A 144,179-nucleotide genomic window follows, 5' to 3' on the forward strand; every position below is an offset into this window, starting at 1 on the left:
AACATTATATCCAGCTTTAAGTTCTGTGAATGTCAGTATTGACCAACATTTGGAGAACATGCTTTCCAAAACACGATTCAATACAACTTTAGACTGCAATAAAACAGTTGGGTCATATTGGCTGATTCAGAAGAATGCAAATCTCCAGTAACTCATCAGCTAATAAATGCTGAATACAAATATTAAACATATACCAAGACACATGGTTTGACTCTATCCCAGTCTTTCATCAAGAGATGGGGCATAATAATGTCTGAGACAAACATTCCTTGTTCTAAGATGGTCTGACATGCACTGCAGTTTTGATCTAAATCCCAAGTGGCAGAAAGTCTTGAAAATGTCAAGGTGTTTAAAAGCACCCTGAGTTCCTATGCCCCAAAGGAAATGTGCCATATGTAACTCACCAAGAATTTTCTTCAAAAGTGTATTTTTTTCTATTTTTATTAAATAAGAGTCCATGAATAAATGCATTCAAATGTATAAAGTTAAACTTTTTACTCTTGGTTATGACAGGAGACTTAAGAGAAAGAAAAAAGGAAGGAAGGATAGAAGAAAAGACAAAAGGAAAGAAGGAAGGCAGAAGAACGAAGGGAGGATGGGTGGAAAACAAGGAAATAGGAAGAAAGAAAGTTGGGTTTTACAAAATTAAAAATGAAACATTTCCTACTCTGTGGCCTCAATAAGGTTAAACACCTTAGCAAAATACTACTTCTATTATGCCCATTTTAACAAAGACAGTGGAGTGTTTTACAAGTTCTCATTTCTCAAGTACAGTATTTCTACCCCAGTCCTTTTTTTTAAGGCAGTTTTTCCTCAAATAAATGGAGTTCGGTTTGTATTTCTCAACCATAGATCAAATTATATTCTTCAGGGCCAAAGCAGGCTGCCTTAACAGTTGTATGTGGGTCCCTGCATACATCTGTGAGTTGCGTGTGTATTTAGAATGTGTCTTTAATTTACCATCCTATTGTGTTGGGTGAGTTGGTCTTAGCCACTGATTGAAAAGGATCGAGTTGCTTATCAAAAACAAATTGTTACCATCTGTAAAATAAATGATGACTGGTATTAGCACCATAATGAAACTCAGAAATCAATATTGATAAGGAGATGGATATTTTTAATACACAAATTTTGCTTTTTTCCAACCTCCAGGTACTGAAAGAAGATTCAGGCAGCAAATTGCACAGATGGGCTCTTACCTCCTGTTACAGAGCCAATAGTGAAGGTCTTGACAGGGGCATTTACATTGCAATGCAGGATCCAGGGATACCAGATGTAGAGTGGGCTCCTTTTATGTGTCTTCCGGCCTGGCTTCCCCAACTCCCACTTATTACTTAAGTGGATAGCACAGGACCTGGCACATAGTCGGCATGGTCGTGTTCCAATCTGCCAAATAAATGAATGAAGACAAAAAGTCATAGATTCTGAATTTCATGTTATATTGGCACCAATGTTTCTCTGTAGCTGGAAAAATTAAGGTAGATGAATAAAAGGCTTATCTGTACAGCATAAACTGAACACCATGGCCAGGTGATCTTTTTATCCAGTTGTATTGTGATCATCTGATTTAATGAAGATGTCATGGAGTGGAAGGGCCCCACTTTGAACTGAACTGCTTGGTTACAGTGCTATTTATTAGAAGCATGTAAAGCCTACATTGTCATGACCTACATTACCTGCCCAGAGTAATTCAGGATACTAATTGCACAGGGCCAAGAATCAAATGCAAGCATCCTGCATTAGGATTGTACCTGTTCCCCATTATATCACAATCTCGGTTCCTTTGTGGCTAGTTATTGCTGTATTCCATTGTCATAAACTGAACCCCCACAGTGGATTGCTACATTAAAATGGTATTGGCTGTATATCAAAACATTGCCTATTTGTGAACTTTCTTTCCTAGGAAAAAAGAATAGCAATAACTGCAGTGTATCTTCAGGGTCACAAAATCTAAAGATCAAGAAACTTTCAACTAAAATGTAACACATGATTTGTCTTCATGGATTTAATGAATGGTTTGTTACTAATGGTGGTAAATTAACAATGACTCTTTCCCATAGACCATGTGCCCTACCCACTGATCTTGGGCATTTTTCTCCTCTTTTCCTAACAAGGATTTTTAGGAGCTCAATCAAACCAGACTCTAGTTACTGGAATATAAATCACAATATTCAATAATATGTTACCATTCCCAAAGGATTTTATATTTTAATAAGAGAGGAAATCTAAGTCAGCCAGTTTTTAAATTTAAGAAAGGGAGTAAATTATTAATCTATGAGTCCATCATACCAAATAAAAATAGAAATATAATATAGTGGAACTTATAACTTCCAAGGATTCTTTACAAAGTCTCATCAGAAAAGTCAAAGATGATCAAGGCAACAGAGAATCTGGAGGACCTTTTTCCTCATACTCTGAAAGGAATGTCTTGGAGGACTCAAATTGAGTTAAAAAGTGGTACAGTAATGGTGAAAAACTTGTCTTAAGTGTTGACCAGCTCAGAGTGGGAAAAGGTCAGTGAAGGGCCTCTCATACACATTTTGCAGGAATATAAAACCGGATGACCTTTCTGTAGGAAAACTGGCAATACCAAAAGGTACACGAATGTACCAGTGGACTCAAGACTTCATTCTAGGGAAATAATCAAAGATGTACCCAAAGATTTGTATACAAGATATTATGCAACACTTTTTAAAACAAAATAAAATAACTTCAACCAACCACAATGTCCAGCAATAGGTGATTTATTAAATAAAAGCAGACATCTGGCAGGTGCGGTGGCTCATGCCTGTAATCCCAGCACTTTGGGAGGCTAAGGCTGGCGGATCATGAGGTCAGGAGTTCGAGACCAGCCTTGCCAACATGATGAAACCCTGTCTCTACTAAAAAGTACAAAAAAAAATTAGCTGGGCATGGTGGCATGCACTTGTAATCCCAACTACTTGGGAGACTGAGGCAGGAGAATCACTTGAACCCAGGAGGTGGAGATTGCAGTGAGCCAAGATCACACCACTGCACTCCAGCCTGGGCAACAGAGCAAGACTCCATCTCAAAAAAAAAAAAAAAACAACAAAAAACAAAACAGACATCCACAGCAGGAATCACTGTGGAGCCATTACTGTGAACTAGCTGGGGCTGTGTATACTAACTAGAAAATACCTCCTCACTCCCAGTAATGCAGCATGAAAGATCACAGAGTATAGAGTAGTGTGAATGGAATGGCCTGATTTAAGTAAAAAACTGTCACACATAGCCATATATATTTAAGTACATCTTTTACATGTATATACTTATACCTATTACAGGCCTTAAGAATATACCCCAAACTATAAATGGACTTCCCTACAGGGAATGTGAATGAGAAAGAGAGAGTGGGTTGGCAGAATGCAGGGAGAGAGACAGTTTAATTTTCTGCTTTATAAAATAAAACTACATATATAATTATAATTATATATAAGTATATATAATTCAAAAACAAAAATGTAAAACCTTTAAAAACCATCTTTTGGCATAAAGACATGGGAAGCAACTCACAATGCTTCCCCAAGTGAAAAAAACAGTACAAAATAATAGAAACAGCTGGGTGCAGTGGCTCACGCCTATAATTCAAGCACTTTGGGAGGCTAAGGCAGGCAGATCACTTGAGGTCAGGAGTTCCAAACCAGCCTGGCCAATATGGCAAAACCCCATCTCTACTAAAAACACAAAAATTAGCCAGGCATGGTGGCACACTCCTGTAAAGCTACTCAGGAGGCTCAGACAGGAGAATCAGTTGAAGCCAGGAAGCAGAGGTTGCAGTGAGCCAAAATCACGCCATTGTACTCCAGCCTGGGCATTACAGCGAGACTCTGTCTAAAAAAAAAAAAAAAAAAGTACCAAAAACAATATGATTCCAACTTCATAAAAATAAATCATAGATAGCATAGAATATAAGAGATATAGAGAACCAAAAGGAATGAAAATATATCAAAATACTAATAGTTCCGAGTGGTGAGATTAAGATCAGTTTTGTTTGAATTTTATAAACTTTCTCAGTGAACATGGATTACCAGTATAACAGATAAAAACATTAATATTATTAAGACACAAATTTTTAAAAATTGTAGGTTCACTGGGAGGCGGAGGTTGCAGTGAGCTGAGATCACGCCTCTGCACTCCAGCCTGGGTGACAGAGTGAGATTCCATCTCAAAAAAAAAAATAATGTAGGTGCAATAAGTTAATGGTGCTTGCTTTCCTAATACTGTTAGGACTTCAACTTTCTGACATTGACATGTGCTTTTAAATACTAAGCAGGGTTACTCTGAAGCTTAAGATGTCAAATTTTTACAGATGAGTTTGCATTTAGCTCACCATGTTGGGCATGTTCTAATAAAGACTTAAACTGTTCAATGAAGGTAGGGACCTTATGTAGCAGACCGACACAGCTGACAAAATTGAGGTCCAAAGAATTAAAGTGATTTTCCAAAAGCACAAATCTTTTCATTTAATGGAAGAGCTGAGACAAGAATGGATTCTTACTCCCAGACCAGTGTTTTTCCATGACATGATGCAGCTATGTTTTAGATGAGAATCACTGAGACCACAACAAAAACAGCACTTTAAGAAATGTACAGCATAATGGCAAGTGGATAAAATTTGTATGTATCTTCACAGAGAACTGTTAAGTCCAGCAAAATACCAGGTTCCACTGTCAAAATACCATTGGCTTTTCTGAGAATTATATCTAGAGAAATGATTAGATTTGACCTAAAAGGATACTTAAGGGAACTTAATTTTTATGCTAATAGTAACACAATTCAATGCTGAAATGAACACATCTGGTTTAATGTTCTTTACTGATTACAATAGCTAGAGATTCTGAGACATCATGCATGATTCTGTCCTTTATTTGATATGCAAATAAAGTTCCTAGCTTGAGTGTAAATCTTCTACTTTTGGTGGTGCCCCTAGTAACTAATTATTTTTTATATCCCTTCCTGGGTCCAAAAAAAAAAAAAGCTTGAGATATAGTTATTCATTAAGAAAGGCACCCTTCCCACAAAATGCCTACAGGCACAATTCCCCAAAAAAGGAGAAAAAAAGTAGGCCTCAATTAATTAGAATCCAGATCACTGGGATAATTGCCAATTCTGCCTTTTTTCCACCCTTTCCCAAAGGTTGTGACCCAAATCCAAGAATAAAGACCAAACGGAGGGAAAGAAGGGACCACATGGCAGAGGGGTCAATTTCTATTGCAACTATGAAGCAGACCCATTTATTACAACCCATGTAATGTGCTAAGTGAGTCAACGATTACTAGAATCAGGTTGTTCTAAATGGGGATCAGACCCCCAAAACTATTCTCACACTGCCTGATTCACATTAAACATCCCCTACACACACATACCCCCGCAAACAAACAAAAACATCCATAATCTTAATCCCTCTCATTAAGTCAAGCAAGTTTGATATAACAGGATATTGGACACTTTCACTTTTGAAAAGGAAAACCTTGCTTTGTACCACAAATCCAAACATGTTATTATTATTGTTATTATTTTTGAGATGGAGTCACTCTGTCACCCAGGCTGGAGTGCAGTGGCATGATCTTAGTTCACTACAACCTTTGCCTCCCAGGTTGAAGTGATTCTCCCACCTCAACCTTCCGAGTAGAGTAGCTGGGATTACAGGAATGAGTCACCACATCTGGCTAATTTTTGTACGTTTAGTAGAGATGGGGTTTCACCATGTTGGCCAAACTGGTCTCAAACTCCAGACCTCAGGTGATCCACCTGCCTCAGCCCCCCAAATTGCTGGGATTACAGATACAAGCCACTGCACCCAGCCAAACATGTTATTCTTGATTTCAACTACAATTGCTTGGGACATGACAAAAGCAATCCTCATACTTAAAGGAGTTTAATGGGTATATTTTCTTCACAGGGCATCCCGTCCTAGTTGCGTACTGTGCACATAGACTGACAGATTCAGGGAACCAGAGTGTGGCTATGCATTCATTCACATCAGGCAACATGCCATTTTAAGAAACGGGGACCTGAAAACCCCTCTCCCTCAGTTTTATTTCATCAGACCTAGATTTAAATGATAGTTCCATCTGAACCAGAGAGAGATACCAAGAAGAAAACTTAGGTAATGGGGTACAAATACACCCCTTTCTACAGTTGAGTATCATACTCTCACTTCACAATATTCCTAAATTTGAGGTGGAGGAAATAGAATCCAGAATATATAGTATCTTAATTTTTTCAAGTAAGCAGAGATTAAATCAACAGGGAAGAAGTGACTCACAAATCACAATTAACTGCTGTTTAACTTTTAAAGTAAATAAACAAACAAGCCAGTTCATATAGCCAGATTTTTTCACCCAGGCTGGGGTTCAATGGTACAATCATAGCTCATTGCAGCCCCCAAATCTTGGGCTTAAGTGATCCTCCCATCTCAGCCTCCTGAGTAGCTGAGACTACAGGTATGCACCACCATGCCCAGCTATTTTTTTTTTTTGAAGAGATAGGATCTAACTATGTTGCCCACCAGGCTGGTCTTGAACTCCTGACCTCAAGCCATCCCCCTACCTTGGGATTGGTGCCAGGATTACAGGCATAAGCCACTGCACCTGGCCAGAATTTTAAAAATATGTTCTTCGACCTACTTTATGAGATAAGGGCAAATGAACAGCATTCAAAATAGCAGCAGAATTATAATCAAATAGGCAACTGCCAGATTATGCCACTAAATTCGTATTAAACCCAATCCCTATAGTTCTACATGTCTGATGCTTCAGAGTAACGATTGTCATTTATAACCCATTGAAGTTCACAGTAGTAACTGCAGTATCCTAAAATGCCTACTAAAAAAATCAACTAGATTTAATTATACTTAGTATAGTTATACCAATCAATATATATCATATTTTTTCTCATATGTTAACTAATTATAAACTGGCAGGTTACATATAACACAGTCTAATTAATCAAAAATAGTTCAATACTGACCATTTAAAACCACACCTGTCTTAGTACAAATATGACAAGTAAAGCAGAGATACAGAGCCACACTGACAACCAGGAAGCTCAGTGCTGTACTGTCTCATCATCTGATATTACATACTGAAATATTTAAGTATGTCCAACTTTTTACACCAGTCCAGATAGCACATCCCTAAATAAATATAAACTATGTCCTAAGTGCAGAAATCAAGCTGGTTTTTCTTATCCTGACTTCCAGAATGTTCTGACCACTGCCCTACCACCACTACCTCTCCCACACACAGACATTTTCACCTTCGAGACACTGTAGTGTAAGGAAGAGAATGGAGAAAGAAAGGGAAGTCTCATGACTTCTAAAGTTGAAAGAGGAATTATGTTTCTCCTGAAAAGGAGAAAGAAGACAGCTTTTCTTAATTCAAGTATTGAGTAAATATTGTTGCTTAATTATTTTTTAAAAGAGACTTTAGTGGCTATTTTTTTCAGCACAACTGTTTTTAAATTTAATTTATAAGGATGGCACCATGATGTAATTGAAACTTGGGTCACACACACAAATCGTTTTGCCCCTCACACACTACAACATTCTGCTCCCCCACACCCAAATCACACCTTTCATGATACGGCCTTAACCTGTATCCTTAAATACTAAGAAACCTAAATGCCGAAATGAAGAGCCTAACATAGCTGAACTGGGAAAAACGTGAAGTGGAAACGTATTTCCCGCGGAAAAGTAAGTAAAATGTATGTTAAGGAAATGGGTAATTCAGGGAACCCGAATATTCAAGTAAATTCCCAGATGTTTGTGCTGCTGTCTGAACGTTTTAAAGAGGAAACAGCTTTTCATTACTTCACGAATCCTCCCCTCATGGTGAAGACGATTTCAAAGCCGCCAGCATTTAAAAGGGAAAGTCCCTTCTCAGAGTCCTTGGATTCCCGCTGTGTCTCAGGCACCACAATGTTCCAGAAACTCACGGAAAAAGCCCAGGCGTGTAAACATGTCTGATTTGGATCTCCCACTCCTAAGTCTGTGTTTATATATCCATAATTAAGATGGATTTATGAAGCTCAAATAATATCACATTTCATATATCTCTAATCAGTATCTCAAAACAATTAAAACAATAGTCATTTTAACATTAACAGCATGGGGAGAATAGCCACGAATCCCCACACCTTCCCCTAGCCATCACAGGCTTGCACCAGGAAGTTTTAACTACCTTAGGCAGTGCCAATGAATGAACACGGTTAAAAATCTAGCAGAAAACGGCTGAATGTGCACGCTCAGCTCCATGATTTCCACGGTCTAAAACTGAGAAAAAAATCTCAAACAATTTTCAGCCAATTTGGCTTGCCTTTCTTGCCTGTAAATTGCAATACTGCCAAATTACAAGTAAAAGATTCTGCCAATTTCTCAGTTTTGTGAGCAAAGAAAGAAAAGAAAGTCAGCATACTTTCCCTAAAAGAGTCAAGTGTCTCTCTCTCTCTCTCTCTCTCTCTCTGTGTGTGTGTGTGTGTGTGTGTGTGTGTGTATTTGATTAATTCAACATCATATGGGACCTATGTCCAAAATTTTCAAAATACACATACACCTACTTTGTGTCAGATCATGAAAAGTAAATCTTAAATCCAGATTGAACTCAGAGGGACTAGGAGAAATATTGTTTGTACCTCAATTTCTACTATTGTGCAAGTTAGGTAGGAACTGTCTACCACTCTTCTAGATCTTTATTCTAATGTGACTCATATCACAAATGTGATCACGTAACTAGTTTCAACCTCCACAAAAATAAATTTAACTTCTAGAGAAGGTCCCCAGAGCAAATTGACAGCCAAAGACACACTGAATTCAGAAGTGCTGGTAGATGCAAGGATGAGGCTCTGAACTTGGGAAAGAAGCACTGGAAATGCTCTGCAGGCATTAGGAACAGCAGCCACTGAATCCACTAATATCCTCTCTCAGACTTCACTGCTTTTTAAAGACAACAAAGTATTGAGATAGATTTTTAATTGTAAATTCTGAAAAGCAGCCACACCCAAGCCTTTAAAACCTCTCTTTCTTCTCAAAGTTAGGAAAGTGGTATGCTCAGTGTCAAGTAACCAATGCTTATCAAAAACAGTCAGAATGCCATTGCAGATGAAAAGTGAATCTCTGGTGTATGGAACAAGAACCCAAATGTATTGTCCACAATGTCTACTTCAGTACAGGCATTCCAGAAGAAATATTTGGTCATATGCATCAAAAGCCTTAAAAAGTGGCATCCCGGCCAGGCATAGTGGCTCACGCCTAAAATCCCAGCACTTTGGGAGGCTGAGGCAGGCAGATCACTTGAGCCCAGGAGTTTGAGACCAGCCTGGGCAACATGGCGAGACCCCATCTCTACAAAAAATGCAAAAACAGCAGTGTGTGGTGGTCCCAGCTACTTGGGAGACTGAGGTGACAGGATCACCTGACTCCAGGAGGTTGAGGCTGCAGTGAGCTGTGATCACACTCCACTGCACTCCAGCCTGGGCGATAGAGTAAGACCCTGGCTAAAAAAAAAAAAAAAAAAAAAAAAGTAGCATGTCAGTGTACCCCATAAATAGATACACCTACTGTGTATATGCCCACTAAACATAAAAAATAAGTAGCATGCTATAAATACTCAACAGACACACACCCAGACTACAGGATACTCAATATAGCATTATTTAAAATAGAAAGAAAAGGGGAAATAATCCAAACTTTCAAAAATAAGAAATTTGTTAAAATGTGGTACATTCTTCCATTGGTGATGATACAGAAATTTAAAAATCATGTTCTAGAACAATATTTAACAATATAAAAATATTCATATATATTATTTAGTCATAAAAGCAAGTTAAAACATATTGGGATGTTATATATGTTATGGTGCTTTATAAAGATATGAATGGAGGGATAGACATCAATGACAGCATTATCTCTGGGTGATGGCAGGGAAAGTAAATTTTTTTTCCTTCTTTGGGCTTTCATGTATTTTCCACTCTTTCTACAATGATAAGACATTATTTATATAATCAGATGAATAATTTTATTTTTAAAATTAGCCATGCATGATTCTTACAAGAAAATTATTTTCTTTTTCTCTCTTGGTCCTATCCCACCACTCACCCTCTAAAATGCAGCCTGAATTTCACCAAGTTTCCTGAACTCATGTGGGTTCTTTTCCTGATTATGTTGAATGGAAACAGTCCTAAAGGAAATTGGACTATAAGAGTCAAATGCTTCACAAGTTCATGTTCAAAGAAGGCAAGTAAGGACGCTGAGCAGCCAGAAGAATCTGGTGATGAAAATGAGCTAGTAAGTGGATTATTTAACTTGGTTTTTACTAATGAAAATGTCAGCAGCTTTGTGTTTCTCCATTATATTTTGAAGCAAAACAATAGAATTTCATTCATTTATTCATTTGGTCATCATATACTTACTGTGTATCTCATATGTGGCTGCCTATTGCCAAGCCTGGAATACACAGAAGGCAAGACTTGATGTCAAGCCCTTCAGTCTACTGAATGCATGGGTGTTCTGGTGGTTGTCAGGGCATCCCTCTTCCTCATCCATCTTCAGCCACTGCTGAAGATTTTTGTTAAAGTTTCGTTTGAATAAAACATTCCTTTGCTTAGAAAAAAAAGTTTAGAACTTTTTACTCTACTTTTCTTTTTCTTTTTTAAACAGAGTTGTTGCCCAGGCTGAAGTGCAATGGCACAATCTCAGCTCACTGCAACCTCTGCCTCTTAGGTTCAAGGGATTCTCCTATCTCAGCCTCCCCAGTAGCTGGGATTACAGGCACATGCCACCACACCTGGCTAATTTTTGTATTTTTAGTAGAGACGGGGTTTCATCCTATTGGTCAGGCTGGTCTCAAACTCCTGACCTCAGGTGATCCGCCTGCCTCGGCCTCCCAAAGTACTGTGATTACAGGTGTGAGTCACCGAGCCCGGCTACTCTTTATTTATTTATTTACTTACTTACTTATTTACTTATTTATTTATGAAGATACAGTCTCACTCTGTTGTCCAGACTGGAGGACAGTGGAGCTATCTCAGCTCACTGCAGTCTTGACCTCTCAGGCTCAAGTGATCCTCCCATCTCAGCCCCTGGAATAGCTTAAACTACAGCCATGTGCTACCACACCCAGCTAATTGTTGTATTTTTTGTAAGTACTGGGTTTTACCATGTTGCCCAGGCTGGTCTTGAACTCCTGTCTTTGCTGTACTCTTACTGGATCAACTAGATGCCCCAGAAGTGAGTGGTATCCACTAACAGTTTTAAATGAACTCAGGAGTAAAGCTATTAGCCAAAATGCTCCCCCCATATAATGTGTTATAATTGTTTTTTTTGAGAAGGAATTTTGCTCTTGTTTCCCTGGCTGGAGTGCAATGGCACGATCTCTGCTCACTGCAACCTCTACCTCCTGGATTCAAGTGATTCTCCTGTCTTAGCCTCCTGAGTAGCTGGGATTATAGGCACGTGCCACCAATCCTGGCTAATTTTTGTATTTTTAGTTGAGACGGGGTTTCAACATACTGGTCAGGCTGGTCTTGAACTGACCTCAGGTGCTTAGCCTCCCAAAGTGCCAGGATTACAGGTGTGAGACACTGCACCCAGCATAATGTGTTATAATTTATGTCACCTATGTCTGCTTTGAAGACTTCCTGTCAACCTTTCCCATCCATGGCACACTGAATTATCTAAATCTGTTTGGATCCTTAAACTCTGCTTGTAGAATATCATCACATCCTTGTCAACATTGTCAGAGGCTGTAAAACTGTTTTTCTGTAGGCCACCTGACTCTAATCAAGTGGTCTAGCTCACTTTCCCAAATGCCTGTGTAAGTAGGCTTTACAAGAACTATTGGAGAACTTTAAAATAAAGAGCTAGGGCCCAGCTCAGTAGCTCACACCTGTAATCCCAGAACTTTGGGAGACTGCTTGGGCCTAGGAGTTCGAGACTAGCCAGGGCAACAAAGGGAGACACCGTCTCTACAGACAATCAAAATACTAGCCTGGCATGGTGGCACATACTTGTGGTCCCAGCTACTTGAGAGGCTGAGATGGGACAATTGCTTGAGCCCAGGAGGCTGAGGCTGCAGTAAGCCATGATCGCACCACTGCACTCCAGTCTGTGCAACAGAGACCTTGGGCACCTGTTACAGCACATTGTTATAATTTGGCCTTGTTCTATATCTCTGAATCTACAGGCTCAGAAACCTCTGTATCTATAGGCTTGGCATAATTCTACTATTTCCAATAAATGCTTGGTGTTAAATTAAAAAAAGAAAAAGAAACAATAAAATTCATCAAAATCTGATTCTATTGAACTAGGATTTGTTTTCTACCAATAGATTATTATGACACACCTATTATTAGGGTTCATATGCTTCTTCTCCTATAAGATTAAATAAAGCTAAACAATTAAAAAGTGCTATAAAAACTTTTTTACAGTGCTTTTGGGTTTTAAGAGTTTCCTATGAGGTGAATAGTATAAGAATACTCACCTAGCTGTTTTAATTGAGGAAACAGGCCAAGCAGGGATAAAATGACTAACAAGTACTCACAATTTTTAGTAGTTTCATAGTCAAGGGAGTAGTGTAGCATAATGAAAAAGAACTTGTCTTTCTTGCTGGGTTTGAATTGGAGCTCTGCCATTTACAAGCTGTATAATCTTGAACGAGCTATTTAATTTTTCTGAGGCTCACATTTTTTCTGCACATTTTCTGTATATACAGGGACAGACAGCAGGCTCATCTGAAGGATTAAATGAGTCTAGGAGAGTGTTTGGCACACGGCAGAAGCCAAGCAAACCTAGTTTTCCTTCCTTCCTGATAGGCTGTCTCCAGTAGCCAGGACTTACTTTGTCTTGATCAACGTTATATCCTCAGCACACAGCACAGTCCTTGGTAGGCAGAAGACGCTCAACAGATATTTGCTGAATTGATTGACTGATGTAATCCTAGAGTTTTCTTTTTAAGTAAAAAGCTTTTCCTTGTACCTGTAAAGTTTTATCAACTTATAAAATTATAACGTGACAGTACTCCCTCCTCCCAAACCTCACATGTCTATTTGCTAATGACAGCCACTTTCAGTCACAGCCCAGAGAAAGTGACCTAAGGGAATTTTCACTTAAGTGTAAGACTAGATACACATGTGTTTCTCTGTGTAATATAGAAAAACTAATGGATAAGCATCTCTTTATTTTGAAAAATTTCTAGCAAGCAATGGTAAAGAGAAATTAATTGCATTCTATTAATTCAATTTGTATAAACATTCTTGGTGTTTATTTTGAGCTCCTTAATTTTTTATATTGGTAACCCTAAAACATAATTTATAGAGCTATTATAAGCTCATTCAACCCTATTTTTATAGAGATTTAAAGTTTTCAGATGTGAATTCTCTTAATATGATTTTTTTTTTAGACTCAACACCCTCTGGGCTGGGAAGGCACTCCGTGAGAAAAGGGAGAACATAGACTTGAAGTCAGATATGTCTGCCAATTAATCCCCAAGTAGCCTTGCATAACCTCACTGAGTCTCATTTTTCTAATCTAAAAAATGGAAATAAAAATACCTACTTGATGGAGTTGTCGTGAAAATTAAAAGAGACAATATATGTCAAGTGCCTATGAAACAGCAGGCACTCAAGGAATGCTGTTCCCTGCTGCCCCTACCAATAATGCCACAAAAGGACTCAATTAAAGGCATCATGCCTGAATATTATCATAATTAATCACTGTAACATCAAACTAGCACTTTTTTTAGTCTAGTTAGTTGCAAGACCTTTCTTTTGTTTCTCTGGCAGAGTTAACAGCCTTTGACAATCCTGACCCCTAGAAACGTTGTGAGGGCCTTAACATTTTCAGAGAGGATTTAAAGTCTAACCATTTGCAAGTTTTTTTTTTTTCTTTTTTTTTTTCTTTTTTTTTTTTTTTTGTCTAACACAGTTATTAGTTCAGGGCAGTCCTGAGCCCCGGAAATACTGTGTTTGCAGAGAGGATTTTGAATGCTATATAAGAATAAGGTCTCAGTCAATACACAAAAGCAGTTATTCTGTGAATGATCTCCCAGATTTCTTCATAGGACCTCCCCAAGCTACCTTGAACTAAATGTCCCACCCCTACAACCCAACTTTCTGAGAGCATAAAACCTGCTCTCTATTCTCTAGGGAAGTTGAATGTCTTGTATATATTTCTCTGTATCTTCAACTGGATGGTAAACTGTGATGACAGGACAGTGTCTTGCTATCTATGATTTGATCTCCAATACCAATTCTCTATTCTTACAAAACTTTCTGCTAGAGGAATTCTCCTGAAAGTACTTTTTAGTTGCATGTTATTAAAGTCTGAAGTATTAATCATGTGGGCTAGCACAGAGATATACGTAGGGCCTGGCAATGAAACATCAGCTCCCTTGATAAAAGCGAATCCTTCAAATCTTCACACCAGAAGGAAACTAGAGGGCATCTGATCTAACGCAGCCCTTGGCTTTATCTGCTACCATGAAAGCCCCATGATGAACTACTCACCCCTGGTTTCCCCTCTCAGGGCCCAGGCTCCTCTCCTCAAGTTGTCTCTTGGCTCCCCCAGCAAGGCCTCTGCCCTCTAAGTTCCACGGGATACTGAATTTCTTGTAAGTAGCCCCAAAAAGCCATGCTCCCTTCACCCTAATCTATCCAGGTATCCCTTTTTACAGCATTCTTTAATTGTTTTTTTTTTTTTTTTTTTTTTTTTTTTTTTTGAGACGGAGTTTCACTCATGTTACCCAGGCTGGAGTGCAATGGCGCGATCTCGGCTCACCGCAACCTCCGCCTCCTGGGTTCAGGCAATTCTCCTGCCTCAGCCTCCTCAGTAGCTGGGATTACAGGCACGCACCACCATGCCCAGCTAATTTTTTGTATTTTTAGTAGAGACGGGGTTTCACCATGTTGACCAGGATGGTCTCGATCTCTTGACCTTGTGATCCACCCGCCTCAGCCTCCCAAAGTGCTGGGATTACAGGCTTGAGCCACCGCGCCTGGCCTAATTGCTTTTTTTTTCTCTTAAGATAAAAATTGGGTTGTAAGCTGTAAGGACAAGAATTGTCTTCTTAACTATCCTATTACTGTGCCTGACATGCAGTAGTCTCTCAATAAATATCTGTTAACTGAATGACTTCCTTTTGGCAAGATTTTCAGAAACACTTGACTAAAGAGTAAACGGGAAGCAAATGAGAAAGAAGCTTAAAATACAAGAAATTCAACCAGGAAAATACAGATTTCCGATCCTAGTTTGGTCGCAAGGAACTCTGGCCTGTTCTACCTTGAGACTGAGCATCCTGTTTTCCTAGAGCAGGCAGCAGAATTCTCAGGCCTCTTTTACACTAAGAGTTTTCCCAACACCTCCAGATCCCCATTCTTCACACACATTGGCCCAGGTCCTGTCTCCTGGTCATGGTCATGTCTTTCTGCAAGCCATGTGGTACTCTCCCTCCCAAGTAGGCCAGATAGGCCTTTCCCTCCACACTCTTCCTGCCGAAAAAGGCCACCTCCCTAGCACAGCACAGGACCTATCCTGGCCGGCCCAGGAGTATGGAGAACGGACAACGTCCCAAGAAAGAGGCACATTTGTGAACAGGAGATTACTCCTCCCCAGGCCTGTAACCCACGTTTTGTCTGTGACCAGCTGTATGAGGAAGAGAAGAAGAAAGTCCAAATTCACTTCTACAGGCAAAGATATTTAGAGGATTCTAAGAAGGTAATCGGCCTTAAGTTCACTGATTGTAGAGTTGGAAAACTTGGGTAATTCTTTTTGCTCGCAGAAACCTGAGTCTGAGTTAACCCCCTGCTCAGAGGCCACTGGGACCTAGAAATGCCCTTGTGAATGCTCCGTCTACGTCATAGCCTGAGGCTTCCCTGCCATTGAGCCATGGGCAGAAGCTCTCTCTGAGGGGTAGGCCGGCCTGGACTAGAACGACCTTGGGCCAGATTGTGTCCGGCACTCAGAAGGCGAAGGCCGCTGCACCGCAGTAGCTGGGAGCGCCGGGTCAGGCAAGGTTTTTCAGGGCTCAGAGCAGCGTCCCGGACCCTCACCCCAAATGCTTTTGCTGACTGACAGAGACCCGAAAGATCCACAACTAGAATACAGAGTTCCCTCTGCCCCGATCCCTTCTCCGCCAGGCTTGCCTGCACTACGAGCTCCAGAAGCGGTTTCCCCTGCGCGCCCCTCGCTCCGGGCAGAGCCAGCAAACGCCTCCAGCTTTGCTGCCGCGCCAAAGCCCGCGTGAGCTTCCCTCGGCCGCTGTCCCTTCGTGCCCCTGGCGGGGTTGCGAAGCCATTCCCTCTGCCCCGCTGCGGAGCGCCTCTTCGTGTCAAGATACTAGAAGATCCAGGGAGCCGAGACTGCCCCAACCTTAGACCCTTGGAATTATTCCCTGGCCCCAGGGCTTGGGTGGAGGCTAAGGGTCCACTTCAAGTCTCAGGTCGCAAAAATAATATAATATCCCGGTCACAGTGATGCCAGGACCCCACAGAAGGCAAACCATTGATTCCGCGGGCCCTTCAGGCGTGGCGTCCAATTCGCGCAAAGCACAGTAATCGAAGACTTTTGAGCACCGAGGACTTTGAGGGGTCGCTGGACTACGACCCTTCTTTTCTGAGCAGCTCCGGGCCAGGCTTAGAATTTTTTCTCCCAGTTCTAACCCGGATGTACGGCTCTGAACTTACAGTGACCTCTGCGCAATGTTCTCGGCTCTGCGCGAGCGGGAACTCGCTCAGAGCTCAAGAGGATTCACACTAGCACCCGGGTCTTGCAGACCACTGCAGTGGAGGGCGAGGAAATAGGTATGTATATGTTCACGTAAGGTGTATTTTTCTACAAATAGCTAAACAGATCAAAAAAAAAAAAAAAAAAAAAAAGTCCTGGTCCGGAAGCCAAGACTGCGCCCCTCGAATTGTCCAGATTTCCTAAGGGCGCCTGAGTGAAGAGAAGATATTGATGCCCCAAGCTTTCATAAGAAGGGCGCTTTGAAGTTGGGTGTTGCGTGCAAGATGCTCGCACTGTGCCCACGCACTCATCTCCGCGGGATCCACGTTCTAATTAGGTGAGACTATCCTCCCACTCTCTCCGCTGGGCAGCTAGGCTCCAAAAGCGTGAACGCTGCGGTACACACCGAGGTCACCCGCTGTGACTGGCCTTGCCATTGGGAGAAGGGGCAAAAAGACTGCCAGGAGCACTTAAAACAACAGTAATTTAAGGCGGGAAAGCCTATAAGGGGAGGCAAACTGCGGGAATTCTCTTCTATTTAAAGAGCAGTGCAAAGTTGCCAGGAAACTCGCTACGTATCTATTTAGTCCCCGAGAACGGGCCCCGAAGAAAATAAACCAGGACCAGGTGACCCACTGGGATCCGCGAAGCGGCCCCAGGAGACACTCCTCTATAGCGACTCCGCATAGGGACAAGAAGATCAGGCAGGTGGGTTAGCACCAGAGGGTGCTACAAACTCTTTCTCCATTTTCTTATTTGATTTTTAAAGGAAAAAAAGCGCACCAGTCTCTCTTAAAAATGGATAGCTGAACAGGCTCAATATAAAATTGGCGCTTTGAAAGAGACAAGGTTTAGATAGATCAGTCTCTTGACGAAGGCTGCTCTAGCAGAAATGCTAGAAGCAAACAAGTGCTCTCAAATTTCGTTTTTACTGTAGAAATTGGTAAACGAAATCAGGTGGTAATAGTTACCTATTGGAACCATTAAAAAATTGAGTTAATTTAATGTGTTTTAGATTTAGAATATGTAATCACCATTCTTTTCATTTTGCCTAGATGTTTCCATTAAGGTTTAATAAGCTATTAAAGTTCCCTGGATAAACTGTGTGTGTGTGTGTGTGTGTGTGTGTGTGTGTGTGTGTGTTAAAATGAGTAGGGATTACATGAACCAAAAAAGAAATTTGAGCATAACTTTTTAGCCACTGGGAAGTCTGTATTTCCTGCCAAAATTTTCAAGGATGGGGAGAAGAAAATGGAGGGAGGGAGATTAAATACTCATTAAGCACCTATATATATGTAGGTACCCTGAAAGGGCTAGCTTTACAAATTTTATTTCATATTAAGAATTGTCCACCAATAAAAGCTCTTTTTTAAAAGACCGAAACCTCTGTCTTCTGCACCCAGACCTCAGATGAACAATTTCCATAATTTTATTTAATTCGAAAGAATTTCGTTCTTAATACTTCCTTCTTTGAAGTGACATAATTGCCAAGGTTAATCGGGAGATCCATGCTCAGTGGTATTAAAGTCTGTTTTAACTGATTACATCGTTAATGTTAATCCTTGTCTGGAGAAAAAAAAAAAAGTGAAGGTGAGTCTTAGCACATGCTGGATCTCTCCTAACTCTTTAGGTCCCTGTAAAAATAGATCCCTATAACTGTTTGGAAGGGAAGGGAACTTGTTACTTGTGAGGAGAGCACTATCACTAAACTCGATGTGCAAAAAAGAGAATATGCAAAGCAAAACTTTTCCGTCGCTGAGAATCAAAGGAACCGAAAATATGACCCATTTTGTGAGAGCTATGCAAACACTGTGGCTTGTATTGACCATTGATAAAGGCTGGGCTAGACTAGCGGGATACACAGGCACACAAATCGTTACCACGGAGCTTCAAAAGGGATGAGGGGGAGGGGAGGGAGTTGACAATCAGACGAAGTGGGGGAAAAGAGGGTAGAAGAATATAGTCAGAAACTGCAGCAGGCAGGTAAATCATAAAAAATTCAGTTCCTGCAACTAATGAAAAAAACAATCGCACTACAGTCTGGGGGAAATGGTTCTCTGACGGAAGCCTAATGGTGAGTCTATTTGTCGTGTTTCTTTTCCGGACTATCAAAAAAGTTATTTCGAGATTCAGCCAAATGTTTTGCCTAGGAGACCGAAAACCGGACCAAGCGTTTCCTAATGTAACGCACCAGCTGCGGCGGGGCCCAGTGCGGAGAGCGCCTGGAGCCGCGCGCTGCCCTCCCTGGGCTGCTCAGAAAAGATGCTCCCCACAGCCCTGGGAGAGGCGAGCCCAAGATCAGCCGGAGAGGACTGCTTGTGTTCTGCGTGGGGCCCGACTTCAGCCTTCCTTTGGAGGAATACGCCTTCAGTTCTGTTCTGGAAGGGGAAATGGGCGCAGCTCTCCACGCAGCGACCAAAATTCCCAGTCGCTTGACAAACTTGGAAACTCTGGGACGTCCTAAACTGAGTTTCCCTCATTCCGCAGTTTCTTGCTATCTACTTTACCAGTGCTAAAGGGCTGGCCGAGGGGTATGATATTTGAGAAGATTTTTTTTTCCACGTCGACAGGAGAAGCGTCGCCGCCAGTTCTGAAGGCGACTGGCCGACTTCAGCGCTCAGGGCTCGGCGAGGCGCACCGCCCGCCCCTCCGTGCCCGCCCAGCCCCGCTCACTGAGCGAACCGGCGAGGGAGTATCTCCTCCAGCGGCCAGAGCTCGGTGCCAGGGTGCTCTCCTGACATAACCCTGTCCAGGGGGGCGAGACGTGCAATAGCCACCGCTGGGCTCCCCTGCTGCCAGCCCTGTCCCATTCCCGCCAGCGTCTTCCCAGGAACAGCCCCGGTAGCAGAAATTCTGGCCTCACACCTCCCGGTGCTCCCGGCTTTTCCGGCCCTTTCCGGGATCCCACCCCACCACCCAGTTTCTCCCCCGGTCGGGGCCGAACGCTGTCAAAAGCCCCCACGCCCATCCAGCCGCGCCATTTTAACCCCTTAAAGGTTTTATTTAATTCGAAAAGAATTAGAGAAAGTCCATCTTCCCCACCACTCTCCCCGCCCCGCCACCCCGGCCCCCGCCTGGGTCCTCGCCCGAGGCAGCCTAGAGGGGATTATGAAATAGCCCGGTGGTGGGCGGGGGTGGGAGGCACGCTACCTCCGGACTCTGGAAACTTTGGCAAAGTCTCGGGAACACTTGTGCTCCCCCAGGATAGTTCTTTGCGCCTTGCGGCAAGCGCGGGGTGTTCGAGTTTCTTGGCACCAACTGCTAAGAGCCTCTCCCTCTCCCCAGATCCTTTAAGGACATCTGATCTGCAGCCTCAAACTTTCTCCTCTGGTCGACAAATTTCGTCAGCCACTACCAGCGACCCCAGGCGAGGCCGGGAAGGGAGGACGCTGGTGTGGGGTCAACCCCAAGTCTGGTGCCCAGAGGTCGACTGAGGTTCTGCAGGTCGACATCCCGCGCGTTGTTTGCAGGATAAGCCCCTGGGGACCCGCGCGGGGCGTGTAGCCCCAGCCGAAACAGGCGTTCCCTTTTCCAGATCATATTCCCCATAAAATCTAAAGCCAGACGCATCGTTTAGGCAACTTCCCATTTCACCGAGAAAGGCACAGATTTGTTTCCAAACTGGACTCTACATCGAGGTTTCTGAAGCGGGTTCCAGTGGGGTGAGGAAAGCTGGGGCTTTCGATAGCTCTCGGGGACTGCCCAGGAGCAAAACATTGGAGACACTGAAGTCTGAACCTAGTCCAGGCAAAGCCTCATTTGTGAATACGGGGGAAGAAAAAGGCAGGGTGCAGAATAAAGGCAACCACGGGCTTTCGCATCCGTGTGAGTCCTTTTTGTTTAAACAGAGAAGAGAAGAAAAACATCAACTTCATAATTTTAGACGCACGGTTTAGCAAGATAACCCAATCGAACCTGTTTCACAAAAATATATTACAAAGGAAAAAAAAAAAGAACTTGCAAGAAAGTGAGAAAAGTGGTTACGTGTGAAACCAAAGGGCGAGCATGGTGAAAGAAGGCATTTTTTGCAGTATGCTGAGTCAAAAACAGCTTTTGCTGAGTATTTTCAAAGAAGAAATAGAAGGCTTTTTCTAAAAGAAGTGCCCAAGAGTCTATTTCACCTGTAGCTCGCCTCTCATTATGGTATAGAGAAATTTGGGCGAAGTGGGCCGCCCGTTTTACACTTGGGACATTCTGATATTTGACGTTGTGGTAAAGAGGGGAGGAACAAACACCAACAAAGCTGGTCTGGGATTGACTACTGCCTGTTACCGGCAAAACATTAGCAGGAAACCAAGACTGCCTTCTCGAGGTTCGTCTAAGCGGACGCCATCGTGTGCATCTTTGAAAACTACAGCTGTTTTTGAGTCCTGTTAGTAAAATGAATAATCTGCGATGCACAGCCTAACCAATGCAAACAGGTACCAATCACAAGTCTCCCAGGTTTAAAGAGTGAGGGGGCGCAGTGCGAAGATGCTTCGAAGCAGCCAGAGGTGTAACAGCCCTTGGCTGCGCCCCGCGTCAGGTGTCAGTGAGAGGAAGCACAGAGCCGTTTACTCGCAGAGAATACTGCATTTCCACATTCGACTCATTTAGGATCAACAGATTTTAACACCTTCCAAAATCCACAAATATTGCCACAACAAAATGTGTTATTAAATAGAATAAAGCGTTTGTTGGGCTTAAAGATGGGGCTTTTCGACCGTTTGGCTACAAAAATGTGCTAGAGCAACAGAGCGAGTGGCTCGCAGGCCAATCTGCCGGTGTTGGTTCGCTGGGAAAGGGGGCGAAACCGAGGACACTTTTAAGCTGACCAGATTGGGGTTGGCTGCCCTGCCTGCGGGGTGGCTGTGGGGAGTTACCCTCCCTCTGAAGATGCCTCTCCTTAACTGAAAATGTCTTTGGCTGGTAAAGCTGCTCACGCGGGCCGCGCCTCTTCCAAGTCTGCGCAGGCCGCCTTTGTCCCTGCAGTGACTGCTGTGAGGGCAAGGAGCGAGGACGGAGGATGTCACCAGAGTTTCCTGAAGTGTTTATACGCCTAGAACTCTGCTTTTGCGGGGAGGTTGGGTGTTATCCAACTCTACTGGAGCAACAAATCTGTGGGCCTCGAATCCCAGGAGGCCTGTGCGCACCCTCGTTGGCAAGCAGGAATCTGGGCCTCTCCCGGGGATTCACAGCCGGGGGTCAACGCTCGCCCCCGCGCCACACTCCTCTGCCCCGCCGTGCTTTCAGCCCGGTCCCATTCAGTCTGGAATTTCAGCTCAAAACTCGGGGCAAATGGTTCCCTGCGGGGTTGGTATCTTAACATCCGCGTTCGCTTTTCCCCAGGGGGACGAGGGGCTCTGGGGAACTTCTAGCAGCTCCCGGGCGCCCTCCAGGGACCGCCCCCATCCAGTTTCTGCACAGCTCGGGCCCCCACCTTCTCCTCGCGACCCCAGATCTTGGCTTCCCACTGCCGCTCTCAGGGAAGCTACTGCGACTGATGCGCCCTGGGTGCTTTCGTTTTGCTTTCGCTCCCTCCCCTCCGCAGCTGGGAAGACTGTGCAAGAACAAAGTAGGGGCGAAAAGCGCGTGTCCTAACAAAGTAGAGGGGATACTGCAGCTTGACCCGAAGCTAGGGCGGGTAAATGAAGGTTGAGGCCCGAGGCCTCGGTATCTCTGCCTCTTACAGGAGTGGGAAGGGCCCTGCTTTGTTTTCTTCATGCAAGGAAAAGTGGTTTGTAGATATTCATAACACTATTGGCGCGGAAACGAATTCGCCGTCTTAGGAGGACAGTGGCAGGGCACAGTAGAAGCAGGAAGACGGGCGGCCAGGGCTTTTCCCTAAATTGGAAGGAAACCGGGAGAGAGAGCGCCAACTCTCGCACCAGGCTCTGAGCGCCGTCAGGTGTGAGGGGGCCAAAGCGCCGTCCGGTTAACTGGGGGGTCGACTAAGCTCCGTGTTGCGGAAACCCAGCAACCGCTGCACAGGTTCGCTTTATTTCCTCTCGCCTTCTTTAGAGCGAGTGCACACACTGGTAGCTGAGGAGCCCACCACCTAAAGTCTCCCTCTTAAAAGAGGGCAGGCGAGCATGGAAAAGTTTCCCAAATAGAGGCAAACTTACTGCTCTCTTGCCTGGCCCAACGGAAAGCGCTCCCAGGTTTGGACGAGCCCAACGTCCAGCCAGGAAGTTTGGCTCGGGGTGCGTGAGGAGTGAGTCCTTGAAGAGTCTCCCCTCTTACACACTGCCCTGCAAATGGCCCGACTGAGGGTGTGTGCGCAGGAACGGTTCCCCCAAACCCCGTAAGTAATAACATAACCTTTCCAGACTGTTCATCACACTGTTCAGCTGCGGTTCTTGCCCTTGTCCCAGCTCAGCTCTAGTTTCTTCCACCAGTGATCTGAGAAGCTAAATTATTTTATTCCCACCCTGCAAAGTTAAACTGCAATATACATAAATCACTCAGGGAAGCTGGGAAGGTAAATAACGCTCAAACAACGTACTTGCACTTGGTTTTTGTTGTAAGGCCTTCCTCTAGTGTTTACCGCCCTCCTCCTTGTTTACATCAAGCTCAGGAACAGAGGCTTTAGGCCGGTAGGGAGCTCAGTTTCATTTCGAGGGTATGGCAGGGCCTATCATTTCGTCATCAGGCTTTGAAGGAAAGTTCGTCTGTTTTTGTCTCACATCTAACTTCCAGTAACTTCTCAAAAACTGTATTTTTCCAACTGTAGCTCCGGTCTGCAAACTCCCTGCTCCCTAGCTGTCCGGGAAGGGAAACTCGTGCTCGCGCAACGCCTCGCTGCACCTGCGGAGGAGGGAAAGCGTCTGGGTGCGCCACGGAACGCCCGCACCGCGCTTCCCGCGCTCCCCCCGCCAGCCCGCGAGCGGCTGCGAGCCACCACCGCATCCCTCTGCCCTCCCAACGGAGAGGGACTAGCACTGCAATGCCTGGAAGAGCGGCCGCGCGAGGGGCCTGGAGACAGGTCAGTCTCCCGGCTCCGAGGCGAGGCCGGAATGCGCGCACATTCTACGAGCGGGGCGGCGATTGGGGAGCCGGAGGGGAGAGGGGGCGGAAGCGCAGGACGCCCCGCGGCACTCCCACGAATCGCGGAGCTTGAGATCCTCGCCGAGTGGCGAGGGCGTGGGTGCCCACGCTGTGCGTGACGCCTGAGCCATGGCCCGAGCCCACGAGCTGGGCGAGGCCGCTGCCGCCGCCACGAAGCCTGGCGGGCGGCGCGGAGCCCCGGGGAGCTGGTTTTCCCGGGCGGGCACGTGACGGGGTTGGCACTGTTCGGGCCGAGGCTGGGAGGGGGAAGAAGAGGGGAGCGGGAGGCCGCGGGCGGGCGGCAGGCGCGCTGTGTACTTAGGTCGTGTGCTGGGGCTTTTCTCTCCCAGGAGCCGGTGGGGGGGGGGGGGGGGGAGGGGAGGAGGAGGGGCCACCGCTCCGCCTTCTCCTTTTCGCAATGTTGACGCAATCTATAAATAGTGGAACAAAAGGACCAACTTCCTCGGAGCTTTGCTGAAACTGCACAAAAAATCGAGCCGGGGGGTTCCCTGGTCCCCGGCGATGGGGCGGGGAGCACGGCGCCGGGGGAGGGGGCGGGCGCGGCGGCGCGGGCCCCGCAGAGGGGGGGACACCTGGCCGAGGCACAGCTGCGCCGCGCCTCTCCGCGCGAGCCCAGAGCTCCGATCCCTGCGCGGGCTCGAGAGCTCGCCCGGAACGGGGGTCTTCCTCCTCCGCCGCTGACAGGTCAGTCCGTACCGCCCCTTTCAACACTGTGGGCTTTCTTTTCCCTCCCCCGAGCCTCCACTTTTAGAAAGGAACTGAGAGGAAAAATAGAACGAGGCACTGCAGCAACAGCCACCAAATCTGCAACCCCAGCAGTCCACGGCGAGGGTGGCCGAGGAGGCTGAAGGAGACGGTCCCCGTCTGGCCCCTCGTCGTCTGGCCGGTGCCTGCGCCGCAGCCAGAGACGGAGGAGGCAGGACTGGCGTGCGCCACCCGGGCGGTAGGGAGAGCGGAGGCGCGGGCCGCCGGGCTGGGGTCGAGGGCGGGCTCCCGGCTGCTTCTCCCGCCCGTGGGCCGACCCCCGGCGGCGACGCGTCAGGGCCCGGAGGCCGCTGGGCGCGCCCCGTTCCCTCCGAGCTCGGACTCGGCGCCTCCTCCTCGTCCTCTAACTGCTGTGGGAGGATGGAGCAGAGAAGCGCTTTCGCCGGACGCCGCCGTGCCCCTGGCTCTGATGCCCACGCAGACAGCGCGCCCGGAGTTGGGTGGCAGGGTGGAACCGGCGCACGCTCGCCTGTCGGAGCCCGGGACTTGAGAGCGAGCGCCTGCCGCGCCGCCGTGGCGGTTCCACCGGGCACGGGGAGGGGGCGGAGCTGGCGCTGTTGACAGCGGTGCCGGAGCGGGGAGGGCGAAAGTTGGGGAGAGGGGGCGGGGGAGAGGTGGGAGTCAGGGCTGGGGGAGGGAGCGTACGCGCGGGCTTCGGCGGGGGGGGGGGGTGTCACGTGATGGACAGACACCCCCGCTACAGGCTGGCTGCAGGGGTGACGTCACCACCCCTGACTGCAGGGGGTGGCACTTCCGCTCCCTCCCCAGCTGCTCCCCCAGCCCCTGGCACTGCCGGGTGGAGCCCTTTCGCAGTTTAAGCGGGCAGAGGGAGAAAGGGGTTTTCCTTCTGGCCCCAGCCCCTGACTGCTTCTCCTGCCGCCCGGAGTCCCGGCCCTGGGACCTGAACGCGGGCCGTGGCCGCCCCCTCCCGACGCGCCCCATTGTGTGAGCAGGCGGCGCCGGGCGGAGGCTGGTGCCGGCCCCCAGCAGCTCTGCGCTCCCGAGGGGGCGGGGGCGGACCCGGAGCAGTGTAGGCCAAGTCCTGCAGCCCGCCCGCTCCGCCTTTCCCAGAGCGCTGTCTGTGCGCGGGAAGCCCGACGCTCTGGACTCGGCCCGGACATCGCGGCCTGTCCCGCGTCCCCGGGACGCTGGGTGGTGAGAGACCCGCTGAGCCGTGCGGGCTGGTGGTCCAGCCCGGCGGGTGTGTGGTTGGAGTCTCACAACCCCGAGGGACGCGATCCCTGCAGTTGTTACGAGCTATTTGGGGAAACTTGGGGTTTTGGTGACTCAGCGCGGTGAGCGCTATTTATAGGTAGATGCGTTAGGAGCAAGGAAATAAGCTTCGCTGGAATCCGTCCGTTTGTCTGCCCGAGGACTGCAAAGAGCTCCATTTGGAGGCAGCAATTGAAAGACTTCTGAAAAAGATGTGGCTGTTAGAGCCTCTGCTGTAAGACATAGCGGGTCTCGCCAGGAGACTAGTTACAACAGTTTGTCTTTAAAAGTTAGAACATTTTCTGGAGTACATGGAGGCTTTTAGGGACATGTCATGACCCGTAGACTGTCTTTTTGGGTGTTAGTGTGTGAACCACGAGCAATAATTGAAGTGAAAACCGAGTAGTCCTCCTAGTAGATCGCAGGCTATCGAGAACTTAATTTGTTAAATACATAGGATCATGTGGTGGATAGGTATAAAAAGAAGTGAATGATGTTGAAAGTTGCTATGCAATATTCTGTAACAGGAAGGTGTGTATGGCATTTACCTAGAATAAAAAAATTGGGGGATTATAAATTAAATGTTTACAACCCAATTTCTCCCTTCCGAAAAGCACTACGAAAAAAGGCCTTTGGTTCTTTCAACGGTGTCTACATAGTTTTGGCTTCATTTCATGATTTTGATTCTTTTTTCCCACCTCCACCCCAGTTTGTAAATCCAGGAAGTATCTACGTAAGAGAGTGCAATTGCCAGGCTAGCTGCAGGGAGGCAAGAGTTCACACTCAGTTTGCTTAGCCTGCACAGCTTTCAGTAAGTAGGATGACCTGAGGTGCTTCGTGAAAGAAGGTGTTTTCTTGGATGGCAGAAGTTAGGCTAGTTAAGAAAGGAAAGGGTTCTCAAGCTGAGCATGCAAAGCAGCATGTACACACACGGCCTGATAGTGAAGAACTACAGGTAGGTCAATACTGTATGGGTGGAAGGTGAAGCCAGTGAAAGGAGTGAAAAAGGGGCTCCACAGATGGCCAGGTCGTGCAGGGCTTTGTATACCCTGCATGCTGAAGAATTTGGACTTTAGCCTGAGACCTACAAGTTTTGGAGGGAACACATACCTTTTGAAGGTGGGGGGGAAGCAATGGGCTCTTTCTCCAGAAAAAAACAAATGCACTTACATCCCTATACTAAAATTTTGCCTACAATTTTACGAGGGTTACTCTGCTTTGTGAATAAATTCCTACTCTGCCTCAGAGAACCATGAAAGGATTTTTAATGGAAATGTCATATTGAGGTGTACAATGAAGTCCTGAAGACTTGAAGATAGAATGTAAAACAGCCTGTGACCTAAGTAAGAATCAATTAGGACCACAGCTGTGTAGCTAGGGATAGTGGGGATAGAATGAAGAGGAATTCGAGGAAGTAATTAAATTGGTGGAATTCCACTGGTGGAATGGGAAAACTGGTTGGCTGTATGGGGCAGGAGCAAGGGATACCCAGGTTTGTGGTTTAGGGTGTGGACTAAAAGGAGAAGTAGGCCCCAAGTCCAGGGGGAGGAACTGTTTTGTCCCTGTAGAATCTGAAGTATCACAGAACTACTGAGGGGAGTCGGGGTGTTGAAGTAGTTTAGAGTCATTAAAATGTAGGTGGCAGCTAAAGCCATGGGAGTGGCCTAGATGGACCACAAAAGGTGCCTAGTAAAAAGTGGTCTGAGGGAGGAACCCTGGAACACCCACATTCAGGGGACGAAGGGGAGCAGGAGGAATTTTTGAGGAACCACGATGAGTGGCTAAAGACAGAGTGGTGCCCTTAGCATATAACTGATGAAAAAGTCCTGCTTCCTTGATAATGGAAACATGTTGCTGCTTTGTTCCCTTTATATGACTAAAAAAGCTGTGTTCTCTTTCAGTGAAAAAGAAAGCATAGTTGTCTTTCTGGAGATTTGAATTTAGAAGGGCAGTGAAGTTAGGAGAGGATAAAATACTGTTTCTCCCCTTTTTTGAAACTAGACATACCTAAGGAAAAAGAAAAGGAAAAATGGAAGAAATTAAACTTTTTCTTTCACCTGCTCAGTATCTGAGCCCTCAAGGAAAGGAGTTGGGATTGACTTCATCTCCATGATGGCGTTTTTTGCACTTCAAAACCACACTTAATCTCCAACAGTTAGTAGCAGAAAGTGCTAAGATCACAATTTGGCTAAGAAAATAAGGAAGTTGTGGGAGGAAAGGGTTTTCCTTTGCTCCTTCCATTTCTTTCCTACCTGTTATGGTTAACCTGACTAGGGATTTATTGGAAGCAGTGACTCAAGTATACAAAAAAACCACCCCAAAATTTAGTGGATTAAAACAACATTACCTTGCTCTGCAGAGAGAACTTGTTTCTAATCCACTGGATGACAGCTGGAGCAGCTCAAAGGCTGGGGGCTGGTATCATCTCAAGGCTTATCCACTTGCTTGTCTAGTAGTTAATACTGACTGATGGCTGGAACCTTACTTGGGGCTATCAGCCAGAACACCTACATATGGCCTCTCCATGTGGTCTGGCTGCCTCACAACAGGGTGGCTAGTTCCACAGGTCCTAACACTGAGAACTGGATGGAAACTGTATCACTTTTTATAACCTAGTCTTAGAAGCCATGAAGCATCATATCCATCACTTCCTTTTGTTAGAAGGTAATTACTAAGGCCATATATGTTCTGGGAAGGGGAATTAGACTCCATCTTTTAATGGTAGGAGTGTCAAAGAATTTGAAACATGTTTAAGATCACCAAACATCAGATAAATAGATTTATAAACATTACATTTGTACATTAGAAAAATTTAAATACAAGAAACCTAATGAAATCCTCTTTTTGGTATTAGAATAAAATATAAAAACCCAAACACTTAAATGTTCCAGCAAAGCTAATCCTTAGCCAACTTGAGTAGGCAGTCTGTCTCATAATCTTCCTGTACCTTCCTCTCCCTGTGACCAATCATTCCCTCCAGGTCAGGCCTCCTATACACACATAGCCCTCTCTCTCAACCTAGGTAGGACATTCCCAGTAGCTATACCTCCAGGGTGATGAAAACTTTTTCTTTGTCCTCCATGAGTCCTTTCAACTTTGGACCTCACAGGATCACTGGCAATCAATGGCATAATGCCCTTCTCAAAATTAAAAAGCAAAATGCTATGGAGAATATTCTGATAAGTAATTTTATAATAATAATTAAAACAAAATTCACCTACCAGTAAAAGATAAGGAAGTTTAATAAAAAAGAAAAAAAATGGCAGTTTCCAAAATGGACTATATGCTTTTAGATGTTACAATATTGACTCTATTGGGGTTGTTTATTCATCAAAATCAGTAATTCTAAAGGAGCAGTTGAGGCTTTAAGTATTTTATAAGGATGTGCATGTTTCCTTTTAAGGCAACATGACACTTGATTATTACAATAAAAAATGGATACTTCTTCCTTTATAATGCAAACTGATTTATTTTTATTCAAAACCAGCCCATGTAATTATTTGTTTGGTAGAGGGGCTCAAGAGTTATCCCTCTAAAAAACCAAAAATAGTACTCTTCATTGAGTAATCATGGTTAAATATTTTTTTCTTATAACCTAGTATCTTGTAAATTTCTCCCTAAGCTGGTATTAACTTAGACATCTTTGGTGGGTTTTTGGTTTTTTTTTCTCTTTTTTTTTTTAGAAATACTAAATGTGCTTCCTTTATGACTTAGAAATAATGCTTAGGTCATTTTAATAATTTGTACTTTCCTAAAGGCTAATACCTCTAATTTTGGTAATTTTGCATATTTGTATTTATGTTGAATCAAAATCACATTGTAAGTTCATACTACAGAATACAGATTTTTAAATAAGTATGTTCAGATAAGGAGCAAATATATATTTATGAACCCTTTATTTTTTGATGTATTACTTAATGATGTTTGAAGTAGCTTTTTTAAAAAAATGAAGAAGCTATACCTTCGTTTTGAAAGTTTCTCATACAGTAATGATGGGGGAAAAAAAAAAGGATGCAGTATTCAGGTTAAATTGATAGACTTTACTATTGGATCCAAGCTGTACTTACTTCTCTGTGAGCTCATAGCTACCATGGAGGCAGCCAAAGGAGCTTAAGTAAACACTAAAATTACATAATGCAGTTCTGAAGGAGCAACAACCCCAACCAAACTGTGCCATAATATAGTTTCACAGATGCTGTTTTTCTGTATGCCAGAATGCTCTCCTATCTATAGAATGACTTCACAGTAATGATAACATGAAAGAAAACTGGAAGTGGGCCAGTCTGTCTCCAGACATTTTGAATGAAGGCAGGGTTGAGGAAATTATTTTAAAGTAGTTATCCAGTGAAATTTTTAAAACCTTGTAAACTAAGCATTTAGTAGCATTTTGAAAGTACTGTAGTGAAACTGGCACATTGAGAAATAAATTCAGTACAGAAAATATATCAGGACCATATAAAAGAAAAGAAAATATGATCTTGCTAGCTAATAGTGATAATGCTCTGTCTACAAATACATTAAGAACTAAATGCAGTCTTCTTAAGTAAAAAAAGAATTACAAGTCCTTAAAGTACTAAAGTTATTCTCATGAATATGTGAGCAAAAATTGAAAGAAACCCCTGTCCCATCAGATTGACAAAGATCGAAAATAAGTGCTAGTAACCAGTGCCGCCACTAAGAGTGCAATAAAACTTTCAGTCTTGGCCGGGCGCAGTGGCTCATGCCTATAATCCTAGCACTTTGGGAGGCTGAGGTGGGCTGATCACAGTGTCAGGAGTTCGAGACCAGCCTGGCCAGGATGGTAAAACACTATCTCTAAAAAAATACAAAAATTAGCTGGGCATGGTGGCATGCGCCTGTAAGCCCAGCTACTCAGAAGGCTGAGGAAGGAGAATCGCTTAAACCCAGGAAGGGAAGGTTGCAGTGAGCCGAGGTCATGCCACTGCACTCCAGCCTAGGCAACAGAGCAAGACTCCGTCTCAAAAAAAACTTTCAGTCTTATCTATTACTATATTACCTTTCTGTGGTATTAAAAATGTCCAATTCTTTGACACAGAAGTTCCACTAACAGGAACCAGTCTGAAAGAGATAATCAGATGTGAAATCAAAGATTTATGCATATTCACTAAGAGTATCAATACAGAGGAAAGGAAACAATCTGAATATTCAACAGTGGGAAAGTGGTTAAATAAACCATGGTGTATCATTCTAACAAAATATGCATCCATTAAAAATATTTAATGACAAATATCAATATTTAATATACACTTAAGATTTTTAGGTTATAAAACTTTTTCTCCTCATTTATTAAAAATGCATGTATTTATATGCATAGCGTAAGGGTGGAAAAAGTACACCCAAAATGTATTCTGTGATTATGGTCATTTTTACCTTTGTATATTTTCTAAAAAGAGCATATATTATTTTAACAGTCAGAAAAAAAGTCATTAAAAATAAAAGATTTTCTTCTAAATATTTAAATCAAATGACATATATTTACAGCTTTACATCACAAGGAGAGTTAATAAAGTAATGTAACCTATTAGTTACTTTTCATAAGTAACCTTTCATTTTGCATAGTTATAACAGTATGTGCCAGTGAATAATCTCTGCTAACTAAAATAATGTACAGGCAAATATAGAGTATTATGCAAGGGTATAATTTGAGGTTTCACATTTTGGTGGAAAAGTTGTTTGGGCAAATGTTGGTAGAATCTGTAAATCCATCTGTATAGCTGTTGTACACTAGCTATTTTATAAATTTTACAACAGTATTTTAAAATTTTATTATTTTTAATTGTTGCAAAAATTATAAATGGTAAATATAAAATTTACTATCTTCATTTTTAAGGGTACAGTTCAGTAGTATTAAGTATATTCACATTGTTGTGTATAATATTTTATGGATAATGGCTAGTTTATAAAAATACATGCTTATTTATAAATAAACAATATAGAAAGTTACAGGAAAGTTTCTAAATCTCCTCAGATCCTAGATTTTACCATCAATATAAATGAATATCATTTTAGGATATATTTCTATGCATTTATACAAATAAGGTCATTTTAATCTAAGATGAGAATATTACAGTACTTTTAAATTGAAAAGTATTAAGTTTAAAATTATTCTAATTTAGAGGAAGAGAAATGGAAGGAACTGCAGAACTTTTGAAAATGTTTCTTTGCCACAAGAGAGCTTAGTTCCTAAAATACCCAAAATTTAAAAAATTAAGACTTTAGAGACTTTTTAATCTGTGTGTTTCAAATTCAGAAATGCCAGCAGACTCTGCTATGAAAAAATATATTTTTATTGATTATGTTATTATTTTTACAAGGTCAAGTTTTAAAGTCAAGTTTTAATGTTTGTTTTGTAACTTTCATTAATTTAGTTATTTCATCTTGATCTATACTTAAAAATCCAGATATTACAACATGAAGTAAGACTAGAGAAATGGATAAGCCAGATCACCAAAGGAGCTGTGGGCCCTAGGGAAGAATTTGATTTTTGTTCTAAGTGTGATGAGGAGCTGGCAGATGGTTTATGCTGTAGAAGAACCACTCTGGCTGCTGCTAAGTATTTCAAGAACAATCACTGAGTATAAGAGATTGGTTAAACGGGTGTTACAGGACTGAAAAAAGCAAAAAGAGAGCACTGAGATAACAGACAAACTTGGGGAAGCAGCTACTGCCCCTGATACTGGGTAAAAGCAGAAAGTTCCCAGAACCCAGGAGCTAGTAGGAGGGACTTGGCAGAGCTGGAACTCTGACCTCAGAGGAGGAAGTGCTGCCTATCTGCTGCTGGTACCCCTGGGAGGGTTTATTGGGGTGGGTCTAGGAGAGCCGAACACGGTTGCAATTTTGAGCTAACTACCATTGTCAGGGTGAAGGCCCATAGCTGGGGCAACACTGACAGGTACAGAAGACCTACGAGGGAGGAGAGCAAGGTATTTTCCCCTCTTCTTGACTTCTAGTATTCCCCTGCTATTTATTGATAAAACATGGCAGAAATTCAGCTGGCAAAGTAGAAATATAGTTTGCAGAGCCCCAGTCCCAGTGTCACAATGCAGTGTGCATGGAAAGGTTTATTGCTGAGATAACGTTTTAATAACTGGGACAAAGAGGAATTAAGGACGATTTCTACGTTTTTGCCCATAGCAACTAGAAATTACACCATTTATTGACATGGGGGAAGACTTAGAAGTAAAATGTGGAGGAGAAGAAAATCAAGAGATTTATTTTAAATGTGCTAGCTTTGAGGTTCTTTTTAGACATCTTAGTGGAGTTGCTGGACAGGCAGTTGTATTGTGAGTCTAGAGCTCCACAGAGGTATCAGGATTAGAATATAAATTTTAGGAGTCCTACAATGGTAGACAGTATTTAATACCAAGAGATTGAAGACATAACCTTGGAGGGAAATGAATGTTGATGGTGGGTATGAGGAATATGCTTGGGACTCCCAAACATTTGAGAAGAGGAAAATGATCTGGCAAGAAGGTAGTTGCTGATCTCAACAAGAGCACTTTAAGCGGTGCCATGGAGACAGTAATCCAAATTGGAATGGATTCAAGAGATAACGTAAGGTAAGGAAGTGGAGATTACAGTTATAGACACTCTTTGAAGAACTTTGATATAAAGGGGCTTCTATTCTCTTTGTAAGCAGATGTGGATATGGACTGCAGGGTGATGAGGGAGAAACTGGGGATATAGGATATAAAGGGGATAATCACAGGAACAAAATGTTGGAATATGTAAGAGAAGATGGGACTTAAGACACAGTGGAGGGGCTTGCCTTAGATAAGAGCCCAGATAGTTGATCCTTCATAACAGGAAGAAAGTATATCTGAGTACAGATAAAAGCACATTAGTAGATTTGATGTGGGAAGATGAGTTTCTCTTGTGACAACTTCTATTTATCAATGAAAGAACAGTTTAAAGTGAGGAGCACAGATATGTGGGAGATTTAGGAAAGAAGAGATGGGACATAATCATTTTGGAGAAGAAAAGAATGAATTCCTTAGGGGAATGTTCTGAGACTGCCAATCTTTTCTGTTGGTGACAATTTGACTTCCAGCTATGTCTATTTCATTTCTTGCTGTTCCAAATTTATTTTGAAATAATTGCATTATTTTGGCCTCTGCTGCCTTACATTGTGGACACTTTCTTTTTCTAGCTGATTCTAGGAATGCTTTTAAAGGAGTTCTTTACTGTTGTTTTTCCCGTTTTGTAAAGTATATGTACAGAGAGATTGTATGGTCTGCTTTCACTCCCCATTTTATCTGGAAGTCTAGAAATGTGTTTTTATTTATTTATTTATCTATTTATGATACAAGCTCTCACTCTTTTGCCCAGGCCAGAGTGCAGTGAGGCAATCAAAGTTCCCTGCAGCCTCGACCTCCTGGGCTCAGGAGTTCCCACCTCAGTTTCCACCTCAGCCTCTCAAAGTACTGAGATTATAGGCATGAGCCACTGCATCCAGCCCTAGAATCATGTTTTTAAATGGACTACAATTCATATTTTTTTCAGATCATCCTATGTATAGAAATATAACAATAGGAGTCATAGTATTATATAATAGCCACCATTTACTGAGTGCCTGTGAGGCAGGCACTATGCTAGGCACTTTATATACATGATCTCTAAAACTTATGATGACCCTACAAGGTAAATCTTATTTCCAGTTACTTCCACAAGAAACTTTTTTACTGATCTTAAAATCTTGCCTGAACCTCACACAGCTGATCAAAATGAACAAGGTAAGAACAAATTTTTCTTTTTTGTGTGTCAAACCTTAGCATTTAAGGCTGGGTGCAGTGGCTCATGCTGTAATCCCAACATTTTGAGAGACCAAGGCAAAAGGGTCACTTGAGGCCAAGAGTTTGAGATCAGCTTGGGCAACAGAGCGAAACCCCTTCTCTACTAAAAATACACAAAATTAGCCGGGTGTGGTGGCGTGTGCCTGTAATCCCAGCTACTTGGAAGGCTGAGGTAGAAGAATCACTTGAACCCCAGAGACAGAGGTTGCAGTGAGCCAAGATCGTGCCACTGTGCTCCAGCATGGGTGACAGAGAAAGACCCTGTCTCAAAAATTTTTTTAATTTTTTAATTAATTTTTTTTAAATTAGCATTTAAGAGACTATTCTTTTTGAAGTACAAAATAATAGTTTGCACCAACGCAAACCAGCCTTTTAATGTCATATTATTAAATATAATGTCATATTATATTATTAAATTTTTGGTGGGAGAGTTGCTGACAGACTCAAGGACCTTGGTAAATCAATTGAAGTATCCTTTCTTTAATTATCTGCATCATCAGCTAACATACTGAAAGCCTGCTGTGTCAAAATACTTAGTACATTGTATTTAACCATTATAATTTTACAAGTTGTAGGATACCTATGTGTTTTGGAAATTTCATTTTTACTTGGATTTAAATAACAGCAACTTTTCTCTTGGTCAACAATGTTTGTATACACACACACACACACTCTCTCATGATTCTGAAAACATATCATTAGGACATAAACACATATCTGATTACAGAAGTAGTAGTACATGGTAAGTGAAGAAAGTATGAAAATGGGTTAAAATAAAGGAAAAAATATTTTAAAGGACACCAGGAAAAAATAACTAATAGTTCCTTTATTTAGAGCCAACTGTTGAGAGCTGACATATTTCCAGGCAGTTGCTTAAGCTGATGAGGTTTAAACTGCTTGTGTACACTGCCTATTTATGATACATTGTCAGTGTACTGTTTGTATACACTGTCAGTGTATCATAAATGTTTCCTCAGATGTATCATAAAGTAAAAACTTTTGAAAGAGTTTTCAGTGGCTGCATAATGTTCCTTGTATGAATTACTAGTTCCCTAAATGGTTATTTATTTTCTTATAAAGTTGTGATGAGCTTTTTTATGCATAAATCTGTTTTCCTAAATTAGAATAAATTCCTAGAAATGAGGTAAAAGGTCAACCTTTTTTTTTTTTTTTTTTTTTTTGGGAGATGGAGTCTCACCCTCTTGGCAGGCTGGAATGCAGTGGCTGATCTTGGCTCATTGCAACCTCCACCTCCTGGGTTCAAGCTATTCTCCTGCCTCAGCCTCCTGAGTAGCCGGGATTACAGGCATCCGCCACCACACCCAGCTAATTTTTGTATTTTTAGTAGAGACAGGGTTTCACCATGTTGGCCAGGATGGTCTTGATCTCTTGACCTCATGATCTGCCCACCTCACCTCGCAAAGTGCTGGGATTACAGGTGTGGACCACCATGCCCAGCCTAAAAGGTCAACATTTTTAAGCTTCGTTACCTGGTAAAAATTTTGCTGTAAAAAATTAAATTTCTCTTTTAATTCTCTACATTTTTAAATATTTTGATATTGAAAAATCTAAGAAAAATTTATGTGGACTACCTTTTAAAGTTGAGAGTCGTATTTAAATTTGTTTTGATTTTATTCTTAATATTTTAACTTTTAAGGAAAAATCTGCTCTTCACAACCAACAGTGTTGCCTCCCAGCTCAGCATCAGTTTAATCTCGTATGTATGGACCAAAATGACAAAAGCAAGTGAAAAAATAAAATAGTTATCAACTGTAATCTTGTCAGCTCCATTACTCAGTATTACTTAAACGATACAAAGAAATGAGTTTGGTTCTCCCCTAAGTATGTTTTAAGTTGTACTGAGTATGATATAGAATTTTTAGGAAACATAGATCATTCCATTGTGCCCAGTACCACTTCTCCAAAAAAAAAAAAGACAAATTTAAAGTAAGTTCAAACTCTTTGGTCTAATTTTCAGTATTTTCTATAATCTGGTCTGCTCCGGCCTCAAATGTAACATATTGTAGTAGAAAGTAGAGTGTGCTGAATTTGGGAAGTAAGCAAATGTAGAGAACACAAGAAGCAATGCTGGGATTGAAACTTTAAGTAAGATATTTTGCTTTCCAGTGTGTTAGCTTCCTTTGCAAAATAATGGATTTTGATTAAATGATCTCTAAAATCCCTTCAAACTTTAAGATTGACTCATATGCATCTTTCTTTCCTACACCCAGCATAAGAATTTGAACCTACATCTACCTGATTCCCCAAGTCTGTGCTCATAAACTTTGAATGTGCTGCTGACCACGTTTCCCCCTTTTAAACTTTATTTTAGCTGCAGAACCCTTTCTTTATTTGATATGTGAAACATGTAACAAAATCATTTATTTTGAAATTTTGTAATTTGCTACAATTTCTCTCTTATTTCATTGAGAGAAATAATTAGGAAAAAAGTAAAAAATGAACTAATTTTAAAATCTGAATTTAGGTCTCTTAGTCTCCCAGAAAAGCATCACAAAATTAAAAACCTAGAAAAATGCAGTAAAACTGCAGAATTTAGAGTTATGATTTGGGAGAGAGCATAATCCAATATATTTGCAAATTTGAAGCCAATAGTATGAATAACTTCTGTTTCTTAGCTTTGCCCAGAAAATCAATTATTCCTTCAAATAGTTTGGATCTCTAGTATATTCAGTTTTTTTTTTTGAGATGGTATCTCACTCTGTCACCCAGGCTAGAGTGCAGTGGCAGGATCTCGGCTCACTGCAACCTCCACGTTGCAGGCCCAAGTGATCCTCCTTCCTCAGCCTCCTGAATAGCTTGGCCTACAGGCACATGCCACCATGCCTCACTAATTTTTTTTATTTTTTGTTGAGCCAGGGTTTTGCTGTGTGGCCCAGGTTGGTCAAGAACTCCTGGACTCAAGCACTCTGCCTGTGTTGGTTTCCCAAAGTGCTGGGATTACACGTGTGAGCCACTGTGCCTGGCCAACTATATTTTCATTTATTTATTTATTTAATATTTTTTAAATTGCATTTTAGGTTTTGGGGTACATATGAAGAACATGCAAGATTGTTGCATAGGTACACACATGGCAGCGTGATTTGCTGTCTTCCTCCCCTTCACCTATATCTGGCATTTCTCCCAGATATATAAATGAAAATATAAATGAAATATATTTTCATTTATTATTCTTTGAAAAATAGTATTACTAACTGCTAACTGACCACCAGTGCTCTAGCTTGGAAAACTAATACATTCATTTAGTATGTACAAAATTACAGGTTGTGTTAAAATGTACAAAATTACAGGTTGTGTTAAAATTCAAGATGTGAAAATTGAGGAAAGCTTCTATGCTTTTTCATACTGTACATGTCATTTCAGAAATTCTGAAAGTACATGCTTCTCTCTAGCCCTTTCACTTGCCATAAAGATCTCAACATAAAATGAGGGTCAAGGAAAGTATTCTGTTACAGTGTCCCTCTGAAAACAGTCAAACTCATTATTTTTGGTCTGGTTTTGATATATAGAAATAAAATACATATGTATACAGATTTTATGCAACCATATTTACATATATGACATTTTTTCTTTGAAAGTAATGTTTTAAAATTGTAAACAGAATGTGTTAACTAGATAAATGTTGGAAACCACAAAAGTATTGTCATCTGTAATTCCACCAGCCAGAGAAAAACCAATGTTAACACTCTTGTTTCTTTCCTGTATTTAAAATATATAGTTGTTAATTACTACCATATAGTTTTATGTCTTATTTTTGTCACTGAGTAGTTTATAATGACCATTTTTTCATGTTACTGAATAGTTTTGAAAACCTGTTTTTAACATCTGCATAGTATTCCAACATATAGCTATACCAAATTTTATGAATCCCCTTATTTTTAAACATTTAGATTGTTCCCCAATTTCTACCATTATGTAAAGATATTTTTAGAATCCATACTTGTCAACTAATAGTCAAAACACTATTGTTGGTTCTCTCTTCTTCTCGTTCCTTTGTGGGGGCAGGGGGAGCTGTTATTCCTTCTTCTCATGTACTCCAGCCTATACATGGCTTTCTCTCAACATGAAAACTCCACTCTGGACAATGTTACACAGCCTGTCCTTTCTCCTTTCTAAAACAGTATCATCCCTGAGTGAGGTCCATATTTCTGCAGCTCTCCTGCAGCAAAATAATGTGAATTAAAGCCAATTCATGCCTGTATAAGGTCTGGATAGTGTATATTTTAGCTTTAGCCAAAGCTGAAGTCCAGGAGATTAAAACCCCACCAGCAATCATTTCTGTTAGCTATATTGAAAATATGACTTAGCAGTACATACATAGAGAGAATGTTAACTATGACTTAGCTGATTTTGCCATGATTCTGAATGTGCTATTGTATAAATTGTTATTACATCGAAACATCAGTATAAATATACAACTAGGAAAAGTAAAATTTAAGGTTTTAACTAGTAAATTCACTGAAAAACCATAAAATCTGCTGTCTAGTTTTTGACTTTTTATAGTGTTATTTTGATAACTGTCACATTATGTATTAGCTTTGATACTTCTCCACTCATGCAGTAAAGTACAGAAATCAGGGAAGTGACACAGTGCTTTAAAATTATTCTAACTAGCCTGGCACTGTGGCACACACTTCTAGTCCTCACTACTCAGGAAGCTGAGGCAGGATAGCTTGAACCCAGAGAGTCAAGGCTGCAGTGAGCTATGATCACATCTCTGTACTCCAGCCTGGGCGACAGAACAAGACTTCATCTCAAAAAAAATGAATAAATAATAATAAATAAAATTACTCTAAAAAATCTCGAGTGAGTTAAAAAATCTTTTCAATTTAATAGCTTGTTTGAGAGAAGAGTATAACCTCTGTTATGCCTTGGTAAAAAGTAAACATAATTTTAAAAACTAATTTCAAGTGTCTATGAAGCACTTGAGCCTCTACAATATCAACTTGAAATCTGAAGAAATACTCATGTTAAGAATTATTTCTATTAGTAGCTCTGGACACTATAGTCATAGATGGGAGAAGTTTAGTGAAGAAAGGAAACTTCTGAGTTGATATCCACCTCGCATTTTACAGATGAGGAACGTGAAGCGCAGGTATATTAAATATCTTTACTGCTCAGAGCAGTGTACTTATTATTTTTTAAGAAATGGAGGGGCTTTAATACTATTATGGCCTACTGCCTGCCGGTAGATAAAAGGTTTTAGGAAGAATATTTAGCCATTACTATTGGAAAAACCCAAGAAAGAGATCATATTTTGATCCTAAGTATATATTTTCCTCTTAAGATTCTTGTTTGAGGATCCATTCCACCTTTGTCTGTTAACACAGACATAAAAGGGAAGTTCCTTTACACAAATCAGTACTCATCCACAATAAAACCCGTGAAAGTTGTAGTTGGCAAAGCTACAGCACTGTAGCACTCCTGGGAGGAACATTTACCTATATCCATATGTATGCATACCTTTAGCCTCTCAATCGTGCTTCAGAAAAATCCTATTTGCATATATTACATTGTAAATGGTGACCACTGGAGTTGTGTATCATAGGAACGTTGCATGTATGTTTTATATATCAAATGAGGGTAGGCTAATTGCCATAACAGATCATCCCAAAAATGTCTAGTGACTCAAAGTTGTTTCTTCCTAAACAAGTTTACTACTTGTTCACTAGTTTCCAAGGTCTTTCTGTACCTAAGCATTTAGGGCCTAACTTCCAAGGTTTCCTAAAAGGGGTCAGTCTGTTGGGAGTTTTTTAGGGATAGAAGCTTAAAGTAGTGGATGTCACTTCCATTCTCATCCCACTAGCTAGTGCTTAGTAACATACCCACATCTAACTGCAAGGGAGGCTAGGAAATGAAATTTATCTGTATGGCCATGAAGTGAGAACATGGATTTTGATGTCTAGCTGGCTATCATTGCTTACTTGTGTGCCCCCCTCCCTCACAAATTCCTAAGTGGTTACCAAAAAATAAATTAGCTGACACAATTATGCTTCAAATAGAAAAAGTTAATAGTGAAAAAAAAGAACTTTTATTTAAGAACTAGCCTCTATCCTTTCCCTCCTTTAGGCAGAATTGTTAATTAATGCATACCAATAGTCAACTAGCAACTGAAATCTCAAAATGAGGAAAAAGCAAATTTTTATAAGCATTACTTTTACATATATATTTAGATGGAGCAGAATTGTTAATTAGTGCATACCAGTAGTCAACTAGCAACTGAAATCTCAAAATAAGGAAAAGGCAATTTTTCACAAGCATTACCTTTACATATATATTTAGATGGAGTTTGGGTTGGTTTTCTTATTCCATCAACTAGTCAGATTCAGAACTCAGACTTATATCTCCTTGCTTGTTTTAGGGGCTACCCTATTATTAAATGATGTTTGAAAAATATTCCACTTTTTACAACAAAGATAGCAGTTCCACAAATGAAAATAGCAGTAAGCTGGGTCTATTTGTTTCCTTTGGATAAGCTGTTATAATCAAACTGTACTCAACTATTCAGTTTTTAATAGAAGCACTGCATGGTTGCACTTCTGAAATCAAAACAGGAAGTATGCTATATAAATGTCAGTAAAACTAAAACTCAGTTCTATGGTTTGATGTTTCTCTTCCCCCTATATTTTCATGTTAATGTCTGATTTTTTTGTGTACTTAGAATGACTTCATAAAGGCAAACAGTAATCTTACCTGATTAGTTTTCTTTGACAGTCTCACAGTTTTAGGTTGGGCATGAGGGGCACAGGGGAAATCTGTGAAATAACCTAATATTATAACTTTCATGGAGGGAAAGAGGCAACAAACTGCTGTTAATTTGGCATCATTAGAAATTGCTTTTATGTGCAGGCTGCACAACTTTATTATTGCCAGAATACAATATGAATAGAGAAAGAGGCCAGAGTCTTTTAATTTAACTATTTGAAAATCTACTAGAGAAAAAACTGTTGGACTTTGTACAGTCTTATTTTGACACCTCAGAAATTCCTTGAATGTGTTCCACTCCCTTAATTATTTCATGAGACAACTAAACAGTGGCTTAAATACTGTGAAAATCCAAGATATCCCTGCTTGTTTTCTGTGAAGAATAAACTAGGAGTTTTCTTATAGTTAACTATTAATATTTCCAATATAACACCATTCCATAGAAATTTCTATAGAAACTCCAAGAAAAGATTCAAACTGACCAGTCCAGAAGTTTTGCATTACTTCAAATATTTCTGGAGAAATGTTACCAACATACAGGTGTCTCTGTGGCTTTAAAATGTTTTTCTTTAGGAAACAGTTTCTCGTCTTAGTTTGTACCTAAATTGAACACTGAAGAAACAATTTACAAAGTCACATACTATAGGAGTGAATAACAAAAAATAGGGCCTGAGTATCTAAACTCCCTTGAAAGACCATATTTACGCAGAAGATATGGCTTAAAAGACAAAAGGTACCCTGCTTATTTACTGAGTGTCTTTTCTTTTTTTCTTTTTTTGCAGCACACAAGGCACTGTTGAGTGGCACGCATACAATATATATAACATTTAAGGCATTATCTTTTGATTGAAAATAAACAGAAGAGATTTGGGTATATGTGAAAAGCAATATAAATAAGGTTATGTTAATAAAGTACAAACTACATAATTGCTTAGGAATGTGGAAAATGGCATGATTTAAATCTAGATTGATATTGGATAGAAGTTTGCTGGAATACGCAAATCTTTTTAAGACAGAGTTTTGCTCTTTTGCTTAGGCTGGAGTGAAGTGGCATGTGAAGTGAGGCAATCTCAGCTCACTGCAACCTCCACCCCTGGGGCTCAAGCGATTCTCCTGCTTTAGCCTCCCACGTAGCTGGAATTACAGGCGACGGCCACCACACCCAGCTAGTTTTTGTACTTTTAGTAGAGACGGGTTTTCGCCATGTTGGCTAGGCTAGTCGTCTCAAACGCCTGACCTCAGGTGATCCACCCGCCTCTGCCTCCCGCCTGGCTGGCAAATCTTATATAGAATTTTTTTTAAGGAGTGGTGGATTTGGATTGCCAGAGAGAAAAGATAACCACTCGTTCATTCATCAAAGGTTTATTGAGTGCTTACTGTGTGCCAGGCATTGTTCTAGAGACACAGCAGCAAACAAAACTCTTATAGAACAGGAACAGGCAGGTCATCTCCCAGGCATGACACCGATAGGAAAACAGAATACAAATAGGAGAGCAGAAAGAGATGAAATACAAAGGGAAAGAGCTGGTATTTGGGCTTATATTAATATTAAAAGGCGTTACATGCTAGATGTTTCTAAATGGGAGAAACATGCTGGAAAGATACTTGGCATGAATGAACTTATGTCCCTATGTTCGGAACAGACTGCTTTCCTGTCTCTGTTGGTTGGCTCTTCTAGCCTCTTAGGAACCTTTATAATCACCAGTATGATCCAATATAAATACTGCACATATGAAGGTTCACAGTTGAGGAATTTGAAAGCAAAAAGGGAAAGAATGGCTGGCAAAGGCTTCAATCTTCTGTCTCTTTTTATATTCCCAATGGCTAGTAGAAAATACTATCATCAATCTCTTCCTTGCAACAACCTCTGATTTGATATTTGTCTGCATTGTGACTCAATTCCTGAAGGTTTGTTCTTCATTCCTTTCTGGTAGAATCACTGAAAAGAAAGGAAATTACATTTACATTTTCTTTTTCTAGTCAATCAGGTTTTTCTTATTCGCCCAGCAACACTTCTCTACGGAGAGTTTGATGAAAAGTATTTTATGTTTTATGTAGGCTAGTGGGGAATAGGTATGGTAGGATGGGAGGCTAGGGGAAATATCAAGAGGCTATGTAGTACAAGCTTGACATTTAATAGCTTGGATTAAATAGGCAGTTTTTAAAACTAAAAGAAACATATATGCAGTATTTTACAAATAAGTAACTGTAAGAAGTAACAAGCTTAGCAATCATTTACCTATAGGGAAGAAATAAAATAAGGAAATGAACCTAAGATTGTAAACTTTAAGGTCCAAAAACTTGTGTTGTCACCAATAACAGCCAAGAAATTTGGAAGAAATACCTTGAAGAAAAAAAGTAAACTTAATGTCAGATCTAAGTGGGATATTACTAGAAGACAGAGGACAAGATTTCTTGATAAACTATCTGGCCTGAATGTACATGTGAAAGTTGTTATAAAGAAATTGAGTCCAGGTTCACGGCTCATGCCTATAATCCCAGCACTTTGGGAGGTCTTGAGCCTAAGAGTTCGAGACCAGCCTGGGCACATGGCAAGACCCCATCTCTACAAAAAATTTTAAACAGCCAGGCATGGTGGCATGCCCCTGTAGTCCCAGTTACTCCAGAGGCTTAGGCAGGAGGATCACCTGAGCCCAGGAGTTGGAGGCTGAAGTAAGCCTGCACTCCAGCCTGGGCGACGCAGCAAGACCCTGTTTCATTAAAATAAATGAACAAAAGAAAAATTGATTGACACTCTAAAGACTAAGGAGGAAATGGAATGAAGGACAAATGGTTATATATGAACTTTGGTTGCAAGATAAGTTATCAATTTCTGACCAAAAAAAATCTGAGTAACATACTGTATGATTCCACATACATACAACTCCGGAAAATGCAAACTGGTCTACAGTGACAAAAAGCAGGCCAGTGGTTTCCTGGGGAGATTATAAGAGGAGGGAAGGATTATAAAGAGGCACTCTTAGGAATGATGGCTATCATCAGTTGTATTTCTTCCTTTCTAATTTGAATGTGGTTTATTTCTTTTTCTTACCTGATTGCCCTGGTTAGAACCTCTGATATTGAATGAAAGTGGTCAGAGCAGACATCTTTGTATTATTCTTTATCTTAGGGGGAAAGGGAAAGCATGGTGTCTTTCATCATTATGCATAAGCCTAGCTGTAGGATTTTTATAGATATCCTTTATCTGGTTGAGGAAGTATCCTCCTATTCCTAGTTTGCTAAGTTTTTTTTTTTTTTTTTTTTTTTTAATCAGGAACAAATATAGGATTTTGTCAGAATTTTTTGTGTATCTATTGAGATGATCAGATTTTCTTTTTTAGCTTAATATGGTGACTTACAATGATTACTTTTTTAATTTAAAGCAATGACATATTTTTGGGATAAACCATATCCAGTAATATTAACTTTCTCATATTTTGTTGGATTTGATTTGATAAAGTTTAGTTTAGAATTATTACATCCATAATCAGGAGGGAAACTGGCCTATAGTTTTCTTTTCTTGTAATGGCTTGTATAGTTTAGGTATGAGGGTAATGCTGGCCCCAAAAAATAAATTGGGAAGTATTCCTTCCTTTTCAGTTTTCTGGAAGATTTGTGTATAATTGGTATAAACAGTGTTATCCCTAAATGTTTGGAAGAACTCACCAGTGTTTTCTCTGTGAGAATATTTTTAACTACTAATTTTTAAAAAATAGATATATAGCTATGGAGGTTATCTATTTCTTTTTTTCTTTTTCCTTTTTCTTTGAGACAAGGTCTCACTCTGCTCATCAGGGCTCAATTTTGCGAGCTCAAGTGGTCCTCCTACCTTAGCCCCCTAGGTAACTGGGACTAGTCATGAGCTACCACATCCAGCTTTTTTTTTTTTTTTTTTTTTTTTTTTGTATTTTTAGTAGAGATGGGTGTTTTGTCACATCACCCAGGCTGGTCTCCAACTCCTGGACTTAAGTGATCCGCCCACCTCAGACTTCCAAAGTGCTGGAATTACAGGCATGAGCCACTGCACCTGGCCTCTATTTCTTTTTGTGTGAGCTTTGGCAGTCCCCCCGCCTCCCAAGATGGAGTCCCGCTCTGTCACCCAGGCTGGAGTGCAGTGGCGAGATCCTGGCTCACTGCAACCTCTGCCTTCCAGGTTCAAGTGCTTCTCCTGCAGGCCTCAGCCTCTCAAGAAGCTGGGACCACAGGCATGTGCCACCACCCCCAGCTAATTTTTTGTGTTTTCAGTGGAGATGGGGTTTCACTGTGTTAGCCAGGCTAGTCTCGATCTTCTCACCTCATGATCTGCCCACCTCAGCCTCCCAAAGTGCTGGGATTACAGGTGTGAGCCACCGCAACCAGCCGCTTTAGTAGTTTGTCTTTCAAGGAATTTGACCATTTCATCTAAGTTGTGAATTTTATTTGCTTAAGGCTATTCATAATATTCCCTTGTTATCCTTTAAGTATCTGTAGAATTTGTCATATTTCACCTCTCATTCCTGATATTGGTAATATGTGTCTTCTTTTTTTTTTTTTTCCCTGATCAGCCTGGCAAAAGGTTTATCAATTTTAATTATTTCAAAGAACCACGGTTTTTTTCATTAATATTCTCAATTGATTTTGTTTTCCATTTCATTGATTTGTACTTTGATCTTTATTATTTATTTTCTCTTGTGTTTAATTTGTTATTTTCCAGTTTCTTAAGGTGGAAGCTCATTGACTTGAGACCTTTTATATTTTCTAATATAAGCATTTTGCTTATGTCTTCCTACATACTGCTTTAGTGACACGCCACAAAATTTGATATGCTTTGTTTTTATTTTCATTCAGCTCAAAATGCTTTCTAATTTTACTGCATTCCTATTTTAATCAATGGGTTGTTAGAAGGTTATTTAGTAGCATGTTATTTTGTTTCCAAACATCTGGAGATTTTCCAGACAGCTTTCTGTTATTGATTTCTAATTTTAATTCTACTGTAGTTAGAAGACATAATCTGCATGATCTGCGTCCTTTAAAATTTGCCGAGACATGTTTTATGGCCTAGAACAGGGGCCAGCAAACTTCCATAAAGGGTCAGACAGTAAATGTTTTAAACTCTGTGGGCCACATATGGTCTCTGTCACATATTTTCTTTCTTTCTTTTTAAATAAATCTTTCAAAATGTGAAAACCATTCTTAGTTCATGGGCTATACGAAAACAGACTACAATTTGGCCTCAGGGCCATAGCTTGCTAACCTCTGTCCTAGATATGATCTATCTGGGTAAATGTTTCATGTATACCTTAAAGAAAATATATACTCTATTACAGGTTGAGTATACCTTATCTAAAATGCTTAGGACCAGAAACTTTTCACATTTCAAAGTTTTTTGGATTTTTCTGAATATTTGTATTTACATAATGAGATATCCTGGGAGTAGGATCCAAGATATTGGGTCATGTTGGTGCTAAAAAAATTTTGGATTTTGGAGCATTTTGTATTTCAGATTAGGGATGCTCAACCTGTACTGTTTGGTTACAGTGTTGCTTGAGTTTATCTTTGTAAGTTTCTACTTGTTTTCCGGTTATTTAAAGAGGGGTACTGAAATCTCTGACTATAACTATGGATTTGTCTGTTTCTTCTTGTACTTCTGTCAGTTTTTGATTCACATATTTTGAAGCTTTATTATTTGACACAAAACCATGTGGGATTATTATATCCTTCTGATTAACTAGCCCTTTTATTGTTATAAAATGGCCTTCTTTATTCCTGGTAATATTATTTGCTCTGAAATTGACTTTATTTCATGTTAATATAGCGACACCAATTTTCTTTTGACTAATGCCACCATCAGTACTATGTATCTTTTTCTATTCTTTTACTTTTTTTTTCTTTTTGAGCCAGAATCTCACTCTGCTGTCCAGGCTGCAGTGCAGTGGCGTGATCACCACTCACTACAGCCTTGACCTCCCAGGCTCAAGCTATCCTCCCACCTGAGCCTCCCAAGTGGCTGAGACTACAGGCATGTACCACCATACTTGGCTAATTTTTTGTGGAGACAAGATCTCACCATATTGCCCAGGCTGGTCTCAGACTTATGGGGTCAAGCAATCCTCCTGCCTTGACCTCCCAAAGTGCTGAGATTACAGGCATGAGCCACTGCACCTGGTCATCCTTTTACTCTTAATGTTCTTGTGTCTTTTTATGTAAAATGTGTGTGTGTGTGTGTGTGTGTGTGTGTGTGTGTTTTGTTTTTCGAGATGGAATCTCATTTTGTCTCCAGGCTGGAGTGCAGTGGTATGATTTCTGCTTACTGCAACCTCCGCCTCCTGCATTCACGTGATTCTCCTGCCTCAACCTCCTGAGTAGCTGGGATTACAGGAACCCACCACCACACCTGGCTAATTTCTGTATTGTTAGTAGAGACGAAGTTTCACCATTTTGGTCAGGCTGGTCTTGAACTCCTGACCTCAGGTGATCTACCTGCCTTGACCTCCCAAAGTGCTGGGATTAAAGGCATAAGCCACCATCCCTGGCCTAAAATATGTTTCTTATTGATAGTATGTAGTTGGATTTTGTTTATTTTCTTTTCCCCCAGCATCCAACATTTTTTGTTTTGTTTTGAGACAGGTCTCACTCTGTCTCCCACTATGGAGTGCAATGGCATGATAATGGCTCACTGCAGCCTTGACTTTCTGGGCTCAAACAATCCTCCTGCCTCGGCCTTCCAAGAAGCTGAGACTACAGGCATGTGCCACCACACCTAGCTAATTCTTTTTTGAATTGTTTTTTAGAGATGGAGTTTCACTTGTTGCCCAGGCTGGTCTTGAACTCCTAGGCTCAAATGATCTGCCCACTGGATTACAGGCATGAGCCACTGAGCCCAGGCCAAAATATTTTTAATAAGAGTAGAGGATCCAGGTTAGTTTTTATAGCCTCGGCTGGCCCATTAGCCTTTGATATGCTTGAACTTTGGCTCTTAGAGTGGACACAGGGCATAGTGTGGCTGTGCTGGGTTCCCAGAGCCTTGCCAAAATGCCAGTACAACAACTCTTGGCCCTTGTGAGGACCAGAGATCAGGATAGTGCCACAGTCTTTGGGGGTGTCCTGGGCCAGCTGTTCCAAGGTGAGAATCTTGTCCCCAGCCTTGGGGATTTTGCTGCAGGAGCAATTGTTCATGTGCAGTGCACATACCTTCAGTTTGGGCACCTCCTGAACCCATTATGGTCCCCACAACCACAGCTGTTTTGCTTTCCTAGCCAGGAAGTTTCATCTTCCAGATTATCCAGGAAAGAGACAGAGATGGCCACTTGGTGCAACTCATAAATAATCTCTTCAGCACAACTTGGTTGAAGGTGGAGTTTCTCTTGGCCAGAAACACATACAGCTTAACCAACAGCCTTTGGTAGATGTCCTGGCTTTTGGGCCCCTGGTGTTGAATGTTTCATTCCTTGTTGTGGCAGTAGACTTCCATGATGGTGCCTCCTGCTCATCCAGGTCCAAAAGAAGTCTTGCTTTTTATCTGACAATCTTTGCCTTTTAAGTAGGACATTTAGATAATATACATTTAATGTGATTGCTGGTATGATTAGAGTCTATCATCTTGCTGTTTTTCTATTAGTTTCACCTCTTATTTGTTCCTTTTCCCTTTTTTTTCAATCTTCTTTTGGGTTGAGTAATTTTTGTGTGTGATTCTATCTTACCTCCTTTGTTGACTTATTAGCTATAACTGTATTATTATTTTACTGGTTGTCTTAGGGCAGTATACATCTTCAAACTGCCACAATCTACCTTCAGTCTACTTGATATTAAAGAGTTATGTGTTTTCTTATGTCTGAAAACATCTTTATTTTGCCTTTGTTTTTTGAATTGATGTTTTGCTGGGTATCAAATCCTAGGTTTACATTTTTTTTTCTTTCAGAACTTTATGTTCTACTGTCTCTTCACTTGCAATGTTTCTGATGAGAAATCTGCTGTCAAACTTCATTACTCTATAACATGTATTTTCTCTGGCTGCTTTCAATATATTTTATTGGTTTTGAACAATTTGATTATGACATTCCTTGGTGTAGTTTTCTTCTTGTTGAGCTTCTAGAATCTGTGAGTTAATAGTTTTTGCCCAATCTGAAAATTCTGACCATTATTTTTTCAAATATCCCGTTTGTATCTGCCTCTCCTCTCCTTTGATGTCTCTGATTATGTATACATAAGGCTTCTGGAGGTTTGTCCCATAGCTCACTGATGCTTTTGTCATTCTTTTCTTTCTCTTTCATTTTTGAATAGTTTATTTTTCTGTATCCTTCAAATTCACTAACCTTTTCTTCTGCCATGTCTAATCTGCTACAAATACCATTAGTAGATCTCAGATATTGTAGTTTTCATCCCTAGAACTGCATCTTGGGTTTTTAAAAATGTCTTTCATGTTTCTACTTTCTGAAAATATAGAATATAGCTATAATAATGTTAAATGTCTTTACTAATTCTATTATCTTTCTATGTTTAAGGTCACTTTCAGATGACTGATTATTCTCATCATTGTGGATCATTTTTCTGGCTTCTTTGCATGCCTGGCAAGGCATTATGAATTTTATCTGTTGGTTGCTGAATATTCTTCTGTTCCTCTAAATGTTCCTGAGTTTTGTCCTGGAATGCAGTTAAGTTACTTGGAAAAGTCTGATTCTTTGGGTCTTATTCTTGTGATTTGTGAAGGCGTGCTCAGTTTGTGGCTCATTACTTAGGGATTAATAATGCAATAGCTAAATAATATACTTCAAGGCAATCTTTAAGTTTAGGATTTAGCCCTACAAAAGACTTACTACATGATCTTAGCAACATAGTTAATCCTCTGATAAAAAACATGAAAATAATAATTTCAGAAAAATTCACTTTCATTAAAAACTGCAAAGTGCTTGAAAGACAAAGTGAGAGGGAGAGAAACTGAGAACAGTGGGTACTTCACAGATTAATTTTGTGAGTAAAAATGACTTAAGAATTGATCTCTAAAATATGAATGTATTTCATTCTGAGAATAGTGGTTAAAAACAGAGACATTAGGGGCAGACAGACTTGGATGCACATCAGACTCCTCCACGCATTATAACTCAACATATATGAACCTCAATTATCTCATCTATAAAATGCCATGTTCTTTTACAAAGTAATCTTGAAGAACAAAAGCTGTTAATTTCACCAATTAAAATATACAGAAAAAAGGAACTTAACCATTCCCTGACAAGCAAACTATACATCTAAATTATATATCCAAATATTCTCCCCTTTTCTGTCTACCTTACAATTTTCAAATGGTTTTGAATCAACAAACATTCACAATTTAAAGAACACATCCCTAGTGAGACTATGATTCAAACCCTATATGATTCAAACCCTGTACACAGATTATCCTTGCTTATTTCCTTGTAATACAGCTATTCTGTCTATATCAGCTTAATAACACTTAATTCTAGAGCCCCATAATTTTTCAGTTGAATATAAAAGATAATGCTATCTCAAATAGATTCCATTGCTAAAATTAAATTCCATGTAACTCTATGTACAGACAGCATACTGTTGAATTGAAGCAGTCCAAAGTGAATTAATGCTTAAGCCCATAGCTGACAACATAAGTCCATTATTCTTCAACAAATCTCACTTGAAAAAAGTCAGGTAAAATCATTTCAATTCCTAAAGCATGTATGAGCTTTTATGGCCAAATATGTCTTCTTCAAGAAGACAGTACAAAAGTTATATGAATCCCTTTTGTTTTATTCTACCAATCGCTTGTTTGAACACTGTCACCTATTAGCAATTTTTTTTTTTTTTTTTTTTTTTTGCCTAGTAACTGGAACTGAAAACTTACCACACAGGATAAACCAGGTCACTCTGTAACTCTGGAATTGTTTTTAGGTTTTTTAAAAAGTAATAAAACTCATAATTTGGTAAGCATTTTAGAATAACATTAGATAGGAATCTTCAAGAATTGGAAATCAAGAATCTCTGCTAACTCATTTTTGTGACTTAATTCTTTTTCTGCCATGAAGGCTTTATTTCAGAAGTATTGATTTGCTTATTTTTACTCCAGTTTTTTCATATTCCAGCAGCCTCTTTCATGTCTATCAATTCCTTTCTAAAATTCTACTGTTCTGAGCTCTGAGCTTTATGTGCCAAGCTTGAGAAACAAACTCTAATAAGTAGTCACCCCTTTGTATCTTGGAGAGTACTAAAATATTCTTAACCTTTTGATTCTGAGAACTGCAGTGCTTGGGAGTTACCCCCAAAAAAGGTAGGAAGAAGAAAGGAAAGCTGAAGGGAAGGAGAGAAAGAGGGAGAAAAAAAAAAAAGAGACCGTTCTTAGGATGGCTTAAAGTGGTTTTGTGGGGGCAGGTAGGAGTAAGTCTTATCTCTTATATGTAACTGTTTTCCTTTTGGTGTAATTGGAAAGACCTTCAACTAGGAGTTAAGAAACCCAGACTTTAGTTCCAATTTTGCAACTATCCTTCAATGTGGTCAACAATCTCCTGAAATGGGACCAAGCATGAAGAGCAAAATTATTACACCTGAGAGGGTTTCCAAGTCTCAAGAGTCATAATGCATGGATAGTTGAGAAGCTGATACTCTTTGGAAAGGTGGGACTATGGCCCTAGCCAGCACATGAAATCATTCACTTTATTTGTACAATAAGATTGTCTCATGGCATTAATAATGATGAAGTATATATGATTATTAGGGCAAATATAATATAAAAGGATACTTCTGAATTTTTACTTTGTGAATTTCAGTTTCTGTAACACTCTCACATTTGACGAGGGTGAGCATCAATCAGTCTACTTCTTGACATACACTACTATATACAGCCCTGGCTAAACCATAAAAGAAAAATGGAGGCTGGGTATGATGGCTCACACCTGTAATCCCAGCACTTTGGGAGGCCAAGGAAGGCGAATCACCTGAGGTCAGGAATTCAAGATCAGCCTGGCCAACATGGCAAAACCCGTCTCTACTAAAATACAAAAATTAGCCAAGGCGTGGTGGCGCACACCTATAATAATCCCAGCTATTCGAGAGACTGAGGTATGAGAATCACTTGAACCTGGGAGGCAGAGGTTGCAGTGAGCCAAGATCATACCACTTGACTCCAGCCTGGGAGACAGTGAGACTTCCATCTCAAAAAAAGTAATAAAAAAAGGCCAGCTGCGGTGGCTCATGCCTGTAATCCCAGTACTTTGTTAGGCCAAGGTGTGTGGCTCTCTTGAGGTCAGGAATTCAAGACCATCCTGGCCAACATGGCCTTGAATGTTGGCCTCATCTCTACTATAAATACAAAATAGGTGTGATGGTGTGCACCTGTAATCCCAGCTACTTGGGAGGCCGAGGCAAGAGAATTGCTTGAACCCATGAGGTGGAGGTTGCAGTGAGCCAAGATTAGGCCACCGCACTGCAGCCTGGGTGACAGAGCAAGACTCTAGCTCAGAAAAAAAAAAAAAAAAAGAAAGATGAAAAGAAGCATATTATTCAACTATTAGCTGAGAACCTTGCCTCTGAAAGTCCTGCTTGGGACAAGGCGGACTTTTGGTGTATCAGCAGGGGTTAAAAGCCACTGAATAAACATGGTGCATCTCCTTAGATATCAACCTCCCTCAGAGATTTTGAAAAAATGTATAATCAAGCCAGGCACAGTGGCTCATGCCTGAAATCCCAGCACTTTGGAAGGCTGAGGTGGGCGGATCACGAGATCAGGAGATCCAGACCATCCTGGCCAACATGGTGAAACCCCATCTCTACTAAAAATATAAAAATTAGCTGGGTGTGGTGGTGCGTGCCTGTAGTCCCAGCTGCTCGGGAGGCTGAGGCAGGAAAATCACTTGAACCTGGGAGGTGGAGGTTGCAGTGAGCTGAGATCACACCACTTCACTCCAGCTTGGTGACAGACCGAGATTCCATCTCAAAAAAAAAAAAAGAAAAAAAAGTGTAATCATTATATTTTACTAAATATAGGCACATTTGGTATATAGCACTATAGTTACATTAAATTTAAGATAAAACATGAAGCTAAAGAAAATTCTGGCTTGGAACCAAGTTGTTAAGACAATTGTTCAGTCTTCTCTGCTATTAACCATACTTTTGTGAAAAAGTTTGAGGTGCAGTGATTTTGATGACTATTCAACATTGGTACATTAATACCTCTACTAGTTATGAAGGTGGATGGTGGTGATGGTTACAACATTATGAATGTATTTAATACCACTGAACTGTATACTTGATAATGGTTAACTTGATACACTTTATGAGTATTTTGCTACAGTTTTTAAATTTATGGAAAAAAAACCTCTACTAAAGTTGAATATTATCAACAAATGTTTTAAGAGGTTTTTCTTTAACTTAAATATGCATTTCTGAAATGACTACTATATCCTGTATTCAGCTCATGAATCATCTCTTACTGTGCTCATGAAAACTATACTTGATTCCAAGTTTTAAAAATACCCATCATTCTTCTTGTGAAGAAAGACTTGTATTTAACAGTTCTCACTTGTGTGGCTGACAGCATGCTTGTATCGGTCAACATCTGCAACGCTGTCCATTGTCCAGGGTCTCAATCCTGAATGGAATGCACATAGACAAGCCTGTTGGAAATGGCCCTAAAATAAAGATAAATAGTATCTCTATGAAGCCCCTACCAGAAAATCTTCTAAGAATCCTAAGAAAATAAGTAAGGCAAAAATTTAGCTATGCCAGATATGGTGACTCACACTTATAATCCCAACACTTTGGGAGGCCAAGGCGGGCAGATCAGCCGACGTCAGGAGTTCAAGATCAGCCTGGCCAACATGGTGAAACCCCATCTCTACCAAAAATACAAAACTTAGCCAGGCATGGTGGCTCCTGCCTATAATCCCAGCTACTCGGCAGGCTGAGGTGGCAGAATTGCTTGAACCCACGAGGCAGAGGTTACAGTAAGCCAAGATCGTGCCATTGCACTCCAGCCTAGGCAACAAGAATGAAACTCTGTCTTAAAAAAAAAAAAAAAAAAAAAAACAGCTATTAGATTTTTTGCTTTACCAGTAGAAAAAACTTGAGTGGAATCAATATAAATGCCCCAAAATAAGAACTGCTTAAATTATAGTACATCCTTACATTTCATAAGAAAATACTTATTTAGCCATTAAAGTATATAATGAATATTGCTAGGAAAAAATATATATAAACAACAAACAGGTATAAAGTTTAATAACAAAGGGTGTTGGGGTAGTTGTTTCTGGCTGATGGGATTATTTTTTCCTACATCCTGCTCATTCGTATTTTCTTTAATATCAATTGCTTATAATAAAATCTAAAGTTTTCTGAAATACTTATTCAACATGAGCTTATCATTCACTTACTAATTCAACAAATATTTTCATTTGTTGAATTAATTCAGACATACTTGTCCTCATGTATCTTAATTTATGAGAAAAAAAAAAGGCATGATGAAACAACATTGGGAATTTTTTACTCCTCTCTTTCATTTTCATTAATTACCCAGTCATTCCCTCTTGTTGAAGACTCTGGCCTTTTGCTAACAGTATCGGCTTCCGCTGCATTTTCTGCCATCACCTCCCACTTCAGTGTCCTTATGGAAAACGCATTGAGAAATTATGAACTCTGACTCCATAAAACCGCTTCATTCATCAATCCACACCCAAAGCTACACCCTCAACCTTCTGATAACTTGCATTCTTACCTAATTTTGACACCCATTCCTCAACTATTCTCATTTCTTCAACTACAGTCTCCCACATGCTTCATTATCTTTTCCTATCCAGCCTGGGTTCTCAGGTATATCACCCCATCCTGCTAGCAGCCTTCCTCCCTCATTAATTTCCTCTCCCATTACCTAGAACATGTATTTTGTACCATCTTACTTCAACTCAAACTTGCTACTTCACCTCTACCCTTATCTCTTTCATGACTCCTTTTTTTATTAAGTTTTTTTTTAAGTATCTTTTAAAAAATTTATATTTTTGAGACAGAGTGTCACTCTGTCACTCAGACTGGAATGCACTGGTGCCATCTCAGCTCACTGCAACATCTGCCTCCCGGGTTCAAATGATTCTCCTGAATCTGCCACCACAGGCATCTGCCACCACAGCCGGCCAATTTTTATATTTTTAGTAAAGATGGGGTTTCACCTGTTGGCCAAGCTGGTCTCAATCTCCTGACCTCAGGTGATCCACCCACCTTGGCCTCCCAAAGTGCAGGAATTACAGGCGAGAGCCACCGTGCCCCGCCTTTTTATGACTCCTTTATCAGAAAAAAAAAATAAACTATCAACTGTAAACTCCCTGTTATACATAAAACTATCTTCATCTGTTCCCTTCTAGTCTCAGAGGAAAAAGTATCCTTCCTCTTTTCCGGGTTAATTCCTTTACCTGCACCCTTATCTCCTACCAGATCTCGCTTTACTTTATCCTTTCTCTTTTTAATTCCTCCTCTCTGATGACTCTGTCCCCATACTTTATAAAAATGTTACCTCTCTTTTCCTGTAGATCCCCTCCTCTATTCTGTAAACTCCTCCCTACAATTATCATCCTCTGTTTTTAACAAAAAGTCAAGAGCCTTGAAATAATATAAATTTATAGTAACCTTTCTCTATTTTAACATACTTTTCAACTCAACACAGAATTCTGCTACCATTGTTTCATTCAAAGTTTTCTGGCAAACATAACTAATGACAGAACTGCCAAATCATTTGACCTTTTTCAGTTTACTTGGCCTGTCTTTACCTTCTGACACTCCTAACTTCTTTCCTTTTGAAACCTCTCTACCACAGGCTCCTATAACCCTGGGCTCTGTTGGTGTTACTGCCCCTCTCTCAGCCATTCCTTCTCAGTCATTTGCTGCTTCCTCTTACTTTGTCCATTTACTAATTTTGGTTCTCACTTCCTCTATGTTTAGTCTCTGTGAGGAACAGCATCCATTTTCTTCATAATCTCAACCAACACCTATTTAGTGATATCCATTCCCAGCCCAAGCCTTTCTCCCAAGCCTCAGTCGCGTATACTGAGCTCTTGACTGAACTTCTCTCCGTAGATATCCCATGGGTGCTTAATCGTTCATATTCAAAATGTCCTCACTGAACTTGTCATCTCCTTCCCCTGTCCCGGTGTTCCATCCCACACACTTAAACACACACACACACACACACACATTCATTCTCTCTCTCTCTATCTCTCTCTCTCTAGATATCAAAGTGTAGTTTTTCTGAAGAAGAGAAACAAGTAAACTATTCAATAAGGCTAAATAGATGAAACTCAATCATGCTAATGTACATAAAAGACAAACATGGAGTCGTCTTTGGTCAACTGAGAAAGGAGATGAGGAGAGAGGTATATTGTTAAGAGGCCTTCAGAAGCAATGCCTTCCAATCGTTCTTTTTTTCTTAGTTTTCTTTAATGTACATGTATTTTATAGTTAGTGGAGAAAATGTCCCAAAGCAAGTCTGCAGGTCTAGTATAAAGGGCAAATAAGATGGGTGCGGTGGTCCACGCCTGTAATCCCAGCACTTTGGGAGGTCAAGGTGGGAGGATCACTTGAGGGTAAGGAGTTTGAGATCTGCCCAGCCAACATGGTGAAACCCTGTCTCTACTAAAAATAAAAAAAATTTTTTAAATTAGCTGGGCATGGTGGCTCGAATCTAGCCTGTAATTCTAGCTACTTGGGAGGCTGAGGCACCAGAATTGTTTCAGCTGGGGAGGCGGAGGTTGCAGTGAGCTTAGATCGCACCACTGCACTCCAGCCTGGGTGATACAGCAAGACTATCTAAAAAGTTGTAATAATAAGCAAAGAAATTACAAGACCTCTGTTCTCCATACTACCTATATTTACCATTCATTTGCTAGTGGTTGCATTCCAGTTTCCAAGAGCAAAACCCCAGATTTTAAATTATGACTTCAGTTCTATTCTTAATGACAAGTAAAGAGGAATATGCAGAGACATAAACTAACTGTGAGTGGAAAGGGGTGGGAGAGGGATGATTAACTCCTGACTGTATTGAAGAAAGCAAGCTGACACTTCGGCCCTAATTAAGCACCTAAATAATTGAGTTCTTTCTTCTTATAAAGTACATTACTTTGTAGAGTATTAAAGTTCCAGGCAGGAAATCTTACTAGTTTTAACCCATGAACTTGATGGACTGAAGTAAAAGCAACTTTCCCGTTTTTCTTTGAAATTATCTCAGGAATTTGCACCCCCTTGTGGTCAAACATAAAATTCTTAGTTTTCAAAAGACCACTTTACAATTGGGCTCTTTGTTCAGGCATAGGAACTACAGTATATTAGTTGATTTTGTTTTCTCCCATTTTAGCAAATCGAGAAGCTTTCATGAAATAATTTTAGTTTCTTAAATAAGACTTTAAACACAATTGGATTTAAATCTTCTAAAGGTGACTTCCACATAAACTTCAGTCTCTGGAAAATAGAGATAATAATTGCACCCACTTCGTGAGTTACATGAGAATTCAATGGAAAAATGCATGTACATTCTTAGCCCAGTGCTTGACACAGATTAGGTCCTCAATAAATGTTATTTATCATCATCACTTTAGAATTCTCTTGACAGATTATATAAAGAAGGGGACCAAGATCAAAAATTCTACAGTGAGGAAAGTGTTACTTACCTATTTGTAAGTTCTAGTACAATTTTACAAATGTCTCCCAAATATACCACTTACCCAGACCACCCCAGCTGATTGTCCCCACAGGTACATCGTGTGTGTGTGTGTGTGTGTGTGTGTGTGTGATTTTATATGTATATATAAAATATACATATATAAAATATATATATATATATGTATATATATATATTTGATATGGAGTCTCGCTCTGTAGCCCAGGCTGGACTGCAGTGGTGCGATCTTAGCTCACTGCAACCTCCGCCTCCCCGATTCAAGCAATTCTCCTACCTCAGCCTCCCAAGTAGCTAGAATTACAGGCACAAGCCACCATGACCAGCTAATTTTTGTATTTTTTTTTGTAGAGATGGGGTTTCACCACGTTGGCCAGGCTGGTTTTGAACTCCAGACCTCGTGATCCACCCACCTCAGCCTCCCAAAGTGCTGGGATTACAGGCGTGAGCCACCGTGCCCGGCCAATACATTATATTTTTAAAGTACAAACGATATGTGGTTATCTTTGGATGCTAGAAATTTGGATGATTTTTACTTTACATATTTTAGATGGACCTGGGTTTTTTAACTTCAATCAGAAAACAAGAAAACAATTTTATTTCCATATATTATTCTTATGAGATGGTAAAATAAATTAACATCCTTATTTGCCTAACAGGGATCATTATTCATATTTGGGAAAAAAATCATTTGTCAGTCTGATTTATGATTTTAAGGGGCTCTTGAATAAGAATGCTAACCCCTGATGACACTAACTGTCGTTTGATTTTTTTTTTTTTTTTTTTTTTTTTTTTGAGATAAAGTCTCCCTCTGTCACCCAGGCTGGAGTGCAGTGGTGCGATCTCGGCTCACTGCAACCTCCACCTCCCGGGATCAAGTGATTCTCCTGCCTCAGCCTCCCGAGTAGCTGGGATTACAGGCACGTGCCACCATGCCCAGTTAATTTTTGTATTTTTAGTAGAGACGGAGTTTCACCATGTTGGTCAGGCTGGTCTCAAACTCCTGACCCATGATCCGCCCACCTGGGACTCCCAAAGTGCTGGAATTACAGGCGTGAGCCACAGCACCAGGTCTGTAGTTTGATTTTTAAAACAACTATTAAAGAAACCAGTTTAAAAGATCAGTGTTAATGACTGACTCACAATAACAAACATTTACTAATATGCCAAGCACTGCTGAAATTCCTTTAATATGTTATCTCATTTACATACTTAAACAACAACCCAATGAGGTATTAATAGTACTTGTTTTACAAAAGGTCCAACAGATAATTTACCCAATAAGGCCACACAGCTAGTAAGTAGTGGAGCTGGGATTCAAACCCAGGCAGTTCGGTTCCAGAGTCGGCCCACTTGAAGTGGTGCACAAAAGTACCATGAGATTAGGTAGTGTATTCATACTACTCTGCCACGTCACTTCTTGCCGATCTCAAATTGCTAAAATCCATTTCTTTTCCAATGCACCTCAATAATGCAAACCATGTCCCCTTCTCCCACTTCCTTACTTATTAGTACTTCAGGCACTTTCATATCTACAGTCTTATTTAACATTCACAATGAAGGCTTTAAAATATTTACAACTTTATTATTAACTATCACAGTGCCCATTTGTTTGAAGGTAGACAGGTTTGCCTAGATATTGTGCTTCTACTTACCAGTTATAAGACTTAAGATTTCTTAATCTGAGCCTCAGATGATCTCATCTGTAAAGTGAAGATAATAACTACTTCATAAGGCTGTTGTGAGCAATAAACAGGATTAATCCGTAAATCATTTATTTAGCACAGTGCCCAGCACACAGTACACAGTCAATACGTGGTAGCTGTCAGTTTACCAATGCGTAGCGCAACAGAAACTCGTCTTTGCTGGATTCAGTTCACTTACCACGCCATTAAAAAAAAAAAAAAAATCACCCTCAGTGACACACAAAAATTGCCCATTCCTATCCCGGAAAGTTTAAGGACAAGTAAGTCGGTAAGAAACTGGATTCAATGAATGCGCCTTCGCAACAGGCAGCTTAGGACAGGGAAGAAGGGCTTCAGCAAACTTAATCATTAACTTTAGGCAATGGCGCGCGCGCGCGCGTACACACACACACACACACACACACACCCTCACACCCCAAGGCTGTTAAGGCGGGAGACCACGCCTCCTGTGTGGGCTCAGGTTGGATCGTACAGCGTGGTAGAGAACCTCAGGGCTGCTGAATCTGACAGATGTGGACTCATCCACTTCCGTGCTACCTGTGCTGTCTTCGGCAAATTACTTAACGTCTCTGAGCCTAGGCTTCCTTGTCTTTAAAACGAGAATAGTTCCTACCTGGTAAAGTTGTTCCGAGGCCTAAGTGCGATAACACCTGTAAAGCGCTGGCGAACGGCAAGAGCTACACGCTGGCGGGGCCGTTTTAAATGCACGTGTATCCATACACAAGGTCTCATTGACACATTCCGTTGTTTGAAGTTTAGAAACTGGCTGTAAGATGTTTTTCTTTTTCCCTAAGCTGGACCCGTATTTGTTTACCTCCAACGTAGACTAAATGCCTGGGGACTGATAGCTATCTGTGGACCCTCGGCCCCACAGCCTCTTCGCTCGCTCCACCTCCACGGCTTTGCAAAAGCGCTACACGCACGCGCAAGAAAAGCAGCAGGAGGACTGCGACCGAGGAGGCGTAGGGAGAGCCGCGCACAACGATGATTCTGCGCATGTGCCAGGCGGGAGGAGGCGAGGGTTGGAGTTTGCGCTTGCGCAAAAATGTCGGGAAAGCGGGAGAAGAGGGGTTAAGAGGCGGTATTGACAGCTGTGGAGGCAGCCCGCGTTCCCGGCATGCCCCGGGGCGGCGGGGTTGGCTCTAACGAATTTGAATGAGGAGCTTCAGCGCTTTCGGCGCCATTTTCGAGTGATGCCTGATCTCATCAATCTAGCGGGAGAGACAAGCTAACCTGTCCGAGAGTATAGCGCCACTAGGACTCCGCCGGAAAAATTACTTTAAAAATCGCCAAAAATTAGTTGAAGCAAAGGGCAGTCGGCGGAGCTTCGCCAAGATTGGCGCAGTCGGTAAGAGCCTGAAGAAGTAGCAGAGGAGGACTCGGGAGGTGGCAGTGGTGGGACCCGCAGGCAGTCAGGGGGTGCAGGGAGTGGGCGCTGGGTCGGCTCTCAATTGCCAAAAATCTGAGGAAATAGGGTTAGGGGCAACTTGGGCATCTGCGAGTGGGCGGCAGCGGGCGGAATGTGGCGGGAGCGCAGAGAGACGGGGCTGTGGGGGGAGGGGAACTGCAGTTTGAGCGGGACGCGGACCGGCTGCGGCTGAGCTGCCGCCGCCCAGCGGATCTGTCAGCAAGACCCCCAAGCCCTGGGCTGGAGCCCGGAGGATGCGCGGCGGTGTCTCCGCAGGCGGCCGCTCCTTGACAGGAGGACTGGACACGCTCCCCTCCCCCTTTTCCGAACCGGGCCGCCTTTTCTCGCCGTTTTCCCGACCCGGAGATGGCCGTCATTTCTTGACAAGAAACTTAAGATCGGCAAAATTCAGGACCCGGAGTCATGGGTCCCTCCGGTCGGTGGCGGCGACAGTTCCGTCCGACACCGCCCGGTACCCATGTATCTATATTTTCTTTTGACGCTGAAGCGTGAGGTGCCCCAAGAATGAGAGTTTCCCAAGCCCTGGCCGCCCTCCCCCGGCGCGCCGGGTTCCCGTGAGGTCTCTAGGTATGTGGGACTGGCCGCGGCTCGCGCTTCCAATATGGGGCAGGGGCAGGCTTTCGAGGCTGTAGCCGGCTCTCAGGAAGGATGCTGGACTTTAGCAGCTTTCTGAGGACTTTTGTCATTTCACTCGCAGCGTAGTCCTTTCTCAAGGGGGAGGGGTGTTCACGGGTGAGATGAAAGATGGGGCTTCGAGCTAGCGATTTCCTTGTCCTGGCTATTTCCTTCTCCGCACTTTTCTTAGAAGACTTTTTTCCTCCGGTGTTTGAAACATGTCGCAAGGAAGAAAAGCAATCTACGAAACTATTAATATTTTCCTCCCACAAAACTCTTTACCCGGACGACTTAACGGTAATTTTGCGATCCCCACCTTTTCTTGGGAACTCTTGACGCTGAGGAGGAGGGAAGAGTTATTTATCTTTCCCTTTGGTGATTTTTTTTCTCCCCCTTAGCTGGTGGTTTCTATCAATTCCTACTCTGCAGTTCTTGAATGATGTGAGCCAGTGATGGTATTAACTTTAGGTAATACTTTTATGGCCTTTGTAAAAATCCCGCGTTAAGGATGTGTTAGATATTGAGTTCTTTTCCGCGCTGGAGGCGCCACTAGATTAACCCTTTGCCGGTGTACTGCGTGTGGGGTGCACGGCTCTGGGTTGCAAATATTCCGGAGATGCTTTTTGCAGCAGCTACTGTGTTCAATTGTTCGCAAAGAGGAATAAGGCTTCCTGCGAACTGCAGTGACACGCTTCTTTAACACTACAGTTTTTCCCCCTGGAATTGATATAACGAGTGATTTATATCTTATATTTCTATGAAGACTGGGGGACCCGCCCTCGCTTAGAATGTTTCCCGGAGGAGAATAGAAGAGTGCAATGTGATGTTTTTCAAATTGTGTCTAACGGAGCTCCCAAAACACTGGACTTGTTACCTCCTGATTGGCTGGAAGGAAGCGGGCCTGGGGGGTTTTGAATGTTGAACGCTAGATTATAATTCTCGACTTTCCTTAAAATTGTACTTTTAGCCAGAGAACCACAGAAATGGCTATGAAACGTTAGGACGAGAGTTTAGGGAAAAAGTTGGTTTTTAATACTTTTGTTTTTCTCCCAGAAAGGACTTTCGTATGGTTCTGAAATGCATATTAAAAGTAAAACTGAAGAGGCTGTTTACGCAAAATTAAGTCTCTGTTGGTTGAAATTACAAGACTTTTATGTATTTGACACTGTTCTTTATTGGTTAAAAACGGAGTGAAAAATTTAGTTTTTTTCCTTTGATAGGAGTTTTTCACCTTAAACTGCATGTATTTGTTGGATGCACATTACGGGACAGTTGTTTATTTTGATGGAAAGAAACTTCAATTTTCTTAATGTTCATGAATGATCTTTTTTCACATTTTCCACAAAAACTGAACATCTTATTAAAAAAATATTTCACATCGAATGAAAATGTACAGATTTTGCTAAGTCAGTAACTGCAGTGAACTAAAACTTTAATTTGCAAGACATTTATGTTTCTTAGACAACAGGTAAGCACAGGTGCGTATATATTATTTCGCTCCTTTAATAATAAATTCACTGAAGAAATATGTTGTCTACAACAGTGTGGGTGTGCTGTTTTTTATCTGGTTAATTTTCAGTTGATTTTTGTTCAGTGTTGCTTGAGACAGCCGTCAGTATATTTCTATTTATTACCAAGCTTGTCATTCCATTTAATTACATCTTGATAAAAGGCAGGTGTGATTTTCAAAGAAAAGTGATAAACTCACTGATAAACAGCTGTAGACACTTTAAGAAAGAATTATTTTAATTTAATAGAAGTTTATATTTTTTTATGAAAAGTAGTTGAGATTTTGAAGCTTATAATGTATGTTCACATTAAGTCCTATATGCATTGTTAGAAAATATTCAAATAAAAAATCTTACAGCTTTTATAAATCTCTGTAGGGCTGTAAATATAATTTATATTAGTAAGTGGAATAGCTGAGTTTATAATTCATGCTATTTTGTGTTGCCATCATAACAAGAATTGTGATAACAGAACCCATTTTCATTACCTTTGTTCAAAGCTATTTTGGGCCATCTCATGAAAATTTCATAAAAGGTGCTAATTATCTTCTCAATAAAATTTGATTTAATGAAATTGTAGGAGATTTCATTTCTATTTTAAATGTAATTAAACCTAAAGTACCTGAACTAGTGGGTTTTGCTTTTTACTGAAAGTTTTTGTTTTGAGTTTTGCATTTTCATTCAAATTATATGAGTTTGGGGGAGAGTTGGGGCAAGCTTTAAATTTAACCATATATTTTTAGCCCTTCGGTTTATAGGATTTTTTGTTTAGGGAGTGATGAGTAAAGGATTGTTTTGTTTAATAAGTCATTTTTAAAAGGAGTGATTCCTTTATTTAAAATACATCACTTCAAACTTGAGAACACACTAGCACCTAGATAAAATCCACAACATTCAAAATATTTTCACTTTTATGTGACGCTTCCTAAGAAGAAGATACTGGTTTTAGACTCGTGTGCATATAGATACAAGTTCCAACCAATGTGTATTTTTTAATGTTTATGTGCACTTATCCATATTTCTCTGTAGAAATTGACAGTTGTAATTTATTTTGTATTACAAGGATTAGTAAAGTCATTTCTTACCATAGGAAAGCAACTGCGGGGTGTAGTGTTGCTACAATAGGTCACCTCTTTTTAAAGCCTTGTTTACATATTGTGGGGAAAAGGGGACTAGAGAAGGTATCAGTCTTCCTAGTATCATTGATTTTCATTTGTTTGCCCCAACGCTATTTTTAAAAATTCAAATAAAAGTGCAGTTTCGAGTTATCAGTCTTCCTGGTAGCATTGATTTTCATTTGTTTGCCCCCACACTATTTTTAAATATTAAAGTAAAAATGTAATTTCAGACTTTTAAAAAATGCTATTAACTTATTTGTATACATTTACAAAATGTAGCCTCGGGTGTTTGTAACACTGCATATTTTTTCCAGTCAGATTAATATCAATTTTAATGTTTAGCAACAACTATAGCTAAGACTAAAAAATTTAAAGGAGCTTTCATATTCTGGATCCCTAGTTTCATCATGCTTTATGTACTACATTTTTGGTTTTTTTGTTTTGTGGAGACTCGTGTATATTTTTGTTTATTGGTAGGCAGTAACTATTTAGAATGTCATGGAATACTTAAAGCCAGAAATATGGGTCAGTTGATTTGGTTTACAAAATGAAAAAAAAAAATTCCCAGAGACTCTATTAGGTAATTCTTATATATGACACATTAGTTTTCTTCAAAAGAAGATGGTAAATGTATAGTTTTGGAAAAATTATTCTATAAAAATTTTTCTTCTTTTAAAATACTGCCTAAAATTGGCTCTTTTCTTTCTTTTGTCTAATGCAGCTTAAAAATTCACATATTGATTTCCTTTTAACCTCTTTTTAGAAGATACAGATTTTTGGTCTAATAACTAGAAAACACAGATTTAAGAAAAAAAGTCATACTTACAGTTTTGTGGGGGTTTTTGGTTTGGTTTTGTTTTTAATTCAGCAAACTTTGAAACACTGTATGCCAGGAAACTAATTTTGGCACATAATTAGAGCTCAAACTCAAACTATGACTTGCTGAAATTTTGTAGCCCCAAATCTCATAAGACCAAAGGAAATCAGTAATAAAATACCTCTTTATTTCAAATAAGCGTTGAAAATGAGATTAAGCATTCAATTTTTAGAAGTCACAGTATTAGAACTTTGTCGTGATTGTCTTAAGAGTAACAAGATTGATTTTTAGAATATCACATTACTGTTTATGTGTTTGTTTATCTCATTATTTGCAACTACAAATAATTGTAGATCCTTCATATAAATATTACTTTCTGGTAGGGAACTGAATTTTATTTATTTATTTATTTATTTATTTATTTTTTGCCTGGGTTGATTTTTTGTTTTGTTTTTGTCTGTATTAGAGATGCTTTAAAGGGTCTACCTTTTAGAAAGACAAGTTTTAAATATTGGAATTGATATTAAATATATATTTGAATTTTATTAATATTTCTTATCAAAGTATAAAAAGTTTATTATACTTTGGTTTATTTCTGCCTTATTTCACTAAAGAAAATTTGTACTGGAATAACTTGTAGTGGTTTCTAAGAATAAATAGTAAGCTGTATTTTGTAACATTTTAGATTTGAGTTTTACTATTTGGAGGTTTTTTTAATACTGTCTTTCTTTATCATACACATTGGTTTATCATTTTATGTCCAAACCTCTTTTGCTTCTTATTGCTTGTTATTTTCATCTCCCTACTATTTAAAAACTTAACATTTGACATGTAGTACATTTTGTTTTCTACTATTTCCTTCTATGATTTTTAAACTTAAGATACCTTAATTTTCAGAGTGCTTAAATATAGAAAACTGTCTATTTTGAGGAAGTCTCTGTATAAATGATTGTAATTTTTTAAAATGTCACGGTATTTGCATTGGTGTTTATGAGTTATGGATGATTGTGTGAGTTTTGTCATTATACAATCAAATATTTGGCAACAGAGGAATAAAGGGTTTTTTTAGTTTTTATTCTCTCATTTTCCTAAGCTATTAAATAAAAGTGGAAAATTTATTCAGAGCATTATGATTTACGTATAGTACATGATACACCTTTGGTAATTTAATACTTTTATATAATTGATTGCCATTGAATCATTATAAATCAGAAAGGTGAAGCAAATGAAAAACAAAAAAACATATGTATTCAGTTACATCTCACCACTACTTAGAAACATTAAAAAACCATTTGGTCCAGTAGTGGTCCGTTTATTATTTGTAAATATGTTAACTTGTTAAAAAAAAAATAAGCTCCACATTTTGATCTGTCAGGATTGTAATGTATTAAAATGTTTGGAAATGTAGATATTTTTTCACTTAGGCTTGGCAATATACTAAAGTTGAAAATATTGATAAATTCATAGCTGGGCATGGTGGCAGGTGCCTGTAATCCCAGCTTCTCTGGAGGCTGAGGCAGGAGAATCACTTGAACCCTGGAGGCAGAGGTTGCGGTGAGCCAAGAACATGCCACCGTGCTCCAGCCTGGGCGATGAGAGCAAAACTTTGTCTCAAAAAAAAAAAAAAAGAAAGAAAGAAAATAATAATGGTAAATTCTATCATTAAAACCTTTGGAGAGAAAGTTAAATTTTGTCCCTGTCCCTTCAGTAACTTTTTAAACTGTGTGAATTTTAAAAGTACAAATTATATTTCTGATATTCTCCTTATGAACTTGTCTTGTACCAGTCCTCTAACAGCTACCCGCATACACACTCATCCATACTACTTTGAACATGAATGCCCCAAAGAGAAATGAAAGCAGAAACATATTAATCTGATTTGTTTGAAGAGGCTTTAGATGATAAAACATATCACAGGTGTTTCTAATCAAGTTATTTCTGTTTTAAAAACATTTTCAAGTTAGAATTCCTCTGAACATAGGCAAGATTGGGGTCATTTTGAAGACCATACCTCTGTGTTCAGGGATCAACTGTAGAACTGCAGGAGATGGAAATCTGTTGAGTGTCTTCATGCTAAAATACATGACATTTTTATTACAGGTTTTGACCTGTAGGAGAGAACCAATTCTGGAGAACAACCTCACTTCTTTGATTGAATACTCACGTAATGCATTGGAACATGACACAAGATTAAGGTATACTAATGAATTTTAAAGCCATATAATTTTATGTCTTTGCAATATAATCAGACTAGACAATATGTAAAGCTGAAACCTACGTGAACTAAAATCAAATAATTACTAATAAACAGAATTCATCATGTGAAGTGGCCATAGCTGAGCTGTCTTGCTTATTAAAACTCCAGATTTTTTTTATACAGTTGATCTTCTCATCATCCTAAGATCCAACTCCAGCTGAATTTATTTATTCCAAAAATAAGTATATGTAGTAGTTTTTATTTTCTTAAGGTTGTTACTGCAGTGTACTCAGTAAAATTATGAACTTTTCATCTTGTAAAATGGAGAGTTTACATCAAATGGAATTTGGTGCTTGGCTCTTTGACAGGTGGTAGAGTATTAGATAGAGCCTACAAAATTAGGTCAGATTGATGAGAATATTTTAAGCAAATTTAATGTATTCCAAGTACTATCCTAACCAAAAGTGGCAATGTGGTTGAAACTGAAAAACCCACTTTCTTAAGCAGAAATTACTAGTATCTTACTTAGATACGCTGAGTAAAATATTTTGTTAATATCAAAAGTTGCAGACTCTAAAAATGAAATTATAGAATCCCTAAACCTTCAGTGATTTTTATAGTTTTAGTTGAAAATTTCAGATAGTGTTTAACTAATACAACTTTTGTTTTCTAAATGGTAATCTGGTATAGTGAAAATGAACTTATTGAACAGTATTACTAAGTATTATTTGGTTAATTCTTTCATAGTAAAGTATTAATCTTATGTATACATATATTTGTGTACATTTATTTAGAAACTATTTGCTAAAGTAAGGTTTAGTAACAGTACAATTTTTTATTTTTTTTACCTAAAAAATATTTGTATACTTCGAGGAAATGTCAAAGGTTTGTTTTTATGATGAAATTATTTAGCCTTAAGAATGAAGTATATTGTCATGATCATAGAACTGCTTTTAACTTCCAACAATGTAAAATTTTTAAAGATGAATTCCGAGATGTGTTTAAGAGTCAGTGTTGAAATACACAGCAAAATACTAAAAACTGAAATTTGATATTTCTATATTGTTGTATATTAGGTAGATAATCCAAGAATGAATCTATTAACAGTTGACGTTAAATAAAATGGAAAGATGTTTAGAAATCAGAGTTTAATATAAGGATGAAGTTTACTTTTATATCGGTGTCATACTGTAAGGTGGTTGAAATAAATATAAGGTATAGAATGTCTTCATATGTTTGAGATTTTTGTGAAAAAGCAGCTTAGTTTGAATAGGATGAAAATAAATAACAGTTTTTTTTTTTTTTTTTTCAAGTATTTCTCAGGTTAGAGAATATTAAGATGAAAAGTGGAAAATATGGTTACCTTAGTGTCTGGGAAAAAAATCCGGGTTCAATTTATCACTTTCATTGCAGGTATCTTTAGAAGCAGCCTTAATGAGTTAAATAGGAAAAGAGAGGCAGCATTTGATTTTATATTGTAGATAAGATATAAATCCACAGAGTTGTTCCTAATTTAGAGAGTTTATGATTTGTGATCTTTGAAGATAGCAAAACTTATTTATATTTAGCATCATATAGTTGTTCTCCCTATAGTTAATGTACTGGGTTATAAACTTCTGATAATGTAGCTTAGTAAATAATTTGGTATCTAAAAGAATCAGTACAAATATTAACAGTTAACTTGCATTTGGTCAATTCTTACAAGATGAGAAACTTTAACCTAATTAGGAGTATGTGTTATTTTAGGAGGCCAATTAACAAAAACTTCAACTGCTGTGTATGATTGGCTCTTTTTTAACTACCCCTTGAAGGGGGCAGTTAAAAGACATTTTGTAAAGATTTTGATTGTTTTAAATTTGCAGACCTGATTATCTAAATCTAAACCTTGATATGTGGTTAATCATGTCAGAATTTGGGGGAAGAGATTTATTGTGTTAATTTTTATCTTTCTTTCAGTGATTTGTATCTAATTTGTTCAGTATTTATGTTTTTGGCTAAATGCATAATCAGGGTTAAATAACATTCACTTTTGGGAAAAATTCTTAGGTGTCCCTAAAATCCAGTTATATCATCATTGTTCCTGTCTTACTGAAATAGTTTTTTTTAAGGATAGAAAGAATATTTGAATAAACCAGAATACAGATAACATATCTACATATGAAGGAAGTTAAAATTATTATTTGTCAGAGATGTGTAATGCTAGTTTATAAGGATATGTATGTTACATTTTAGGCAGTTTGTCAGCTATGACAATTTTCCTTAATAGAGGTTTTATATATTGCTGAGTATTTGTTAAATAATAGATACAGTTAACTTTTTAAATAAAAGTTTTAAAATATTTATTTGAAGCAATTTTGTATATGTGTGTATTTTGTGTTTTTTCTTAAACTAGCAAATAACATCCTTAACCTATTTCAGTTGTCTTTCTTCAAATAAGACCTAATGTATTAGAATTATATTTTCTGATAAGCATTTTTCAAAGGGTAAGCATTTTTCAAAGCATTTTTCAGAGGGTTCTAAATTTATATTAAATATGTTTTGAAGTGAAATTTCTATTCACAGCACCACAAACCACGGTTTTGATACTTCATTAACATATATTATTTGACTTAGTTTTACTTTCCTATTTTCATGGTTAGAGTCTTGGAAGAGAAACATGAAGCATGTTTCACATGTGGCTGCTGAGACTGATTAATCCCACTGGTTAGTACTTTATTAATCCACTTCTTTTTCCAAGTGTCTGAATTTTTAAAAATCTTTCTTTAGGATTTGCTGTTAGTCTTTTTTATCGCTTTCATATTAAACAAATATATTTAAAGTATCTTGTTATCCTCTGATCTTCAAAATTATTTCATTATTATTAACATTATTCCTCACGGAGCTGCTAAGCATAAAAATTACTTTTTCAATTTTGATGAAAAATAGAAGATTGGGGTTTGGTTTTGATTTTGTAGAAAATATGATCTAAATTAAAAATACTACTACTGTTTTATACTTTTATTTTAAAATATCTCAAACTTAGCCCTCTTGATTAGGTATTATTATTAAAGTTTACCAGCCAGTTTTAACCTATGTGGGTTTTTCTTTTTAATAGTTTATAGATGTCCAATTTTTTTTGACTTTTTATATTTTTCTGAATCACAAATTGCTTAAGGCTCTAAAAAATGAGTTGCATTTAGATTTAAAGCTGTAAGTCTATAAATAGCATCACATTACATTTAAAGGTAATTGAACAATGAATAGTTCTATTTGTTACTAATCAATACTATATACTTACTAAGTTTTTAACTTTGTATTGCATATTTAAAACAGGTAAATTGCATGTGGAAGTGTTTTTAATGGGATTTATGAAAAACCATTATGAACTAAAATCTTGTTTCTTTGCTAATAATGTCTAAAGTCAAACATACTGTAATTAGATTTTGGGTACTTGGGAGCCGGAGGCATTTTGTAAGCAAAATAAAGTGTCATTTCTTGATTGGAGTTTGACACTTTCTTACTTTCCAGGAGAATGGGTAGAGAAGATACTCTCTTTATAAATTTACCCCAACATTGGTTAAAACTCTTCAGAGAATTTTGATAATTAAGCAGTTAAATCTAAACTACAAGCTAAAGATTATTGTATATATCATTAATTTTTCCTTGCCTATATTTTAGGTTCCCTTTCTAATCAAAACACCAGTTTTGTCTTTTTTTCTCTCTCCACGCCACTTTTTTTTAAGAAATTCTTTTAAAATTAATTTTACCATGTAGTGATAGCAGACCTGGTAGGTAGGTAGATCTCTGAACCATTTTTCCTTTGTGTGTCAGTTGCATATTCTTTTCTCAGCTTACTGTTTTAAGCAGCAGCAGCAGCAGCAAATAAACAAGTTATCACCACAGCCCTTGTTCTTACCCCTTACAGCTGGGAGCAGAGGCTGGGAGATCGATGCTGCTTGTCAGCTGTTGTGCAGAATAGCATCAATATGCAATAATGGTGGCCAAAGGAGCCTGCACCCATTCGTTTTTACAAACCCAGGTGGGAAGATCCCCACTGTCACTGTACCACATACACAGTATAGAGAATACATTCTTTGGCAGAAAGGTTGCAGCATAAAGAGAACAGTAGTTGCTTGTAGTTCTTAGACTCTATTATTTTTTAACTATTTGCTCTATGGCTTTAGTTCATTTAATTTTTATTCAGTTAATTCCATCTGTTAGAATGGAAAACTGTCTTGCTTTTGGAGATATATATTTTATGTTTCATGTATATATGGTATGTTTCATGGTTTCACTTTTAAGCTGGTAGACTGAAAAAAAAAATTAATAATTAGTTGCTGATATCAAGTTAGATAATATGTTGAGGATAGAAAGAAAAGTTGGCTGTCGCCACACAGTAGTGTTTCTTCACTTTTGGACCATATTATCTTTGTTTTATAAAAGCCCAGTCTAACAAGGCTAAATTCTTAATTGCACTATAATAGAAGAAAACAACATTCTATGTTAACTTGGTGTTGTCTAAAAGCAAGCCACAGATGAAAACTTATGTCTGTTTTTTCTTACTACTATTTACTTTTTCTATATAACATTTCTCATTGAAATACCTTTTATCTGAAAGCTCAGATTATTCTAAATATTTTGGAAACAGGACTTTGTAATTTCAAATAATATAAAAGAATGTTTTTATTTTTATCATTTAAATTTGCACAGATTTGTATGACCTAAATACTCATTTTTTTCTTCCTTTTACATCTAATTTCAATAGGTTAGAGATACAGGGAAGTCTAACTATTGAATTTCTGCAAATGTTCTGAATTTATTTGTAGAATTCTTGGTGGGAAACTAATGACTTTTTTCTTTTTTGGTGTATAAAGCCAAATTGCAAGTTTGACATTTGCAATAGCATTCTATTTAAAAGATAATTATAGTTGCTTTCTGCTAATCTTCATTAAAATCACTCCTGATCACTCTAAATATTTTCCTGTGCCAGTCATAGTAAATTCAGAATATTAGTTCCCTGGTAATACTGTTTTTAAAAGCTTTGTCATAGTATGTGCTTAGTTATCTGAAAAAATAAATGAGCCCACAATCTTTTCTGGCATTGTGAAATCAAGCATTTTCAGCCATAAATTGAGGTTACTTTTGTTGATGTTGACTAATGCTAGAGGTTTTTTAAAAAATATGTTTATGTAATTTAACAGATAATATATTAATTACTGTTACCTCCCCTAACTATAACATGAGTTATGTAATCCTTTCTGTTGAAAACACATCATTTTTAATCATTTCTTACTGCTTAGTGCCTGCGAACCTCCTGTATGAGAATAACCTAGAATTTAAAAAATAAAAACATTTTTCCAGACCTGGAACTTGCACTTTTTACAAGCTCTAAGACATTTTTCTTAGGAGCACCACATGTGTGAGAAGCACTTCCCAAAATGAACTTGGGGGAAGGATTGTTCATACCAACAAACTGTCTTTTTTTCCTGCATCCTTTTTTCCCTCTTTGGTCATCTTGGATTTAAGCTCAATATTTAATTAGGAATCTTATCATTTCTATTACAATAGTTCTAGATTAAGTTCTTGAATCTTAAATTCAGCTGATTAAAAAAATAGATTAAGTCTTGGTATTTCCTCAATCATACGAGGAAAATCAGTGTTATCAAAGTTTTATTTTCATGTAAATACCTTGGGCCAAATTTCAGTCTATTCTCTTTGGATCATTTAGTATGCTTATGTGAAACCAATACTTGATTAAAAACAAAATGAATTGATCGCTTATGAATTTTTAAATTTTCATATAGATAGTAGTTGTTTTTTAAAAATATACTTCCAAATGTTGGAGGAAACATAAAATGGGGAACTTTTCCTATGCTGCTTGTGGAAACATTTAGCAATATCCTTGTAAAGTTGAAGATACAATAGGCTTGAACCCAACAATTTAATTCCTAGATGCTCTAGATAAACTCAGATGTAGAAAATAGTCTTGGTTATTTTTAACAGGAAAAAAATGTAAATGTTAAGTAACAAGAGAATGGCAAGTTGTGACATAGTCATGTGATGAACTGTATAGCTATTAAATGAGAGCTGTGTTTATCATCATGAGTGCATACCCTACTTCAGCAAACAAAAATGAGTTGCATAAAGGTTACATACAGAATAACATGTGAAATATGTATATTATACCATTTATCTAAAGCTTAAAAACAATGATAAAGTTTAAATTCTTGAATTGGTAATAATACTGTAAAAACATAGGAAATAAATATCAAATTCAAGATTGTGATTGCATCTTTGGAAAGTGGAATGGAATCAGGGTATAGCTCACAGGAACATCATCTGTATATGTAATCAATTTTCATAAAAGACAAAGTAAGCATGGCATATTATTAGATTTTATTAGAGCTGGATTGGGGGTCCAGAGACAGGATGTAGAGGTTCATTTTGGTATTCTTTTGATTTTTCTATGGATTTTGAAGCAAATGATTTTGAAATTTTTAAAAACATGCTGTTCTTTTTTATAAAGATTAGTCTACAATAAAATGTATACTTCTAGTGCTCCATTAAGAACATGGATGCGTTTATCGATTCTTTCTATTCTGTGTCTTGTAGTAAATGCTTAACTATTGTTGATGTAAGAACTACAACTGAGAATCATGACCCATAGAAACTAAACATTCTAACGAACTCAAATTGCTAGCATATCTAAAAATATGTCATATGTTCCTGACTTTGTGTACTTGGAATTGTGTAACATACAATACATGGATTATAGATTATGCAATTGTATGTGTGTGAGAAAGATTAATCAGTCTTGAGACATGATCTTGAATTTATCTTAAAATAACTGCAATTATATGGTATTCTTTAGAAGCTCATTGGAGTCCAAGTTAGAGTTTTAGCTACATTTAAATTTTTAGCTTAAACTTCAAAAGGGCAATAGTAATAGAAAAGCAAATTTTAAAATCCAGTGACAAGCGGGATGTAATGATATGCAGGCCTGTAATTCCAGCTACTTGGGAGGGTGAGGCAGTAGGATAGCTTGAGCCTAAGAGTTTGGGCTGCAGTGAGTTGTGATCACGCCATTGCACTCCAGCCTGGATAATAGAGCAAGACCCCATCTCTTAACAGCAGCAACAAAATAACAAGAATGCTGCACTGAGCTGAAACAGAAATGCTGCTGAGTGTTTATAATCTATGATTGTTCTGTGCTGCATAAGGATCAGAATACAGTGGTGGCAATCTCAGTTGAAATGTTCTAACTTACCTAATGTGATCACATTTTTAAAATCTTCCCTCTTTTTCCTAGGTTTAATAATGATAGAATGAAGACCATAATAAAAGAGACCTCTACTTAGTCAGCAATTCTTACCTTGTAAGTATTAACTCTGAGTCTCCCAATCATTGTTATAAAAAGTTACTGTTTGGTGTCATGTTCTGGTTTATTTCTGATTTTTTTTTTTCCTGCTTATCCTAGTATGGTAACTTTCTAACCTCCCCTAACCCTCTACACCTTGAGATTTGATGTTAATTAATAGTTTAAAGTAAGAATAATGCCATTGTCTTGGTAAGCTATTTAGGGAGGTATTTTATTGCCTGGCTCTGTCATCTCCAAGTCTGAGAATCACAATTTTGAGCCCTTTTTCTTCAAAGGAATTAACAAATAAGTAATTCTCTTTTTTACTACCATTATTATACAGGTTTATTGATCTTACGATTTTATAAATTGAGAGTTTTCTCTCTACTTGAGAAATGATTTGTTAGAAATTGTTTTTAATTTCATTAGATTACACTTGAGACTTTGTAAAGAGCTTAACATTTAGCTGTTAAAACTTGAAGAGGTTAGAGAAATATGAAGGCAGTCCTTTTTCCTTCCCTTTTTAAAATTTTCATTTATTCAGTACATATTTATTGAGCATCTGCCATGTTCCTGGTACTTTTCTAGGAGCTGAAGATATAGCAGTGAACAAAACAGATAAACAAGTAAGTACGTAAATTAAAGCATTTCTGACATGGTTTCAAAGTCAGAGGTTTTGGGTAGGGGCCAGGACCCTGCAACTTTAGTAGGCTCTTCCTGAGAAGGATGACAGCAGCTCATCTGTGGTCCATACTGTAGAGAAGCACAGTGTAAAGAACCCACTCCAGAGAGCCAGAGAGCAGTGTCCAGCTGGAAGTCCCCCTTTCTTCTGTCAGAGAAGTTTGCAGAAGTGAATGCAATGGATAGCAACACCCCAGTGATATCTTCAGGGTGGACAGGAAGGCAGTCTGTTTGGTTGAAAGTCAGGAGCAGGCATCTTAATTATTCAAGACATCATTTCTCACCCTGGAGTGCCCCATCACCTCCCAAACTAAACCTCACATATTTATTGCAAATATCAAAATGACAATTTGTTTTTCTCCTTTTTCCTTCCTTTTGTATGTACACATTCATACCTCTTTCTTATACAAAGGAACATTTTTTCCCCAATTCATTTAACTTTTGAGACACTTAAAAATGCTAAAAGAATAATTCTAACAAGTTAACTGAAATTAATATTATGCCTCTGGAAAAACAAGATCAAGGGCATATAAAATGCACGAGATACTTATTTCCATAAAAGTATTTGAGATTCTATAATCAGTTACCAAAAAACGTCATTTCCATCCATTCCTTGAGCTAATTCTGCGTCTCTAAAGAAAAACTCACCTGCAAGACTTTCTGTTCTTAATGATGTTGAGGACATGGCTCTATTTAAATGAAACTAGTTCTTCAGATGCTTTCATTACATTATCTCACCCAGTGACTCAAATAATGTGTATGTGTTGGGCGATGGCCTTATGATCATAGATGATTAGCCGTTGAACTCAGTAAGGTGAGAATTTTTAGGTAGGAGATCAGTTAAACATTGAAAACTGTTAATAAGAAGCCAGTTTGCAAAGAAGTTGCCAAAATGCCACAGGTCACTTTCTTTTTCTGATTTTCTCCTGGTTACATTTTTGTCTCTGGAAAATTAGAATGGAAACATTTGCAAATCCCTAAAGAATCCTATATAGTCCAGGCTTGGATTCCTTAATTAGTCCCTTGGAAGCCAGCACAGCCCTTCTTCAACTTAACTCTTAGAAAAAGAAGCCTTTTTAAATCGTAATACACTCAAGACTGGAGGACAGTTCACTTTTCAAAAAGAAATAGGTATCATTTAGTTTCTAACAGATATATAAGCACAGATAACATCACATTCTTAACATCATTTCATCTCCTTTATAAATTTCTAAGCAAGCAGTCTTGGATACTTTCCAGCATCTTTTAAACATAGGCCATTTGTCATATTTCATAGTTGGAATGCTTTCTATTGTCTGTTCTAGGTAAATTCCATTCAGATTCTAAAATAGTGACGTTTTCAATTAAACAATACCCAGAAAAATAGGTACATAGTGACTGCAGTAGTCAGCGATCCTGTGTGATGGTGTCTTCTCTCCTTTTTTTATTTTTTTTTTTTTAAATGTTTGTTTAATGCCATTATTTCTTTAAGATGGGATTTTTTTTTTAAGCTGTTCATTTGTGGAATGTGGATGTTCTAGAAGTTGTAGAATAGTGATGTTTCTGTATACAGTGCTTTCAATTAATGGCAGTTTGGGGTTCACTTTTACAAATTAAATATAGAGATGGAATATTTTTCAAGTTTATTTTTCAATTTAGAGACCTTAAACTTTCGTTGCCTAACAAAAAATTGAGAAATAATTATATGTCTTTTTTTCCTCCTTTTTCTTTTTTGAATTATTGTGATTTTTCGTATTGCGTTTTTTGATAGACACTTAAGTTATATATTTCTGTTTGTAAATGTAAGCATATTTTTACCTGTAAATGTAATTACATGTTTATATCCGTTATGTAAATTTTAATGTATCACTTGGTGCCTAAAAAACATTTTTAGGTGCTTTGTCAGCAGTTAAGAACAGTACATCTCTCTTTTTAATAATCTACAACAATAAAAATCTTAAAACATTGACTTTATACATAGGGAAACGAAAGATGAAGCACAAAATTTACCAGTGCTGTCAATGTTAGTCCCATAAACAAAAATGATAGAGATAAATTACTTCCTAATTCCAAAGACTTAGTAAATTGGCTGCTATCAAGAGCAAGACTAATAAAAAGAAATAAAAAACTATTTCTCACATATGACTAGTTATCAAGATAAGCTTTTAGAAGTATTATCAAGTTAGCAATAAAAGCAATGACATGTAATCATACCAGTCTAGAAAATACTGTCAATTGTTAAATTATAAATAATACAAATGTAGGACTGACTGAAAATACTGCAATAAAAAAATGACAATGTTTCAATCCGTAGAGCAGTGAGTAATCAATGATATGGCAGATGATACAAAATCTGTTGTGCTTTCAATAAAACCATAATGATGTAATTATAGTATGCACTACACATAGCCAAAGATTCTCCTATTTTTAATTATTGTGATAGAAATTTACTCTTGCGTAAATTGCTGTCCACCTTTGCCACTGATGAGGAAGTTCCAGTTATCTTTAGTAGTTTAAAAATGGGAATGTTGCTGGGCATGGTGGCTCACGCCTGTAATCCCAGCACTTTGGGAGGCTGAGGCGGGCAGATCACCTGAGGTCAGGAGTTCAAGACCAGCCTGACCAGTATGGTGAAACCCCATCTTTTTTTGTTTTGTTTTGTTTAAAAAAAAGGGAATGTTTCTGAGAGAAGGGAATTTGCCAAAAGAGAAAAAGTAAGTTACTCTTTTGTTAGTTGGATTAGTGGTGAAGAGTGTTATAATCCAAAAAATTCAAAGCGGTACAAGCTACTATCAACATTTGATAGTAAAGGGAATGTCTTATAAATCTATTCATATGTTGAAGTGTCGTTAATTTAGTGAATATATAAAATCTAGGCTCTTGTGTAGTCTATGATTAATGAACATAAAGTTCACAATATGTTTCAGCTGCTTTTCATTGTTCAGGTAATTGCTATTTTTGAGAATTAGACATTTAATCAAAATGCCAGGTATTCCTTGTCCTCATTCTTACATATTTGTCATATATATGTTTAGCAAAATTATTGAGTGAAATATTAGCTTTTATGTTTAAGCAATGGCTGTGTTTTTGCTGTTAATAAAATTGCAGCCATAAAATTTGAATTTTAATGCTAAAATTATAGAAAGGAGTTGGGCTTGTTTCCTCAACCTGAACAACTTCTTAGTTTCTAGATGGATGATTCAAAGAGGAATAACAGGGATTTTTTAATTTATGAAGTTATTTGGTTTTCTTAGGAAAACAAAAACAAGGTAGAATTTAACAGCATGGGGCCTGATTTAAATAGAATATAATCGTACAGATATATTCAACTCTGCTGTCATGGGCTCTCAAGTTATAAACATAAATGCAATAGGTAATATCCCATGACTTATTCTATGTACTTTTGCCCTAATCTACTACCTATTAGTCTGAATCTTGAGTTTTTAAACTTAATCTCCATGTAAAAGCAAAATAAATTGAATGCAGAATTAAAATATATGTTGTCAGTTATTACACCTGATTTTTTTACCTACACTATAAGCTTCGTTTTTCCTGTTATATCCAGTAAACTAAATTAATGCTTATTTTTCTGTTAAATTACTTCAAAATATCTTATAAAATCTCAGTTTTTTAAAGTAAAACTATTTGTAGCTCTTAAAAATGAAGTTTTGATATATTTAGCAGTATTGCCACTAAGAATGCCATCCTTGGCCAGGCGGGATGGCTCACGCCTATAATCCCAGGACTTTGGGAGGCCAAGGTGGGTGGATCATGAGGTCAGGAGTTCAAGACCAGCCTGACCAACATAGTGAAACCCAGTCTGTACTAAAAATAGAAAAATTAGTTGGGCATGGTGGCAGACACCTGTAATCCCAGCTACTAGGGAGACCGAGGCAGGGAATTGCTGGAACCCAGGAGGTAGAGGTTGCAGTGAGCCAAGATCACACCACGGCACTCCAGCCTGGATGACAGGTGAGACTCCATCTCTTAAAAAAAAAAAAAAAAAAATTCAAGTACTCTATCACCAGAACTCAGTTTAAAATGTTTAGGGAGGCTGGTAGTGGTGGCTCATGCCTGTAATCCCAGCACTTTGGGAGGCTGATGCATGTGGATCACTTGAGGTCAGGAGTTCAAGACCAGCCTGGCCAACATGGTGGTGAAACCCAGTCTCTACTAAAAATACAGAAATTAGCCAGGTGTGGTGGTGGGTGCCTATAATCTCAGCTACTGGGGAGACTGAGGCAGGTGGATTGCATGAACGCAGGAGGTGGAGGTGTACTCCAGCCTGGGCGACAGAGGGAGACTCCATCTCAAATAAATAAAATGTTTAGGAAAATAATAATACTTTTTATAATAATAAAAAGTAATGATACTTATCATTATTTTTAGTTTTTATATCCTTAGTTCAGCTCTTTGTTTCTTTATGCCACTAGTGTTTGGTGCCCTGTAGTCAGAACTTAGAATTGGCAATCTGTCCTCCAAATCCTTAACAAGACAAAATAGTAAAGTACATTGAATTTTTCTGTCAATTTTATTTCAAATTGAACTTTATTAATTTTATTTTGACCCTAGAATATTAGAATTAGAATCATAGTAAACAAATGTTTTCCTTTATGTTATAAATTGCATTTATGTTAATAATAACAAAATTCTTATAAGAGGGTAGGTTTCAACATAGTACAGTAAGTTCTCACTTAATAGATTCTTGGAAACTGCAGAATTAAGCTAAATGGCATAGAATAAAACTAGTTTCACCATAGGCTAGTTGATATAAACAAGACTTAAGTTCCTACAGCGTATTTCTGGTCACAAAGAACATCATCAAACTTCTAAATAAAGATCCAACACATTTCTGCTATTAGACATTGTGAAACAAATGTGAGTTATACATACATTTAAGAAAATTAATCGAAACAAAATATTTACCCAATTTTTAATGACCATCAATCAGTGATGATGGTCATAGTGGTGGTGAGTTAAATTAAGGAATAAATGTTTGCAAAGCAAAAACTGTAAGGAGCACCTTCTACCACCATATTGTTCAAAAGCAAGCAATAACAAATATGGCAGCATTGCTGAGCACTTGCATACTGCATCATTTGTTGTTGTACATTTGTATGATGATTTTAATTTGACAAGTTTTCATTTTGGAATAATTTACATTCATTTATTTTCCAACCCACTTATTCCACTTTGGGGTTGCAGGTGGCTGGTGTCTATCCCAGAAGCTAAGGGATGCAAGCTGAGAACCAACCCTGGATAGGATGCCATTGCATCATAGGGTTCCCTCATACCCCCACACTCACCCATACTGAGACAATTTAGATATGCCAACTAATGTAACATACACATCTTTGGGATGTAGGAGAAAACCCACACATGCATGGGGAGAACATGGAAACTTCACACATTGTAGTCCCAGACAGAAATCTGTATTTTTTTCTCTTTAGTGTTAAAAATGAAATGATGTGGAATGAAACAACATCATTTGAAGATCTTATGTGTATAACTTTGGCCCTAGATCTGTCTAAAAATTGTTTTTATGACTTTTCTCTATGCTGTACATTCTCAGGTTCTTCAACTGTTGTCATAGCGTTAGTTTCTAGACCATTAATATTCTGGATACACAACTTTGGATCTGTTATATTTTGTTAGTATTCCTTTTAAAATAATGTATAGGTACAAAACACACTGCATCTCTTACGAGTAAAGTTCTGTAGTGCAGTCTGATTGCCCTAGCTTTTTTTTTTTTTTTTTTTCCGTTAATGCTATTGGGTCATGTTGAGCTGCAGTCTGCTGAAACACTTAAGTGTGTTAGAATTTCAAATCCTACTGTAAACTTAGATTCAGTAGGCATTTATTGAACACCTGTTCACTACTAGACGTGCTTGTATAAATTTCTGCTGCTTATTTTACTGACAATAAGTTTAAAATGTAGAAATTGACCAGTAGATTTATTGTATTCGGAATGATTTTATAGTTTAGGAGACATGACTAGAATTTCTGTAAGAACAGATTGTGAGGACAAAAATAGATAAGAATTTCTAAATAGTTTTGTTAAATGCAATAATGACTTTGTAAACTACAGATGAACTAATATTAGAGCACACGTAAGAAAATGTCTAAGAAATGTTATTGGAAATTAGAGTTGTAAATCATTAAGGGAAAAAACATTGACTTTATGCAATTTATTTTTGTCTATATTTCTTAAAATCTAAGAAAGAAAACCAACTTAAGATATTTAAAGATTCCTATCTACTCAGATTTATCATATTCAAGTTGAATTCTTAGGCAGGACATTTAATTTACTTAATTTGTCTCACCTTGCAACATGACTACTTTTTTTTCTTGGAAGATTATAAGAATAGACAGTTGTGGTATATCAAAGGCCAGTAGAGCTATTAAAGGCCCACAGCCCGGAATATAAACTACTAGACTTGGAACTATGACTGTTGTGCAAAGAATAAGGACTGAATGATTCTGCCCTCGGAATATTTTTGTTTTTTTTGTTTGTTTTTCTAGAAGCTCTTTTCTTGGGTTCTACATCTAGCTATTAGGGCTCTTTTCATGTCTGGTTAGAAAGTGGCTTTTCTTTTAGCCAGCAAACTCAAAAGCAGAGATTTAAGGGATAGAGTCGTGATATTTTCAGTGGACCAAGATAAATGATTGAAGAAATGGCAATGGTCTATACTAGTAAATATTGCCTCACAGCTAGTCCATTTTGAATGGAGAGGTAGGTATGGAATAGGGAAACAAGTTATCTGCCCAGTACAGTACTCAATAATGAGAATAACTTTCTGTATTCAAAAGTTCTTAGTGGTTATTATGTCTTTTAAAAGAGACCATTTAGGCCGGGCATTATGGCTCAGGCCTGTAATCCCAGCACTTTGGGAGGCTGAGGAGGGCAGATTGCCTGAGATCGGGAGTTCGAGACCAGCCTGACCAACATGGAGAAACCCCGTCTCTACTAGAAACACAAAATTGGCATGGTGGCGCATGCCTGTAATCCCAGCTACTCTGGAGGCTGAGGCAGGAGAATCACTTGAGCAGGGGAGACAGAGCCAAGATTGTGCCATTGCACTCCAGCCTGGGCAACAAGAGTGAAACTCTGTCTAAAAACAAACAAAAAACAGGACTTCAGTCCTGGTGAGCTGCAAGCCCCACAGGCTCTCAGGCCGTTGGTCCCCAGATAGATCCACTCTGTTGGCTATCTGAATTTAAAAATAAATAAGTAAAATAAATAAAGAGACCATTTAACTGGAATGGAAGTTGTTTTCTTTGGAGAAAAGTAGGTAATACTGGATAGGTCTTAATCATACAGACCTTGATACTTAGGCAGAAAGTAGAGATTCTACTTAGAAAACTAGAAATTCTTTTTTTTTTTTTTTTTTTTTTTTTGAAACAGTTTTACTCTGTCACCTGTGCTGGAGTGCAGTGCAGTGCAGTGCAGTGCAGTGCAGTGCAGTGGCATGATCACTGCTGCATCAAATTCCTGGGCTCAAGTGGTTCCCCTCACCTCAGCCTCCTGAGTAGCTGGGTTTACAGGTGCCCAGCTGATTTTTACAATTTTTGGGGGAGACTAAATGATGAGAACACATGGATACATAGAGGGGAACAACACACATTGGGGTCTTTCAGAGGGTGGACAGTGAAGAAGGATGGAGAGGATCAGGAAAAATAACTAATAGGTATTAGGCTTAATACCTGGGTGATGAAATAATCTGTGCAAAAAACTCCTGTGACAGACTTGACATGGTGGCTCACGCCTGTAGTCCCAGCACTTCAAGAGGCCAGGGCAGGTGGGTCACTTGAGGTCAGAAGTTCAAGACCAGCCTGGCCAACATGGCAAAACTTTTTCTCTACTAAAAATACAAAAAAAGTTAGCCCAACTTGGTGCGCTGGCCTGTAATCCCAGCTACTTGGGAGGCTGAAGCAGGAGAATTGCTTGAACCCGGCAGGTTGAGCTCACGAGTGAGCCAGGATCATGTCACTGCACCCCAGCCTGGTCGACAGAGTAAAACTTTGTCTTGGGAAAAAAAAAAAAGAAAACCACCTCTCATAATAGATGTTTACCTATGTAACAAACCTGCAGTTGTACCACTGAACTTAAAAGTTAAATAAAATTTTTTTGTAGAGATGGGGTGTTGCTACATTGCCTAGGCTGGTCTCTCAAACTTTTGGGCTCAAGCAGTCCTGTCACTTCAGCCTCCAAAGTGCTAGGATTACAGGCATGAGCCACCTCGTCCAGCCTAGATATATTCTTGAATATATGAGCTTTGGGAAGTTTTATTAATTGATTGAGGACTAGGAGGTATAGCTAAAATGCAATTGGAGTTATAAGGTACTTAAACCTAGATTTAAGTTATGAAATCAAGAATGGCAAAGAAATCAATGAACTGAGGTCTTAAAGAATCAATTGGTTTTATTGACTAGCTGAATACAAAAGATAATTGATACAAGATGAAAATTGAGTATTAAGAAAGAATAAAAATGGGTAAGTATGAATAAGACATAAAAGGGAGCAAAAGAAGAATGTATCTAAGAAGAAAAAATGTTATAGTAAATAGCGTATTTATCAAACCTTTTACATTGCATTTCTTGACTAACATGATATATTTGTAATTTAGTCATGTTTAGGAACTATAGTCAAAAAATATGAATGTTTGGTTTCTAAGAAATTTATTTGTATAAGGAAATGATTATAAGGGAATCTAATATTACAATAACATTTAGCAGGTTTATATAGTCTGACTTTCTGGAATATTCTAGATTGAAATCTTCAACTTTTAAAGCAATCTTTCATTCATTATTTCGTCAGAAGAAATCAAGTCAGTGTAGAAACAGTAAAACTTTATATTTGCTTAAGCTTGACAACTAGGTTGTTTATATTATAAAACAGTCATTTTAGATTAAATCTGATTATTTTATTGAATGCCTATTCCTAACACTGAATTTTAAAGGTATGTTGTCTAGTTAATATAGCCTTTTTTTTTTTAAGTATTTATATTCCAGAAACAAGAATCAAACAAAAGTACATTTTAATCTTTCCTGTAAATGTTATATATTTGGACACTTTATAAGACTTTTAACTGCATAGCAGGGTAATAAAAAAAATTACTATGTTTAGCCAGGCATGGTGGATCACGCCTGTAATCCCAGCACTTTGGGAGGCCAAGTGGGGAGGATCACTTGAGGCCAGGAGTTTGAGACTAGCCTGGCCAACACGGTGAAACCATGTCTCTAAAAAAAATATAAATCTTACCTGGGCGTGGTGACACAAGCGTTTATTCCCAGCTACTTGGGAGGCTGAGATGGAAGGATGCCTTGAGTCTAGGAGGAGGAGGTTGCAGTGAGCCAAGATCATACTACTGCACTCCAGCCTAGTTGAAAAAACAAGACTGTCTCAAAAAAAAAAAAATACTGCTTAGTGAAACCGTCATGTATTTTAGTTTAGACCTCATAACTCAGGACTTTACATAAAGATATTAAAGAATAGTATTTTAAAATTTTTCATCTGGTATAATGCTGACCTACTGTGTATTACTCCACTGTCATTGAGCAAAGATAGTCATTCTGCGGCTCAGACATTGTATATAGACAGTTCCTTAGAGCTTCAAGTGCAGAATTGAGGCATATGTGGAGAAAGTAATTACCATTACAGATTGTGTTGATGCTGGATTGAAAGTAAAATTAAATGTTCAGGAAACTTAAAGTAACATAGTGCCATATAAGGACATGTCTAAACAACAAACTAGCAAAACCATGTTGATGACACGTATTAGTATTTGAATATCCCTATCATATGAATGAGAACAGTATAAACTTACAGATCAAGGAAATTTTAAATTTAAAATAGTCCCTTTTTGAAGATATAGTATAAAACCAACTTTGGCAGCACCTAAGTTGAAGATAAATGAAAAGGAAAAATTAGACCATACTACACTGGGAGGAGATTATTTTTGCTATTGAACAAAGGAAAAGAAAGAGATATACCTTCTCTATGTGCCTGGAGTTGTTCCACTGAATCTTTCAATTTGTCAATATATTTAAATCAAGAATTTTCATACTTTTTTTCTGGAGAATTATATTTTCTTTAATAGTTTAAATTTATTAGGCTTTCAAATAGAAATCAGATAGAAATAAAAGGAAAATAGATAAGGAAAAAAATCTTCATGGTTTACTAAAACAGTGATAAAATTGTAATACTGTCACAGATAGTAACAATCTTTAAGAGATAAAATTATGCTGAGATAAATTGTAGCATGTTTGCTGATAGGAATCATGCAACAGAAAGGAATATTAAATAATGATGCAGGAAAGACTAAAGGAATATCCCTAAGTAAGCAAGTAAGGATAAAAGAGAAGGAATTTGTCTTATGAACAGTGAGGGTTCATTCATAATAGAAGGAGGAGTAATATGTGCACAGATACATGTTAGATTTGGTGGGAACTGGGGAAATTTCTGATAGTTTTCATTTTCTGAAAGTAAAAATGAAAGGGAAGGTGTTGAAAGTTTGAAAGGGGAGAAGGGGACACAGCTGTTCCATGTTTTTCTAGGAGAATGAGAGAATGAATAGACCAAGATTGCCAGAAAACTCTTAAACAAATTTTAGATATAAAAGATAATAGTAAAGAAAAATTATCTCTGTTCACAGATGACACAATTACGTATGTAGAAAAGCTTTAAGAGTCTACCAAAAACTGTTAGAACTAATGAATTCAACAAACTTGTGTGATACAAAATCACACAAAAATCAGCCATATGTCTGTTCACTAACAATGAACAATTCAAAAAGGAAATTAAGAAAACAATTCCATTTACAAAGCATCAAAAAGGATAAAATACTTGGGAATAAACTTAACCAAGGAGGTAAAAGACTTGTGTATAGCAACTACAAAAAATTGCTGAAAGAAATTAAAGACAACAAATAAATGGAAAGGCATCCCACGTTTATTGATTGGAAGACTTAATATTGTTAAAATGACAGTACTACCCAAAATGATCTACAGGTTAAATGTGATTTCTATCAAAATCCTAAATTTCATTTAGGAGAAATGGGAAAATTTATTCTCACATTCATATGTAATCTCGAAGTTAACCAAATAAAAACCAAATAGCCAAAATAAAATTTAAAAAGAGAGTTGGAGGTCTCACTACCTAATTTTAAAACCTACTACAAAGCCATGGTAATCAAAACAGTAATGTTGCTAGCATAAAGCTAGATGTACAGATTCATGAAAACAGACCCAAGGGCCCACAGATAAACCCTACCATATATGTTCAAATGATTTTCAGCAAAGATACCAAGAAATGCCAAAGATCCTCATTTAGTAGAGAAAGGACTGTCTTCAACAAATGGTATTGGGAAAACTGGATATCCATACCAGAAAAGAAGAAAGTTGGACCCTCACCTTACACTATATGCAAAAATTAGCTAAAAATTAATTTTTGAATCAAAGACCTAGACATAAGAGTTTAAAATATGAAACTCTTAGAAGAAAACAAAGGGCAAAAGCTGCAAGACATTGGATTTGGCAGTGATTTCTCAGATATGACATCAAAAGCACAGAGAAAACAAGTACATCAATTGGACCTTTATCAAAATTTAAAACTTGTGCATCGAAGGATACTATCAATGTGAAAAGTCAGCCCCAGAATGAGAGAAAATATTTGCAAGTCACGTATCTAACAAGGGATTAATATTCAGAATGTATAAACTCAAAAAGCCAACAACCCAGTCAAAAAATGGGCAGATGACTTAAGTAGACATTCCTCTAAAGAAGGTATGCAATTGGCCAGCAAACACAAGATGCTCAACATCACTATTCATTAGGGAAATGGAAGTGAAAACCACAATGAGCTACCACTTCATTCATTAGAATGGCTATTATCAGAAACAAAATAAGAAAATACATGTTGGCAAGGATGAGAGAAATTATAAATTGCTGGTGAGAATGTAAAATGGTATAGCCACTCTAGAACACAGTATGGCATTTCCTCAAAAAAATTAAAAATAGAATTACTGTATGATCCAGCAGTTTCGCTTGGGCACATACCCAAAATAATTGAAAGAAGGATTTCAAAGAGATATTTTTTTACACTATGTTCATAGCAACATTATTCATAATAGCTGAAGACAGAAACAACCTAAATGCCCATCAAATGAATGGACAAACAAAATGTATACACACACATGATGGAAAACTATTCAACTGTAAAGAGGAAAATTCTGTTGCACGCTACAATGTGGATAAACGTTGAAAAAGTTATGCTAAGTGAAGTAAGCCAGACACACAAGGACAAATACTGTATGTTTCCACTTACATGAGATAACTAGAATAGGCAGATTCATAGAGACAGAAAGTAGAATGGTGATTTCCTGAGGCTGAGGGGCAGAGGAGATGGGCAGTTAGTGTTTAAGCAGTACCAGTTGGGGAAGTTGAAAAAGTTCTGGAGATGGAGGGTTGCACAACAGGGCAAACATATTTATACCACAGAAGTGTATGCTTAAAACTGGTTAAAATGGTGAATTTTATGTATATTGAACCACAATTTTAAAAATACAGTTGACGCTTGAACAATGTGAAGATTAGAGGTGCCAACCCTCATACAGTTGAAAATCTCTTAAGTTTTGGCTTCCCTAAAACTCGACTACTGATAGCCTCCTGTTGACCAGAAGCCTTGCCAATAACTTAATGTCAGTAACACATATTCTGTATGGTTTTGTATTACATACCATATTAAAGTAAGCTAGAGAAAATATTAGGAAAATAATAACAAAAAGAAAATGTTGATTAAATGGAAGTGGATCATCATACAGGCCTTCATCTTCACTGTTTTCACATTGAGCAGGCTGAGGAAGAAGGGGGGGGGGGTTGGTTTTGCTGTCTCTGGGGTGGAAGAGGTGGAGGAGGTGGGAGAGGAGGCAGGAAAGGCCAGGCATACTTGGTGTAACTTTACAGAAGTACATCATAATTTTTGTCTGACTTTTGCTTTTTTACTTTTCTGAAAAATGTTTTTGTAGGTTACCAATCCTCTGTCCACCTTGTGCTTTAGTTTCAGTGCCCATATTACAGAAATCAAAATTAGCCTTTAATAATTGCAACCCTTCTGCCAGACTGTCTAATGTCAGATTGTCTTCTGGCACTGCTTCTTCTATGTTGTCTTCCTCATCATCTGGCACTGGTTCCGTCATCTCTTGTCTGTTAATTCCTCTGGTGTCTGTTAGCTGTTGAATTTCTCAAAGATCCATATCTTGAAACTCTTTGCCCCTCCCCCACCACATCTTTTTTTGTCATATCCACAGTTTCTTTCATGATATCTGATTGTCTCGCTCATAAATCCTATGAAGTCATACACAACATCTGGACACAGTTTTCTCCAGGAATGTGTTTCAGACTTGATGGCTTTCACAGCTTTTTCTGTAACAACAGTAGCATAATCAGTGGTATAATTCTTCCAGAATTTCATGATATTCTATCAGGGGTCTCTTCCACAGCATTGATAGTCATTTCCACAGAGTACTGTGTATAATGAGCTATAAAGATCCTTATGACCCTGATACAGAGGATGAAATAGAGACATTGTGTCGGGGAATGTAGACCACCTCAGTACCTTTGGTGTTAAACTTGTGGTTCTGTGTGGCCAGGAGCTTTGTCCAATATCAAAAGAACTTTAAAAGGCAGTCCCTTATTGGCAAGGTACTTCCTGACTTTGGGAACAACACATTGATGGAACCAATCCAGAAAAAGCATTCTCATTGTCTATACCTTCTTGTTGTACAACCAAAAGACTGGCTGCTGGTTTTTGTTTTCCCTTTGAGGCTCAGGGATTAGCAGCTTTATGGCTAAGGGCAGCAAACCTTACTGCATTTGCACAAAACAGTAGAGTTTACCTATCTCTTCCTGCCTTAAATCCTGGTGCTTGCTTCTCTTCCTTACTCATAAATGTCCTTTGTGGCATTTTCTTCCAGAATAGGGCACATATATCAGCATTAAAAACCTGTCCAGGCAGATATCCTTTAACCCCAACGACTTTCTTAGTGGCATCTAGGAACTCATCTGCCTCAAAGCTGTTTCTCCTGTTACCTTGACATTTTTAAAACCAAACGTCTTTCTGAAACTCAAACCATCCTTCGCTAGCACTAAATTCTTCAGCTTAAGATCTTTGACTTTCCTTTACTTTAAAGTAGTCTTATAATGACTTTACTTTTTCTTAAATCGTATTAGAGTCTATAGGTATGCCTTTTTTATAACAATCCTGCACCTACATAAAAGCTGCATTTTTAATATGAAGTAAGGTGTTTCACAAAAAGTGCAAGGTTTTTGTTCCTGCTTGTGTAGCTGCAGCATAGCTACATGAACGCCCCCTGCCTTTTTTTTTTTTTTTTTTTTAAAGTGATCACACTGGATTCATTTATCTTGAGATGGCAACCATGGCTATAGACCTCAATCTACAGGACGTACGAAGCAATTTAACTTTTTCTTGTAATGTCATAACCTTTCTCAGCTTTTTGGAAGCACTTTTCAGCATCACCAGTGGCACTTCATATGGATCTCATAGTTTTATTCATGGTTTACACTATTGCATTAAACACAACAAAAAATAGACAAGAGATCACTTTTTACTGCAATATGCAATTTACTGAAGAAACAGCTAACACTGAGATGATTAGCATCACAGAGTATTTTAAGCAGATACTCAAGCTTACCACAATAACAGGTGACTCCAAAATTATTGTAGTAGTATTGTATGAACTATAATTTTAGTCAATTATTTAATACTGCATATTATGTTTGTTTCTCTACTGCAAATAGCACTATGTACAGTCTGTAAGTTTTGATAAATTTTAACTCATAATTTGTATATATTTTATGAGAGCACATTGTAAAATAGACTAGAATCTACATATATATATCTTACACACTAGTGACATGTTTTTCTTAATTTTTTAGCTATTTCTAGGCTATGCAGTTCATCTGTGAGTTTTTTCAAACTTACAAATTTCAAATTTTTCAGTATATTTAAAAAATTCATATATAAGTATGCCTATGTAGTTCAAACCCATGTTGTTCAAGAGTCAAATGTAGCTGGACCCGGAGGCTCAGGCATATTTCCAGCACTTTGGGAGCCTGAGGCGGGCAGATCATTTGAGGTCAGGAGTTCAAGACCAGGCTGACCAACATGGTGAAGCCTCATCTCTACTAAAAATACCAAAAAAAATTAGCTCAACATGGTGGCACACACCTGTAATCCCAGCTACCCGGGAGGCTGAGGCAAGAGAACCGTTTGAACCCAGGAGGCGGTGGTTACAGTGAGCTGAGATCATGCTGCTGCATTTCAGCCTGGACGACAGAGTGAGACTCCAAAGGTTAAGTGTAATAAGTGAGAATATTGTTGTTGTGAAATTTTTTTAAAATATGTGAATATTTATATTTATGTCAAGTTTAGCACTCTTGGCTTAGTTGAAAATATATGGACTTTGCACAAAAAAGAAAAAAGGATTGGAAATGAAATATCCCAGGTGATTTCTTCTTGAATTTGGAATAATCACTTAATGTTTAGAATAATTATTTGATGTCTACATTGACTGTTCAGGGACAAAGAAAAATATATGGTATTGAATAGTTATTTATTTTATTTATTTATTTTCTTTTGAGACGGAGTTTTGCTCTTGTTGCCCAGGCTTGAGTGCAATGGCGAGACCTCTGCTTTACTGCAACTTCCGCCTCCCTGGTTCAAGCGATTCTCTTGCCTCAGCCTCCCCAGTAGCTGGGACAAGAAGCATGCACCACCACGCCCAGCTAATTTTGTATTTTTGGTAGAGATGGGGTTTCTCCATGTTGGTCAGGCTGGTCTCAAACTCCCAACCTCAGATGATCCGCCTACCTCAACCTCCCAAAGTGCTGGGATTACAGGTGTAAGCCACCTCACCCATCCTATTTTATAATTTTGTGTCTTAAAATTTAAATGATTTAAAATTCTTTCTGAAAAGAGATTGTGTATCTGGTATACTGCTAACTAGTGTAATAACTGGGATAGTGCCTGAGGCATAGTAAGTATTCAATAAAATATTTGTTAAATAATTTACAGGCACCTTTTATATTTGAAGAAAATTATGTTTAAGTTTTTATCTGGAAAATGTATGCGGTGAGGGAGAGCCTGAAGGACAATTCCTTAATTGAATTGATAAATACAAATATATGTTATGTATTTCTCAAGTGAATGCAAACAGATTTATTTTGATTACATGTTAAAAATTGTGCAGGCCAGGCACGGTGGCTCTCGCCTGTAATTCTAGGACTTTGGGAGGCCAAGGCAGAAGGATTGCTTGAGGCCAGGAGTTTGAGATCATCCCAGGCAACATACCAAGACCCTGTCTCTATAATAAAATAAAAATGTAAAGTGCCGTGTATGGTGGCATGCACTTGTAGTCCCAGCTACGTGGGAGACTTCAGTGGATGGATTACTTCAGCCCAGGAGGTCAAGGTTGCAGTAAGCTACGATCATGACACTGTACTCCAGCCTGGGCAAGAGTACCCAGAGATGAGAAATAAATCCTGTAGATCTTGGTCTTCCTGTTCCCTGCCAGTCTGGTCCATTTACCAGGTAAGGAAGTATACTCCTAAAGTTCCCACTTACTCAGATGTAGAAATGAAATTTTTTTTCTCTAAAAGATAACAGATATTGCTGTATCTCTTAAAAAAAAAACAAAAAAACAAAAAATGTTGTGCAGAAACTTGAGACAATAAGGAGTAGAGTTATATGTGAAATCCAGGTTGCTTAGATAGGAGATTAGCTACAGATAGTTTTTATTAATGGGAAAAATATTCAGAAAAAATTAATATGAAATGTGACTCTGTGCTTTTATAAGTAATTAGATATTAGAATGGAGGGGCAAATTTTAATGCTTTGGTTGTATACATCACTTTACTATTCTGTAATAGATGTAATTTTAAGTATAGCCATTTTAATGATGAGAAAATGGGGCAAAAAGATTGTCTAGGCTTGAGTGGTGGCACCATTAGAGTGGTGGCAATTTTCTGACACTTTTAGAGAAAAGGAATTTAATTTCTACAGCTGAGTAAGTGGAAACTTTAGGAGTATTCTTTCTTACCTGGTAAATGGACCAGATCAAGAGCTATAGGATTTGTTTTATTTCTCATCGCAGGATGCCAAATTAACTCATCATCCCAAGGATTCATGTTTTAGAATTACTTACTGTATCAAATGATCTCCAACTCTAAGAGACTTTCTAATGTGGAGATCAGTGATGAAACTAAAATATTTAGATTATTAATAACAAATTACCTAAGGGAGAATTGGATTGTTTGGAGCTTTTTTTATTAACTATATTTAGAATTAAAATGTCTTAATTAGAAATTTAATAAAATTATTTAGAATTAAAATATTTTTCTTTAAAAGTATATTTGCATTTTGCTAGCTTAAGTTTATTGAAACTGAGCTCTTGTATGTCATTTCATATTTTTCCCTTGATGTGAAGTCTTACCTACTTGATGAAGATGTCTTTTGAAAGGTGTACTGCAGGGGACAAAATGTTTGTAAATTCTGCTTTTACCAAGGTAAAGATCAAATTTTATAAATTTGCTTTTTGGTTTATACTAAGAAAAATAACTTAATATATTGAATATATTCAAAAGTTTAAACATTTAATTGTATTGCCCTGATAAGTTGTCATAGCAAATACATGCTTTTCTTTTCTGCGTTTTATTCTTTGTTTCCTAACCTATAGCCCTGTGCTGGGCACAGAACAGACTTCATTTAAGTTTTTGATGTAGAAATATTTTATTATTCTACTTTAAATCTTCTTAAAAATAACTGATAATGCATATTACATCGTTATAATATTTAGACAGATTTTTTTGTATGCATTTTTTTTCTGAAAAAAATATTTTTTACATTCTTTAGGTGCCAATGTCTCTTAAAAAAAAAAAAAAAAACCTTGGAGTAAAGTAGCAGCACATAATGGTTTGTGGATTTTGAAAAGGTGCAGGCCATATTGTGCTGCCTCAAAAATACAAGGATCTGATCTTCTGAAAAAAATATATTTCTTCTTATTCATAGCTCTTATGATAGCAATGTCAGCAGTGCCTTAGCAGCACGTAAATATTGGCGTTAAGATTCTAAAATTATCTCCAGTATTAACTGTGCTGCTGAAGTAAGGTTGACCATACTCTACAATTATATTTTAATGTATATTAATGTTACTAATGTGTCTTTAGTTTTACTGATGTCTTTTCAGTATTACTGATAATCTTGTTATTTTTAGTATGCTTCTGTAAAAATAAGTTAATACTAATTTATCAGATGTATTGTGTCTCTTAAAATAGTATAATTGCAATTTAATAATAATTGTATTGAATGCCATCAAGAGTTTCTTGAAAGAGCTTATGCAGCATTAGAGGAATTTATTTTAATGCGCATTTACATTCCACATAGACATTAATTCAGAATTTTACTTGGGATAAAACAAATTCAAATTTTCCCTTAGTTTTGAAATTACTTTTAAAATATGCCATTGTGTCACAGATAAATTATAAAATATATTAAGCATTTTGAACAGAGCTTAGAAGACTATATTTAGTACTGTTTCCGAATATTTCTTTATATGTGAAGGGGAAAAGCCATCAAAATAAGGGAATTAAATACCTGAAATTCTGGTTCTCAAAACACACTTAACCATAACTTTAAAGGTAGGAAAACCCTTGTAGGTAACCAACCCACTCACTGGATAGCTGAGGAAACATAAAACTCAAGTAATTTGCTACACATATAAGATTAGTGTCTTCGTCCTCTGTCTTCTTTTCTGTTTGTTCGTTTTTTGAGGCAGAATCTTGCTCTCTCACCAGGCTGTAGTGGCGCGATCTCAGCTCACTGCAACCTTCTCCTACCAGGTTCAAGCAATTCTCCTGCCTCAAGTAGCTGGGATGACAAGTGCCCCCCACCATGCCCAGCTAAATTTTAGTAGAGACACCTGGCCTAATTTAATTCAAATCTGAGCAGAAAGCCGGGCGAGGTGGCTCACGCCTGTTGTAATCCCAGCACTTTGGGAGACCAGGGTGAGTTGATCACTGGAGGTCAGGAATTCGAGACTATCCTGACCAACATGAAGCCCCGTCTCTACTAGAAATAAAAAAATTAGCCAGATGTGGTGGCAGGTGCCTATAATCCCGGATACTCGGGAAGCTGAGGCAGGAGAATCACTTGAACCGGAGAGGTGGAGGTTGCAGTGAGCCGAGATTGGGTCTCGGCTTTCCAGTCTGGGTGACAGAGCAAGCCTTCATCTCAACAACAGAAAAAAAAAAAAATCTCAACAAAAATGCTTATTTACCTTCTTTTCCTTATCTGTGGTGTTTTAAAGTCATTAAATTTAAAAATGATGTTCAGGATGAGTATGTTTGTGTAGTGTACCATAACTCTGGTGTTATTTTCTACAAAGAGTGTCTTAGAGTTTTCAATTGTAACCATGCAGAAACCCTACAAAATAAAAACAGTTGTTAATTAATCCTTTCCAATCATACTAAAGTATTTTAGATGTAATTTAAGAAATTGTATTCGAGGCTGGGAGTGGCCACTTACGCCTGTAATCTTAGCACTTTGGGAGGCCAAGGCGGGTGGATCATCTGAGATCAGGAGTTTGAGACCAGCCTGGCCAACATGACAAAACCCTTTCTCTACTAAAAATGCAAAAATTAGCTGGGTGAGGCAGCGGGTGCCTGCAATCCCAGCTACATGGGTTGTTGAGGCAGCAGAATCTCTTGAACCTGGGAGGCAGAGGTTGCAGTGAGCGAAGATCGTGCCACTGCACTCAGCCTGGTGACAGAGTGAGACTGTCTCAAAACAAAACATTGTATTTGAAAGCTAAAGGACCTTTTTGTTTAAATTCTAATTTAAAGATAAAATATTATATAAAACAAAGCTGTCATTTTTAAAAACAGTCACTTTTTACCCAGCAACGCTTGGTTCCCAATATACCATATATAGTGGATAGAACTAAATGCCAGCATTTACATGGAAATACTGCGTTGGTGCTTTTAAAAATATTTATCAAGCTCTTAACTTGTTTTCTTTATTTCATTTCAATCCTTACATGAAAGATTGCACCAAATATATAACTTTTGGTTCCACTAAAAATATTCCAGGACCTAACACAGATGCTTAGAATATTTATTGAATGAATTACAAAGTTTACCGAATACTGTCCAACACTTTTCAGAACAACCCAGGAGTTAGGTGTTTTTGTTTCTTCTTTTCATTTTCTTTCTTTCTTTCTTTCTTTCTTTTTTTCTAAATGTAGCTGAAGTCAGGTTTTAGAAAATTATATTCAATCTGTCTTCTAAATGACAAGAAAAATTTCCCTTTTCCATTTACCAGATAGTTGTTTATATCATTAAGTACTCTAGATGTGAAGAAGGATTATTTGGAGCTTTTATAGATAAATGAAAACTTTTCTTGTTTTTAATCCTGACAGTGGATTAAAGAAAAATTGAAATATTTGAGAAGTAAGAGAATATAGGAAAAATCCTGCATTAAAACTTATTGAAATTTTATTTAGTTTCAGTCTCTTCCAGAGAAGAGGAGGTGGCCTGTCGATATCTAATGAAACAACATTTAGGAAACTCTCAACAGGACTGGATGTTTTATTTATAGAGTTGTAATTTTGAAACACATAAGGAGTCAGTACTAAAATGAAAGTTTGTACCTTTCAGTGTTAGCCTTATTTTGGCTTCTTGTTTTGCAAAAAAAACATACATAGTTATATATGGGTATAAAGTTTTCATTTTTTCTTATTTGAAAAAAATACTAATCTTTTTCATTTAGGTTTCTTTTTAAATTGATGCCAAAGAATTTCAGTATTGAACATCTTAAGTCTGTTACTTGGAGTATGGATTGAGTTTGGAGCTTACTCAGAGGACTGCAGGAGAGTGTCCAGGAGGTAGCAAGAAATGTATTTCAGTCCTTCTATTTGCGTCTTATATTCAAGGACAAATCTCTCCAGATGGCACGGATTAATATGTGATAATAGATTTGAAAACTTGACCTAGCCATAGACTAAATTCCATATTTAATATTAAAGATTTTCTTCAGTTATGTATCTTCTTGATTAATTCAGAGTTATAGGTGTTTTTTAAGCCACTAAGTGTTATTACTGATACATGCACCAGTTAGCCCTACTAAGATTAGCAAGATTATACTTTCATAAACTATTCTTTCTCTAAATTAATATATATTTAGAAGTTGACATTCTAAATCAAACTGTATTTTTTTCCTTTTGCAGGTGGATAATTACTGTACCTTCCTCATGGAAAAAGTTTTATTTTAAGTGTTATTTCTCATTGAATACTATCAAAAAGGAAAAAAATGACCTAAACTTTTGAGATAGATTTGGCTCTAGTAAGTATTTAGATATATCACTTGCATATCTGGGAGAAGAAATAAGAGGCTATCATCAATACATTCCTATCTACTAAAAAATTTTGTTTTACATATGTCAAAGGATTACTTATAACTTCCATTTTATTACTAATAACTTGAACACTTTTATTGAAAAACTAACTCCTCCACTGGAAATTTAGCTTTATGTTCTTATCTGCTTTGCATATAAAATACATTGCAGGTATTTCTGATGCCTTTCTTTTTTTTAAGCCTATATGCAATGAAAAATATATTGGCAAAATAAATGTTTAAATGTTTTATGGTAAAATTACTGTGAAACATGACAAGTTAGCTGCTGTTTTTGTTTACATTATACTGAAATTAAATGTTCATAATTTATATTTGGGTTTATTTTTATAATATCAGGGAATTTATGCAAAAACATTGAGTAGTACAGATTCTTCTCTAATTCTGTGAGACTTTGAATAACGTGATATTGTAATTGGACCCCTGTGTTTTGAAGAAATGCCAACTGCTTGAAGAATCTTACTTGTATTATTTGCTACAGGGTTAGATGTTGAGAAATGCTGCTGAAAAAAAATTTTAAGCTAGTTCTACACTAAATATTCCTCGGTGTGATTAATTTCTTATTGAATATATTCTGTGTCTTTCTTTTGTAATCTGTAACTTTTATCCACTTAGCATGAATGATTCTATTAAAGAAAATCTTTAGGAAGTGGTAGCAGCTTGAAATCGCCCCATAGCTTGCCTGTTTCTACATTTTATTATAATCTTTGGGAGTGCTTACACTTATAGAGCTAACATTTTCAGAGATACAGGTTCTCATAGTACCACTAAAACTTTTTTCCTCCTTGAACTGAATTCCTATGATAATAACTATAGGGTAGTTTTTTTAAGTTTCCATGCGAATAGTCAAAAATGCCATTTTAGTATGAAGCAATGAAGTCTAGTATTTGTTGTACCATAGTTGAGAAAGCTTAAATACATCTTTTATTAAGAGTTCATAAATTCTAGCGGAGTCTACACAGATTTTTATGCCAATTTGTTTATATTTTTATTAATGTCATTTCTAGAAGTGTGAAAATGTTAATGTTTGACAAGCAACATTAAAAATAGATTTGAAACACATATATAGAGAGATACACATTTATTTACTGTTTAGGTGCTGAAGATTGTTACTAAATAAAAAAGATATATCCCAGCCCCCATGGAGCTTACTAATCTTGTGGGTAGAGGAGTGAGTGATGGAATGGACAAAAAAACTGATAGTTACTATATTTGGTATGTCAGAGAGTGTAAGTTTTGTGGCAAAAATAAAGCAGGGAAAGTGGCAATTATGTGATAAAGGTGTCTGGAAGGCAGTAGAGAGATATTTTTAAATATTATGGGTAGGAAATACTCTACAGAGATGGCATTTGAACAAACACCTAGAAACAATAAGGGAGCAAACCACGTAGGTACCTGAGCCGATGAAATAACAAATACAAAGACCCTGAGGCTGAAGCATTTTTTGTACATGGAATAGCAAGAAAGCACATGTGGCTGTGATCAAATGTAAAGAGGAATAGTAGTTAATGGGATCAGAGAGTTGGTAGAGGCCATATCTTATAGCTGTCTAAGCTTTTACCTTGATCTACAGATTCCATTTTTCTTTTCTCTTTTTTTTTTTTTTTTTTGTTTGAGTCAGTCTCACTCACTTGCCCAGGCTGGAGTGCAATGACGCGATCTCAGCTCACTGCAACCTCCACCTCCCCAGTTCAAGCAGTTTTCTTGCTTCAGCCTCCTGAATAACTGGGATTACAGGCACCTGCCACCACGCCTGGCTAATTTTTGTATTTTTAGTAGAGATGGGGTTTCACCATATTGGCCAGGCTAGTCTCAAACTCCTGACCTTGTGATCCACCCACCTCAGTCTCCTAAAGTGCTGGGATTACAGGTGTGAGCCACCCTGCCCAGCACAGCTTTTCATACTTCTTTAGGACACTCTTGACAGGCGTATGTGCCTCAGCCTATTTGACTTCTGCAGATAGGACAATATTTTTATGAGTCTGATTCGACATTAGAGCCTCCGTCAGACTATTTAGAATACAAAAGAATGTTTAAATGGATAGTGAATAGGTATGTGTGTGTGATGAGGACTTTGTGAATTGTGCATTGAAATGGTTTTGAAATGGTTTTCTGCGTGATCAGTTTAGGTGGAGCCAAAACTAATAACTCCAAGAGACACACTGAATTTGCTCATGTTTATCATATACCCAAATGAACCACAATTGTCTTTGATTCCTTCATCCTTGAAATTTCTACTATAAGTACTTCACTGTTTTTCACTTATTTCTATTTAGCGGCATTTTAACTAGTTCTTTGCCTCTAGCTGTTTTGAACTAACAATTTCATTTTCTATATAGTATATATTACTTTTTTAATCTTCCCAAAGCACTGTTTTTTTCCTAGAGTGTAACATTTAAATTGCTTACTTTGATACCTTGTGATTTTGTCCCAACATTTTCTATGTTGATTTTTTTTCAGATGAACTAACTAGTCCTAATCCATTAGTTTTTCTTTCTCTTTGCCTTTATGCCATTTCTTCACTACAGTTCTCCCCCAACTAATGCCTGTATATTTTTGTTAATGAGGCAAAATTTCTCATGTGTACTGTTTATTGACCTTAACAGTCTGACATTAACCATCCTTCCCATGGCATGAACATATTATACCTGTAGTTCTTAACCTTTTTCTCTACCTTCACACACCTGAGGTACATAACACTTCTTTCATTGTTTCTCATTTACTCATGTGGGTTAACCTTTTAAATGTATTAGCAATATGAAAAAAAATTTTCTAATTTAAGAAGCTTCTGAATAGTAGCCTAAACATCAGGTCCCAAGGTTCAGATATTAATTTTATGCTGACATGTTATACAGTTGACTTTTTAAATTCTTCAAATAGTTATGTATCAACCAGTTACAATATATCCTTAAGATTTATTAACATTAAAAGAATAATTATTTCAGTTTTCCAATATTGTAAAAGCAATTAACAAATACACTTTTTAAAGAAGTAATCTATGTCTTTGTGATGGTATTGTTTATTAAGCATTCAATAATAAAGGGCTGATTAAATAACATGTTTAGTAGGATACTGTGCAGCTATTTAAAATAGCAATTGAATAATGAGCTAAAAAGTTGTTTAAGTAAAAGATTATCAAATAGTTTGAATAGATTCACTAGAATAATAACATACTAAATTGTTTTACTGGTCTACTCTGGGTAAGAGATAAATCTTATTGGGGTGGGAGGGATCTTCTTGATTATAAATAAGCATGTATGATTTTTGTGATGGGCAGAGTTTGTTTTTTGAAAAGGAGAGAGAAATCCTTGAAAAATAAAAGTATTTATTTGAAGCAACCTTACCTCCACATAATGATTTACTTTGGAAATCTATAAAAGGGAATCCTGTGTTCGGGAACTTTAGACAAGATAATGAAGAATTAACTGTCATGGAAGAAAAATTTCAAAATCAGATAAGTTTAAAATCATCTTCAGAGGAACAGCTTGCTCTAAATTCTCAAAGCAATATTGAAAAGGAATTCAAGAATTCCTTCTTGAGTTCATGGTTGAGAGATTTCACTGTCATTTCCCCACTCTTCAAGCCCTTAAAACCTCAAACACAGGTAAGTGTAAGAAAGGGGATTTTTAAATCTCTTTTAATTTGAAACTATATTAGTAAAGAAATACAAATCTGGTTTATTTTATAAAGATTTGATAATGCAATGAAAGTTGCACATCTAAAAATTAAGGATTTTTCTGTTAAGTTTGATTTTCCTTAGCATAAAAGTACTATGTAAACAGAAACCTCAGGAAGAGCAAAAAAAAAAAATTTTTTATTTAAAAATCGTATTTTCATCATCCAAAGGCAGTTGTTACTAGCCTTATATTCCCTTCTAGTTGCATATTTGGATTAGTGAATTTATTTCTTAATCCAGTTCATTACTGTGCCAGGGACTAGAAAGATTATATTTACCTCTAGAGAAGAGATTAAGTGCTATGTTCTGACTCAGAAATATTTTCTTTAAATTTGAGTTTTATCCAAAACAACCCCACTAACTTTATAATCTGTTTTATAGTATTGTAATGTAAAAATGCCTAAGGTTAGAATTTAGTTTTCCTCAAGACTGAGGATATAGGAAGATGCATCTTGCTTACTCTGGCTACCTCCTGTACCATATCTGCATGTCATCCCCAAGGATACATTTTCATAGTGAAAAAAGCAATTTGAGGCAAGGGAGGTCATGAAGTATTCTGAGCAGGAGAGTAAGAAAAATAACTTCTAAGATACATGTACTGGTCAGAATTTGCTTAAAAATGGAAATCTGGCCAGTCGTGGTGGCTCATGCCTGTAATCCCAGCACTTTGGCAGGCCAAAGCTGGCAGATCACCTGAGCTCAGGAGTTCCAGACCAGCCTGGGCAGCATGGCAAGACACCATCTCTATTAAAAATACAAAAATTATCTGGAGTGGTGGCATATGCCTGTAGTCTCAGCTACTTGGTGGGGCTGAGGCAGGAGAATTGCTTAAACCTGGGATGCAGAGATTGCAGTGAGCCAAGATGGCACCACTGCACTCCAGCCTGGGTGACAGCAAGACCCTACCTCAGGGGGGAAAAAAAAAATCTAAGACCAGCATATCAAATTAGGAGTTTGTTTCTTTTGTGTCTCAGTAATTACATTTAGCAAAAGCTAGATTGTAAAATTGTGGAATTCACATTGGATATTCAAAAATGTTTCTTACTGTTAATGACAACCAGTGGTTATGGATATTTCAGTTTAAACATATGCTAAAATGCAAACAAGACACTAATAAACTCAATAAATGTTAGGCCTGTCTAGAAAAATGAATGTTTTTCTCAGAATTTGACCCATTTAGAATATAAGCAAAAATGATATGTCTTAACTCATTATAATGTCTCACACACTAATTTTATAATTTAAAAGAGTTAATAGTAATTTTATTTAGAAAGGACAAGTTTATAGGCTGGGCTCATGTCGGTAATCCCAGCAGTTTGGGAGGCTGAGGCGAGTGGATCACAAGGTCAAGAGATCAAGACCATCCTGGCCAACATGTTGAAACTCTGTCTCTACTAAAAACACAAAAATTAGCTGGGCGTGATGGTACACACCTGAAGTCCCAGCTACTTGGGAGGCTGAGGCAGGAGAATTCCTTGAACCTGGGAGGTGGAGGTTGCAGTGAGCTGACATCATGCCACTGCACTCCAGCCTGGTGACAGAGTGAGACTCTGTCAAAAAAAAAAAAAAAAGAAAAAAGAAAAAAGATTTAGAACCTGAGAAACAGCTGTGCTAACAGAATAAAGAAACTATGTTTTGGAGGTCTGAAAGTCTGGCTGTTTAGGAGGAGGGGTGTTTGTTGCCACAACACCCCTATGGATCAGATTTGAAGTCAAACCCTCTGTTATGCCACTCTTCTTGGCATTTTAATGGGCATTGCATTCTGTGAAAAAATAAGAAAATGACTCAGAGTAAAGCTTCAGGTCCATAGTAGTTAAACTGTTGTGCCATTTTTGAATTTACGATTTTTAGTTGTGTTTGGATACCTCCAAAACCCGAGGAATGTGGAGCTTTTTTTTTTGTTGTTGTTACTTTTGTTTCAGGTCTATGGGTTTGTTTTTTTGTCTTTTTTTTTGTTTGTTTGTTCGAGACAGGGTCTTGCTCTATTGAGAGTGCAGTGGCACAATCATGGCTCAGTACAGCCTTGATCTCGCAGGCTCAAGTGATTTCCCCACCCAGCCTCCTGAGTAATTGGGACTACAGGCATGTACCATTACACCTGGCTAACTTTTAAAATTTTTTGTTAGTGACATGATCTCACCTTGTTGCCTAGGCATATCTATTCCTGTGTTCAAGTAGTCCTCCCGCCTCAGCCTCCTGAAGTACTGAGATTACAGCATGAGCCACTATAGCCTGAATTTGAAGCTTTAAGAATTGATAACTTGTTCTTTCTAGAAAGTTCTACATAGATCTAACTTCAGAAAAAAATTGTAATGATTTTAAAATACTCCCTATGTTCAGTTCATGAAGAAACCAAATCCCTTTGATGTTTCTTTATTTTCAGTAATACCACATGGTCTTGGTTTCTGTATTTTGGAGAATTTTAGTTAGAGTTTATAGGTAAGAGTTCAGCAAATTTCAAAGCTCGCATGCAAATTCTTTATTGGGTTTAAACTATTGCTATTTGCTGATAAACATTTGTTCCCCCAGACCATTGTTAATTGGCAGTCTTGGGTATGTAGCTTATGTCAGGCCACATGTAGAATATGTAGATGAATGTGAACAAACTAGAATGGATTGAGAGAATGGAAACTATTTGAGGTGTTTGAATGTCATGAGGACTGGCTAGAGGTACTGAGAGGCCTGCTGGAAAAAGAAAAAAAAAAATAACAATCTTGAGACTTGTGTATTCTTTATTGCACCAGAGGGCAAAACTGGGCACATCAGTTTCAGGGTGGCAAATATAAACTCCAAAGCAAGAGTTTTCTGCTATTGTGGATATGTACATTATAGAAATGACTGCCTTACAGGACCTTAAAATTGGTAAAATGGGAAAGACACCGTTAATCAAGATAAGGCATCTTTTGAAGTGAAGAGAATTACCATATCAGCTTGACCAAATCCTTGTCTTAAAAATATAAAGCATTGGTGCTAACACAAGACAATTTTTGACAAAAGTAAATGATAAGAAAGCTGGATTTTGTTTAAATTTTAGAATAGTTTTTACTAGAAATGAGCATAGTTTTTACAGAACTGCCAGTATTGAGACCTATAAAATAAAAATGTTGACAGGGCATGGTGGCTCACATCTGTAATCCCAGCACTTTGTGGGGCCAAGGCAGGCAGATCATTTAAGGTCAGGAGTTCAATACCAGCGTGACCAACATGGTGAAACTTTGTCTTTACTAAAAAATACAAAAAATTAGCCGGGTGTGGTGGTTTACACCGGAAATCTCAAATACTCAGGAGGCTGAAACAGGAGAATCACTTAAACCCAGGAGGTAGAGGTTGCAGTGAGAAGAGATCGCACCACTGCACTCCAGCCTGGGTGACAGAGCAAGACTTCATCTCAACTATATATAAGCGATGAAAATACTAGGGCTAGGGACATAGTTTTAAAATATCTCTAAAAGCTTTTATAAGTTAGCGTTTGTCTTTGAGAAGAATTTCTTGGAGGCAGTAGGAAACCCTGTATAGAACTGGATTATTAAGTAGTCGTTTCCCTCTTAAGACCATAAAAGTGAATAAAGGTGAAGAATCTGGATAAACAGGAAGGAATCAATTCCACGAAGATATGTAATCATACACTTTTGGGGAGAATTAATAGTGAATGGAGAATTGAAAGAGGATTTTTTGATGTTTGTCTTTTAGGATGCTTAGACACTTAATGAGACTACAAAGCCACAGGTTAGGTTTAGGCATACTGCTCTTCGAATTTTGTTCTGTAAATAGGAATTTAGCTTCAATTAGAGTTTTTTGTTTTTTTTTTTTTTAACCCTACCAGACACATAACAGGTGCTCAGTTACTGATTAAAAGAAATGTTCCCAGTAAGATCAGTCTCTGAAATTGGCAGTGGGTCTTGTTGATTCTGGCATATATGCAGAAAATATCCTTTACTATCTTTGCCAGTCTTTTGAACTTAAATCATTGTTGAGAGTTGTTTAAACAGTATCGATTGGTTTTAGTGCATCCTTTAATGCAGGCTCCTCAGTTTTCAAGTACTTTTTAGACTACCCTGGTTCTCTTCCAAATTATATATGAGATTATTGATATGAGAAAGAATTGTAAGTGAACATCAGCCCTGGCACATTTGTTAATATTTATTTGCCCCTCTGGAAAATAGGCCAGTAAATTTTTATGGTTTAAGTGATTGTTAAAAGGACCCAAACAATCAAATAAAAACATTTTAATACCTACCTGCAAGGGTTGTTGATTTTTCTAAGGTATATACTGAAAACTCAACATTTAGGTGCTGTTACTAGCAGTAGAAATAGTAACTGCTAACACATTTAGTGTTTATCCTTTGCCAGCAACTTTCACGTTTGTAAATTTATTTAGTCCTCACAGCTACCCTCTGAGAGAGGTCTGTTGTTATCCATATGTTATGGGTAAGGAAACCAAGTCACAGAAATAGCATGCCTCATAACTAGCAAGCCAAGGAGTCCAGGTTCAAGCTCAGTTGGTTTGACTTCAAAGTTTATGCTTCTAGGAATTATATCTACAGCTTCTGTCTTATAGCCAACAAGAGGAAGAGGAGACAAAACTACATAAGTACTAAACCATGAAATGCTCAAAATGATAGTGATGCCTTCCTTTTAGGTAGTACTTTTAGTTTCCAAAGTCCTTTTAGTCTGACTTTACTGTCTTGTTTAATGCTTCTTTAATGCCCAGGTCTTCACACATTGTATTGACTACTTCCATTGAAATAGACATCAGAAATAGTATGAAAGGCTTTTAAGAACTTGTTTTAGAAGCAAAAAAAAAAAAAAAAAAAGTATTAGAGACTAACTGACATTTTTATGACTTTCATTTTGTAATGTCTTAAAGATAGGTTTGTATGTGAAAATACTGTACTAAGTACAGGTTATCTTCTCATATTGTATAATGGTCCCACCACCAAGGAGTCATGTGCTGAGAAATATATTTGAGTAACAATGGAGATGAGGTGTCTGTGTGTCCATGTCCTGTGTGTATTTGTGGTACATGGATATAGATACAGACAAATGAATTTAATCAGAACCCTTAATGTAATGGCACAGTTCCCTCAGAAAACTACCCTCATCCTGTTGTACAAAGTAAGTCTACACAATCCAAAGGTCAGACTTGGTCGTTTTTAAAGTATTAAAGCACCAGGCCAGGCATGGTGACCCAACGCCTGTAATCCTAGCACTGGGAGGCCGCGGCAGGTAGATCACCTGAGGTTGGGAGTTTGAGACCAGCCTGACCAACATGGTGAAACCCTGTCTACTAAATATACAAAAATTAGCCAGGCATGGTGGTACATGCCAGTAATCCCAGCTACTTGGGAGGCTGAGGCAGGAGAATCACTTGAACCCAGGTGGTAGAGGTTGCAGTAAGCCAAGATAATGCCACCACACTCCAGCATGGACGACAGAGCAGAACTCTGTCTCAGAAAAAAAACTAAATAAATAAATATACACACACACACACACACACACACACACACACACACACACATATATATATATATATATATATATATATATGTATGTATGTATATAGAAGCACCAAATGTCAATGTCATCTCAGTTAAGGGCATTGTCCCTCTTTGGATGCTTGCCAAAATCTAGAAGAGAAAATACACCTTTTGCAACTTAAAGGCTGCAGACTACATAAATCCAAACTAGAATTATTTTAGACATAAAATTTTCTTAATTCATGTCAATTTAAAGATTTGGACTTCTGGCAAGGCTTAATAATAACAACTAATTTCATTCAACCTCTTCTAGAGCAATCATGGTAATGTAGCAAATTTCTATTCATCTATCAGACATTTTCTTAGGTTTTACCTCAGAAGGACAACCCCCTACCACATATATACTTGTGTTGGAAATTAATGACTGCTGGCTGGGTGCAGTGTCTTATGCCTGTAATCCCAGCACTTTGGGAGGCTGAGGCAGGAGGATCACCTGAGGTCAGGAGTTCAAGACCAGCCTGGTCAACATGGTGAAACCCTGTCTCTACTAGAAATACAAAAACTAGCTGAGTGTGGTGGTGAGCACCTGTAATCCCAGCTACTTGGGAGGTTGAGGCATGAGAATCACTTGAACCCAGGAGAAAGAGGTTGCAGTGAGTTGAGGGTATGACATTGCAATCTAGCCTGGGCAACAGGAGTGAAACTCCGTCTCAAAATAAATAAATAACTGCCTTTTCTGTACTGTTACCCTTAAAACAGTCTCATTCCTTACATTAAATCATTATCTGATTTATATGCTTCTATATTTCCCTGCTTTTATCCTGTAAGCCTAATAGGCTTGAGCCCAGACTGTTACTGAACTTGAACTCAGGTCATTTGGTGACTGGTATCGTAAATAGAGCTGGTAACCTCATATACATTCAGTAACATGTTAATTCTCTGATTAAAAAATACGTTTGCCAGGTGCGGTGGCTCACCCCTGTAATAGCAGCACTTTGGGAGGCTGAGGCAGGTGGATCACCTGAGGTCAGGAGTTCAAGACCAGCCTGACCAACATAGTAAAACCCTGTCTCTACTAAAAATACAAAAATTAGCCAGGCGTGGTGATAGGCGCTTGTAATCCCAACTACTCAGGAGGCTGAGGCAGGAGAATTGCTTTTTGTCAGTAGAAGTCCAGGCTCAATCAATTAGATCAAATTTATTTATAGATCATCAACATCACAGTTTCATTAAAGGATCAGAGAAGAAAAAAATAAGCATGAAATAGTAATTGCCAAGTACAGTAATGGAGTTTTGTGTCTAAAATAAGTCTTTGTAAGGGCTCTATTTTTCATTGAGACAATGTGCCAGCTGAGGAAGAAATTTCACAAGGCCTCTTTTACCTCCTTGGTAACAAGGACAAGAGAAACCCTGATGATATAGCTGATGTAAATCTTAAGAAAAGTCTCTTAGCAGACTAAAATGGATTACCAGATGTTCTTTCTGAGATGTTGCAAGAAAGCACTATGGAGGTCAGGAATTCTAGTTAGTTTTGCTACTAGCTCAAGATTCAGGGTTTTTAAAGTATTAACTTGTAATACTTTCTAAAAGTATTTAATGGCTGTTTTTTCCATTTCATCATTCATCCGATTGGCCCTATAGTTTCTCTACAGTTTATTCCTTCAGACAACTTCAAAATCCAAGGCAACCTTGCTTAGGCTGATGAATTCATATCAGCTTGTATGTTAAAATCCAACCAGAAGAGGAGTTAGTAACTTCCTCTTTCTACCGCATTAAGAAACTGTTTCACTTGTATCTGTTCTACCTGGATTGCAGGGTGTGACCCCTTTTCCTAGCATTGCATTTGTATTTTTCTCATTACCCAGTATCTGAATTCTACCTGCCCACCTAAACCAACAGTACTCTGCCTCTGGATCTTGCCTGCCCAAATCCGTAGCATTCAGATGCTCCGGCCTGAAGTTGGCTTCTGGACTACTTTGTTTAGGGACCCACGTATATTTCCAAATTAGGCCTTCCATGGAGAGAACTCCTTTTTTAAAAAGTAGTTGAGAATTCCCTTTGTTATTTATTTGTTTTTTTTGTTTGTTTTTAATTTTAATTTTTCTTTTTTTTTTTGAGTCTTGTTCTGTCGCCCAGGCTGGAGTGCAGTGGCCTGATCTTGGCTCACTGCAACCTTCGCCTCCGGGGTTCAAATGATTCTCCTGCCTATGCCTCCCGAGTAGCTGAGATTACAGGCACACACCACCAGGCTCAGCTAATTTTTGTACTTTTAGTAGAGGGTTTTGCTGTATTGGCCAGGCTGGCCTCGAATTCCTGACCTTATGATCTGCCTGCCTCAGCCTCCCAAAGTGCTGAGATTACTGGTGTGAGCCACTGCGCTCTGCTGAAAATTCCCTTTTTTAAAGCTGAGTTTACTTTTCATCTTACCTGTTACAGTATTATAATCTATTATATAAAATTCTGCTTAATTTTCATTTTAATGTATTCATATAGAATGTATAATTTTATAATTTGTGATATCTAATATATTTTAACTAAACATAATTTCCATATATAAAGAAAACAAAATGAAAACATCTGACAGTAGATAATACTATTTGAGTTAATACTGAATGATCTGATTTATTTAGCATGGCAATTTTTAAAGATAAATCAGAATTGTTAAGAATCCTGTTTCCAGTACAGTCTTAAAATCTTGGCATTCTCTGTTTTTCAAAGTATTTACTTTTCATATTCAATATTTTTCTATTTAGTTTCTCTCAGTTGAAACGATAAAAGTTCTCACAAATAATAAAGTGACTTTTTTAGGTTAAATCTTTTTTATAATCTTTCAATTATCTTACTTGCTCTGATGGGGGAAAAATGCTTTAACCATAGGCATATCTAAAGAAATAATTTAGGATTCATTGAAGAATTTATAGGATAATTAAGAATAATATGCAAAATGAAGTGAAAATACAAATTATAAGTGAAAATGTTCATTAGATTAATTTGATGATGCTCATGTTGAGAATCTGTAAGTTATTTTCTGCATTGTCCTCATTTTTAAAGTCTCGAACAATGAAACGTTTATTACTTCTCAGTTATGTGTGTACAGCTATTCATTCATCCAACAAGTCTCTTTGTTCAGAGGCACTTGCCTCTGTTACTAGTCTCTTCAGTGTCATTGGGATACATTTTATTAAGATAACAATTGAGCATGTACAAGAAGCTAAAGCTTACCCACAGGTTTAGAAGGCCATGAAATGAAGCAGAAATAAAAGGTTATAATGTGCTATAATAAAATTTGTATTTCTGAATATTATGCTAAAGAAGTATTTTAGGTAGCTCGGTAACTTTGCCAGAGGAATGACAGTGTAAACAGAAGCTTAAACTGTTTCTATCCCAGATAAGTTAATTATGATCAGATTCAAATACTTGAAAATTGGCTCTGCCATTGCTTAGTTGGGAGACCTTAAGCAAGTTACTGTCTTTCTCCAAGCCTTTAAATTTTAAGTAAGATATTGAACTTGGCCCTGTCTTGTCACAAATTTTTATAATACTAAAAGGCAGCCTTCAATATATTCATTTTGCAAATATTTAGTACACTGACATATTACTTAAAATAGCAGACAGAAACAAATATAAACTCGTAGATTTATGTGGAAAATTCAGTATCATCTTAGAATTCTGGAAATTGTATTTAACTTTGCCATTGTAGAAACTATCTTGGCTGGGCTTATGGCCCACACCTGTAATCCCAGCACTTTGGGAGGCTGAGGCGGGAAGATCACTTGAGGTCAGGAGTTTGGGACCAGCCTGACTAACATGGAGAAACCCCATCTCTACTAAAAATACAAAATTAGCCGTGCGTGGTGGCACATGCCTATAATTTTAGCTACTTCAGAGGCTGAGGCAGGAGAATCGCACCCAGGAGGAGGAGGTTGTAGTGAGCCGAGATTGCGCCATTGCACTCCAGCCTGGGCAACAAGAGTGAAACTCCATCTCAAAAAAAAAAAAAGTATGTTGAATATTATTACATTTTATAAATAAAGATGTACCTTATTATCCAGTCTTATACAATGCAGTAGTGTCTCCCATTTTCTACATTTTTAGTTACATGCAGTCAACTGAAGCCTAGAAATACTAAATGGAAAAGCTCAAGAAATAAACAATGCTTAGATTTTAAATTGTGCGTAATTCTGAGTAGCATGATGAAATCTTGCACCATCTTGCCTAGGAAGGCAGTCATCCCTTTTTCCATTGTATCTATGCTATGCTATAGACACTACCTGCCTTTTAGTTACTTAGTAGCCATCATGGTTATCAGATCCTTTGTCCTGGGATGGCAGTGCTTGTGTTCAAGTAACTTACTTATAGTAGCCCCAAAGTGCAAGAGTAGTGATGCTTGCATTTTATTAAATTGTTTTATTTTATTTACTACTATTCTTAATCTTACTGTGCCTAATTTATAAATAAAATTTTATCATAGATATATATGTATTTGAAAGCACATAGCATGTATATATAAAGTTTCATACTCTCCACAGTTTCAGGCATTCACTGGCAGTCTTGGAATGTATACCCTGTAGATAAGGGTGAACTACTGTGTATTATGTGATACGGGTATAGAGGTTTTAAAAATTGTGCTGAATGAATTTTAAGCCAAGGATGTTTGATTACAATTTTTCCTAAGATCAACATTTTTTTTGAGTAGAGTGCTAGTGACTAATGCAGGTTAACTAAAGCTTCAACTTGAATAATTTTATTTTCTTTAAGCAAAATTTTACTTCATTCCAAATGGAACAAAATTACATTGTATTTATGATTTCCCTATGCATTTTAAAGATGTACATTCTAAAGGACTAAAATTACAAACCTTTTCCATTATAACCTATTAGTTGTTAGCGAGGCTATGTACTTGTAAATCTCTCCTACTGCCAGAAATTGTTTGGTTCAGAGGGGATTGGGTTATCAAGAATGACTGCTGCTTTTGTTCATGACCGTGTTCTGTATAAGTGATGGAGTTGGACGGTTTCATTCATATGCAGATCTACTTTTTAATAGCATGATGATCTGAGGTGGTGATAATTTGGGGTTTCAAATTCTGAAAAGAAGAATGAATATAGTTTTATTTCATCAATAAGTTATTGTTAAAATACTACTTTTAAATGCCGTGTTTTCTGCTTGCATTTTTATTTTTAAATTTTTATTTAGGTATTTTTTTTTAGACCGAGTTCGCTCTTTTTACCCAGGCTGGAGTGCAATGACGCAATCTCAGCTCACTACACCCTCCCCACCTCCTAGGTTCAAGAGATTCTCCCACCTCAGCCTCCCCAGTAGCTGGGATTACAGGCATGTGCCAACACACCAAGCTAATTTTGTATTTCTAGTAGAGACAGGGTTTCTCTGTGTTAGTAAGGCTGGTCTCAAACTCCCTACTTCAGGTGATCCGCCCACCTCAGCCTGCCAGTGCTGGGATTACAGGCATGAGCCACCGCACCTGGCCTCTGCTTGCGTTTTTAGAGTGACATTATCTTTATTATTAAGGGCCTATTCTAGGCCCAGTACTTCACTATAGTCTATAAAAGATGGTCCCTGCCAGAAAAGAACTGTTAACCTATATGGGAATATTATACTAACATACAATAAACAAGTGGAGAATAATGGAATGTAATCTCTGGCTTGCTAACCTGAAGTGTGGTAGAAGCTCAAAGGAAATGTGGACTTATCAGAGAAGACTTATAAGCGGAGATGAGGCTGGGTGCGGTGGCTCATGCCTGTAATCCCAGCACTTTGGGAGGCTGAGGCGAGTAGATCACCTGAGGTCAGGAGTTCAAGACCAGCCTGGCCAACCTGGTGAAACCCCATGTCTACAAAAATACAAAATTTAGCTGGGTGTGTTGGTGTGCCCTTGTAATCCTATCCACTTGGGAGGCTGGAATAGGAAAATCACTTGAACCCAGGAGGCGGAGGTTGCAGTGAGCGAGACTGCACCATTGCACTCTAGCATGGGCAACAAGAGCAAAACTCTGTCTCAAAAAAAAGGTATGAAAGATGAGCTTGGCTTAAAAAATAGTTAATATTGATTATGTGAAATGAAGGAATGATAACTTGCAAGTGCAGAAAACAACATGAACCAAGACATGATGAAATAGGAAGGAGTAGATACAGTAGAATGAAGGCAAAGAGTAGATATTAGGGAATTGGTAGGGAAATGAGTCTAACCATGTTTGAGATTGTTTTCCTTCCTTTGCATAAGGTACCCTCATTTCTAATCAAAGAAAACAAGGGTATTCAGATTGCCTGCAGCCCTTCAAGAGCCATGGTATGTTGCTTTGAAGAAAAAAAGAAAACAAAAACTTGTAAGAAATACTGGAAGGAAACCTAGGCATAAATAAGTTAACCTTAAATAATTGGGGGTCTGTGGCTTTTAACTCAGCAAATCAGGTGAGAAATCTTGAAAGGAAAGGGTTGCCTAGGAAAAATGCTGCTAGCTAGGATATTTTTTGCCTTAGGTAAGATTGACTTTACCACTATGGGAATAAGTGACTTTACCACAATAATAATAATTGTGTATGAATACCGTAATACTGTTGTTAAACCAAAGAGAAATAATATTTTTTCAAACCTCGCTCAGATTTTCATCTAAGCCTTAGCTCACGTTATTTACTACTAGGATGTCCTTTTACTCATCTTTAGTTGTCTAAATCTTAGGCTGTTTACCCCCTACATGAAGTTTTTCCAGTTCACTTTTCCTCCTCAGCCAAAAATACCATTTCTCTCAAAGCTTCCATACCTGACTTAGAACAAATACATGCTGCCTTATGGGAAGGGGCCATCTTATTCTTTATTGTATATTCTGCAAGACTAGCCTAGTGTCTTAAACATAGTGCGTGTTAAACAAGTGACCATTGATGCTGAAAATCAGCAGTAATACCTTCATGGTAAAGTGTAGAAAGGCTACATACCAGCTAGGCAAATATAGAAATATGCAGGTTATTTCCAGGTAATTTAGGAGTGCTCTACCTTTTACTACCTCATTGACCAGAGCTCTTCTCATTCTATGCCAGCTATTAACATTCATTCCTCAGGTCTCAGGTACCTTAAAATATCATTTTTTTTCCACCAAAACCAGAAACATGTGGGTAGGGGTATGAATAATCAGACCTATAAAATTTCTATATCTTTTTGGGGATTATTAGTGATCTAATTGATAATTTCTAACCTTTCCAATGAAGTGTGAAATTCTATAAAGTTTAAATGTTATTTTTTGGCCTTATTTGTGTATCTCTGAGGAGATAGGAAATGGTAGTAGTATAAAGAATCCTTACATTTAAAAATATTTTTCAAGAAACACCATTATCATAATCACAGAAATAAAAGCATTGAGGATTTGCTGTAATTCTTTAAGATAACTCTAAAATTAATGGGATGTTTTTGAATGCCTGAACTTACTAGAGTCACCTTACTGAGTAATATAGGCTTTCTCATAAATTTTCGTGGACAGTTTTATAAGAGACCAAATGCCTCTCCTCCTCTTCCCAGCTCTGCCTTTCAAAAAGAAACAAACCAGGCAAGTCACACCAAAACGTTAAAAAATATATAAGAAGGCAAAGAAAGTTGTGGATCAAATAAATACTATTCGTTTACTGCTATGACATTTAAGTCCTAATAAGGATTCATTTTTATGTATCCTTGTATAGCATTTATATAGGACATTTATGTCTGTTTTCTAGAACTCAGTGAATAAATTACGTTGATTGAAAAGTCTGTTGCTGTTGGTTTTGGTTTGGCTTTGAGGGTGGCTGACATATTTGTTATATTTACCTTTTAAACAAAAGCCAAGAATTCAACCAGCAATTAAATAATAATTCCTGTGGTGAAGCACTTTACCTTCTATATTGATTTTCTTTATGACCTGTTTTCCAGGTGTAAATTTTGATATCACCATTGCCACCCTCCTCTCAAAAAAGGTGAGAACTGACTAAACGACTGGTACTTAGACCATGTGGAGAAGGCACTGAAACTGGAAACAGAAGCAGACGTCTGTTGAGAGCAGAGTGTCCGCCAATAGCTCCCTTTAGTAGAGGGCAATAAATGCCACATGAGATGATCCCCTCAGCAGAAAACTGTAAGTAACTCTGGGGACTTGCAGGAGAATTGAACAGTTGTTTCTGCTGACTCAGTAAAAATGTCTTCATTTTATAATTTGTGGCCTGCATGCTTGTAAATTAAGATGCATTGAGTTGTCAAGTAATAGACTTGTCTGGATTGTACGTAGGAATTTAAGCCAAAATTGAACGTAGCATTCCCCCAGAAGTAACCTGGGATCTGTGCCATAAAACCTGAAGCAAAGGTTACATGAATTTGCATAGCTAGGTTAAAACTAAGCTATTGAGCTTTGCCTGGAAAACCAATTAGAGGATTTTAGTCTTGATATAGCAGGGAATAGGGAGCATTATAGCCTGTTGACTTGTTTGGAATTAAATGTGGCAATGCTATATATAGAAATGTCTAAGAAATAAAATATGGTAGCAAGGAAACTGGGCATATGACTATTGTAGTAATCTAAGGGTGAAGAAAACCTGAACAGCAATAGTGGCATGAGAAATGGTGGTGACATAATATATTTGAGATATTTCAAAGAAAAAATTTTTGAACATCATGATGGGTTGGATAAATTGGAGGTGTAAAAGATTATACGTTTTCTATACTGGAAGACAGTGGCGGTATCACTAGAAAAAAGGAGGCAAGAAAGTAGTTAAGGCCAGGCTGTGGCTCACACCTGTAATCCTAATACTTTGGGAGGCAGAGGTGGACGGATCATGTGAGGTCAGGAGTTCGAGACCAGCGTGACCAACATGGTGAAACCCCACATCTACTGAAAATACAAAAATCAGCTGGATGTGGTGGCTCATGCCTGTAATCCCATCTACTCGGGAGACTGAGTCAGGAGAATTGCTTGAACCCGGGCAGTGGGGGCTCCTGTCACTACACTGCAGCCTGGGTGATAGAGTGACTCTGTCAAAAAAAAAAGAGAAAGGAAAGGTAAGGAAAAGAAGAGAAGAAAGAAAAGGAAACTAAGGGGAAATGTGTCCCATTTTTGCAATGTATTTGTGATATTTAGACATTAAGTTTGAAATGCCTTCATTTAAGGTCCCTGGATATACAGAACTGGAGTTCCATGTAAAAGTCAGGCTGGAAAGGTAAATTTGGCAGTTACATAAAGCTGATAAGGGTAGAAAAGCTGACTGAAGCTCTTTATGAAGGACAGTAGGTCCCTTTCTAATACACATTTGTGTAAATAAACAATTTCATTAGGTATGTAATCTTAGACATTTTTAGAATTGAATAACTCTACCTTTTTTTTTATAGTGTCGTATCTCAAGCCTGTGCCTGTTAGAAAATCCCTGCACTTAAAACAGCTATGAGAATCAATGACTGAAATGTGTTAATAATACTCTTGAACCATACCTTCTCTTAATAAAACGAAGATCTTTCCCAGTATTAGGCTAAGGGAATGAAAATGAGAACTTAAAGTCCAAATAATTCAGTCAGTTAAAACTTTATAAAATTGACATGGCTTTAATTTCTCAAATGGAAAGCAAGTAATTGAATTGGGGGAAGTGTGCTAGTCTCCAGTTTCAAGAAACAGTACAGCACAAAGACCTGGCATTCTAGCTGAAGAGCTGTAATAATAAACAGAAATTTGAAAACCAGGAAGACAAGTTTTCCAAGAGTGCAACTGTGGCATTTCAAAGGAGATTTAACAAGAAATTCCGGAAGATGGCCAAAAATAGGTTTAGATAATTGAGATTCCTTATTTGAATACTTGTTTTTGATGGAGAAACACACAAGAGGAAATGAAGGTTCTGTCTAAGGTCTGAAACTTTTTTGTCACCCTAAAGCAGGTTTGCTTCTGAAGAAAACTTTTAGCCAAAAAAAATCAAATAGGAATTCAGTGATGCTTAGATTGTAGGAGTTTAAAAAGTGACCAATGCAACCATTTTTAGAAAATTAATTGAAAGCAAATATTTTGGTTTTCTAGGAGCAAAACCTTGTTTTGTAGGATTCCTATTTGTAAAGTTAAAGTATCACTGTTTACCCAGTTACTACTTGCCATAAGAAATAGCCTCCCAGCATCAGACAGAAATACGATGTTATTCTATATCCTTGTTTTTTTATTCTAGTCATAAAACAACTTCTGAAATTGATTTTTAATATGGTCTTTTTTAATGATATGTAAGGAAGCCTTAATCTGCATTTTCAAATTAGTCTTGTAAAACCTCAGTAATATGTCTTGATATATCAGGATCTTTTAGACCATTTTACCTTAATTCTTGAACCACTTGATTAATCCAAATTCAGTAAACCTATGACCTCAAATTGGGTTACCCAGAACTGGGAATATTTTTGTATTTCCATTCTATTTACATCTGACTTACCTGCCTGGTCTGCTAACTTCTCCTTTCTTTTCATGACTTCTAAGTTATGGAGGTAAGTAAAGATTTACTATCAATTATAGTCATGTGACATTCATTTTGAACTTACATTCTCTTAGTTTTTTTAATTGCTAAGCACTCTCGTAGCATTACATTGTTCTTAGCAAATTAGGTATCTCTCAATTTTAACTAGACTATTTTACTCTTTAAATGTACAATTTTGTGTAATTTGCAACAAGTTTATATCCCTATAAACATTTATATTTTCATTTCATTTCCATGTGGCATTACCCAAGCAAACTTCTAATTGAAGATACTCTGGGGTACTTTCTGTAATCTGTAACTTGAGTCAACTCTTTCAGACTGTATTATTTAAACTGTCCTCATCCATCTTTGAATCTACTATAAATCTTGTTTTTCCAAGTGTCTGTTCACTCAGACTATAGTTTCCAAATGTTTCAGTTCAGCTCACTTGAGCCTGTTAGATGCACAACACTGTTGGGGAGTATGAAGACCACTATAGCATAGTCTCAGTCCTCATCTTAAAAGAACTCATGGAACCTTAAACATTGCAGCCAGATTTCTTTGGAGGCCTCTTGTTACAAAAAGGGTAGACCAGGTGTAGTGGCACATGCCTGTAATCCCAACACTTTGGGAGGGTGAGGTGGAAGGACTGCTTGAGCCCACCAGCCTGGGCAACACAGTAAGACTTCATCTTTACAAAAAGAAAAAATTAGCCAGGCATGGTGGCATGCATTTGTAGTCCCAGGTACTCAAGAGACTGAGGCTGGAGGATAGCTTTAGCTCTGGATTTTGAGGTTACAGTGAGCCATTGTAGCATCACTGCACTCTAGCTGGGTGACAGGGTGAAATACTGCTTCAAAAAAAAAAAAAAAACGCAAACCAACAACAACAAAATCAAAAGGGTAAAATAAATCTCTCCTGTTTGGCCTCATACTCATGAACCCAAAGAAATTCACATTCTTTCCAGAAGTGTTTTGAAATGATAAATAATAATATGAAATAGAAACAGTTATTTGGTATGTTTTACCCTGTTGATAAAAGGCCATTTTTTAAATAAAAAGCCATTTGTTTTAGTGATTTCTGGATTTTGAGGTGTTGATGTGAAATATGAAGGTGCAGAAGACTGCCTACCTAAAACCCGTTGTGTGGTTAAACAAGTCTTAAGTACAGTTTAGTTTTGGAAGCAAGGTCTTATTTATTTTGCTACATGTTTAGTTCTCTTTTTATTCTGTGCCATGCTTAATATCCATTTTCCATTTTCACCCATGTGAGACTTTAGCTTTTTATCCATGAAAATATTTTTGATTGAATCTATCTCATAGTTAAATATTAAGGCATTTTAGATGATGAGTTTTTTCATAAAAAATTGTACTTTTCCTTTATAATAGGCCCAACAGAAATTCTAGTAATATTTTTTTTGAGACAGAATCTCACTCTGTCACGTAGGTTGGAGTGCAGTGGCACAATCTCAGCTCACTGCAACCTCTACCTCCCAAGTTCAAGCGACTCTCCTGTCTCAACCTCCTGAGTAGCTGGGGACTACAGGGGCATACCACCATGCTCAGCAAATTTTTGTAATTTTTGGTTGATACAGGGTTTCACCACGCTGGCCAGGCAGGTCTCCTGACTTCAGACGATTCGCCCACTTGGTGTCCCAGAGTGCTGGGATTACAGGCATGAGCCACCACACCTGGCCAGAAATCCTAATAAGTCTTGAGGTATAGTTCTATAGCAAAGCTGGTAATTGCGATTTTTTGGAGTTTGTTGTTGTTGTTGTTGTTGTTGTTGTTAATGTTGTTTTCAAATAGAGATGGGGCTCTCACTCTGTTGCCCAAGCTGATCTCAAACTCCTCGGCTCAAGGATCCTCCCGCCTTGACCTCTCAAAACGCTGGGATTATAACCACCACGCCCAGCCCAGTACTTGTGTTTTTTACTAGGTCATTGATATTCCAGAAATCTAAGTATTTTTTTTTTTTTTTGTAATTTTAAATTTCCTCTATTTCTGAGCATTTGTTTAGAAATGCTAAGTCTGGGCAGCCAAGTGAGGTGGCTCATGCCTTTAATCCCAGCACTTTGGGAGGCCAAGGTGGGCAGATCACCTGAGGTCGGAAGTTCAAGACCAGCCTGACCAACATGGAGAAACCTTATCTCTACTAAAAGTAAAAAATTAACCGGGCATTGGTGGCGCATGCCTGTAATCCCAACTACTTGGGAGGCTGAGGAGAATTGTTTAAACCCGGGATGTGGAGGTTGCAGTGAGCCGAGATCACGCCATTGCACTCCAGCCTGGGCAACAAGTGTGAAACTCTGTCTAAAAAAATATGCTAAGTCTGCTTTCTCCCATGGGTCCTTTGGCTCCAGGAAGGTAATAAAATTTCATAAATTTTCGTAAATTATTTTTTAAAATTTCCTCACACTTGCAGTGTAACTTGCTAAATAGTCAACTTTCCTAGCACAGAGGAAAAATAGTAAAATATAGGAGATTGAGTACTCTTAGCAAATCTTTTATTACCCCAGCATAGTCTCTAGTGGGATAATTCTCTATTGATACGAACATTTCTGTGATTTATGATAGAGCATCAGTGCAAAAGTTTATAAAGCAGAGCTGAAGTTTGTCAGTTGAAAATGGTATATAGGACAAATTAGAAACAGATTATGATTCCCTAAACCATATATTTCTCAAGCTGCTTTCTTGTGACCATTTGATACTACTTCAGGCTCCTAATTTCAAATACATTTTTAAAGCAGCCCAAATAGGCCAGGCACAGTGGCTCATGCCTATAATCCCAGCACTTTGGGAGGCTGAGTTGGGCGGATCATCTGAGGTCAGAGTTCAAGACCAGCCTGGACAACATGGTGAAATATCATCTCTACCATAAATACAAAAAATTATCCAGGAATGGTGGCATGTGCCTGTAGTCCCAGCTACTCAGGAGGCTGAAATGGGAGGATTGCTTGAGCCTGGGAGGTGGAGGTTGCAGTGAGCTGAAATCGCACCACTGCACTCCAATCTGGGTAACAGAGACCCCGTCTCAAATAAAAGTCTAAATTAATCTTAACTTTACCATACCCTAAGAACTCTTTGTAATTACCACTTGTATATTAAATGCAAGAGTAATTAAGCATTAGAGCTCTTTTTCAGAAAATGTTTGTAGGGAGAACTTCTAATCACTTATAAGGTACATTATTGAGGTTCAAGAATCATAAGCTAAAATCTTGGTGCCTTGGCTAGGCATGGTGGCTCACACCTGTAATCCCAGTGCTTTGAGAGGCCAAAGTAGGAGAATCACTTGAGGCCAGGATTATGGACAACATGTGAGACCTGGTTTCTACATAAAGTAAAAAATAATAACCCTGGCATGGTGGTGTGCGCCTGTAATCCCAGCTACTTGGGAGGCCGAGGTGGGAGGATCACTTGAGCCCAGGAGTTTGAGGCTGCAGTGAGTTATGATTACGCCAGAACTCACTACATCTTCCAACTCCTGCACTCTGGCCTGGTGACAGAGTATTATATAAAGAGTATTAAATAAATAAATCTTTGATGCCTTATCAGAAATGAAACTGTGAGTGATAAAAACATGCTGAAACAAACATAAGTGAGAAAATATGAGAAGCCCAACAAATATTACAAATATGTAATATTTGTACATATTTATGGGGTGCATGTGATATTTTGTTACATGCATAGAATATGTAATGATCAAGTCAGGGTACTTAGGGTATCCATCAGTTTGATCATTTTTTTATTTTATTTTTTATTTTTTTAGACAGATCTTGCTCTGTCACCCAGGCAGGAGTGCAGTGGTGTAATCTTTGCTCATAAATGTTCATGAAGAAGAACAATGGAAAGATATATTGAAGGTAGGACATATATCAAAGCACCAACTACATGGAGCTGTCTAGAGAGCAGCAATCATTATGGCTTAAGCACAGTTGGGGCCTGGCTGCCCAGAGACTGCATGGTAGCAGATGAAGCCAAGAGTTAGGCCTGAGTATAGATTTGGCTAACATGTATGCCCTAAATATGTAATGAAACAAGAAAAATGGAAATTTCTCTTTAAAAGAGAACAGACAACTTCATTTATTTATCTGAGATTATTCTGGTATGATGATAGTCTCTGATTTTGGTGTTTCATTGATGATGAGTGCTTCAGGGCTTTTTAATCCTTTCAAAGCTATAGTATTCAGTTTTGTCTTCAGAGGATACTGTTCTAGTACTGACCAAACGAAAGCCTTCCTATAATACAGTGTCAATCAAGAAGCCGAGGACATTTGTTCCATTGGCCAATTTTCGGTTATCAGATTTTATAGAAACATACCTAGGACACAGAAAAAGCTTAATTATAATGCATCCCTTTAATAACTAGCAAAACTACACACATAAATTTTACTTACAACCTTACAGGCATCATACCATCTCAAGACAGATTTTTTTTTTTTTTTGAGATTTAATTGAAAAATCCAAATCAATAATTTCAGGTGCTGAAAATCGAGACCTTGCTGTGATTTTGAAAGTAATTTCAATTCCATATTTAGAAGTAAACCAACACTCATCAATTTGAGAGATTATGTTCTAAAGAAAACAGTTTGATCAAACAATTGTCTTATTTTTTTATGTAACTTTTCAATTTTGTTTTGAATTTGCTACTTTTAATTAGTTGATTGAATCAAACATTTTAATGGATGCTGTGCACTTACAATTTCCCCTCCAGATCTAGTCTTATCAATTGTTAGCACTGACATTATAGATTTTTCTTTGTGGACTTATTCCTATCAAATCCACCTCTTTTTTCTTCAGGTGAAATTTTGCAGATATAGAATGTCAAGATTTTTATTGTCACTTTTTATGCAATAACTTTCCATTGTCAAAGAGCACAACTTCGGGTTGAGAGCCTCTGGATTGGGCCAGCCTCGGTGGCTCACGCCTATAATCTTAGCACTTTAGGAGGCGCAGGTGGCTGGGTCACTTGAGATCAGGAGTTTGATAATAGCTTGACCAACATGGTGAAACCCCATCTCTACTTTAAAAAAAAAAAAAAAAAGCAAAAGCCAGGTGCAGTGGCTCACACCTGTAATCCCAGCACTTTGAGAGGCCGAGGCAGGCAGATCACATGAGGTCAGGAGTTCAAGACCAGCCTGGCCAACATGGTGAAACCCTGTCTCTACTAAAAATACAAAAAATTAGCCATGTGTGGTGGCAGGTGCCTGTAAACCCAGCTACTTGGTAGACTGAGTCAGGAGAATTGCTTGAACCCAGGAGGTGGAGGTAACAGTGAGCTGACATTGCACCACTGCACTCCAGCCTGGGTGAATGAGTGAAACTCCATCTCAGGGGGGAAAAAAAAAAAAAGTACAAAAGCCTCTGGAGTGGAAAGAGCAAAATCTATTCCCTGAGCTGCTCCACAGAATCAATGTAGTACACAAAACCAATTCAAGAAAAATGCACGTGAACGTTTCAGATTAGCTATCTGTTGCCTTTAATATTGTCAGCATAACACATCTGCATGGAACAGCTTTTGACTCCTTCCTTATCTGCCATGAAAGATGTTTTCATAAAACTCTTTGTGTCTCCCACCATTTGTTTATAAGATATGAAGAAAAGGCTAACTTAGGCTGGGCGTAATGGTCACGCCTGTAATTCTAGCATTTTGGGAGGCCGAGGTGGGCAGATCATGAGGTCAGAAGTTCAAGACCAGCCTGGCCAACATAGCAAAACTGCGTCTCTACTAAAAATACAAAAATTAGCTGGGCATGATGCTGTATGCCTGTATTCCCAGCCACTCGGGAGGCTGAGGCAGGAGAATCACTTCAACCTGGGAAGCAGAGGTTGTGGTGAGCTGAGATCATGCCACTACACTCCAGCCTGGGCCACAGAGCAAGACTCTGTCCCCCCCGCCACAAAAAAAATACAAAAAATTAGCTTGGCATGGTGGGGGTGCCTGTAATCCCAGCTACTTGGGAAGCTGAGGCAGGAGAATTGCTTGAACCCAGGAGGCAGAGGTTGCAGTTAGCTGAGATGGTGCCACTGCACTCCAGCCTGGGCAACAGTGTAAGACTCTGTCTCAAAAGAAAAGGCTAACTTAGATTAGTTCAAACAGAAACCTAAACTATCTGTAGTTTTAAGGGATAAAAGGATGCTTGAGGACATCCCTAACCTTCTGATGATCATGCTTGAAGTAGAGTGGTTTTTGTAGCTTACATTTAGAAACTCATTCTAGGCAAAGAAACCAATAGTAAAATCTAAAAATTATCAAACTGCAAAGCACATCTCAAAAAATGTTTATTATGTTTGATACAATAGATTCTCAATATTAGCAAATCATTTCACTTACCCCCAAGCCCCAGATCTTGACTATATAGTCTAGAAATGTTTGTCAAAGAGAAAAAAAGTTACAGAACATCTCATAAAAGAATTCAGATACAAATAGTATATACAGATAGTAGGTGGTAACAAAGTGGAATGTACTTGAAAGAAATCACCAACTAAAATACTTGACTCCCTTTGAGAACAAGTTGAAAAATAAAAAGATTTCAGGGCACACAAAGAAAGGACAGAATAGAAGAAACCAATGGGAAATAGAAAGTCTAAACTTATTTTTAAAATTTAAAAGCAACTACACTTGTCCATTTGAGCCAGTTCAAAAAGGAGAAGTCAAATAAAGACTCTAGAATCCTGTGGCCAACCATAACTTGAGATTGATAACGTGGTATCACATTAATGGCCATCTGAAAGATGCAAGTGAAGTACTTCTAGTACTGTGAACTTGAGAGATAATAACAGAGCAACCTGCTAGGATAACCTTGAGTGGTAAATCATATTGATGGCACAAACTGAATAAGGTGAATGATACACCAGACGCTTGGGCACCATTTAGGCTCACTTCTCCATTTTCCAAACCTTCCAAAAATATCTGAATAGACAGATTTAGACCAGGGAGTGAGCAAAAAATAAAAATTATTACTAACTAGGCAATTATATACTACAGGTGGACCTTTTAAGGCCAGAGTTTTCATCCCAATCACTGGAGATACCCATAATGTCACTGTATTCAGATTGGCTATCTCCACTTTTAAATTGGCACTGTCTAAAAATTGACAAACATTTATGGAAAAAATTTTGAGCTTCAAACAATTGAATACCATTTGGTGATGCAAGAACATGCTAATTTTAAAATAGCTTCTGGTTTTGAATTATGGAAGTCTAACTATAATGTCTTTCTTACATTAAAATGGAAAAAACTTTTGTGCTCTTTCTAAAACACAAACACATAAAAAGGGGAAACCATTTGGCACTGTGTACACACAGGAAAATCCCAGTTTTAGTTTCTAGTCATGTTTTTCAAGTAACAATTACTTTCTCCAAATTCATGGTTTTTAGAGTATTTCGTATTTCCAGGACATCTTCTTTTGACCTAGTGTGTTTCTTCTTAAAATCAATGACACTTTTTTTCTTTAGGTTTCTGACTTTTTGAAGCATGATCCCCAAAGAGGTCATAATCAGTCAAATTTTAAAAACAAAAAAATTGATCATTTTCTTAAGTATCCCATCAATGATGATAAAGTTGTACAGAGGTCTGAGATAAAGATAAGGCATTAGGTTTTCTTCACAATCAGACTACTAGCTTAACTAGCTCTTTTTTCCCAAAATATTTCAACCTCTTTGGAAGGAGGGAAGTTATAAAATGTAAACACTTAAGAATTGTCATACTCGGTTATATTACCTAGTGTCCTCCAGTTGGTAAGCAAGACCAAAGGATGTGTTGATAAGAGAGACACTGGTATCCTTCCTGTTGGTTACTGCTGAAGTTAAGAAAATATCTTAAAATATGGCTACCTTTACCCAAAAAAAAGTATATTTTAAATGCTACCAATAAAGAACACATGCAGGATTTTCTTTTCCTCCTAAGAATTAAAGCCAGCTTTCACAGTTGGTAAAATAATGGTAGGACAGCATTAAGACATTTTACAGGGGGAAGAAATGTTTGTGACAGCAGAGTGGAAATCAGCCTTAGGATCCAGCCAAGAACAACAGAGGGAGAAAGTAAAGAATTAACTGAGGAGCAACTATCCTTAACATACTGACAGCCTATCCCAATATTTTGAGTTGTTTAAGAGCCAAGGCTGTAACAGGATACCAAATTTGCCATGAGATATATCTGTCTTTAAGGGTGTTTAAAAATAAAGTCAGCTGAAGAAAAAACAGTAGTTGAATCATAAGAACTGAAAGAACAAATTATATAGTGTTTAAGAAATCAAGAGAAACCAGTGAGCGAACCTTTACTTTATGTGAACCACTGAAAGAATCTCTTAAATATAAGGCAATTCTTTTCTAAGTCCAATTCATTAGCAATGGAACATAATCTATAAAATTATTTTCTCCCATGATTTGAATGTCCATAGTCCCAGTTTTTTCTAGGCAGTCTTCATTTATTCCTTTTGTCCCACTTAATAGCCCTTTACATTCTAAAACTTATCCCAGTTTGGAAAATTAATTATTTGGTCATTTCCAACTCCACTGGTTACCCCAAAACATGATTCTGAATAATCATCTTTTACAGGAGAAGTTGCAGTCCTGAGAAACTTCAAATTTTGAGGGAAACATCACAAACTGATATACAAGAGGGATACTGCAAAGTACAAAATACCTGACTCCAGATTGGTTATCAGTAGTGCTGTCAGAGCTGCACTGGAAAACCAGGTCATGGAAGAAGGTCTTTGTGGAGGCAGTGGAAGTAATGTCATCTGAGGACGGAAAGAGTTACTACTCCAGGTTGGTGCTGAAGGTTGTTCTGTAAACATTGTAATCCTCCCAGTTAGCATCTCAATTGTTTTGCTGCAGGAGCCTAACACCCTGAAAAAATCTTGAGTGTTCTGGCTTAGGAAACGCACCTCCACAAGAGCAGGTCTTGGCTGTAGCAGGTACGGGTTTAAGAGATCAACCAGAGAATGAAGTTCATAGAAAAGAGCCTCTCTTTGAAGCCTAAGATAGTCTGAAAAGTTAGTGGGTAATAAACGCTGGTGAGTTCTCAGAAAATCTAAGATGAAACTAAATAAAACACCATCTCTGTCTACAAAAATCTGGCCACCAACCATCTTAAATTCTTGGTCTCTGCCATCTAACATGCATGCCAACCAAGGAGGAAACTGCTTTATCGTAGAAAACCTTGTTGTGAATGTCTTTCCTCCCACATTCAAAGTGACCAGTTCCTGACTACTTATTCTTCCCTCACTTCACACTAGAGGCTACCATCAGCGACACTTAGGAAATCAACCTACCGTTAAGTGTTGCTAGTTATATGTGATTACACAACGGAGGGGAGGAAAGAATAACAAAAACCAGAGACTTAGATTCCCAGGTAACTACTGTAAGGTAAATAGTGTATCCATAGCTGTGTGTGCAAATTTGAGTTGCCTGGGAACTTGCAGTATACAAAATGAAAAAGCAACAGATGAGGAACGAAATAGTTTAAGGAAAACTGCCAATATGTCTGAAGATATACATCAAATAGATTCCTTTCCTGTCTTCCATTTTTAAAAATTCTCCATGAAAACCTGGTAAACTACACACACGCACACACACACAGACACACACTTTAAAATTACTGGGAGGAGAAAAGCACTTCTCCCTCCCCATACTTGTCTACTATGCAGGGGTTAAATGATGATCTCCTTAGCAATTTAGTGGCTAAATCACGAATTATGTGTTAGGAACGAGACAGTCATTACTTCCTCTGGCAAGCTCAATTCTACACTTCTCATAGCTAGAAGGAAATAATTTCTTCTGTGCTTTAAATTAAGTTGCCACCTTTTATCCTGTCCCCATGTTTATTACCTCCTCTCAACCAAATTAAAGGAAGACTGAGGTAAATATCTCTATTTTCAGAAAGTCTATTCTACTTAATGGGCTTTCAAGGAATATCTTACTGTATGACAGAAATAAGGCAGACTAGAGAGCAGTTATAAGGTTAGTTCTTTGTTATATGAAATCTAAGCAACGTGTTTTTTTATTCCAAACTGGAACTCCTAGCCTAAAACAGTCCTCCCACATCAGTGTCCCAGAATGCTGAGATTACAGACATGAGCTACCATACCCAGCCACTAATCTTTTTTGAGATGGAGTTTCGCTCTTGTTACCCAGGCTGGAGTGCAATGGCGCGATCTCAGCTCACCGCAACCTCCGCCTCCTGGGTTCAGGCAATTCTCCTGCCTCAGCCTCCTGAGTAGCTGGGATTACAGGCACACGCCACCATGCCCAGCTGAATTTTTGTATTTGTAGTAGAGACGGGGTTTCACCATGTTGACCAGGATGGTCTCGATCTCTTGACCTCGTGATCCACCCGCCTTGGCCTCCCAAAGTGCTGGGATTACAGGCTTGAGCCACCGCGCCCGGCCTTAATCTTTTTTTCTTTAACCTATCTATGCTTTTGCTTGCACACCCACCTAACATTTCTAGTTGATCTTCAGTGAAAACTACAAAAAGCAGAAAAGGACAGACTGAAAGCTCCACTCTCCTAAAAATGTAAACTTATCACAAGAAAATGCCAGGTTTTGTATGTACATTCACATTTTGGAGATAAAGAATTAACTCTCTGTAGAAAGTTTTGGAAATCTAATTCATTAGTATCTTCAGTTGTCTATGTGTGTGTGTGTGTGAAATCTTCTACAATATATTTAATTACAGCATGTTCACTGTCAAAAAAAAAAGTGCTTTAAGAGTAGTCTTTGGCTGGGCATGGTGGATCACGAGGTCGAAGATCGAGACCATCCTGGCTAACACGGTGAAACCCTTTCTCTACTAAAAATACAAAAAATTAGCCAGACATGGTAGCACACACCTGTTGCCCCAGCTACTCAGGAGGCTAAGGCAGAATTGCTTGAACCTGCGAGGCAGAGGTTGTAGTGAGCCAAGATCACGCCACTGCACTCCAGCCTGGACAACAAGTAAGACTCCATCTCAAAAAAAAAAAGAGTAGTCTTGACTGCATGCTTGAACAATCACTATTATACTACTTATACCTCATCAATATAATATTAGATCATATGATCTCTCACCTATTTTTATCACAGCATAAATAAAATCAATATTTGGGGTGGATGCTTATTTCAAAACCACTCTTTAAAAAAAAAAGGGGGGTTCATGGCCGGGCACAGTAGCTCACACCTGTAATACCAGCACTCTGGGAGGCCGAGGCAGGTGAATCACAAGGTCAGGGATTTGCGACCAGCCTGGCCAACATGGTGAAACCCCATCTCTACTAAAAATACAAAAAAAAAAAAAAAAAAATTGGCTGGGCATGGTGGCAGGCGCCTGTTATCTCAACTACTCAAGGGGCTGAAGCAGGAAAATCACTTGAACCTGGGAAGTGGAGGTTGCAGTGAGCTGAGATCATGTCACTGCATTCCAACCCAGGCAGCAGTGCAAGACTCTATATCCAAACAAAGGGTTCAGGTTTACACTACTAAATTTCACTTTTCTCTTTATGCTACCTAATTTGAACAGTATAGGACATTATTTTTGGAAGGAATACTTTTGGAGGAAAATATCTGACTACAACCATTGACCAAATCTGAATTACTACTATCTATTCTCCAACAATTTCTAACAAAAGACAGAACTACATATATTGAAACAGATTTTATAATAGTTTATATTTGCACACAAATTCTGCCACATTGTTCAGTACCACCAAAGTAAAATTCTTGAATCTTTCACTGAAAATGAAAAACCCATCTGTCACCTGTTCCCAGTAAAAAACTGATTGTTCTATAAAATCGGCTGATTCAGTCAGATAGGAACTGAAGTTTGAAAGACAGTCTTTCCAAGTTGCCAGGTCATCAAATAATGACCATTCTAGGAATATGGTAGGACCAAAGAAAATGACAAAGCCAAGCAGAAGAACTGGCAAAAATAACTTATAAAAGCTCCAGGGAATCTTGCTAATGAATGTGCCAGTGTCTTGAGGCAAAGAAAGTTTATCCACATCAACTAGTTTTATGTCTTCCCACTGACTAGTGTCAAAGTTCTTCATTAAAGGGCTTGCAGGCAAATTAGTGGGAGGTAAAGGAGTTTCCTTGATTACTTTGATTTTCTCCCTGAACTCCTGCATCTGTTGCAGAAATACAATGGGTTCTGACACATCTTTGAAAGCCTCAGCAATGTTAAAGGCCATCCGTTGCTCCTGCAAGATGGTGTTGAGTTTGTTGATCTCTGGGTCATATGCTTGCATAACAGCAAGTTTCATGGTCTCAAAGTCAGACAGAATTTCATTCTTCTTTTGATCCAACGTGTGTTGTAGCTTCTCAAAAAATTCTTTCACTTTATCTGAATCTTTAGTCAGTAACTGTAGGGACTTCCTCTTACTAGTTTCCAAGGTATCCAAGCGAGAAAGAGCATCTCCCCGACGCCAGGTCTCAAAGCTCTGAAAGAGGGACTCAAAGGCATCCCTTTCCTGAGCATAGGCATCTTCAATGGAACAGAAGACATGCTTGGTGTGGTCCCCACGAGTAGCACAGATCCCACAAATCAGCTGCATATCAGTCAGGCAGAAAATGTTGAGAGGCTGCCCCAAGTGTCCTTTGCATACTGGCATTTTGGGAGAGATCTTGATCTTGTTATACTTTTCCACAATACCCTTCAGGGAGTAATTAACCTGCAGGCTGTTAATTCCAGTAGCTGAAGTTTCCTTACGACATGTAGGACACTTGAATGGAGCTGGTCTCCACAAGGAATTCCGCACACTCCCCTCTAAGATACCTTCCAAGCATTTTTTGCAGAAGTTGTGGGAGCAAGGCAAAACCCGAGGATCATCAAACAGACTACAACAAATAGGGCACGTGAGATCTTCTTCAAGCAGCTCCATCACATCCTACCAGAGAGAAAAAAAATTTTACTCCAATAATCATCACGACTAGGACTATATAATAATTAGAAGAACGTGTCTTCACATTAAAATGATCTTTCAGTGAAATAACTAGCCAAACAAAGGAAGTGAGAAATTTGGTAAGGGAATGCGCACCAAAGCAAATTTAATCCGCTGAGACTAGAACATGCTCCTTTAATAGTAGGGCACCCTATACACAAGGCCTTTGTGTGGGCTTTCCAATAACAGTCTTTGGCTAAGACAGATTTAGGACTAGGACAACTGCAAGTTGAGCCAGCAGGACCCAACCGATTGTTTTAAAACAGAGCTGACTACTGACAAAAACAAAGCTATTCAGTGTCTGTAATAGAAAGAGCTCTTTACTCTGGGCCCACAAATATAAAATGGTATGCTATATAAAAGAAAGAAGCACAGAAATAGAAATTCAAACATATACTCTCATGCAGACTTTATTATGAATGGGCATATTTTTCTATTTCAAAGGCAAGATTACAGTTTTAAAAATCACAGATAAAAGCAAAAGATGAGAGTTGCGATTCACTCTTCTAGGTTTAAAACTAAATGAGATTCTTTTGTTTTTAAACCACCAGAACAGTAATCAAAGCAACTTTGTATTATCTAGAATCATCAATTCTCACAATGTGGTGGGCAGAAACGTGGATGTCCCTCTTTCAGGGCATCTGTGAAATCAAAACTATAACACTAAGATATTATTTGCTTTTTGCACCGTGTCGACATTTAAAGCAATGGTGGGTGGACATTGCCGAAGACTTAGAAGGCATCAAGCAAAGCTATAAGAGGCACTGAATTGTATTCTTCATCACCACCCAAATTGGGGTTAGAGTACCAGTTCCATTTTAAAATGTTCTTGATTTAGCAGTAAAAATTATTCATTTTATTAAGTCTTAAGCCTGTATACATCTTTTTAGTATTTTGTGTGACGAAATAGGCAGTACACACAAAGCACTTCTTCATACCAGCAGATGTTGTCTGGAGAAAAAGCACTTAAGTGATGAGCTGCAGGCTGAACCAGCTGCTTTTTTCATGAAACACCATTTTTACTTTCTGAAAGAACAAATGATAAACTATGGCTATTCAGACTTAGCTACCTGACAGACATCTTATTGAAAAAAAAAAAAAAAATGAACTTGTTATTTCAAAGAAACAAATGACAGTATCTCTTCCAATGAAAAAGTTGGGTTTTATGTAAAAATTACAATTTTGAAAAACATTTGACATTTATAAGCCCATTAATTAAAGACATGATGAGATGGGTAGTGATATTAACTAATGTGATGGTTTTTTGAGGGGGAAGGAGTACTGTATGATGAAATGTGTCAATATTTGGAGATCTGCAAAACACAGTGAACATTTTTTCAAGTCACCAATGCATGTTATAGATCAGGCATGAGTAAAAAATCCATTTGAAGTTCCAGAAAGACCAACAGGTTCATAAATACAATTTCAGATTCCATACCCCAACAAAGAAACTAGCACTTGCTGAGTTCCTGTATAGTATCAGAAGATTCAGGCTGGGTACAGTGGCTCACGCCTGTAATCCTAACACTTTGGGAGGCTGCAGAGAGTGGACTGCTTGACGTCAGGAGCTCACAACCAGCCTGGGCAACATGGCAAAACCTTGCCTCTACAAAAAATACAAATTGCCCATGTGCGGTGGCATATGCCTGGAGCCTCAGTTACTCGGAAGGCGGGGGCTACAGTGAACTGAGATGGCACCACTATACCCCAGCCTGTGTGACAGTGAGATCTTGCCTTGAGAGAGAGAGAAAAAAAGATTAATTTACCTGAAAAGGCTATTTAAATAATATTCCTTCTTTTACCAACTACATATCTGTGTAAGCCTAGATTTTTCTTTGTGCATTTTTTTTTTTTTTTTTTTTGTTTTAAGAGATGAGTGTCTCACCCTGTCTCCCAAGCTATAGTGCACTGGCACAATCATAGTTCACTGCGGTCTTGAACTCCTGGGTGCCAATGATCTTCCCAAATAACTCAGACTATAGGTATGCACTACCATGCCCAGCTAATTTTTAGGGTTTGTTTGTTTGTTTTTAAGATGGGGTTTCACCATGTTGGTCAGGCTGGTCTTGAACTCCTGACCTCAGGTGATCTGCCCACCTTGGTCCCCAAAGTGCTTGGATTACAGGCATGAGCCACTACACCCAGCTTTTTTTTTTAGATTTTTTGATAGGGTCTCACTATGTTGCCCAGGCAGGTCTAGAAATCCATCTCTTAGGCAATCCTCACACCTCCACTCCCAAAGTGCTGGGATTATAGGCATGAGCCACCACACCCAGCCGCCTCTGTATATTTTAACCAAAATAATTTATTGCAACAGGTTGTGAATACAGAAGCAGACAAAAGACTCCAGCTGTCTTCTATTAAATAGCCATTCATTAGAGGCCTATAAATATAAAAAGCAATGCCATGCTTCTCTTAGTTTTGTTTTAGAAAACAGTTATTTTCCTAAATCATTTGTTAACCTGTAATGGATTTATCACTGTTATTTTAAATGAGTATTTTTTTAAAATTGTTTTAATTTCTAATAGAGTTGACAGTATAAACATAAAAGTTATTGGGATTCCCAATTTTTTTTTTTTTTTTTTTTTTTTTGAGACAGCCCTTTCACCCAGGCTGGAGTACAGTGGTGCAATCTCTGTCCCCTGCAACTTCTGCCTGTCAGACTCAAGCCATCCTCCTGCCTCAACCGCCAAGTAGCTGGGACTATAGGCACATGCCACCAGCCTCAGCTAATTTTTTCTTAGTTTATTTGAAGAGACGAGGTCTCACTGTATTGCATAGTCTCATACTGCTGGGCTCAAGTAATCCTCCCACCTCAGCCTGCCAAAGTACTGACATTACAGGCCAGGATTCTCAATTTTTTTTTTTCTTTTTTGAGACGGAGTTTCGCTCTTGTTACCCAGGCTGGAGTGCAATGGCGCGATCTCGGCTCACCGCAACCTCCGCCTCCCGGGTTCAGGCAATTCTCCTGCCCCAGCCTCCTGAGTCACTGGGATTACAGGCATGCGCCACCATGCCCAGCTAATTTTTTGTATTTTTAGTAGAGACGGGGTTTCACCATGTTGACCAGGATGGACTTGATCTCTTGACCTTGTGATCCACCCGCCTGGGCCTCCCACAGTGCTGGGATTACAGGCTTTAGCCACCACGCCCGGCCGATTCTCAATTTTTGAGTGTAAAAGTGTCTTAAGAACAAAATATTTGAGATCCCTGATCTAGGCAATAACATTCCTCAATGCCGGTTTATTACTTTTTATTTTCAGAGACAGGGTCTTGCTGTGTTGTCCAGGCTGGAGTGCAGTAGACTAATTATAGCTTACTGCAGCCTCAAACTCCTGGGCTCAAGCAATCCTCCTGCCTCAGCTTCCCAAGCAGTTAAGACCATAGGCATGTACCATTATGCCTAACTACTTTTTTTTATAGAGACCAGGTCTTGCTATGTTGACCAGGCTCTTCTCAAGCAATCCTCCTGCCTCAGCCTCGCCAAGCACTGGGATCACAGTGTGAGCCACTGCACCAGGCCACAAGTTTATTTTAAATATACATTTATCTCTAAAGTTATAAAACCAGAGTAATACATATTTCTACATTCACTTTACTTAGGGATACATACATATATACACATATCACATTATCACCAAAATAATAAAATAGGACTTAATCTGTAGGCCATGTATAATAAAAAATGAATACTTCTGACTGGGCACGGTGGCTCACGCCTGTAATCCCAGCACTTTGGGAGGCCAAGGTGGGCAGATCACAAGGTCAAGAGATCGAGAACATCCTGGCCAACATGGCGAAACCGTGTTTCTACTAAAAATACAGGCAGAGGTTGCAGTAAGCGGGGATGATGCCATTGTACTCCAGCCTGGTGACAGAGCAAGACTCCATCTCAAAAATTTAAAAAATACTTTTTTGTTTGAGACGGAATCTCACTGTTGCCTAGACCGGAGTGCTGCGTCGCAGTCTTAGCTCACTGCAACCTCCGCCTGCGAGTTCAAGCGATTCTCCTGCCTCAGCCTCCTGGGTAACTGGGGACTACAGGCACCCACCACCATGCCCGGCTAATTTTTGTATTTTTTTGGTGGAGACGGGGTTTTACCATGTTGCCTAAGCTGGTCTCACACTCCTGACCTCAGGTGATCCATCCACCTCAACCTCCCAGAATGCTAGGATTACAGGCATGACCACTGCACCAGCCAGTTTATGGCTGTATATTACATTGTAAGATACATGTATTTATAATATATAACATATGGAGAACTAAAGCAAAGATTATTCTGTCTCAAATTTAGTGTCATATTGCAAAAAAAAAAATGTGTAATTAGCTGAGTTTTCTGAAAAATCTTTTATGATAAGACAAATCATATAACCTTTGAAATGCATTGGAAAAATGGCTACGAAGACTGAACCTGGCATGTCTTCTGAAAGAGGTTACCACACAGCTGTAAAACACAAAAACTTTCACAACAATGAAGGCAAACTTTTGATGATCTGCCAACCCCAGTCCTCCTCCATACTTCTCAACTCCACTACTGTCTTTTGCGTAAGAAATCTACTACACAAAGGCCAGGTTTTTGAGAAGGCAATACAAACAGGGAAGTGGTAAGGGCCAACACTAAATAAAATAAACCTAATGTACTATCCTTGGAATATTAATATTTCCAGAGAACCCTATCCAAGCATATTAAATAAGAAGAAAACAATATACCAAGTGACTGGGATGAGGAGGAGAAAAAGAGCTCACAAAGCAAAGAGAAACTTTGAAGAAAATTGAGAAGGATACAACACAAAAAGAATTTTAAGGCAATCAAGTGTGATCAAAAGTGAAAAGGAAAATGTCACACACAGGAAAACAGAAATAATAAACAGTCATTCCAAGGTCATGATCAACTTATAGCACTTAAAATGAACCAGAGGGGAAAAGAATACTATTTGGAAAGTCTCTTTTTGAAAAAATTGCACCAAAATTACAACAAATCCTCATTTTATTTTTAGTGAATTAACTTACAAATTTTGGTTTACAAATTAAAGATTGTTATTTTCATTCACTTTAAATATTTTCCTTCCTTTTTAGTTTTATGCCTTCTCTTTATACTCAAAACTTTCTCTAAGACAAAGCTATGTGACCACTTCCACAGACTCTATCACCTGGTCCAAGAAACCATGACAGGCTTCTTTGTTGCCTCCAAAGCTTTAAAGGATAATAAAAGTTAAAGCTTTTAGTCTCATAAATAAAAGGTACTCTTCACAGTAAAGTAACTTACAGAATCTTAAAAGTATGGCTAACAGAAAATCAGAAGTAATCAATCCAGCTTACTCCTTTGACGCGAACTAAAACATGCATCCCCTTTTTCGAGATTTCTGATGTTTGTTTGTTTTTAAAGGAAGTCTGACTCTTGTCACCCAGGCTGGAGTGCAATGGTGCGATCTCGGCTCACTGCAACCTCAGCCTCCCAGGTTCAAGTGATTCTCCTGCCTCAGCCTCCTGAGTAGCTGGCATTACAGGCACATGCCACCACATCCAGCTAATTTTTGTATTTTTAGTAGAAACAGGGTTTTACCATGTTGGCCAGGCTGGTCTCAAACTCCTGACCTCAGGTGATCCACCCGCCTTGGCCTCCCAAAGTGCTGGGATTACAGGCGTAAGCCACCTCGCTGGCCCCTTTTTTTTTTTTTTTTTTGGAGAAGGGTCTCTGTCACCCAGACTGGAGTGCAGTGTCACCATCTTGGCTAACTGTTTTTAGTAGACGGGCTTTTACTATGTTGGCCGGGCTGGTCTTGAACTCCTGACCTCAAATGATCCACCCACCTCAGCCTACAGAAGTGGTTAGATTACAGGCGTGAGCCACCATGCCCGGTCTATTTTATTGTTTTATTGAGAGAACATCACTCTGTCACCCCAGACTGGAGTGTAGTGGCCCAAACACAGCTCACTGTAGCCTTGATCTCCCGGGCTCAGGTGATTCTCCCACCTTACCCTCATGAGTAGCTAGTACTACAGGCACATACCACCATTCCCAATTTTGTACTTTTTTGTATAGACGATGTTTTGCCATGTTGCCTAGGCTGGTCTCAAACTCCTGAGCTCAATCGATCTGCTCGACTAAGCCTCCCAAAGTGCTTATTACAGGCGTGAGCCACTGCACCTGGCCTCGAGCTAGTTTTTTTTCCCCAATATAAAAGTCAAAAGACTTTATGTAAACAAAATTATTCACTGTTCAAATTTCAACTTAAATTAAGCACATAAAGGCAAACAAGTTTTCCAAAATTCATTTTCTTCCTTTGACTGTTTCTGAATACCTAGACATTTTGAAGCACAAATACCTTTTTCCCACCAATTAAAAACTTCCCAAGTGTTTTCTACCAACAATTTTTAAAGCTGACAACTTTTTAAAGTTTCCAGAGAGGTGGTAGTAGACACTAGTTGTGGGATAAAAGTCAACCTTGTTCTCCTGCCATATTGATATTTTCTAATATATATACTTTTGAATTTCCATATAATAAAATTCACATTTTGATTTACAGTTTTAAACAAATGCATAGCTGCATACCACCACTACAGACTTTTGAACAAGTTGTGAAGCTATCCACAAACCGGAAAGTTTACAAAAAGTGCTTTATCAATCCTGCCTCAATTAGTATTTCACAAGCTTCTATAAATGAGAACCGTAACACAACCACCTAAAATAATAAAAATGGAAAAGCCAATACTTACAAAGTAAAACCATTATAAAATAGTAGAGTTAATATGTTAACTCTACAAATTAAAGTCTAATATGTTAATATTAGACTTCTCCTAGAATTCTTTTAAGAGATCAACCTAAAATGATTATACTGCAAAAGGTACTCATTCACTATCAAACAAAAGTTAATTTCTCCTTATAAAATCTATTAGTAAAAGAAACTTTCCTGTTAGGGTCTTTAAATTCCATTGGCTGTTAGTAATATAAAGTTGTTCAAAATGTTACCCATGTTTTTGTTTTTCCATTTTCCATTAGGTAACAAAAAGAAAACCCAATATATTATGCTTTTATCTTAAGGATTTAAACGAAATTTCCATCCTGCTTTGAGGCATCTTTGAATGCAGGAATTTCAAAACAGTACCTAAATATCTATCAGGTGGCTAGACAGCAAACACTGAAACTTCACAGACATGAAATTATGCTAAGCTTTACTGAACTGAGAGCCACAAATCTTATTTCAAAATAATTCCTATAATAAAATGGCTCATTTTAAAAAATAAAAATCATTTCCTCTCAGCACACTAGTTAATTATTTTCAAATAGTATACTATATTCTCCCACCTCAGCCTCCAGAGTAGCTGGGACTACGGGCATGAGACACTGCACCTTACTGTATTTTAGTATGAGATCCATTAGGCTGGGCGTAGTGGCTCATACCTGTAATCTCAGCACTTTGGGAGGCTGAGACAGGTGGATCATGAAGTTAAGAGTTCAAAACCAGCCTGGTCAAGATGGTTCCCTGTCTCTACTAAAAATACAAAAATTAGCCAGGTATAATTGGCAGGTGCCTGTAATCCAAGCTATTCAGCAGGCTGAGGCAGGAGAATCGCCTGAACCAGGCAGCAGAGGTTGCAGTGAGCTGAGATCACACCACTGCACTCCAGGCTGGGATTACAGAGACAGACTTCATCTCAAAAAAAAAAAAAAGACATCCATTAATAAATGTTTTCTTGAAACTAAGGGTCTAATTAACAACTATTAAAATCTAGAGCGAGGATATAAGAATACTTACTGTAATATTCTTCTGAGTTTTCTCTCTGAATGTTTTCACAATAAAATGGGGAAAAACTAAAGAGCCAATTGTAAGAAAAATATACTGAGTTAAAAACGTAACACTTTGAAAACATTAGCTACATATAAGCCTCATAAGAAGTTTAATCTCCCATAGTACGGGTTTTTTGGGTTTTTTTGAGACGGAGTCTTGCTTTGTCACCCAGGTTGGAGTCCAGTGGCGCCATCTCGGCTCACTGCAGTCTCACTTCCTGGGTTCAAGCAATTCTCCTGCCTCATTCTCCCAAGTAGCTGGGATTACAGGTGCCTGCCACCATGTCTGGCTTATTTTCATATTTTTAGTAGAGATGAGGTTTCACCATATTGGCCAGGCTGGTCTCAAACACCTGGCCTCAAGTGATCTGCTCATCTTGGCTTCCCAAAGTGCTGGGATTACAGGTGTGAGCCATCATGCCCAGCCTACAGTTTCATCTTTTATAAAAAAAATTTTTTTTAATGTACTGGAAGTCTCTGAATCCAGGCCTGTGAGGAGATTGACATACTTGTCTGGCTGTCAGTCTGTGACCTCTGACAAACCACTTATACATATTAGTTTCTCTCCTCATTTGTACAGCTGTTTTAAAAGGTATATGAGGGCTAGGTGTGATGGCTCATGCCTGTAATCCCAGCACTTTGGGAGACCTAGGCAGGCAGATCATGAGGTCAGGAGTTGGGGACCAGCCTGACCAACATGGTGAAACCCCATCTCTACTAAAAATACAAAAATTAGTCAGGCATGGTGGTGTGTGCCTGTAATCCCAGTTACTCAGGAGGCTGAGGGAGGGGAATCGCTTGAACCCAGGAGGCAGAGGTTGCAGTAAGCCAAGATCACTCCACTACACTCCAGACTGGGCAACAGAGTGAGACTATCTCAAAAAAAAAAAAAAAGCATAGGAAAATTATTTACAAAGTTTTTGTTTTAAATACTCTATATCAATGTTACTACTCTTTATTCTTTTAGAGACTGTCTCATGACCAAAACAGGACAAAGTAAGATACAGAAATCAGGTTTCAGATATAATCTCTATAAATGAAAATTAATATATTACATATAGCATCCCTGTGACTTATATGATCAAAACAGGACAAAGTAGAATAAACAGATCAGGTTTCAGATATAATCTCTAAAAATAAAAATATATTACATACAGTAATATATCTGATTGTTATGTGGCTCTTGCCAACAATATAAAAGTTACCTATGTGTCCATTTAAGTCAATAACTAACCAACCTTTTCTGATATTATCATAGAATGAAGAGTAGCTACAATTTCCAAAATATTTCTAGCAGGGATCCTAACAGGGCAAAATAGAGCTAGGCCAGAAGGTTCACCAGCCTGGAAAGTTCCTCTACTCAGAAAGTTCACAAAGGGTTGTCAGACTAAGGTGAAATTCTCAAAAATATAAACTAGGCCATTCATTACCTGACTAGTTCAGACCACTCAGAAAAACTTTTTTTCCTTCATTTTCTTCTCTGTACAATTTAGCCTTGACCCTTTCCTGCTTATTTTTCTTTTTTTGAGACAAAGTTTTGTTCTTGTCACCCAGCCTGGAGGGCAATGGTGTGATGTGGACTCACTGCAACCTTCACCTCCTGGGTTCAAGTGATTCTCCTGCCTCAGCCTCCCAAATAGCTGGGATTACAGGTGCCCGCCACCACGACCAGCTAATTTTTTGTATTTTTAGTAAAGACAGTGTTTTACCATTTTGGCCAGGCTGGTCTTGAGTTCCTGATCTCAGGTGATCCGCCTCCCTCAGCCTCCCAAACTGCTGGGATTACAGGCATACGCCACCGCACCCGGCCTTATATTTCTTTTAACTCATCTTCCCCATAGTGTTTTTCAGTGAATACAATCTATTGACTTCCTCTCATTCTGTCCTTATCCCTCACCCCTCTACCTTATTATCTTTTCCTTTTTCCTGTTTCACTTGATAATCACCCAAGTTATTCTGTAATTCCTGTAAATCTGCAGCATTAACCCATTTATGCTGGAAGTTGCAATTTTTTGTCTGTGAAAAGACCTTGGCAATGACCTTGTGCAGGATATAAGTAATTCCCACTAATTTAGTGTTCCAATAATGGAACACTGGCCATAAACAGGTTAAATCAATAGTATTTTAGGATACCAGCTAGATCAGATATTCCTATTTATGTATGATTACTAGAAATCTAGATGGACCCTAAAAGGTGTTCAATGCCATTCTCCCACACCCAGAGAAATCTCACCAGATGAAATCAGTTTGAGAAAAAGTATCTGAATTTAACTGAAGCATAATGTAGACTAAATTATTCCCCTGGTCTGATACCAACCAAACTCAGATATTTTTCTTGACCTGTTAAGAACTTGAATTAAGAGTAAGAATTAACTGTTAAGACTTAATAAGTGGCCAAGTGTAATGGCTCATACCTGTAATCCCAGCACGTTGGGAGGCTGAGGCAGGCGGATCACCTGAGGTCAGGAGTTCAAGACCAGCCTGGTGAAACCTCATTTTTACTAAATATGGTGCCACATGGTGAAACCTCATTTTTACAAAATATATAACAATTAGCCAGGCATAGTGGTGGCATCTGTAGTACCAGCTACTTAGGAGGCTGAAGGCAGGTCAATTGCTTGAATCCTGGAGGTGGAGGTTGCAGGGAGGTAAGATCGCATACTCTAGCCTGAGCAACACAGCAAGACTGTCTTCAAAACAAAAAAAAAGTTAAGTTGAAATTACAGCCTTCTGAAAAGGTTTTATGAACCAGAAATGTCTGGTTTCTTTTCTCTCAAATAAAAGTAAATGGGTTTAAATGAAGGTGGTACTTTTTTTCCCTGAAACAAAATAATCTTTTGTGAGTGATATTCAATCATATGACTTTGTATTCAAGGTTAATACCTGCTTTCAAAAAATACTGTTGGTTGGGTGTGGTGGCTCATTCCTGCAATGCTAACACTTTGGGAGGCTATGGCAAGAAGACTGCTTGAGCCCAGGAGTTCAAGACCAGCTTGCACAACATAGCAAGACCCCGTTCCTCCAAAACTAAAAAAAAAAAAAAAATAGCCCAGTGCTGTGGTACACACCTATAGTTCCACATAGCTGGGAGCCTGACGCAGGAGTATCACTTGAGCCCCGAAGTTCAAGGTTACAGTAAACTGTGATTGTGCCAGTGCACTCCAGCCTGGGTGACAGAGCAAGACCCCATCTCTCAAAAAAAAAAAGTACTCTCAAAGTCCAGCATTTTGTATAGTTTTATCTAGACATATGGACTATTTAGTCTCTAATATTCTGTCAAGTAAAAATAAGCATTACGAGATGACTATTAAAAACATTACTAATATGAACAAAGTTCCTACAGCTCAGTGCAGAATTATATGCATATCTTATTCTAAATAAACCTGGCCTCATAATATATGAAGTAGAAAGTTAATTATCCTTGACCTTAAGCAGTTTTTAGGTTGGCTGTATGTTCTATTGGCATACCTAGCTCATAGTCAATACTGCAAACAGGCAGGAAGAAAAAAGAAGAGCTCCTCTGAGAGTTTTAAATTGTGAGTCAGACTATTGCCAAGTAGGATACACCTGAGGGGCTTATGCCACAAGGAGAGACAATAATTTTAACTATCTGCAATAAAGTTTTTTCATTAGAAATGTGACTTTAACAGAAATGAATGTAATCCCGGCACTTTGGGAGGCTTAAGCAGGAGGATTGCTTGAGCCCAGGAGTTTGAGACCACCCTGGGCAACATGGTGAGACCTCATCTCCACAAAGAACAGTGGAGAGAATAAAAAAGGAAATGAATTAAAATTAAAGTTCATATTATGGGGATTTGCTTTATAGGAGGCTTGACTGGAATATAATTGTTATATATGTGAAAGGACACCTGTACTGTTATTAGAGGTGAGCACAGTCCTTTTTTTAAAAAAAAAAAACAAGGTCTCACTCTGTTACCCAGGCTGGAGTACAGTGGTACAATCATAGCTCTCTACAGCCTTAACTCCTGGGCTCAAGTGATCTTCCTTATCCTCCTAAGTAGCTGGACTACAACTGCATGCCACCATGCCCAGCTAATTTTTTTACTTTTGTGGAGACACTCTTGTTATGTTCCCCAGGCTGGTCACAAACTCCTAGCCTCAGTGATCCTACCACCCTGGCTTCCCAAATTGCTGGGACTATAGGCATAAGCCACTGTGCCCAGTCAGCATTCTATTCTTTTCTTATCATTCTAGTATCTAGAGTCCCAGGACCAACATACTGACAATAGCAGTGTCTTTCATTAAGAACTAAAATGGATAATCCAATGATCTAAAGATATTTAAAAAGATAAAAGCCAAAAGATAATTGCTGACCTAAATTCGGAAATGTATAACATTTACAAAGATGCTATTACTCTTTGTTTTTTAGACAGAGACTCACTCTGTCACCCAGGCTGGAAGTGCGGTGGCGCAATCCTGGCTCATTGCAACCTCCATCTCTTGGGTTCAAGCAATTCTCCTGCCTCAGCCTAATGAGTAGCTGGGATTACAGGCATGCACCACCACACCTGGCTAATGTTTTTTATCTTTAGTAGAGATGGGTATTCACTATGTTGGCCAGACTGGTCTTGAAATCCTGACCTCAAAATGACCCAAAGTGCTGAGATTACAGGCCTGAGCCACCACACCCAGCCAAGTGCTGTTATTCTAAAAGGTATGATAGATACCTTATGAAAGTTGCATAAAAATAAGTTCTGGAGATCCGCTCATATCTATAGATGACACTATTGTACTATACACTTAAGAAATTTGTGATAGATCGCATGTTAAATGTTCTTACCACAATTAAAAGAAAACCATAAAATACACCATACTAAAATGGAAGTTATCCATGCAACTAGCTTTTGTATCTTCTTAAATTATAAAAGTAATTGTTTCTATTACAGAAAATACAGAGAAAAAGCCATCCATAATCACATCGGCAGGAAATCACCAGTATTATTTTGGTATCTTTATTCCAATCCCATGTGTCTGTCCACGTGCACACATTTTTTTCTTTGAGACAAATCTCACTCTATTGCCCAGGCTAGAATGCAATGGCACGATCTCAGCTGACAGAAACTTCTGCCTCCCAGGTTCATTCTCCCTCCTCAGCCTCCTGAGTAGGTGGGATTACAGATGTGTGCCCTCATGCCTGGCTAATTTTTGTATTTTTAGTAGCGATGGGGTTTCACCATGTTAGTCAGGCTCCTCTATAACTCCTGACCTCAGGTGATCTGCCCACCTCAGCCTCCCAAAGTGCTGGGATTACAGGCGTGAGCACACATTTTAACAAAACTGGTAGCATAATACAATTGTGTATCTACCTTGTCCATTTATTACATGTCTTTCCCCTATCATTATATATTCTAGAAAAATATAACAGTCCATGTTGATGATATGCTTTCTTATTGCTTATTTATGGTTTGATGTTGTTTTTGTTGTGTGTGGGGTTTTTTTGGGGGGGGGAGGTATTGTAACATTTAGATTAACACCTTGTAGAGAAAAGTCTTGCTCCACAGCTCTGATTATTTCCATAGACAATTCTTTTAAATGTACTTCTGAGTCAAAAAGTAAGGACACTTTTCTTGAGAAGATGACTAGGTTTCTCTCTAGAAAGGGTATATATCACTTTAAGGGTATATATCACTTTATGTACTCTAATCAATGATGTATGAGAGTGCTCCACCTCTCTATGCAGTTCCTAACCTTATAACAAAACCATACTTTTATAAGACGTAGTAAAAAAACAAGAATAAGACACACTTGTTACCGTACCTACCCGAGTTTAAAATATAAAACAGTTTAAGGCAGTTAACATTAGTCTGCATCTGTGTCTTACCTATATATATATTGGCAATAGATGGTAATAAAAGTTATGGGGTAGAAATAAAAGAAATACTGGGCAAGCATCTTAGAAATCATCTAGATAAATACCCACCTTTAGGAGTCAAAAAACTAAGACACCTCCAGCACTCAAAAAATGGAGATATATCAACTCTACACAGCAAACTAGGCATCACAGAGCCTGAGTTTTCTAATTCTTAGACCTTAGAACTACCTATAAAGTGACTCCTGAACAAATTTCATGAATATTCTTATTCATAAAATGTAGATGTATATTCATGAGCTCTCTAAAATCCCTTCTGAAATTCTTCAATTTTTACAAACTAGGTTTAAGAGGCTCTCCAGTGAAAAACACAGAACCTGCTCAGCTACTCTGAAGGCTGAGGATCACTTGAGCCCAGTTCAAGACCAGCCTGGGCAACACAGCTGAGAATCCCATCTATTGGAAAAAGATTTTCAAATTATTTTTATAGTATTTACGTCGTAATGAAGGGCTCCGTTGTCTCTGGGATACCCCTGTGATTGTCTCGCGCCAAGAAAGAATTCAGGACAGGGACACACACAAGGAGTGGGTTTAGGAGCTTAGGAGGGGAAAGTTTAATAAAGCAAGCTTCCTCATGCTGAGAAAGCGGGTCACCCAAGAGAGGTCTCTGGGTTTGAGGTGGAATGCAATCGATTTTGTACAGAAAATTGAAAAGGTGGTGGGGAGGGGGTGACAGATTTACACAGGGCCCAGGAGACTGGTTTGACCAGGTGTGCCATTTACATAGCCCATGGAAAAACTGGCCCTGTAAGCCTAGCACTTTAGGAGGCCAAGGCAGGCAGATCACCTGAGGTCCGACCAGCCAAACCAACATGGAGAAACCCCATCTCTACAAAAAATACAAAATTAGCATGTAATCCCTGCTACTCAGGAGGCCGAGGCAGGAGAATTGCTTGAACCTGGGAGGTGCAGGTTGCGGTGAGCTGACATCACACCATTGCACTCCAGCCTAGACAACAAGAGCGAAACTCCAGCTCAAAAAGAAAGAAAAAAATTTATTTCATGGCCGGGCGCGGTGGCTCAAGCCTGTAATCCCAGCACTTTGGGAGGCTGAGGCGGGTGGATCACGAGGTCAAGAGATCGAGACCATCCTGGTCAACATGGTGAAACCTCGTCTCTACTAAAAATACAAAAAATTAGCTGGGCATGGTGGTGCGTGCCTGTAATCCCAGC

The 144,179-nt window shown here is 38.3% G+C and overlaps 2 protein-coding genes, 3 long non-coding RNA genes and 1 pseudogene across 10 annotated transcripts in view; 2 read left to right on the forward strand and 4 right to left on the reverse strand.

The window, feature by feature from the left end:
- Positions 1-42,644: 42,644 nt before the first annotated feature.
- LOC116562395 lies at positions 42,645-60,642 on the reverse strand. 2 transcript variants are annotated; one of them, XR_004273918.1, is made up of 4 exons: positions 60,254-60,480; positions 59,590-59,637; positions 53,801-53,909; positions 42,645-43,237 (listed from the first exon to the last, which is right to left on the reverse strand). It is a non-coding gene; the product is annotated as an uncharacterized LOC116562395 (long non-coding RNA). The 2 variants fall into 2 exon arrangements; XR_004273919.1 differs by lacking the exon at positions 42,645-43,237 and having other exon boundaries at positions 53,245-53,909; positions 60,254-60,642.
- Positions 48,070-48,880, reverse strand: LOC116562391 (annotated as a pseudogene).
- Positions 60,643-60,661: 19 nt separating the features above from the next.
- On the forward strand, positions 60,662-97,864 carry LOC116562394. 3 transcript variants are annotated; one of them, XR_004273916.1, is made up of 5 exons: positions 60,662-61,636; positions 67,228-67,322; positions 74,613-74,678; positions 92,825-92,903; positions 96,620-97,864. It is a non-coding gene; the product is annotated as an uncharacterized LOC116562394 (long non-coding RNA). The 3 variants fall into 3 exon arrangements; XR_004273917.1 differs by having other exon boundaries at positions 60,662-60,988; positions 67,228-70,027; XR_004273915.1 differs by having other exon boundaries at positions 60,662-60,988.
- Positions 97,865-98,578: 714 nt separating this feature from the next.
- LOC116562393 lies at positions 98,579-113,974 on the forward strand. Of its 2 annotated transcripts, XR_004273913.1 has the most exons (3): positions 98,579-100,408; positions 112,199-112,264; positions 113,869-113,974. It is a non-coding gene; the product is annotated as an uncharacterized LOC116562393 (long non-coding RNA). The 2 variants fall into 2 exon arrangements; XR_004273914.1 differs by lacking the exon at positions 112,199-112,264.
- Positions 113,975-119,999: 6,025 nt separating this feature from the next.
- Positions 120,000-127,090, reverse strand: KCNRG (potassium channel regulator). Its single transcript, XM_032294350.1, is given in 5 exon segments — positions 120,000-120,567; positions 120,569-120,725; positions 125,052-125,112; positions 125,115-125,635; positions 127,086-127,090. Coding segments are annotated over 5 exon segments (828 nt in total). The 3' UTR covers positions 120,000-120,483.
- A 935-nt stretch (positions 127,091-128,025) lies between these two features.
- TRIM13 (tripartite motif containing 13) overlaps positions 128,026-144,179 on the reverse strand; it is an 18,754-nt gene continuing 2,600 nt past the window's right edge. For both annotated transcript variants that reach the window (XM_032294581.1, XM_032294582.1), the window contains one exon: positions 128,026-129,272. In XM_032294581.1, the coding sequence (XP_032150472.1) occupies positions 128,043-129,266 (1,224 nt within the window). In that variant the 5' untranslated portion in view covers positions 129,267-129,272 and the 3' untranslated portion in view covers positions 128,026-128,042. The remainder of the gene's footprint in view (positions 129,273-144,179) is intronic.

Source organism: Sapajus apella, unplaced genomic scaffold, assembly GCF_009761245.1.
Source record: "Sapajus apella isolate SASKATOON/1434 unplaced genomic scaffold, GSC_monkey_1.0 scaffold32, whole genome shotgun sequence".
NCBI lineage: Eukaryota > Metazoa > Chordata > Mammalia > Primates > Cebidae > Sapajus > Sapajus apella.